General features: G+C 47.9%; 1 protein-coding gene across 1 annotated transcript; it reads left to right on the plus strand.

Annotated features, from left to right (window-relative positions):
* Positions 1 to 58,135: 58,135 nt before the first annotated feature.
* On the plus strand, positions 58,136 to 121,394 carry LOC147081767 (uncharacterized; the record flags this gene model as incomplete). Its single annotated transcript, XM_085980700.1, has 20 exons — positions 58,136 to 58,151; positions 69,215 to 69,307; positions 70,300 to 70,413; positions 71,347 to 71,460; positions 72,391 to 72,504; positions 74,789 to 74,902; positions 76,148 to 76,261; positions 84,574 to 84,687; positions 86,044 to 86,157; positions 87,104 to 87,217; positions 93,285 to 93,398; positions 94,755 to 94,868; positions 95,801 to 95,914; positions 98,196 to 98,309; positions 99,666 to 99,779; positions 100,711 to 100,824; positions 103,108 to 103,221; positions 104,467 to 104,580; positions 112,874 to 112,987; positions 121,281 to 121,394. Coding segments are annotated over exons 1-20 (2,161 nt in total), but the record flags the coding sequence as incomplete, so codon positions are not given.
* Between the last annotated feature and the right edge of the window lie 6,512 nt (positions 121,395 to 127,906).

Genomic DNA, 127,906 nt, shown 5'->3' on the forward strand with positions numbered 1-127,906 from the left:
ACACAGACAGCCAGAAAACGAGGAATTACGCCTTACTTATTGTCAGACACTAACACAATACAGAAACACACTCAGAACCAAAAAGGAGTAGTATATTAAGAATACACTCAGCTCCATTGAGGAATCCATTGATTCCAATTGTTTCTGGGACAACTGGAATACATTACACAAAAAACAACATGACGAATTGGCCATTCAAAATGGAGACACATGGGAAAACCACTTTGAAAAATTATACCAGAAAAACACACTAAGGCCAGAGCAACACCAAATATGCAAAAAACTGGAAAAGCTTGAAATGGCCATAAAAGATAACCAAAACCCGCTACACTCCATAATAACAGAAAAAGAACTAGTTGAAAAACTCAAGGACCTGCGACCAGGAAAAGCTTGCGGTGCAGACGGCATACTAAGCAAGATGATTAAACACACAGACGATAAAATGAAACTGGCTATCCTAAAACTCTTCAACTTGGTTCTGAGTGTCGGTTACTTCCCTGATATTTGGAACAAAGGACTCATAACGCCCATATACAAAAGTGGGGACAAAGTCGACCCAAATAACTATCGAGGCATCTGTGTAAACAGTAACCTGGGGAAGGTATTCTGTAGTATCATAAACAAAAGACTTATAAACTTCCTTGAGGAGCACAATGTCTTGAGTAAAAGCCAATTTGGATTCCTGCCAAACTATAGAACATCAGATCATATCTTCACCCTACGGACCCTAATTGACAAACACGTTCATCAAAACAAAAGCAAAATCTACGCATGCTTTATAGATTTCCAGAAGGCTTTCGATTCCATCTGGCACGACGGTTTATTCCTGAAACTTATCAAAAGCGGGGTAGGGGGAAAAACATATGATGCAATTAAATCAATGTATACAAACAGCAAATGTGCAGTTAAAATTGGAGACAAACAAACAAAATACTTCCCACAGGGGCGGGGGGTGACGCAGGGCTCGCCCATCTCACTGACACTCTTTAATATTTACATAAATGAATTGGCAAAACTACTTGAACAATCTACAGCACCCGGCCTCACCCTATATGAATGCAAGGTTAAATTCCTCCTCTATGCAGATGACCTGGTTCTGCTGTCACCAACTAAGGAGGGTCTACAGCAGAACCTGGATCTGCTGGAGTCATTCTGCCAGACCTGGGCCCTGACAATAAATCCCCAAAAAACCAAAGTCCTTGTGTTCCAGCAAAGATCCAGACATCAGGGACCCAAAATAAATTTCACACTAGGAACAACCAAAATTGAACAAACCGCTAACTACACATACTTGGGCTTAAAAATCAATTCTATGGGAAATTTTCATCTGGCTGTGAATGAACTGAAAGAGAAAGCAAGAAGGGCTTTCTATGCCATTAAAAAATCAATCCAAATAGAAATCCCAATTAGCATTTGGCTCAAAATTTTTAAATCAGTAATTGAACCAATTGCACTCTATGGCAGTGAGGTGTAGGGACCACTAACACAACAAGAATTTGCAAAATGGGACAAACACCCAATTGAGATCCTACATGCAGAATTCTGTAAAAGTATCCTCTGGACTCAAAGGAAAACCGTAAACAATGCATGCTGGGCAGAACTAGACCAATATCCATTAATAATCACTATCCAAAAAAGAGCAACCAAATTTTGGAAACACCTAGAAATGAGCAACCCCCAATGCTATCGTTACGAAGCCCTGAAATGCCAAGAGAGGACCATAAAGAAGAATACCCTCAGTCAACTAGTCCTGGGACTCAGTGAAGTAACTACTAACACTACTAACAATAACCAGCCCCAGGACAGTGACAGCGTAACACAAAGAATTCGACCCAACACAATCGTCGCTAAGCAAAAGGAAAAATATCTGTCATATTGGGCAGAAACAACAAAAACCCAAAGCAAACTCAATTGCTACTTGGCCCTAAACAGACAATATAACATGGCTGATTACCTGACCATGGTAAAGGATAGCAAACTGAGAAAAACCTTGACAATGTACAGACTTAGTGAACATAGCCTGGCGATCGAAAAAGGTAGACATAGGCAGACCCGGCTACCAAGAGAGGACAGGATATGCTCTCACTGCAGTCAGGGAGTGGTGGAGACAGAGATGCACTTCCTCACAGCTTGTAGAAAATATCAGGGCATAAGGGAGAATTTCTACCCAAAATTCACAAAAATATGCCCGGAATTCAGAAATTTGAATGACGACCAAAAACTCCCATACCCACTAGGGGAAGAGAGAAATTGTGTAACCTTAGCGGCACACTATGTTACAGCTTGCCATAAACAGAGGGACAACCACTAAATATAAGAAAAGAGTATATACAAATTATATGAATGTATATTTATACACTCGGATATATCTGTTTATACACTGTATGGATAGATCTGTATTTTTGTGTACAACCATGAATGTTTTTCGATGCTTTGGCGACATAAGATGTACCTTGTCATGCCAATAAAGCGATTTGAATTGAATTGAATTGAATTGAATTCAGTGAGTCTGTGTGTCCACAAGATGGCAGCCTGTTCCAGAGGTCCACGATTCTCTGGGAAAAGAACCACCTCCTGACATCTAGCCGAGATCTAGCCTTATCCAACTTAAATTTATGACCCCTGGTCCTGCCTAACCTAGTTAATTGAAACAAACTGTCAGCTGGAACACAATCTATTCCCTTCATTAACTTATAAACCTCAATCAGATCCCCACCTAAGTCTACGCTTCTCTCAGGTGTAGAGTCCCAACTCTTTTAGCCTACCTTGATAACTCATGCGTCATGTCACCACCTTACATCACCGCATTGCATCCCCGCATTTGCTCACCACATTATGTCACCACGTCACTATGTTACCGCGTTACCTCAATGCCTTATGTCACCACCTTACGTAGCCGCTTTATATCACCACGTCACCGCGATGCGTCGCTACCTTACATCACCGCGTTACGTCACCGCCTTATATCACCACATTATGTCACCGCATTACATTACCACGTCACTGCGTTACGTCACTACCTTACGTCACCGCATTACATCACCGCCTTATGTCACCATGTTACCTCACCACGTTACGTTACGACGTCACCGCTTTATGTCACTGCATTACATCACCATGTTACCTCAGCGCGTTACCTCACCACATTAGCCCACTGCATTACCCCACTGCGTTATCTCACCACGTTACATCACCATGTTACCTCACCGCATTACCTCACTGCGTTACCCCACCGCGTTACCCCCACCGCGTTACCTCACCGCGTTACCTCACCACATTACCCCACCGCGTTACCTCACCGCGTTACCTCACCGCGTTACTTCACCGCGTTACCCCACCGCGTTACCTCACCGCGTTACCTCACTGCGTTACCTCACCGCGTTACTTCACCATGTTACCCCACCACGTTACCTCACCGCGTTACCTCACCGTGCTACCCCACCGCGTTACCCCCACTGCATTACCTCACCGCGTTACATCAACACGTTACCTCACCGCGTTACCTCACCGCGTTACTTCACCGCGTTAACCCACCGCGTTACCTCACCGCGTTACCTCACCGCGTTACCCCACTGCGTTACTTCACCACGTTACTTCACAACGTTACCCCACCGCATTACCTCACCGTGTTACCTCACCGCATTACCCCACTGCGTTACCCCACCGCGTTACCTCACCGCGTTACCTCACCCACGTTACCTCACCGCGTTACCCCACCGCGTTACCTCACCGCGTTACCTCACCGCGTTACCCCACCGTGTTACCTCACCGCGTTACCCCACCGTGCTACCCCACTGCGTTACCCCACCGCGTTACCCCACCGTGCTACCTCACCGCGTTACCTCACTGCGTTACCTCACTGCATTACCCCACCGCGTTGCCTCACCGCGTTACCTCACCGCGTTACCCCACCACGTTACCCCATCGCGTTACCTCACCGCGTTACCTCACCGCGTTACCCCACTGCGTTACCTCACCACATTACCTCACCGCATTACCTCACCGCGTTACCTCACCGCGTTACCCCACCGCGTTACATCACTGCGTTACCCCACTGCGTTACCTCAGCGCGTTATCCCACTGCGTTACCTCACTGCGTTACCCCACCACAGTACCCCACCGCGTTACCTCACCGCGTTACCTCACTGTGTTACCTCACCACGTTACCCCACCACATTACCTCATCGCGTTACCTCACAGCGTTACCTCGCCGCGTTACCCCACCGCGTTACATCACGGCGTTACATCACGGCGTTACTTTACCGCGTTACCCCACCGCCTTATCTCACCACGTTACCTCACTGCGTTACCTCACTGTGTTACCTCACTGCGTTACCCCACCGCGTTGCCTCACCGCGTTACCTCACCGCGTTACCCCACTGCATTACCCCACCACGTTACCTCACCGCGTTACCTCACCGCGTTACCCCACCACGTTACCCCACCGCGTTACCTCACCGCGTTACCTCACCGCATTACCCCACCGCGTTACCCACCGCGTTACCTCACCGCGTTACCTCACCGCGTTACCCCACCGCGTTACATCACTGTGTTAGCCCACCGCGTTATCTCACAGCGTTACCTCACTGCGTTACCCCACTGCATAACATCACCGCATTACCTCATCACGTTACCCCACTGAGTTATCCCACCGCGTTACCCCACCGCGTTACCTCACCGCGTTACCCCGCCGCGTTACCCCACCGCGTTACCCCACCGTGTTACCCCACCGCGTTACCTCACCGCGTTACCTCACCGCGTTACCCCACCGCGTTACCTCACCGCGTTACCCCACCGTGTTACCCCACCGCGTTACCCCACCGTGTTACCTCACCGCGTTACCCCACCGTGTTACCTCACCGCGTTACCCCACCGTGTTACCCCACCGCGTTACCCCACCGTGTTACCCCACCGCGTTACCCCACCGCGTTACATCACTGCGTTACCCCACCGCATTACCTCACCGTGTTACCCCACTGCGTTACCTCACTGCGTTACCCCACCGCAGTACCCCACTGCGTTACCTCACCGCGTTACCTCACCGCGTTACCCCACTGCGTTACCCCACTGCGTTACCTCACCGCGTTACCCCACAGCGTTACATCACCGTGTTACATCACCGCGTTACCCCACCTCGTTACATCACCGCGTTACATCACCCCATTACCCCACCTCGTTACATCACCGCATTACCCCACCTCATGACCTCACCGCGTTACCTCACCACGTTACCCCACCACGTTACCTCACCGCGTTACCTCACAGCGTTACCTCACCATGTTACCCCACCGCGTTACATCACCACGTTACCCCACCGCGTTACTTCACCGCGTTACCCCACCGCGTTACCCCACCGCGTTACCCCATCACGTTACCTCACTGTGTTACCTCACTGCGTTACCCCACTGCGTTACCTCACTGTGTTACCCCACCGCGTTACCTCACCGCGTTACCTCACCGCGTTACCCCACTGCGTTACCTCACTGCGTTACCCCACTGCAGTACCCCACTGCGTTACCTCACCGCGTTACCTCACCGTCTTACCCCACTGCGTTACCCCACTGCATTACCTCACCACATTACCCCACAGCGTTACATCACCGTGTTACATCACCGCGTTACCCCACCTCATTACATCACCATGTTACATCACCGCGTTACCCCACCTCATTACATCACCATGTGACCCCACCTCGTTACATCACCGCGTTAGCTCACCACGTTACCCCACCACGTTACCTCACCGCATTACCTCACAGTGTTACCTTACCGCGTTACCCCACCGTGTTACATCACCGCGTTACCTCACTGCGTTACTTCACCGCGTTACCCCACCGCATTACCTCACCGCATTACCTCACCACGTTACCTCACCACGTTACCCCACCGCGTTACATCACCGCGTTACCCCACAGCGTTACTTCACCGCATTACCCCACCGCGTTACCTCACCACGTTACATCACCGCGTTATCCCACTGCGTTGCCCCACCATGTTACCCCACCGCGTTACCTCACTGCGTTACCCCGCTGCATTACCCCACCGCGTTACCCCACCGTGTTACCCCACCGCGTTACCTCACCGTGTTACCTCACCGCGTTACCCCACCGCGTTACCTCACCGCGTTACCCCACCGTGTTACCTCACCGCGTTACCCCACCGTGTTACCCCACCACGTTACCTCACCGTGTTACCCCACCGCGTTACCCCACCGCGTTACATCACTGCGTTACCCCACCTCATTACCTCACCGCGTTACCTCACCACGTTACCCCACCACGTTACCTCACCGCGTTACCTCACAGCGTTACCTCACCATGTTACCCCACCGCGTTACATCACCACGTTACCCCACCGCGTTACTTCACCGCGTTACCCCACCGCGTTACCACACCGCGTTACATCACCACGTTACCCCACTGCGTTACCCCACCGCGTTACCCCATCACGTTACCTCACTGTGTTACCTCACTGCGTTACCCCACTGCGTTACCTCACTGTGTTACCCCACCGCGTTACCCCACCGCGTTACCTCACCGCGTTACCTCACCGCGTTACCCCACTGCGTTACCTCACTGCGTTACCCCACTGCAGTACCCCACTGCGTTACCTCACCGCGTTACCTCACCGTCTTACCCCACTGTGTTACCCCACTGCATTACCTCACCACGTTACCCCACAGTGTTACATCACCGTGTTACATCACCGCGTTACCCCACCTCGTTACATCACCATGTTACATCACCGCGTTACCCCACCTCATTACATCACCATGTGACCCCACCTCGTTACATCACCGCGTTACCTCACCACGTTACCCCACCACGTTACCTCACCGCATTACCTCACAGTGTTACCTTACCGCGTTACTCCACCGTGTTACATCACCGCGTTACCTCACTGCGTTACTTCACCACGTTACCCCACCGCATTACCTCACCGCATTACCTCACCACGTTACCTCACCACGTTACCCCACCGCGTTACATCACCGCGTTACCCCACAGCGTTACTTCACCGCATTACCCCACCGCGTTACCTCACCACGTTACATCACCGCGTTATCCCACTGCGTTGCCCCACCATGTTACCCCACCGCGTTACCTCACTGCGTTACCTCACCGCGTTACCCCACTGCGTTAGCTCACCGTGTTACCCCACCGCGTTACCCCACGGCGTTACCTCACCGTGTTACCCCACCGCATTACCCCACTGCGTTACATCACTGCGTTACCCCACCGCGTTACCTCACCGCGTTACCTCACCGTGTTACCCCACTGCGTTACATCACCGCGTTACCTCACCGCGTTAGCCTACCGCGTTACCCCACTGCGTTACCTCACTGCATTACCCCACTGCGTTACCTCACCGAGTTACCCCACCGCGTTACCTCACCACGTTACCCCACCGTGTTACCTCACTGCGTTACCCCACCGCGTTACCTCACCGCGTTACCCCACCGTGTTACCCCACCGCGTTACCTCACCACGTTACCCCACCGTGTTACCTCACCGCGTTACCCCACCGTGTTACCCCACCGCGTTACCTCACCACGTTACCCCACCGCGTTACATCACTGCGTTACCCCACCGCATTACCCCACTGAGTTAGCTCACTGCATTACCCCACCGCAGTACCCCACTGCATTACCTCACGGCGTTACCTCACCGTGTTACCCCACTGCATTACCCCACTACGTTACCTCACCGCGTTACCCCACTGCGTTACCTCACTGCATTACCCCACTGCGTTACCTCACCGAGTTACCCCACCGCGTTACCTCACCACGTTACCCCACCGTGTTACCTCACTGCGTTACCCCACCGCGTTACCTCACCGCGTTACCCCACCGTGTTACCCCACCGCGTTACCTCTCTGCTTTACCTCACCGCGTTACCCCACCGCGTTACATCACTGCGTTACCCCACCGCATTACCCCACTGAGTTAGCTCACTGCATTACCCCACCGCAGTACCCCACTGCATTACCTCACGGCGTTACCTCACCGTGTTACCCCACTGCATTACCCCACTACGTTACCTCACCGCGTTACCCCACTGCGTTACCTCACTGCATTACCCCACTGCGTTACCTCACCGAGTTACCCCACCGCGTTACCTCACCACGTTACCCCACCGTGTTACCTCACTGCGTTACCCCACCGCGTTACCTCACCGCGTTACCCCACCGTGTTACCCCACCGCGTTACCTCTCTGCTTTACCTCACCGCGTTACCCCACCGCGTTACATCACTGCGTTACCCCACCGCGTTACCCCACTGAGTTAGCTCACTGCATTACCCCACCGCAGTACCCCACTGCATTACCTCACGGCGTTACCTCACCGTGTTACCCCACTGCATTACCCCACTACGTTACCTCACCGCGTTACCCCACAGCATTACATCACTGCGTTACCCCACCTCGTTACATCACCGCGTTACCCCACCTCGTTACATCACCACGTTACATCACCGCGTTACCTCACCGCGTTACATCACCGCGTTACCCCACCTCATTACATCACCGCATTACATCACCGCGTTACCCCACCTCGTTACATCACCGCGTTACCCCACCTCGTTACATCACTGCGTTACCTCACCACGTTACCCCACCACGTTACCTCACCGCGTTACCCCACAGCATTACATCACTGCGTTACCCCACCTCGTTACATCACCGCGTTACCCCACCTCGTTACATCACCACGTTACATCACCGCGTTACCCCACCTCGTTACATCACCGCGTTACCCCACCTCGTTACATCACCGCATTACATCACCGCGTTACCCCACCTCGTTACATCACCGCGTTACCCCACCTCGTTACATCACCGCGTTACCTCACCACGTTACCCCACCACGTTACCTCACCGCGTTACCTCACAGCGTTACTTCACCACGTTACCCCGCCGTGTTACATCACTACGTTACCTCACTGCATTACTTCACCGTGTTACCCCACTGCATTACCCCACCGCGTTACCTCACCGCGTCACCTCACCGATTTACCCCACCGCGTTACCCCACCGCGTTACCTCACTGTGTTACCTCACCGTGTTACCCCACCGCGGTACCCCACCGCCTTACCTCACCGCGTTACCTCACCGCGTTACCTCACTGCGTTACCCCACTGCGTTACATCTCCGCGTTACCCCACCGCGTTACCTCACCGCCTTACCTCACCGCGTTACCCCACTGCGTTCCATCTCCGCATTACCTCACCGCGTTACCGCACCACGTTACCCCACCGCGTTACCCCACCGCGTTACCTCACCGCGTCACCCCACCGCATTACCCCACCGCGTTACCTCACCGTGTCACCCCACCGCGTTACCCCACCGCGTTACCTCACCGCGTTACCTCACCGCGTTACCCCAAAGCGTTACCCCACCGCGTTACCTCACCGCGTTACCCCACCACGTTACCTCATCGCGTTACCTCACCACGTTACCCCACCGCGTTACCCCACCGCGTTACCTCACCGCGTTACCTCACCGCGTTACCCCACCGCGTTACCCCACCACCTTACCTCACTGCGTTACCTCACCGCGTTACCCCACTGTGTTACCCCACCGCGTTACCTCACCGCGTTACCTCACTGCGTTACATCTCCACGTTACCCCACCGCGTTACTTCACCGCGTTACCTCACTGCATTTCCCCACTGTGTTACATCTCCGCATTACCTCACCACGTTACCCCACTGCGTTACCCCACCATGTTACCTCACTGCGTTACCCCACCGCGTTACCCCACCGCGTTACCTCACCGCGTTACCTCACCGCGTTACCACACTGCGTTACCCCACCGCGTTACCTCACCGCATTACCTCACCGTGTTACCCCACTGCGTTACCCCACCGCGTTACCTCACCGCATTACCTCACCACGTTACCCCACTGCGTTACCCCACCATGTTACCTCACTGCGTTACCCCACCGCGTTACCCCACCGCGTTACCTCACCGCGTTACCTCACCGCGTTACCACACTGCGTTACCCCACCGCGTTACCTCACCGCATTACCTCACCGTGTTACCCCACCGCGTTACCCCACCGCGTTACCTCACCGCGTTACCTCACCGCGTTACCCCACCGCGTTACCCCACCGCGTTACCTCACCGCGTTACCTCACCGCGTTACCTCACTGCGTTACATCTCCGCGTTACCCCACCGCGTTACCTCACCGCATTACCCCACTGCGTTACATCTCCGCATTACCCCACCACGTTACCCCACTGCGTTACCCCACCATGTTAGCTCACCGCGTTACCCCACCGCGTTACCTCACCGTGTTATCCCACTACGTTTCCCCACTGCATTACCTCACCACATTTCCCCCCTGCGGACCAGAGGAGGCGGATCTGTGTGGGAGCGGCAGCGGGACCTGAGAGAAGGTGGAGCGGCCATAAAGGAGCGCTGCAGAGGCAGCCTGACACCGGAGGAGGCGGACCTGTGTGGGAGCGGCAGCAGGACCTGAGAGAAGGCAGAACGGCCATAAGTGCGGCTTCAACAGAGTGCTGCGAGTTGGAAGCTTACCAATCTCGCAGACCGGCGGCGGTGTTCCAGAGCCACGTCATGATTCAAAGTGGCACGGGCAAGAGGAAGCAGCTGATTGGGTGAGTACGGCCAGGTGAGTATTTATACTGCTCTATAGTTTGACAGTTAAGGTTAATAGTTTATAAAGTTTTGAAGGTCTTAAATTTTGTGGTTATAGTTTCTAAAGTCTCTGTTGTGTAGCGGGAGTGCTAGTAAACAAGGACCCTTGAGTATATCATTTAATTGTAGTGTAATTAGTGGCATTGATTTGATTAAATTTAATTATATTAGTTAAAGGGTAAGTCATGGCAGCACAACTCGGCCCTGTGGCATGCTCCTCCTGCACTATGTGGGAAATCAGGGACAGTTCCTATGCCCCCGACGACCATGTGTGTGGGAAGTGTATCCAGCTGCAGCTACTGGCAGACTGCATTGTGGCACTGGAGCTGCGAATGGATACAGACTGGAGCATTTGCGATGCTGAGGATGTTGTGGATATCACATTTAATCAGTTGGTCACACCACAGGTAAAGGCTGCCCAGGCAGGAAGAGAATGGGTGACCGCCAGGCAGAGTAGTAGGCACAGGCAGATAGTGCAGGGGTCCCCTGTGGCCATACCCTTCTCAAACAGATATACCGCTTTGGATATTGTTGGGGGAGATGGCTTATCGGGGGAAGGCAGCAGCAGCCAACTTCCTGGCACCATGGGTGGTTGTGCTGCACAAGGCGGGAGGAAAAAGAGCAGGAGAGCTATAGTAATAGGGGATTCTATTGTAAGGGGAATAGATAGGCATTTCTGCGGCTGCAAACGAGACTCCAGGATGGTATGTTGCCTCCCTGGTGCAAGGGTCAAGGATGTCTTGGAGCGGCTGCAGGGCATTCTGGAGGGGGAGGGTGAACAGCCAGTTGTCGTGGTCCATAAAGGTACCAACGATATAGGTAAAAAACGGGATGAGGTCCTAAAAGCTGAATATAGGGAGTTATGAGGTAAATTAAAAAATAGGACCTCAATGGTAGTAATCTCAGGATTGCTACCAGTGCCACGTGCTAGTCAGAGTAGAAATAGAAGGATATTTCAGATGAATACGTGGCTAGAGGAATGGTGCAAGGGGGACGGATTCAAATTCCTGGAACATTGGAACTGGTTCTGGGGGAGGTGGGACCAGTACAAACTGGATGGTTTGCACCTGAGCAGGACCGGAACCAATGTCCTAGGGGGAGTGTTTACTAATGCTGTTGGGGATGGTTTAAACTAAAATGGCAGGGGGTTGGGAACCTGTGCAGGAAGACAGAGGAAATGGAAGCAAGGATAGAAGCAAAGGACAAGAAGGAGAAAAGCAAAAGTGGCAGTCAGAGAAATCAAGGGTGTAAATCAAACATGGCCACAGTAATTAATAATTCTAAAAGGTCTAAGAGTGTTAAAAAAACAAGCCTGAAGGTTTTGTGTCTTAATACGAGGAGCATTCGTAATAAGGTGGATGAATTAACTGCACAAATAGATGTAAACGGATATGATATAATTGGGATTATGGAGACATGGCTCCAGGGTGACCAAGGCTGGGAATTCAACATCCAGGGGTATTCAATATTCAGGAAGGACAGGCAAAAAGGAAAAGGAGGTGGGGTAGCATTGCTGGTTAAAGAGGAGATTAATACAATAGTAAGAAAGGATATTAGCTCTGATGATGTAGAATCTGTATGGGTAGAGCTGAGAAATACCAAGGGGCAGAAAACATTAGTGGGAGTTGTATACAGATCCCCAAACAGTAATGCTGAGGTTGGGAATGGCATTAAATGGGAAACTAGAGACGCGTGCAATAAGGGCACAGCAGTTATCATGGATGACTTTAATCTACATATAGATTGGGCTAACCAAATTAGTAACAATAACGTGGAGGAGGAATTCCTAGAGTGTATACGGGATGGTTTCCTGGACCAATATGTTGAGGAACCAACTAGAGATCAGGCCATCTTAGATTGGGTATTATGTAATGAGAAAGGATTAATTAGCAATCTTGTTGTGCGAGGCCCCTTGGGGAGGAGCGATCATAATATGATCGAATTCTTCATTAAGATGGACAGTGAAGTAGTTCACTCAGAGACTAGGGTCATGAATTTAAATAAAGGAACTATAATGATATGAGGTGCGAGTTGGCTAGGATGGATTAGGGAACATTACTTAAAGGGGTGATGGTGGATAGGCAATGGCAAACATTCAAAGATCGCATGGATGAACTACAGAACTTGTTCATCCCTGTTTGGCATAAAAATAAAACAAAAACAGTGACTCAACCGTGGCTAACAAGGGAAATTAGGGATAGCACAAGATCCAAGGAAAGGACATACAAATTGGCCAGAAAAAGCAGCAAACCTGAGGATTGGGAGCAGTTTAGGATTCAACAAAGGAAGACAAAGGGATTAATTAAGAAGTGGGAAATAGAGTATGAGAGTAAGCTTGCAGGGAACATAAAAACTGACTGTAAAAGCTTCTATAGATATGTAAAGAGAAAAAGATTGGTGAAGTCAAGCGTAGGTCCCTTGCAGTCAGAATCAGGAAATTTATAATGGGGAACAAAGAAATGGCTGACCAATTAAATACATACTTTGGTTCTGTCTTCACAAAGGAGGACACACACAACCTCCCAGAGATGTCGGGGAACATAGGGTCTAATGAGAGGGAGGAACTGAATGAAATCAGTATTTGTAGGGAAATGGTGTTAGGAAAATTGACGGGATTGAAGGCCGATAAATCCCCAGGGTCTGATAATCTACATCCTAGGGTACTTAAGCAAGTGGCCCTAGAAATAGTAGATGCATTGCTGGTCATCTTCCAAAATTCTATAGACTCGGGCACAGTTCCCATGGATTGGAGGGTAGCTAATGTTACCCCACTATTCAAAAAAGGTGGTAGAGAGAAAATGGGGAATTATAGACCAGTAAGCCTGACAGCGGTAGTGGGGAAAATGCTAGAGTCCATTATAAAAGATGTAATAGCAGAGCACTTGGAAAACAGCGACAGGATCGGACAAATTCAACATGGATTTACAAAAGGTAAATCATGCTTGACTAATCTACTGGAATTTTTTGAGAATGTGACTCGTAGAATAGATAAGGGAGAACCAGTGGATGTGGTGTATTTGGACTTTCAGAAGGCTTTTGATAAGGTCCCGCATAAGAGATTAGCGTGCAAAGTTAAAGCACATGGGATTGGGGGTAAGGTACTGACTTGGATAGAGAACTAGTTGGTGGACAGAAAGCAAAGAGTTGGAATAAATGGGTCTTTTTCCGAGTGGCAGGCAGTGACTAGTGGGGTACCGCAGGGATCGGTCCTTGGACCCCAGCTATTCACAATATATATAAATGATCTAGACGAGGGAACTAGATGTAATATCTCCAAGTTTGCAGACGACACAAAGCTGGGTGGGTGTGTGTGCTGTGAGGAAGATGCTGAGAAACTCTAGTATGATTTGGACAGGTTGAGTGATTGGGCAGATGCAGTATAATGTGGATAAATGCGAGGTTATCCACTTCGGTGGGAAAAACAGGATGGCAGATTATTATTTGAATGGCAATAGATTGGGAAAAGGGGAAGTGCAAAAAGACCTGGATGTCCTTGTGCACCGGTCGCTGAAGGTAAGCATGCAGGTGCAGCAGGCGGTTAAGAAGGCAAATGGTATGTCTGCCTTCATAGCGAGAGGATTCAAGTACAGGAGCAAGGATGTCTTGCTGCAGTTGTACAGGGCCTTGGTGAGACCACACCTTGAGTATTGTGTGCAGTTTTGATCATCTTATCTGAGGAAGGATGCTCTTGCCATGGAGGGAGTGCAACGAAGATTCACCAGACTGATACCTGGGATGGCAGGAATGACGTATGAAGAGAGATTGCGTCGATTAGGCTTATATTTGCTAGAGTTTAGAAGAATGAGAGGGGATCTCATTGAAACTTATAAAATTCGAACAGGACTAGATAGACTAGATGCAGGAAGGATGTTCCCAATGGCGGGAGAGTCCAGAACCAGGGGTCACAAGCTAAGGATAAGGGGTAAGCCATTTAGGACAGAGATGAGGAGGAATTTCTTCACCCAGAGAGTGGTGAACCTGTGGAATTCTCTACCACAGAAGGCAGTTGAGGCCAATTCATTAAATATATTCAAGAAGGAGTTAGATATATTTCTTAAGACTAAAGGGATCAAGGGATATGGGGAGAAGGCAGGGACAGGGTACTGAATTTGGATGATCAGCCATGATCTCATTAAATGGCGGAGCAGGCTCGAAGGGCCGTATGGCCTACTCCTGCTCCTATCTTCTATGTTTCTATGTTTCTATGACACACACAGACACACACAGACACAGACACACACACACACACAGACTCACACACACACAGCCACGTACACACACATACACGCGCATACACACACACACACACATACAAACATACACACACACACACACACACACGGACTCACACACACACACACACACACACAGACTCACACACACACACACGCACATCACACAGACACACACACAGACATGCACACACACATGCGCACACACACACACACACACACACAGACTCACACACGCACACACTTAGACACACATGCACATGCAGAGAGACACACAGACACACACAGACACACACAGACACACACACACACACACACAGACAAACACACACACACGCAGACAAACACACACACAAACACACACCCACAGATTCACACACGCACACACAGACACACACAGACACACACACACACACACACACACACAGGCACACACAAACACGCAGAGAGACATACACAGACACAGACTCACAGACACAGACAAACACGCACACACACAAACACACAGACTCACACACACACACACACACAAACACGCACAGGCACAAGCACAAACACGCACACTTAAACCCGATCCCACACACACACATATGCAAACACACACACATATACACACACAGACACTTTCTAGATACAAGTCTTTCACCTCCTCAGGCGCTTCACAGCCAATGAATCCTTTCTGAGGTGCAGTTACTCTTGTTTTATCATAGAACGATACAGCACAGGAGGAGGCCATTTGGCCCATCGTGCCTGTGCCGGCTCTTTGAAAGAGCTCTCCAATTAGTCCCACTCCTCCTGCTCTTACCCCATAGCCCCGCTAATTTCTCCTTTTCAATTTTAGATCAAATTCCCCTTTTGAAAGTTACTATTGAATCTGCTTCCACCGCCCTTTCAGGCAGCGCGTTCCAGATCACAACAACTCGCTGCGTAAAAACATTCTCCTCATCCCCCCTCTGGTTCGTTTGCCAATTATCTTAAATCTGTGCCCTCTGGTTACCGACCCTCCTGCCAATAGAAACAATTTCCCTTTGCATTTATATAGCCCCATGTATGACCTCAGGGCGTCCCAAAGCACTTTACAGCCAATTATGACCTTTTGAAGTGTGGTCATAAGAAACAGGAGCAGGAGTTGGCCATTCGGCCCCTCGAACCTGCTCCGCCATTTAATGGGATCATGGCTCATCTTTGACCTCAACTCCACTTTCCCACCCTAGCCACTGTTGTAATGTAGGAAACGCTGCAGCCAATTTGCGCACAGCAAGCTCCTACAAACAGCAACGTGATAATGACCCAGATAGTCTGTTTTAGTGATGTTGATTGAGGGATAAATATTGGCCCCAGGACACCGGGGAGAACTCCCCTGCACTTCATCGAAATAGTCTCCATGGGATCATTTACATCCACCTGAGAGAGCAGATGGGGCCTCGGTTTAACGTCTCACCTCCAACAGTGCAGCGCTCCCTCAGTACTTCTCGGTGAGGCATGATTGGTTGGTGAGTATTATAGGTTTTTTGCTCTCTAGGTTAGGTAAGTGGATTGAATTCAGAACTGGGAGAGCATTAACTGCTTTAACTTTATTGAATTAATAACTTAAACTAAATTAACTCATTAAAACTGAAAATTAAAAGTAAACATAATCGCTTGAAGGAGTTGGAGGATAAATCGAGTGGGAGGCCCAGTGAGAGCGCAGACTGGAGCAGCGGTGGCAGCGAGGAGGTGGAGTATAAATCGAGCTGGAGGCCCAGAGAGAGCGCAGACCGGAGCAGCGGTGGCAGCGTGGAGGTGGAGTATAAATCGAGTGGGAGGCCCAGTGAGAGCGCAGACCGGAGCAGCGGTGGCAGCGAGGAGGTGGAGTATAAATCGAGTGGGAGGCCCAGTGAGAGCGCAGACCGGAGCAGCGGTGGCAGCGAGGAGGTGGAGGATAAATCGAGTGGGAGGCCCAGAGAGAGCGCAGACCGGAGCAGCGGTGGCAGCGAGGAGGTGGAGTATAAATCGAGTGGAAGGCCCAGTGAGAGCGCAGACCGGAGCAGCGGTGGCAGCGAGGAGGTGGAGTATAAATCGAGCTGGAGGCCCAGAGAGAGCGCAGACTGGAGCAGCGGCGGCAGCGAGGGGGGAGCGCAGACGGGCGCAGCGGTGGCAGCGAGGAGGTGGAGGATAAATCGAGCGGGAGGCCCAGAGAGAGCGCAGACTGGAGCAGCGGGGGCAGCGAGGAGGTGGAGGATAAATCGAGTGGGAGGCCCAGTGAGAGCGCAGACTGGAGCAGCGGTGGCAGCGAGGAGGTGGAGGATAAATCGAGTGGGAGACCCAGTGAGAGCGCAGACCGGAGCAGCGGTGGCAGCGAGGAGGTGGAGTATAAATCGAGCGGGAGGCCCAGAGAGAGCGCAGACTGGAGCAGCGGTGGCAGCGAGGAGGTGGAGTATAAATCGAGCGGGAGGCCCAGAGAGAGCGCAGACTGGAGCAGCGGTGGCAGCGAGGAGGTGTAGTATAAATCGAGCGGGAGGCCCAGAGAGAGCGCAGACTGGAGCAGCGGTGGCAGCGAGGAGGTGGAGGATAAATCGAGTGGGAGGCCCAGTGAGAGCGCAGACTGGAGCAGCGGTGGCAGCGAGGAGGTGTAGTATAAATCGAGCGGGAGGCCCAGAGAGAGCGCAGACTGGAGCAGCGGTGGCAGCGAGGAGGTGGAGGATAAATCGAGCTGGAGGCCCAGAGAGAGCGCAGACTGGAGCAGCGGGGGCAGCGAGGAGGTGGAGGATAAATCGAGTGGGAGGCCCAGTGAGAGCGCAGACTGGAGCAGCGGTGGCAACGAGGAGGTGGAGGATAAATCGAGTGGGAGGCCCAGTGAGAGCGCAGACTGGAGCAGCGGTGGCAGCGAGGAGGTGGAGGATAAATCGAGCAGGAGGCCCAGAGAGAGCGCAGACCGAGGCAGCGGTGGCAGCGAGGAGGTGGAGTATAAATCGAGCGGGAGGCCCAGAGAGAGCGCAGACTGGAGCAGCGGTGGCAGCGAGGAGGTGTAGTATAAATCGAGCGGGAGGCCCAGAGAGAGCGCAGACTGGAGCAGCGGTGGCAGCGAGGAGGTGGAGGATAAATCGAGTGGGAGGCCCAGTGAGAGCGCAGACTGGAGCAGCGGTGGCAGCGAGGAGGTGTAGTATAAATCGAGCGGGAGGCCCAGAGAGAGCGCAGACTGGAGCAGCGGTGGCAGCGAGGAGGTGGAGGATAAATCGAGTGGGAGGCCCAGAGAGAGCGCAGACCGGAGCAGCGGTGGCAGCGAGGAGGTGGAGTATAAACCGAGTGGGAGGCCCAGAGAGAGCGCAGACCGGAGCAGCGGTGGCAGCGAGGAGGTGGAGTATAAATCGAGCGGGAGGCCCAGAGAGAGCACAGACTGGAGCAGCGGTGGCAGCGAGGAGGTGGAGTGTAAACCGAGTGGGAGGCCCAGAGAGAGCGCAGACCGGAGCAGCGGTGGCAGCGAGGAGGTGGAGTATAAATCGAGTGGGAGGCCCAGAGAGAGCACAGACTGGAGCAGCGGTGGCAGCGAGGAGGTGGAGTATAAACCGAGTGGGAGGCCCAGAGAGAGCGCAGACCGGAGCAGCGGTGGCAGCGAGGAGATGGGGTATAAATCGAGCGGGAGGCCCAGAGAGAGCACAGACTGGAGCAGCGGTGGCAGCGAGGAGGGAGCGCAGGCTGGAGCAGCGGTGGCAGTGAGGAGGGAGCGCAGGCTGGAGCAGCGGTGGCAGCACCAGAGAGAGCATAGACCGGAGCAGCGGTGGCAGCGAGGAGGCAGCGCAGACTGGAGCAGCGGTGGCAGCACCAGAGAGAGCATAGACCGGAGCAGCGGCGGCAGCGAGGAGGGAGCACAGACTGGAGCAGCGGCAGCAGCGAGGGGGGAGCGCAGTGGAGCAGTGGCAGCAGCGAGGGGGGAGCGCAGACTGGAGCAGCGGTGGCAGCGAGGAAGTGGAGTATAACTCGAGTGGGAGGCCCAGAGAGAGCGCAGACTGGAGCAGCAGTGGCAGCGAGGAGGTGGAGGATAAATCAAGCAGGAGGCCCAGAGAGAGCACAGACTGGAGCAGCGGTGGCAGCAAGGAGGGAGCGCAGACTGGAGCAGCGGCGGGAGCACCAGAGGGAGCGCAGGCCAGAGCAGCGGTGGCAGCAAGGAGGTAGAGTTTAAATTTGCATCTGTCTTCACCAAGGAAGAGGATGCTGCCATAGACATAGTGAAGGAGGAGGTAGTGGAGACACTTGATCGGATGAAAATTGATAAAGAAGAGGTATTAGAAAGGCTGGCTGTACTTAAACTAGATAAATCACCAGGAGCGGATGGGATGCATCCTAGGATGCTGAGGGAATTGAGGGTGGAAATCACGGAGCTACTGGCCATAATATTCCAATACTCCATAGATACGGGGGTGGTGCCAGAGGACTGGAGAATTGCAAATGTTACACCATTGTTCAAAAAAGTGTGTAAAGATAAACCCAGCAATCAGTTTAACCTCAGTAATGGGGAAGCTTTTAGAAACAGTAATCAGGGACAAAATTAACAGTTACTTGGAAAGGTGTTGACTAATTAAGGAAAGCCAGCACGAATTTGTTAAAGGCAAATCGTGTTTAACCAACTTGATCGAGTTTTTTGATGAGGTAACAGAGAGGGTTGATGAGGGTAATGAGGTTGCCAAAAGGCGTTCGACAAAGTGCCACATAATAGGCTCGCCAGCAAAGTTGAAGCCCATGGAATAAAAGGGACAGTGGCAGTATGGCTACTGAATTGGCTCAGTGACTGGAAACAGAGAGTAGTGGTGAACGGTTGTTTTTTGGACTGGAGGAACGTATACAGTGGTCGGTTCTAGGACCACTGCTTTTCTTGCTATATATCAATAACTTGGATATGGGTGTACAGGGCACAATTTCAAAATTTGCAGATGACACAAAACTTGGAAGTATAGTGAACAGTGAGGAGGAGACTTCAGGAAGACATAGACAGGCTGGTGAAATGGGCGGACACATGGCAGATGAAATTTTAACGCAGAAAAGTGTGAAGTGATACATTTTGGTAGAAAGAATGAGGGGAGGACATATAAACTAAATGGTACTATCCTGAAAGGGTGCACAAACAGAGAGACCTGGGGGTATATATGCACAAATCATTGAAGGTGGCAGGGCAGGTTGAGAAAGTGGTTAAAAAAACATACGGGATCCTGGGCTTCATAAATAGAGGCACAGAGTACAAAAGCAAGGAAGTTATGATGAACCTTTATAAAACACTGGTTCGGCCTCAACTGGAGTATTGTGTCCAACTCTGGGCACCGCACTTTAGGAAGGATGTGAAGGCCTTAGAGAGGGTGCAGGAAAGATTTACGAGAATGTTTCCAGTAATGACGGATTTCAGTTACGTGGATAGACTGGAGAAACTGGGGTTGTTCTCCTTGGAGCAGAGAAGGTTGAAAGGAGATTTGATAGAGGTGTTCAAAATCATGAGGGGTCTGGACAGAGCAGATAGAGAGAAACTGTTCCCATTGGCAGAAGGTTCGAGAACCAGAGGACACAGATTTAAGATAATTGGCAAAAGAACCAAAGGCGAGGTAAGAAAAATCTTTTTTACGCAGCGAGTGGTTAGGATCTGGAATGCACTGCCTGAAAGGGCGGTGGAGGCAGACTCAATCACGGCTTTAAAAAGGGAGTTGGATAAGTATCTGAAAGAAAAAAATTTGCAGGGCTACGGGGAAAGTGCGGGGGAGTGGGACTGGCTGAAGGGCTCTTGCAGAGAGCCGGCACGGACTCGACGGGCTGAATGGCTTTCTTCCGTGCTGTAACCATTCTATGATTCTATGAACCCATGACCTTCTGACTCAAAGGGCGAGAGTGTTACCCACTGAGCCACAGATTATGCCTTCTCAGGAACCATTCTTGCAAAATTGATGCTTCAATATTTTAAATTTGCTTGCTACGTCACACACTCCTTATTTGGGCATCATCATTCTGTCATGCCGACTTTGTGGGGTCTGGAATTGGATGGTCCCATTGTAAAGATCGCCGTCACACAATCACGCCTGCAGCTGTAGACTTCTACCACTAGAAAGGCTTAAGGAGCTCCAGAGATGGCAGATCATCATCCAGAATCTATGGTCTCACTAACGCACTGCGGAGCCCCCCTCTTAATCCTGACTTTCCATGGGCAATGGCACAGAAAATGCACTGGTGGATTCACCCTCACCCACATCTCAATTTTTATAGAACCCACGAAGGCAAAATAACTGGTGAGAAATAGGAAACAGAGGCTTGATTAAACACCAGATTCGGATATCTCAATTTCCAACATCTAGCCTGATACTTGAAGTTTATTAATAGTGTTATATAATTCCTTGAAGTCATTTTTATTAACATTGTCACCTTATCCCAAACATTGCTTTGATTTTAGTTTAGCCATCATGAGAAGTTTTAATTTACAGAAGAGATTAGTTCCAGTCTGTGACTATTTGCCTCCTCATTTAAGTCGATTAAAGCAACACTACCCAATTTATGGGAAATTCTGCCGACAAGCCCCAAATATCCTTCATTTCAACCCTTTCCTGCACTAGTTTGACATCTCCATGTCCTATTCCCCACAACAGCCCGTCAAAGCGAGACTGATGTCAATGTGAAGCCACGTTAAGGAGAGCTTCAATTTTTGACGTGCACGATTTCTGCTCCACAGGCTCGTGAACAGGCTCAGAAACCGAGCCCGTGGTTTAGCCCAATATCTGCGCATGTGTCAGGGCCCACACCCACCCATGTGATTCTGAGCTCTGGAAGTCACATGGAGTCATACCCTTGGGATAATGTTTAAACCCGGGTATCCTGCGCTGAGTGTCTCACCTCCTGACTACCCAAAGCCTTTCCACCATCTATAAGGCACAAGTAAGGAGTTTGATGGAATACTCTCTACTTGTCTGGATGGGTGCAGCTCCAACAACACTCAAGAAGCTCGACATCATCCAGGACAAAGCAGCCACCACCTTAAACATTCACTCCCACCACCACCGGTGTACCGTGGCTGCAGTGTGTACCATCTACAAGATGCACTGCAGCAACTCGCCAAGGCTTCTTCGGCAGCACCTCCCAAACACCTAGAAGGACAAGGGCAGCAGGCGCATAGGAACACCATCACCTGCAAGTTCCCCATCAAGTCAAACACCATCCTGACTTGGAAATATATCACCGTTCCTTCATCATCGCTGGGTCAAAATCCTGGAACTCCCTCCCTAACAGCACTGTGGGAGCACCTTCACCACACGGACTGCAGCGGTTCAAGAAGGCGGCTCACCTCCACCTTCACAAGGGCAATTAGGGATGGGCCATAAATGCTGGCTTTGCCAGCAATGCCCACATTCCAGAAAGGAATAAAAAAAAATACGGGCACCAACCTTGTTTTGGATCAAGTCCATCAAATTGGGCCATTAAGTTCGTGCCTCTGAGGAGAGCTAGTCATTCTTCCAGTCCCTTCAATTATTAGCTTGTTATCGCTTGTTCTTCCTCACATGCTGGCACAGTCGACCTATGAAGTAGTTTAAAAAAATGAATTGCCCTTTATTAACAGAAATCACGATTGCTTATGACTGTCACATATCTTTGTGATTCATTACGAGTGATGCAAGACACTGACATGAAAGGAGATCTCTTTATTAGTGCCAATTGTAAAACACTCCCAGGTCAGTGTGCAGCACAGGCAACGTGCAACATAGCCACCCTTTGATCCGCGCCCTCCCCCCATCCTTCCTCTTTCCCCCTTCCCACAACCTCAGATTCACCTTATGTTAGCCGTGGCTCAGTGGGTAGTACTCTGGGTTATGGGTTTAAGTTCCATTCTAGACACTTTGGCCTAGAAATTCGGTGGGCTGTGCCTCCAGTTAGCGCCCAAAGAGGGCACTTAGTGATTTTAGCGCCACTGTCCACGCCTCCCGTGAAATTTAGCGGGGCGCTAATGGCGGCGTTAGCCTGTAGCACTGCGCCGCCACCGATGACATCATCGGTGTGCGCAGCGCCCCGCGACCGCCCGAACGCGATATTTGGTCGCGCAATTTGCGACCGGTTCAGGGGGGCCTACCTGCAGCGGTAGAGGCGCTAATTAAAGGAGAGGTGCGGGGCGGCCATTTTTGTTGTTGGCCGCCTGCCAGCACCTCTCCGCGCTGCCGTCCCTGGCCTCCTGAGCCACCCCGGGTAGTGCCGGCTGTGTCCCAAGAGCCCGACAGCGCCCCGCTTCCATTTGGGGCGCTGAAACTGAATATCGGGCTGGCGCTCGCGGCTCCTTCCGGGGTGGGACTTCCGGCGCCCAGGCGAGACTGGCGCCCCAAATGGCGCGCCACCGAATTTTTAGCCCTTTGAGCGCAAAATCTAGGCTGACGCTCCGAGTGCTGCACTGTCGGTGGTGTCGTCTTTCAGATGAAATGTTAAACCGAGGCCCCATCTGCCCTCTCAGGTGGAAGTAAAAGACTCCCACGGCAGTGTTCAAAGAAGAACAGCGGGTGCTCTCTCCGGAGTCTTGGCCAATATTTATTCCTTAACCAACATTCACTAAAGAAGAAACGCTGCTTATGCACGTTGGTAGGGTTTCAGATAACCCTTCCGCTGCAGTTATGTCATGCGCCGCGGCGCGACGTCCAATTAAATTCACGGCCAATCTCATGACATTTGGTGATTACCTCACTGCGGATCATGAGTAAGGTGCTTTTTGTAGTGTATGTAACTGTTCTACCTTTAAGAGAACTATTGTATGTAACCGTTCACCTTTAAGAGAACTATTTTAGGTGTGGCACTACTTTATCTTGGCTGCTGTATACTGTAATACCGACGGTGACCACACCGGTATATAAGTGCTGTGTCAGGATTTATTGGGCAGATTCGCCCTGACCTTCGAATAGTAAAGTCCTGTTAAAGTTACTCTTGTAGACTGTGTATTAATTCGCCATAATACCTACAGGCTTTACAGTGGCGACGAGTTCGATCTTACCCTGCGGCAACAATACTTCCGAAGCAGTTAACGAGCGTCGAGAAGAGGCACCCGCCCTCGTCGTTCTGCTGAGAGAAAACTCGAGTCTGCAGAGCAAGGAAGAAGGAAGAATTCAGACACGAAGCCTTCCATCAGCAATAGGCACTGATTGTCCCTTCTGCCACGGTGGTGAGTGAGCCGATCAGCACGAGAAGCAAGTCGGCCACGGTGACTGTGAGTAAAGGGAAAATAAAAAAATAAACGGAGGATAAGGGCGGTGAACTCGACCACGGTCGGGGGAAAGGAGCCGGACAGAAGTCGGGCCCAGAGGCGCTGAGACTGGGGCAGCGTGGAGCACGGAAGCCGCGGTACAAGCGGGCTGGGAGACGCAACGGCGTCGTGAGACAGCTAGACCGCGACCGGCGAAAAAGGCCGGGCAGCTACCGAGGCCACGAGGCGCTGCGACCGGGATCGTAAGGCGCGGGAAGATATAAAAATAAATAAACCGCGGGGAACTCAGCCGCAGCCGGGGAGGAAAGCACCGGACTGCGAGAGGGCTGGGAGGCGCGATTGGAGTGAAAAAGGCCGGGCAGCGACCGAGGCCACGAAGCGCTGCGACCGGGATCGTAAGGCGCGGGAAGATATAAAAATAAATAAATCACGGAGAACTCAGCCGCAGCCGGGGAGGAAAGCACCGGACTGCGAGAGGGCTGGGAGGCGCGATTGGAAGCCGCTGAGGGAGAGACAGAGCCCGAGCGAGCGGGAGAGACAGAGCCCGAGCGAGGGAGACTGAGCGAGATCCAGCCCAGCGGCTGAAACTGTTCGCCGTCAACGGGTTGTACCCAGCGCCGGTTGCCCTGCCGAGAAAAGGGAACAAGGAACGCACTGAAGCTGACGCGCAGGCTGCGAACCCCGAAAGCCAGCGGTCGTCGCCCGAGGGAAAAGCTTACCCCTCCCGCCAGGGGAAGAAACGCGGGAAGCCGCCAGTAGGCGGGGAAGAAGACAGAAGCGGGAAACCGCCATTTTGAAAGTGGGCGGGGGAAGAAGACAAGCGCGGGAAACCGCCATTTTGAAAAAAAAAAGTTAAAGAAAAATTTCGTGTTTGTTTCGCAGAAAGATAGTGAGAGATAGTGAAGATGCCTAAGCATGGTAACATCAACAACTTCGATTCTGAGGTGGAAGATTGGGCCACGTACGTAGAACGTATCGAGATATATTGTGAGGCCAATAAGATAGCAGATGATGATAAAGCTCTCACCTTATTAAACGCAATGGGGGCAAAGACATACGGGCTATTGAAGCATCTTCTATCACCAGCTAAACCGGCAGATCAGACTTTCGCTAATATTGTTGCTGTCCTGAAGGATCATTTGAACCCCACACCACTGATGTTGGCGGAACGATTCAAATTCTATGCGAGAACGCAACGGAAAGAGGAAAGCAACGCGGAATACTTGGTCGAACTGCGTAGACTAGCGAAATACTCCCAGTTTGGGGAAAATCTGACAGAGGCATTGAGAGGCAAGTTCGTGTGCGGGTTGTCGAAGGAAGGAACACAAAAGCGTCTGCTAGAAGAGAACGATCTCACACTTGATAAGGCTGTCCTTATTGCAGCATCGCACGAAGCCGCAGCGAGAGGCACAGCGGAAATGCAGCTGAAGGCAGCGGTACTCAGTGTGGATCAAATTACTTCGGGTACATCGAAATGTTATCGTTGTGGGAAGACAACACACGACCAGAACCAATGCTGGTTTAAAAACCAGGAATGTAGAAAATGTGGCAAACTTGGTCACATAGCTAAGGTATGCCAGTCAGGAAAGAAGACCAACAACAACAAAAAAAAGTCACCGCAGGAAAAGTACAATAAGGTACACAAGGTGGCTGAGAAGAGTTCAGATGAACAGAATTCGGATTCAGACCCAACCGTTCAGGAACTGGGTAGTCTGAGAATTCACAATGTGAGTAAGGAAGCTGACCTGCAAACTATCTGGGTCATGCTAAAAATAGCCGGAGTCCAAGTGAAAATGGAATTGGACACAGGATCAGCCCTATCAGTCATAAATCGAAGGGATTACAACCAGCTATTCTCACACATACCCTTGAGAGATACCAAGATTGTATTGCAGACATACACGGGGCAGAAAGTATACCCCATGGGAAAGATAAAAGTCAAGGTGAGAGACAGGGGCAAAGAACACCAAGGAATGTATTTATATGTACTACCTGAGGGAGGTCCACCACTTCTGGGACGGGAGTGGATCTGGGAAATAAACATGGAATGGCACTATTTAAAAGCAATAATGAGTGAGAACTCGGTGAAGACAATCAGCTCAGACTCTGAAACGGATGACGATAAGACCAGCCCAGGGGCGAAAGACAAGTTTAAAATGGACTTGCTGACTAAGGTTGGAAAAACGAAGGAGTGCATAAATGCTTATGCTTCAGAGGAGAACAAAGTTTCAGAACAGAATTCCACTGAACAACAACAACATAGTTTGACAGAGAATTCTGAGTCTGTCCAGTTTACAGATATGCACAATTCTGAGGAACACCGGGCTCGAACTCAACTCCATTTCAAATTACAACAGCAATTAGAACAATTGAGTTGCCATCTCGAACAAGAGATGAAAGCAATGAAAAAGTTCTGTGACACAGAGTGGGAGAACCTGGAAAGACAACAGAAACAGCTGATGGAGAAAAAGGAGCAGGAGCACACAAACCGTCGGGGCAAGGAGGCCAAACGAATCAAAGCTGATTCGGTTTCAGAAGGTGCGTGCTTTAATCTGGTGGAGCAAGAGGTTCAGCAACTGAAAGCGCTTGTTAGCGGATTGCAGGCAGAAAAGACTGATTTGGTCGCCATGAACTCCGAGCTCCTACTGAAGTTGGGTGCAGCATCACCGGACGATTCAAGTGGGGAAATTCGAATGGTGGAGGCTGCGGATGATGGCAAAGTAGAAACAGCAAAGGAGCCCCAGGGCAAGGTTATAAACAGCCCTGCAGCTACTGGGAAACGTATGAGATCAGAAGAGTTAACGGTCAGCCAACTCTTTCATATGCTGAAGGACAAGACTCTGAAATGGGAACAAATTGAACAGGAGTTTAAATCTTCAAAGGAGAGGGGTTTGGAGCTCCCAAAAGTTATTGAAATAGCTGAGGTTGCAACACAGACTGAGAAGATGGCAGCAGAGCAACCCTTGGATGCCAAAAGTACGCTGACTCACGTCAATGTTGAACAACAGAAGGTTGAAACAGCTGCTGCAGTAGAGGGATTGAATAGTCCGATCAACCAATCTCCGAATGAAGTTGAAGTATTGAAATCACAAATGACGTCATTAGTAAAAGACTTGCAGGAAGCCCAGAAAAAGCTGGATGAAGCTGAACGCCTGAAGAAGTCTCTTCAGGAAAGATGTCTGGATTTGGAACAAAAGCTGGCTAATGTCCAGCTGGGTATGGAGGAAATAGAAGACCCTCTCACTGGCCTAGCTCAAGATGACACTGAATATTACCATGACCTGTTGGACGACATCGAATATTACAATGACCTGTTCTGCCCAGCTTGTGATGAAAACTCCCAAAGTGCAGAAACCATGAAGAATCACAAAAAGTCTAAGGAACATCAGGAGATGGTGGCGCTACTACGGAAAAAGGAGGACGAGAAGGAGGAACTGTGCATGCAGCTGGCAGCTGACAGTGGAGCCCAGAGAGTCTCCAAGAAGCAGAAAAGGAAAAGACGAAGCAGAAGATGATGATCATCTGGACCATCATCATCACTACTAGATCACGCACGGGGTCCCTTCGAACGGAGCCAAATCAGTTTGGAAATAGAAAAACTTCCCAAGGTACTCAAGTTTTTACAAGCCAACAATGCTGGTTCAGAAGGACGGAAGTTCAAGCTGTTAAGTCCAGTGAAGGACTATTGGATGAGTCACTCCAGCAACGTGAACCGACTACACCACAGGGAACTGCTACACCACTGAGGTGTTGTCAGGACCGAGTCAAGAAGCACAGAAGGCGCATCCACCGAGATTGAATCTGTGAACTGTTTTCCGCAGAGACTGAGTCTATGAACTGTTTCCCGCAGAGACTGAATCTGTGAACTGTTTCCGCAGAGACTACATCTGTGAACTGTTTTAACATGAAGTTGGATATATGTTATGATGTTATGTTTAATGGGGAATAAGTATGTTGTAAGCTAAAAAGGGAGGATTGTAGTGTATGTAACTGTTCTACCTTTAAGAGAACTATTGTATGTAACCGTTCACCTTTAAGAGAACTATTTTAGGTGTGGCACTACTTTATCTTGGCTGCTGTATACTGTAATACTGACGGTGACCACACCGGTATATAAGTGCTGTGTCAGGATTTATTGGGCAGATTCGCCCTGACCTTCGAATAGTAAAGTCCTGTTAAAGTTACTCTTGTAGTCTGTGTATCAATTCGCCATAATACCTACAGACTTTACACTTTTCAGAGGTGATGTCATATTTCTTTTATGTACTTAGGGTGGGTGAAGCCTCATCACAAGACTATTTGCTCAGTCAAGGTTCTCAAATTGTTGCTCTATTGCCCAATACTGTACACACCTACATACCAGGCAATATATTCCCCTCATTTTTCGTAGCCAATTTCCCTTCAGCCCTATAACCCTCCGAGATCCTTTATAACACCTTTATAAAACACTCGTGTGGCCTCAGCTGGATTATTGTGTCCAATTTTGGGCACCGCACTTTAGGAAGGATGTGAAGTCCTTCGAGAGGGTGCAGAAAAGATTTACGAGAATGATTCCAGGGATGAGGGACTTCAGTTATGTGGATAGACTGGAGAAGCTGGGGTTGTTCTCCTTAGAGCAGAGAAGAACATAAGAACATCAGAAATAGGAGCAGGAGTCGGCCATTCGGCCCTTCGAGCCTGCTCCGCCATTCAATAAGATCATGGCTGATCTTCTGCCTCAATTCCATTCACTGGCCTTATCGCCATATCCCTTGATGCCTTTACTAGTCAGAAATCTATCGACTTGTCTGTGTGGAGTTTGCACATTCTCCCCGTGTTTGCGTGGGTTTCCTCCGGGTGCTCCGGTTTCCTCCCACAGTCCAAAGATGTGCGGGTTAGGTTGATTGGCTATGATAAATTGACCCTTAGTGTTAGGGGGATTAAATACGTGGGGTTACGGGGATAGGGTGGGATATGTGTTGGTGTAGGGGTTACGGGGATCGGGTGGGATATGTGTCGGTGCAGGTTCGATGGGCCGAAATGGCCTCTATCTGCACTGTGGGGTTTCTGTGATTCTGTGATTCTGTGAATATACCCAATGACTGAGCCTCCACAGCCCTCTGGGGTAGAGAATTCCAAAAATTCACCACCCTCTGTGTGAATTAATTTCTCCACATCTCAGTCCTGAATGGCCTACCCTTTATCCTGAGGCTGTGGCCCCTGGTTCTAGACTCCCCAGCCAAGGGAAACATTCTCCCAGCATCCACCCTATCAAGTCGTGTAATAATTTTGTATGCTTCAATGAGATCTCCTCTCATTCTTCTGAATTCAAGAGAATACAGGCCTAGTTTACTCAATCTCTTCTCATACGACAGTCCTGCCATCCCAGGAATCAATCTCGTGAACCTTCGTTGCACTACCTCTATGGTAAGTATATCCTTCCTTAGGTAAGGAGACCAAAATTGTACACAGTACTCCAGGTGTGGTCTCACCAGGGTCCTATATAATTGGAGTAAGACTTCTTTACTCCTGTACTCAAATCCTCTTGTAATGAAGGCCAGCATACCATTTACCTTCCTAATGGCTTGCTGAACCTGCACATTCACTTTCAGTGACTCGTGTACAAGGACACCCAGGTCCCTTTGAGCATCTGCATTCCCCAATCTTTCACCATTTAGGAAATACTCTGCCTTTCTGTTTTTTTCTACCAAAGTGGATAACTTCACATTTATCCACATTATAATCCATCTGCCATGTTCTCGCGCACTCACTGAGCCTGTCGAGATCCCCTTGAAGCCTCTTCACATCCTCTTCACAACCGACACTGCCACCTAGCTTGGTGTCATCAACAAATTTGGAAATGTTACTGTTATAAATCTCATCATTCATCAAGAAACTACTCGTGAAATAACGCTGGACGGCCAGCTGGTGGCGCCGTCCAAGGAGTATAAATACTCGGGCGTGGGGCCAGCTTGCCATGGGACATTTTGTAAGACAAGGAACTAGTGAAGTACAACTAGACCTCCATGTTCTGAAACAAGTTGATTAAAGCCTTGCTTTATACTCAAACCAAGTGCGTAGTGAGTTTTATTACATCAAATTAATCAACTTGTTATCGACTCCACGCTTTGGGTGATTCAGGAACAACCAGCTATGACTCGAACTGCAGAAGGGAACTCAGACAAGTAATCGATCCATCATGGAGAAACTACTCAGACCCGCCCGTCTCGACCTGGACCCAAATTCACTTACAGCCGCTAAGGTATGGAAACACTGGTATCATACCTTCAGCAACTTCCTTGAGGGGTGTGGTGAGAATGTACCTAACAAGTTACGAATGCTTGCTAATTATGTATCCCCTCATGTGTTTGATTATATCGAAGACTGTGTAGACTATGACGCCGCTATCCAAATACTACAGCAGCTATATGTCAAGTCCCCAAATGAAATTTTTGCTTGGCATCTACTGGCCACAACTCGACAACAACCCGAGGAATCACTTGACGAATTCCTTCAGAAACTTCACAGGCTCAGCAAGGATTGTAATCTTAAAGCTGTTACAGCTGAGCAGTACCAGGACCTTTATTAATGGGATTGCATCTCCCTTCATACGTCAGCGTCTGTTGGAGAATAAAACCCTCAAGTTACAGGCTGCCTATGACCAGGCATGTTCTCTGGACTTAGCAAAGAGGAAAGCAGGCACCTATCTTTCACCACGTGCACGGGCTGCTGCTATCACTTTTAGTGACTCTTTCGATAGGCCTCGGGCGGAAGCCCTCACGGATGACGACTCCAACCCGGCTGATGACAACCCTACCCTAGAAACCTACACTGATGACGACCCCACCCAGTGGCATCTTGGCAATCTGGAAGGAAGTGTTTCTTCTGTGGAGGTGCGTTCCATTATAGGAAATGTTGTCCTGCTTGTAACGCGACCTGCAATCATTGCAGCAAGAAAGATCACTTTTCTAAGGTATGCCAGTCAAGAGCTGCTGTTAGTAAGAAAGGCCACTTTTCTAAGGTATACCGCTCCTGTTAGTTTTGCAGCTACTATCTATAAAACTGCTCCTCCCCCAAGAGCCACTACTAAGGTTACAGCTACAATCTATAAAATTACTCCTCCCCCAAGAACCACTACTAAGGTTACAGCTGTCAAGGCTAAAACTGCCCCTCCTCCCATCACAGCAGTTTTTCCCCAAAGTCTGTCCCATGCAGCCACGAAGGTTTCGGTAAATGGACACATTTTGAGTGCACTAATCGACTCATGCAGCTCTGACAGCTTCATTAATGAGTGGGCTGTCAGTAAGTTAAAACTGCGTATTTACCCCTCGGACAGGGAAATTGTAATGGTTCTGACGACACTGACCACCAATTCTTCCGGCTTTTGTCTTGTCGACCTTATTCTCAATGGCTGCACTTATTTCTCCACCTTGCTCGGGGTGCTCAAGAACCGATGTAGTGATGTGCTCCTGGGACAGGATTTCCAGAAACAACACAAAAGACTCACTTTCGAGTTTGGAGGGTCAAAGCCGGAGCTTACTATTTCCAAAGTACCGTTTTGTGCGCTTTCGGCGGTTTCGCTCGACGAGCCCTCCTTGTTTGCCAATCTTTCCCTCTGATGTAAGCCCATAGTCACTAAATCATGACGTTTCAGCCAAGATGATCGATCCTTTATCGAGACAGAAATCTCTCGTCTTCTAGCTGATGGTATCATTGAGGTATGTTCATCTTCCTGGCGGTCTCAAATCGTCATTGTTAAAAATCCTCTGAAGCAACACAAGAAATGTCTTTTCATCGATTACTCACAAACTATTAACCAGTATACCGACCTGGATGCCTACCCACTACCACGCATTGATGACATGGTCAATAACTTTGCCAACTACAGGGTATTTCAACTTTTGATTTAAAGAGCGCATATCATCAAGTGCCTTTAAAGGACTCTGACAAAAAGTATACGGCCTTTGAGGCCAATAGTCGGCTTTACCAGTTTTGTCACCTTCCACTTGGGGTCACCAATGGGGTGGCCGTCTTTCAACGGGCAATGGATAGCCTAGTCAAACAGGAGAACTTAACGGACACTTTTCCACATCTGGATAATATCACCATTGCTGGTCATGACCAGAGGAGCATGATGCCAACCTCCAGAATTTTTTTGACGTTCTCCGTCGTCACAACTTAACCTTAAATGAGTCCAAATCTGTGAAATCAGTACCATCAGTCAACATTCTTGGCTACTGGGTGGGCAACGGTGTCATCAAACCGGATCTGGAGCGACTTCGTCCGCTTCAGGAGCTCCCTCCCCCTACGAATCTCGGCTCTCTTCATCGGGCTCTCAGCATGTTCGCCTATTATGCAAAATGGATACCTCACTTCTCCGACAAGATCCAGCCCCTGCTTCACGCGAAGTCATTTCCATTGGAGGCAACGGCTATTTCAGCTTTCAACCTCCTCAAGCGACAACTGGAAAAAGCCACGCTTCGTTCCACTGATGAAAATCTTCCTTTCGTGGTCGAGTGCGATGCATCGGATGTGGCGATCTCTGCTATCTTGAATCAAGGTGGTCGACCCATTGCATTTCTGTCCAGAACTTTGCAGGGTAGCGAGCTCCATTATCCTCCTGTCAAGGAGGAGGCTACGGCCATCATCGAAGCGGTACGTAAATGGAGTCATTTTCTCGCTCGTCGCCATTTCACACTTATAACCGATCAGCGCTCCGCGGCCGTTATGCTGGATAACCGGAAAAGCACTAAGATCAAGAATAACTAAATACAACTCTGGAGGATGGAATTGGCCACCTTTGGATACACTATACATTATCGACCTGGCAAAGAGAATGTGGTCCCAGATACCCTCACGCGGGCATTCTGCTCTTCTATGTCAACTTCAACTCTGGCGGATCTTCATACTGACTTATGCCATCCTGGCGTTACCCATATGTTGCACTTTGTGCGATCTAAAAATCTCCCATTTTCTACGGAAGATGTGAAAAGAACGTGCTCCTCCTATAGAATTTGTGCGGAATTAAAACGGCAATTCTTCTATCCATCGGATGGCTCGCTCATACGCGCTATGCAGCCTATGCAGTGACTCAGCATTGACTTTAAAGGGCCATTGCCTTCCTCAATGCGAAGTACCTACTTACTGACTATGGTGGATGAATATTCACGCTTTCCCTTTGCTTTCCCCTGTCCCAATATGCTTACTTCCACAGTGATCAAATGCCTTGATCAAGTCTTTTCCCTTTGCGGTACGGCCAATTTCATCCACTCTGATCGGGGTCCCTCCTTCATGTCAAGCGAACTCAAAAGTTATCTCTCCCAACGGGGAATTGCCACAAGTAAATCGACACCGTACCATCCCATCGGTAACGGACAGGTTGAGAGATACAGCGCTATCATTTGGAACGCTGTTCGTCTTGCGCTGAGGTCACGCAACCTACCAGACCAGCAGTGGGAAACTGTGCTTCCTGACACGTTGCATTCCATTAGGTCTCTCCTTTCTACATCTACCAATGTCACTCCTCACGAGCGATTCTTCAGCTTCCAGCATCGCTCCACCCATAGGACGTCTCTACCGTCATGGTTGGCAGCTCCTGGCCCCGTGCTGCTCCAAAGATTCGTCCAATCATCTAAAAACAATCCTCTCGTCGACGAGGTAGAACTCACGGATGTCAACCCCACGTATGCGCACGTGCGGTACCCTGATGGCCGGGAGTCCACCGTTTCGCTCTGGGACCTGGCTCCCTGTCCGGCCGGCTCCACGGACCCAACCGATAGCGGGACCCACGGGGATGATGCCAACACTCTGCGCTCCCCCGAAGATGACGCCCTACCTGGGACATCAAGAGATCTGCCAGCTGCCCCACCGGATCCACTCGGGGAGCTGAGCGCTCCCCGTGGGATGGCCACCCGAGGCCAGGACACCAGTCAATCCCCAGCTATCCAACAGGATGAAGCCAGTTCTGCGCCTGTGGGGACCCGCACCCGGACTCACGATCTCCCCAGCCTCCCTCGGGTCGATCAGAGCAACACGGGCCCTGTCGATCCACCGGTACGGATCAAGCGGCCCAGGGACCAAGACGTGGCCCAGGGACCAAGACACGGTCCGGGGAGAGGTGCCGTCTCGCCATAAACAAAAATCTAAAAGACTGCGGCTATTCGTGGTCCACCTAATCCGCTAAGAGGAAGTTGTTGGACTTCCAAATCTTTTAGGCAGGAAGAATGTTATAAATCTCATCATTCATCAAGAAACTACTCATGAAAAAACGCTGGCCGGCCAGCTGGTGGCGCCGTCCAAGGAGTATAAATACTCGGGCGTGGGCCCAGCTTGCCATGGGACATTTTGTAAGACAAGGAACTAGTGAAGTACAACTAGACCTCCATGTTCTGAAACAAGTTGATTAAAGCCTTGCTTTATACTCAAACCAAGTGCGTAGTGAGTTTTATTACATCAGTTACATTTAGTCCCCTCATCCAAATCACTGATATAGATTGTGAATAGCTGGGGCCCAAGCACCGATCCGTGCGGTACCCCACTAGTCACAGCCTGCCATCCTGAAAAAGACCCGTTTATCCCTACTCTTTGTTTTCTGTCTGTTAACCAATTCTCAATCCATGCTAGTATATTACCCCCAATTCCATGTGCCCTAATTTTGTTCACCAACCTGTTTTGTGGGACCTTATCAAAGGCCTTCTGAAAATCCAAATACACCACATCTACTGGTTCCCCTTTGTCTACTCCACTAGTTACATCCTCAAAGAACTCCAATAGGTTTGTCAAACAGGATTTCCCTTTCATAAATCCATGTTGACTCTGCCCAATCTTACTATTACTTTCTAAGTGCCCAGTTATTGCATCCTTTATAATAGATTCCAGCATTTTCCCAACTACTGATGTGAGGCTAACAGGTCTGTAGTTCCCCGTTTTCTCTCTCCCTCCTTTCTTAAATAGCGGGGTTACATTTGCTATCCTCCAATCTGCAGGAACCGTTCCAGAACCTATAGAATTTTGAAAGATGACAACCAATGTGTCCACTATCCCAATGGCCACCTCTTTCAAAACCCTAGGATGTAGGTCATCCAGTCATAGAAACATAGAAGATAGGAGCAGGAGTAGGCCATTCGGCCCTTCGAGCCTGCTCTACCATTCAATGAGATCGTGGCTGATCATCCAAATTCAGTACCCTGTCCCTGCCTTCTCCCCATATCTCTTGATCCCTTTAGCCTTAAGAAATATATCCAACTCCTTTTTGAATATATTTAATGAACTGGCCTCCACCGCCCTCTGTGGCAGAGAATTCCACAGGTTCACCACTCTCTGGGTGAAGAAATTCCTCCTCATTTCAGTCCTAAATGGCTTACCCCTTATCCTTAGACTATGACCCCTGGTTCTGGACTCCCCGGCCATCATAAACATCCTTCCTGCATCTAGTTTGTCCAGGCCTGACAGAATTTTATAGGTTTCGATGAGATCCCCTCTCAATCTTCTAAACTCCAGTGAGTATAAGCCCAATCGACACAATCTCTCCTCATACGTCATTCCTGCCATCCCAGGTATCAGCCTGGTGAATCTTCGCTGCACTCCTTCCATGGCAAGAACGTCCTTCCTCAGGTAAGGCGACCAAAACTGTACACAATACTCAAGGTGCGGTCTCACCAAGGCCGTGTACAACTGTAGCAAGACATCCTTGTTCCTGTACTCGAACCCTCTTGCTACGAAGGCCAACATACCATTTGCCTTCTTAACCGCCTGCTGCACCTGCATGCTTACCTTCAGCGACTGGTGCACAAGAACACCCAGGTCTCTTTGCATTTCCCCTTCTCCCAATCTATTGCCATTCAAATAATAATCTGCCTTCCTGTTTTTGCCACCAAAGTGGATAACCTCGCATTTATCCACATTATAGTGCATTTGCCATGTTTCTGCCCAATCACCCAATCTGTCCAAATCGTACTGGAGTTTCTCGACATCCTCCTCACAGCTTACCCTCCTACCCAGCTTTGTGTCATCTGCAAATTTGGAGATATTACATCCAGTCCTTGGGATTTATCGACTTTTAGTCCCATTAATTTTGCTAGTACTATTTTTTACTAATAATAATTTGTTTAAGTTCCTCATAATCGCCACACCCTTGGTTTTCTCACATTTCTGGGAGTTTTTTTGCGTCTTCCTCCGTGAAGACAGAAACAAAGTATTTATTCAATTTTTCTGCCATTTCCTCATTCCCCATTATAAATTCTCCCATCTCTGACTGTAAAGGACCAACATTTACCTTTGCCAGTCTTTTCCTTTTCACATACCTAAAGAAGCTTATACAATCTGTTTTTATATTTTTCGCTAGTTTGTGCTCATATTCCATTTTCCCTTTCTTTATCAATTTCTTGGTTCCCCCTTTGCTGATTTCTAAAAAGATCCCAATCCTCGGGCTGACCGCTTTTTCTGGCAACTTTATAAGCTTCCTCCTTTGACTTAATACTAGCTTTAATTTCTTTTGTTAGCCATGGTTGGATCACTTTGCCTTTTGGGTTTTTATGCCCTAGAGGAATATATGTTTGTTGCAAATTATGCAGCATTTCCTTGAATGTTAGCCATTGTATGCCCACCTTCATACCTTTTAGTGTAGTCTCCCAATCTACCATGGCCAACTTGTCCCTCATACCCTTTTAGTTTCCTCTGTTTAGATTGAAGACCTTAGTTTCAGATTGGACTACATCACTCTCAAACTTAATGGCCCAGAAATTCGGGTCGGGGGCTTCCCGAGGGTGCAAGCCCCCGACCTGCACTTACCTTGCGCGCCGGCCGTTGTGCTGTGGGCCCGCGTGGAATTCTGATCCTGGGCCTCCTCCAAATGCCGGCGCGCAGTGCTTGCGTATCCCAGGGGCGCAGTGAGTTCAATGTGTCCCCTGGGATCACGTGGGCCATGGAAAGCCAATGGTAGCAGGGAATGCTTCATTCATAAGTTTGACAGGAAGACCTGTCAAACTTATAAATACTATAAGCCCCAAAACATCACTAAATCTTCAAATAATTTTTTTTTAAATCACATTTTTTAAATAAACTATAAATTACATGAAATAACTATTTTAAACAATAATTTATATTTTTGAAAAAAATAGTTTTATTTTCTAATGGGGCTAAAAATAAACTTACCTTTCTTTAAAGTATTTAAAAATAATAAACCTGTGGAAAAAATGTTTTAATTTTAATTAATTCACCACTTACCTTGCAGAAAAGCAGGCCTTGCGACTGCTTTTTATATGTGTAACTTCTGGAGACTTACCCTCCCGGGAAAACCTGCAAAAAAACGCAAGTTCGATGCGCACGCGCTGCCTCTCCGGCGCACGCATTCGACCTCTGAACCCCTTCGTTCAGGGGAACGGAAGTGCCGGTTTCCCGCATGCAGGAAACCGGCACTTCCATTGGGCCTACGGGTGAGTACCCTGTGCGTACTCACCCGTGGAGACCCGAATTTCTGATAAAATTCATTCATATTGTAGCCACTTGTCCCTAAAGACCCCTTTACCACAAGATTATTGATTAGCCCTTTCTCATTACACAGTACCAGATCCAGAATAGCCTGTTCCCTGGTTGGTTCCTCCACATACTGATCCAGGAAACCATCTCGCATGCATTCCAAGAATTCGTCCTCCACACCATTAGTGGTAATTTGATTTGCCCAGTCAATATGTAGATTAAAGTCCCCCATGATTACCATATTTCCCTTGTTACATGCACTTTTAATCTCTTGATTGATACTGTGCCCTACATTACCACTACTGTTTGGTGGCCTAAACATAACTCCCACCAATGTTTTCCACCCTTTGCTGTTTCTTAGCTCCATCCAAACTGATTCCTGTTCTACATCACGATCTGCCAAGCCAAGATCTTTTATCTCTACCGTACCGATCTCATCCCTTATTAACAGCGCTACGCCACCTCCTTTTCCTTTTTGTCTATCCTTCCTAAATGTTGAGTACCCTGGAACATTCAGTTCCCAGCTTTGGTTACCCTGCAACCATGTCTCTGTAATGGCAATTACATCAGACCCATTTACTTCTATTAGTGCCATTAATTCATCCACCTTGTTGCGAATGCTACGTGCATTTAGATAAAGTGCCTTCAACTTTGCCTGTTTAATATTTTTCTGCAATTTGACCCTCTTTACTGTTGGCCTTTGTTTCTGCTCCCTACTAGTTTTGCTGACTGCTTTTCTAACTTGCACTTCCAACTTTGTTTCTCTCTCTGTTCTGGGCCCACACTTAGGTTCCCAGCCCCCTGACAAACTAGTTTAAATCCTTCCCAACAGCATTAGCAAACCCCCCCTGCGAGGATATTGGTCTCGGTTCTGCCGAGGTGTAACCCGTCCAGCTTGTACAGGTCCCACCTTCCGCAGAATTAGTCCCAATGCCTCAGGAACTTAAATCCCTCCCTCCTACACCATCTCTCCAGCCACGCATTCATCTGGTCTATTCTCCTATTTCTGTTCTCGCTAGCATGTGGCACTGGGAGTAATCCTGAGATTACTACCTTTGAGGTCCTGTTTTTTAATTTATTTCCTAGCTCCCTATATTCTGCTTGCAGGACCTCATCCCTCTTTCTACCTATGTCGTTGGTTACGATATGGACCATGACCTCTGGCTGTTCACCCTCCTCCTTCAGAATATCCTGCAGCCGCTCAGTGACATCCTTGACCCTGGCACCAGGGAGGCAACATACCATCCTGGAGTCACGTCTGTGGCCACAGAAACGTCTAACTGTTCCCCTTACGATAGAATCCCCTATCACTTTTGCTCTCCCACTCTTTTTCCTCCCCTCCTGTGCAACTGAGCCACTCGTAATGCCACGGACTTGGCTCTTGCTGCATTCCCCTGAGAAACCATCTCCCCCAGCAATATCCAAAACGGAAAACCTGTTGGAGAGGGTGATGGACCCAGGGGACTCCTGCGCTACCTTCCTTGTTCTTTTACTCTGTCTGGCGGTCACCCATTCCCTTTCTGCCTGTGCACTCTTTACCCTGGAAGTTGAGAGGAGATTTGGAAGAGGTGTTCAAAATCATGAGGGGTCTTGACAGAGTCGATAGAGAGAAACTGTTCCCATTGGGGGAAGGGTCGAGAACCAGAGGACACAGATTTAAAGTGATTGGCAGAAGAACCAAAGGCGACATGAGGAAAATCTTTTTTTATGTAGCAAGTGGTTGGGATCTGGAATGCACTGCCTGAAAGGGTGGTGGAGGCAGATTCAATCGTGGCTTTCAAAAGGGAATTGGATAAGTAACTGAAGGAAAAAAATTTGCAGGGCTACGGGGAAAGGGCAGGGGAGTGGGACTAGCTGAAGTGCTCTCGCAGAGCCGGCACGGGTTCGATGGGCCGAACAGCCTCCTTCTGTGCTGTAACCATTCTATGATTCTATCTCTGCGCTCCTCCAATTCTGCTCTCTTGCGCATCCTCGATTTTAATCGCTCCACCTTTGGCGGCCGTGCCTTCCGCTGCCTGGGCCCTGAGCTCTGGAATTCCCTCCCTAAACCTCTCTCGCCTCCTTTAAGATGCTCCTCTTTGACCCAGGTTTTTGGTCGTCTGTCCTAATGTCTCCTCATGTGGCTCGGTGTCAATTTTTTGTCTGATAATGCTCCTGTGAAGGGCCTTGGGACGTTTTACTACATTAAAGGCGCTGTATAAATACAAGTTGTGGTTAGGAGAGATTGAAAATGAAATATGCACATTTGGGTGCTGGAATATTTAAGGAGCTGTAGGGCATAAACAAGGAAATGACAGAGCACGCAGGCATTCTGTTTAACAGTGGAAAACCACTTTTGAAGAACAATCTGATCAGCGTTCAGTCTCTGCTCTTCAAGTTGACTAATAATCTTTGCGTTTACCAGCTATAGTGCTACAGGCTCACCGAAACCTAATCTACACTTAGTGATAAAGGAATCCCTTGCCCAAAATAAATTAGACTACATTTTCCATTTAAAGTGATATAGCTGTATATAGTTCACCATTATATTGGTATATACTGCCAGTGGATTGACGTGCATCAAATGATAAAAGATGATTAAAGATAAAAACAGGAATACAATTGTGCCATTGTGAACGGGTGTTTATCAAGTATTATGATTAACATTAATCTCTACAACTGTTTAGCTGCTTTTATATTGCACCTTACTGCAAAAAACGTTACAAGAGACTTCACAGAGGCGTAATCAAAGAAAATGGATGCCAAGCCAAGGGATGAGATATTAGGGGTGACCATAAGCTTGGTCAAAGAGGTGGGTTTTAAGGAGGGTCTTCGTGGAGGAGAGAGATGGGATGGAGGGGCTAAGGGTGGGAATTCCCAAGCCTGGGGCCTAGGCAGCGGAAGGCACAGCTGCCGATGGTGCAGCAAAGGGAGGGAGCGGGCCACAAGAGTCAGAGGACCACAAAGTGATGGTGGTGGGGGAGGGAGTCGGGCGGCTGGGGTAATCGGACCGGAGGAGGTTACAGAGATTGGGAGGAGGTGAGACCGTGTAGGGATTGGAACACAAGGGTGGAAATTTTAAATATTAGGGGGCTGGTTAGCACTAACGGGGCGCTAAGGGGTTAGTGGCTGGGCGCAGCGAATGCAGCGATGCCCACGAACTTCAGTGCCGGTTTAGCGCAGGCGCTCGCTTTTACCGCCTGATCCTCTAGGGCCTCGCAGGGCGTGATGACACAAAGTGAGTTCCAGGTTTCCACTGCCCTTTGTGTGAAGAAGTGCTTCCTGACGTCACCCGCCAGAGGAAATCATTTCTCCGTGTCCACCCTATCAAATCTTTTTAACATTTTAAGTTCCTTTGTGTTGCATTAAGTTAACAAACCTGAAACGGCCAGGGTGGTACACTAAAGGGATAAGACCGATTGGGACAACTGGCCTTCAGCGGCTCGACCAATCTCCTGCTGGGCGTTCCGTTGTGTCAGCCTTGTGAAATGCCGCAATTTACATTATAAAATCTTTAGCCAAACCTAATCACAGAATCACAGAAACCCCACAGTGCAGATAGAGGCCATTTCGGCCCATCGAGCCTGCACCGACACATATCCCACCCGATCCCCGTAACCCCTACACCATCACATATCCCACCCTATCCCCGTAACCCCACGTATTTAATCCCCCTAACACTAAGGGTCAATTTATCATAGCCAATCAACCTAACCCGCACATCTTTGGACTGTGGGAGGAAACCGGAGCACCCGGAGGAAACCCACGCAAACACGGGGAGAATGTGCAAACTCCACACAGACAGTCACCCGAGGCCAGATTCGAACCCAGGTCTCTGGCGCTGTGAGGCAACAGTGCTAACCACTATGCCACTGTGCTGCTCTCTGAGCTCTTACTGTTAAGCAAGATGTTGTTTACTAAATTGGCCAATTAATACTGTAATGAAATGTTTCTAAACGAATAAAATTTAGAATAGTGATAAAATGGTGTGAGCTAAAGTGCTATAAACATTTTTGTACCCTGCCCTTGTTTACAAATATTTTCGCTCAACTGTTTAACTGTTGCTAGGTTGCTGCTTAATTAAGTCGTAATGTGGAATTTGATAATGGAAAGTTACAGTTAACTTGGAAGAGGGATCTGAGCACACTACTGGCACAGGGTCAGCCATGGCTCAGTGGGTAGCACTCGCACCTTTGAGTCAGAAGGCCCACTCCAGGGACTTGAGCACATCATCCAGGCCGACACTCCCAGTGCAGTGCTGAGGGAACGCCGCACTGTCAGAGGGACAGTATTGAGGGGGCGCTGCACTGTCGGAGGGGCAGTACTGAGGGAGCGCTGCACTGTCGGAGGGGCAGTACTGAGGGAGCGCTGCACTGTCGGAGGGGTAGTACTGAGGGAGCGCCGCACTGTCAGAGGGGCAGTACTGGGGGAGTGCCGCACTGTCGGAGGGGCAGTACTGAGGGGGCACTGCACTGTCGGAGGGGCAGTACTGAGGGAGCACCGCACTGTCGGAGGGGCAGTACTGAGGGAGCGCCGCACTGTCGGAGGGGCAGTACTGAGGGAGCGCCGCACTGTCGGAGGTGCTGTCTTTCGGATGAGACGTTAAACCAAGGCCCCGTTTGCTCTCTCAGGTGGGCGTAAAAGATCTCATTCCGAAGAAGAGCAGGGGAGTTCTCCCTGGGTGCCCTGGCCAATATTTGTCCCTCAACCAACATCACTAAAACAGATGATCTGGTCATTATCACATTGCTGTTTGTGGGAGCTTGTTGTGCGCAAATTGGCTGCCATGTTTCCCACATTACAACAGTGACAACACTTCAAAAGTACTTCATTGGCTGTAAAGCACTTTGGAACGTCCCAAGGACATGAACGGTGCTATAGAAAGCTTTTTGTTCAAGTCTCTGGAATGTGGCTTGAAACCACAACAAAGATTGTGTTAGCAAAGCAATCAATCAGCTGTGTGTTTAGCCCAAAGTGTTGCAGAAGAAATGGTCACAAAATCAGAAGAGCTCATGATCAAATTATACAGTGCTCTGGTCACTCACACATTGAGCACTGTGTCCAGTTCTGGTCAGACCCACCTTGAGCACTGTGTCCAGTTCTGGTCAGACCCACCTTGAGCACTGTGTCCAGTTCTGGTCAGACCCACCTTGAGCACTGTCTCCAGTTCTGGTCAGACCCACCTTGGGCACTGTGTCCAGTTCTGGTGAGGCCGCACCTTGAGCACTGTGTCCAGTTCTGGTCAGACCCCACCTTGAGCACCTTGTCCAGTTCTGGTCAGACCCACCTTGAGCACTGTGTCCAGTTCTGATCAGACTGCACCTTCAGCACAGTGTCCAGTTCTGGTCAGACCGCACCTTGAGCAGTGTGTCCAGTTCTGGTCAGACCCACCTTGAGCACTGTGTCCAGTTCTGGTCAGACCCATCTTGAGCACTGTGTCCAGTTCTGGTCAGACCGCTTACCTTCAGCGACTGGTGCACAAGGACACCCAGGTCTCGTTGCACTTCCCCTTTTCCCAATCTATCGCTGTTCAGATAATAATCTGTCTTCCTGTTTTTGCCACCAAAGTGGATAACTTCGAATTTATCCACATTATACTGCATCTGCCATGCATCTGCCCAATCACCCAACCTGTCCAAATCATACTGGAGTTTCTCTGCATCCTCCTCACAGCACACACGCCCACCCAGCTTTGTGTTGTCTGTTGTGTATGTAATATGTGTGCTACTTTGAACCTATGGACAGGACTGCACTACTTGTAGGGCGTAGTGATACGCAGTACCACTCCTGGCCTTAGGGGTATAAATAGTACTGTGGGTACTGATCTCCCCTCAGTTCCCGCCTGTGGGCATGAAGTAAAGACTTACGTATAGTCCCTACCTCCAACCAGTAAAGACCTGTTTTATTGTTACTGATTAAGTCTGAGTATTAATTACTTGAACAACTCACAGACTTAACACTGGCGACGAGTCAGGTTCTTACCCTGCGGCAGTTGAAGAGAGGTTTCAAACATCACCACCCCACTAGAAGCGACAGGCTTTAGGACTCTGAAGCCTCCATCAGCGACTGACAGCTTCCAGCGACTGACAGAAGTCTTTCTGCAGTTTCCTTGTTCAACCTAGGTGGTGGGGTAAGCCGTGCAGTGTTGGCTGCAAAGACAGGGCTGGGGAAGTTGGAGAAGATAAGGGCGATCGCAATCCCTGATAAGAGCCGCGGTGAAACGCGCGAGCGGGTAAGCCAGAGCCCGGGAGGGAGTGAGCAAGAGCCACTTCGGTCGGGAGCCACTTCACGATCCAGCGATCGCATCCGCTGATAAGGGCAGCACTCGGGCGATCGCGGCGAAGATAAGGGCCGCACTCGAGAGCTGAAGGGAGACGGCGTCGGGGGACGGGTGAAGACCGCCAAACGCGGGAAAACCGCCATTTTGTGGGCGGAGGACGACGGCAAGAGCGGGAAGCCGCCATCTTTGATAACAAGTAAAGAAAATAAAATCTGAGAAATTGCAAATCTACAATGCCTAAACACGGGAATATTAGCACCTTTGATAGTGACCTCGAAGATTGGGCCATATATGTTGAAAGAGTAAAAAAATTATTGTAAGGCCAATAAAATTCGTGACCAAGATAAAGCTCTAACATTATTAAATTTAATGGGTGCGAAGACATACGGGCAATTGAAACACCTGTTATCACCAGATGAACCGGCGGATAAGACGTTCGATGAGATTGTTACTGTCCTGAAAGATCATCTAAACCCCACGCCGCTGATGCTAGCGGAACGATTTAAATTTTACGACAGAAGGCAGCTACAGCATGAAAGCAATGCTGAATATTTGCTGGAATTGCGTAAATTAGCGAAATATTGCCAGTTTGGAACGGGACTGACAGAGGCACTTCGAGACAAATTTGTGTGTGGTTTATTTAAACAGGATACACAAAAGCGACTGCTCGAGGAGAATGAGCTGACGCTTGAGAAGGCGGCCACTATGGCAGCAGCACACGAAGCCGCAGCGAGAGGCACGGCAGTAATGCAGCTACGGTCACCGGAGCTCAGTGCACACAAATTGGGTGTGAGTTCTGGCAAATGTTATCGTTGTGGAAAGACAACGCATGATCAGAACCAGTGTTGGTTTAGAAACCAAGAATGTAGAACTTGTGGTAGGCTTGGACATATAGCTAGAGTATGCAGGTCAGGGAAGAAGACCAGCAACAAGAAGTCACCGCAAGGAAAATACGCAAAGGTACACAAGGTGACCGAACAGGAGTCCGATTCAGACGCTAGCAGTAATGAACTGGCTAGCTTAAGAGTACTCAACGCTGGTAAGGGTGCAGACCTCCAGACAATTTGGGTCACTCTTCAGATAGAAGGAGTCCAAGTAAAACTGGAATTGGACACTGGATCGGCATTGACGGTCATAAATAAGAAAGATTACGGAAAGTTATTCCAACATATTCCCCTACAGGATACGGGGATTATATTGAAAACATACACGGGGCAAAGAGTGTACCCCATCGGGAAAATAGAGGTTGCAGTGGTCCACAAGGGCGAAGACAGTCAAATAATGGACTTATATGTGATATCTGAAGGAGGTCCTCCACTACTAGGACGGGAGTGGATTAGGAAAATGAATATGGACTGGCATTTCCTACAAACAATAACGAGTGAGAACTCGGTGAAGATAGTCGGCCCAGACTCTGGAACGGATGATGGTAAGCCCAACTCAGGTGCAAAAGACAAAGTTTCAGCACAGAATTCCACTGAGCAACAACAACATAGTTTAACTGTGGATTCTGAGTCTGGCAAGTCTACTGATGTGCCCATTTCTGAGGGACACCGGGCTCGAACTCAACTCCATTTCAAACTACAACAGCAATTAGAACAAATGCTTCGCCGTTTTGAGCAAGAGTTGAATGCAACGAAAGAGTTCTTTGATATAGAGTTGGAGAATCTGGAAAGACAACAGAAGCAGCTGATGGAGAAAATGGAGCAGGAGCGCACAAAACGTCTGATGTCAGAGGAGTTAACGGTCAGCCAACTCCTGCATATGCTGAAGGACAGGACTCTGAAATGGGAAAAACTTGAACACGAACTTCAATATTCAAACGAAAGGGGTTCGGAGCTCTCAAAGGTTATTGGAAGAGCTGAGGTGGCAACACAGACTGAGATGACTGCAACAGAGCAGCCCTTGGATGCCAAAAGTACGCTGACTCCCGTCAACGTAGAACAACAGACCGCTGAAACAGCTGCTCCGGTAGAGGGATTGAATAGTCCGATCAATCAATCTCCAAAAGAAGTTGAAGTAGTAAAATCTCAAATGAGGTCATTAGTAAACGACTTGCTGAAAGCCCAGAAAAAGCTGGATGAAGAGGTACGCATGAAGAAGTCTCTTCAGGAAAGATGTCTGGACTTGGAACAAAAGCTGGCTAACGCCCAGCTGGGTATGGAGGAAATAGAAGACCCTCTCGCTGGCCTAGATCAGGACGACACTGAATATTATTATGTCCTGTCCTGCCCAACTTGTAACTTCGACTCCCACCATACAGAAATCATGGAGGAGCACCGAAAGTCTACGGAACATCGGGAGAAGGTGGCTCTACTACGGAAAAAGGAGGAAGAGAAGGAGGAACTGCGCATGCAGCTGGCAGCTGACAGTGGAGCCCAGAGAGTCTCCAAGAAGCAGAAAAGGAAAAGTCGAAACAGAAGATGACCCATCTGAACCATTATTACCTCTACCAGATCACACACGTGGTCCCTCCGAACGGAGCCAATTCAGTTCGGAAGTTCAAACTGTTAAATCCATGGAAGGACTATTGAATGAGTCACTCCAGCAACGTGAACCGACTACACCACAGAGATTGAATCTGTGAACTGTTTTCCGCAGAGACTGAATCTGTGATCTGTTTTGACATGAAGTTATCTATGTATCTATGTTATTCTGTTATGTAACCCTGAAGTTATATATGTATATATGTTATTACGTTATGTTAAATGGGGAGATGACTGTAAAGCTAGGAAGGGAGGAATGTTGTGTATGTAATATGTGTGCTACTTTGAACCTATGGACAGGACTGCACTACTTGTAGGGCGTAGTGATACGCAGTACCACTCCTGGCCTTAGGGGTATAAATAGTACTGTGGGTACTGATCTCCCCTCAGTTCCCGCCTGTGGGCATGAAGTAAAGACTTACGTATAGTCCCTACCTCCAACCAGTAAAGACCTGTTTTATTGTTACTGATTAAGTCTGAGTATTAATTACTTGAACAACTCACAGACTTAACATTGTCTACAAACTTGGAGATATTACATCTAGTTCCCTCGTCTAGATCATTAATAGATATTGTGAATAGCTGGTGTCCTAGCACCGATCCCTGCGGTACCCCACTAGTCACTGCCTGCCACTCGGAAAAAGACCCGTTTATTCCAACTCTTTGCTTCCTGTCTGCCAACCAGTTCTCTATCCAAGTCAGTACCTTTCCCCCAATCCCATGTGCTTTAACTTTGCACGCCAATCTCTTATGCGGGACCTTATCGAAAGCCTTCTGAAAGTCCAAATACACCACATCCACTGGTTCTCCCTTATCTATTCTTCCAGTTACATCCTCAAAAAATTCCAGTAGTTTAGTCAAGCACGATTTACCTTTTGTAAATCCATGTTGACTTTGTCCGATCCTGTCACTGTTTTCCAAGTGCTCTGCTATTACATCTTTTATAATTGACTCTAGCATTTTCCCCACTACCGATGTCAGGCTCACCGGTCTATAATTCCCCGTTTTCTCTCTACCACCTTTTTTAAATAGTGGGGTTACATTAGCTACCCTCCAATCCATGGGAACGGTTCCAGAGTCTATAGAATTTTGGAAGATGACCAGTAATGCATCTACTATTTCTAGGGCCACTTCCTTAAGTATCCTAGGATGTAGATTATCAGGCCCTGGGGATTTATCGGCCTTCAATCCCGTCAATTTCCCTAACACCATTTCCCTACAAATACTGATTCCGATGGTATGAGGCGCGAGTTGGCTAGGATGGATTAGAGAGCGTTACTTAAAGGGTTGATTCCCCTGATTCTGACTGCAAGGGACCTACACTTGACTTCACCAATCTTTTTCTCTTCACATATCTATAGAAGCTTTTACAGTCAGTTTTTATGTTCCCTGAAAGCTTACTCTCATTATCTATTTTCCCCTCTTAATTAATCCCTTTGTCCTCCTTTGCTGAATCGTAAACTGCCCCCAATCCTCAGGTTTGCTGCTTTTTCTGGCCAATTTATATGTCTTCTCCTTGGATCTTATGCTATCCCTAATTTCCCTTGTTAGCCACGGTTGAGTCACCTTTCTTGTTTTATTTTTTATGCCAAACAGGGATGAACAAATTCTGTAGTTCATCCATGCGATCTTTAAATGTTTGCCATTGCCTAGCCACCATCAACCCTTTAAGTAACGCTCTCTAATCCATCCTAGCCAACTCGCGCCTCATACCATCGGAATTTTCTTTATTTAAATTCAGGACCCTAGTCTCTGAGTCAACTACTTCACTCTCCATCTTAATGAAGAATGGTCTTGTCAATAACTTGGCCTCAGGCCCACCCCTAAAAGGAGAATAAAAGTGACGCCCCAAGGGCTTGCCCACAGAGACGATGGAGGGGAGAGCCAAACAGAAGTTACGGAGAAGTTGGGCTGGTCGAACACTCTTTTGAGAGTGATCCCACGCTCACCATTGGAGGTTCAAGAGAGAGAGAGAGAGAGAGGCCAGCCATCTGTCTGATCGGGTCTGGTACCAGGTGCTTGTCACAGTCATATGTCTTTGCTGTATTACTGTGTTATATTCTGTCCTAAACTCTGATTTAACACAATATACCCATCATATTGGTTTGCACTTGATTTTGTTTACCAAAGATATGTGAATCTCTACCCTTCGTCAGAACTGGAAAAAGTTAGAGATGTACAGATTATTAAGCAGGTGTAGGGGCAGGGAAAGGGGGGAGGGGAGGAAAGAACAAAGGGGAAGGTCTGTGATAGGATGGAAGGCAGGAGAGATTAAAAGACGAAAGGGATGATGGTGCGAGGCAAAAGGAGATGGTAATGGGACATGATAGCAAAATACTGCGGATGCTGGAAATCCGAAATAACAACAGAAAACGCTGGAAAAACTCAGCAGGCCAGGCAGCATCCGTGGAGAGAGAAACAGAGTTAACGTTTCGGGTCGAAACCCTTCGTCAGGACTGAGAGAAAAGGCAGGAAATGAAACAAAAGGCAGTTTGGGGGCTGGGAAATGGGGGAGGGGATGAAAGAAGAGACATTGAGAGATATTCAAGGTGAAACGAGACGGTAATAGGACAGGTAAAGAGACAAAGGATGGCTCTAGATGAAGTGTGAAATGCGCTGGCAGAGTGAGAGACAGCTGCCATGTGGGAGAGAGAGGAAAAAGAGGAAAAGGCACAAACCAAAAGTGTGGATAAAAAATATAAAAATATAATACGGGCCGAGGTTATGATCTGAAATTGTTGAACTCGATATTGAGTCCGGAAGGCTGTAAAGTGCCTAATCGGAAGATGAGGTAATGGGACAAGTTAAGAAACAGAAGATGAGTCTAGATGAGGTGTAATTCTCTAGATGAACCTCGGTCTGCTTTTATTTAGCAATTCCTATGATTATGAGGAAAGGCTGGAAAACTTGGGCTCTTCACACTGAAGAGGAGGTGTCTGAGAGGTGATCTTACAGGCGTATACAGGATGGGTAAGGATATAAGGGGAAAAATTCGGTTGGATTGCGCCTCCCATTAGCGCCTTAAGAGGGTGCTAATGGGGCACAAAGCAACTAGCGCCCGGGCGTGGCGATGTTTGCGGCGCTCACGAAATTAACTAGACATTTTGCGGCGGCTCTAAACGCTACCGCCACGATCTCCTGCGCCGGCCGATCGTGACGTCAGTCGAGAGTGCAATGGCCCGGTAGCGCCCCGGACCGGATATTGAGTGGCGCCCCCTGTCTTACCGCCTGCCGCTAGCAACGACAGGTTGAGGGGAACATTTTGCAGTCTGGAAGGGACTGGGGGAGCGCTATTTAAAGGCGACTGCTTCCTGCCTTTTTTTGTCGGTGAAATTTGTGCACCGCGCATTCCGAGTGAGAGAGAGAGACTGCAGGAGATATTCAAAGCTGTGTTGAGGAGTATTGGGTACTGAGCAGCACTTTGCAGGTTCTTTCTGGTTTGATCGTCCTTGCATCGATTTAGAAGAGAATATGGGGGCTGCACTCTGAGCTCTTTCCCTGGGTCTCTCCATTGTTCTTTCCAGCAGATTTGATGTACAGGTCTCTCCAGGCCGAGATTCAAGGCTGCAATGAGCAGGGTGTGGATGGAGAGCAAGATCGACTCTCCCTTTTAAGAACTGGCCGGCGCCAGTGTGTCTGTGTTCCATTGCTGACTGACATCACATGAGCTTCGCCAGTGCTCTGAAGTAGCGCCTCGCTCCTCGTCCTTTGCGCCTTAAGACAGGTGTGTAGCGCCTGATTTAGCGCTCCAATCACCTCCAGGGGCGATGGAAGCCAAGTTTGCAGTCGGAGGCGATAATTAGTGCCAGGCGCTAAAGTTTGCGCCCGGCCGATAATTGCGCCCCAAACGGAGCGATACCGAATTTCTCCCCCATAGAACTGTAAAACCTTTATAGTAGGTTGTAAGAGTAGGACGGAGCCACAGGCTCAAACTAGTAAAAGGGAGACTTAGAACTGATAAAGGAAATTCTTCTTCACAACGAGTGATCGACGGAAGAGCAGACTAGAGATGGGGAGGTGAAAACCCCAGAATGATTTAGGAAACAACTAGATGTTGCAATGGGCGGGGGGGGGGGGACTGTAGGGTCTTGAAGATGGGCCAAATGGCCTTTCTCATCCATAGTTTGTCTTTCGATCTCATATTGGGTTATCGGTGTTGTTGAGCTTTCCATTGGGACATAGAAGAACATCTTTACCGAATTTGCATTAGATATTAGTATTGCCTTGTATATTAGTAGTGCCTTACTTCACCTGCAGAATATTTACCACAAGCCATTGTTTTGTGTAAGGCTGCAATTTACTCCAGTCTTGGGCCACTATCTTTAAGGTGTGATGCTCTGTCGACCGACTTGAGTTATATTGCCAATTGCACATTGGCTTAGACCGACCGGACAATTGAGCGCTATTTGCACTTGAGATACAGGTGGGAACAGCACCAGTTAGAACTGGCTTAGTCCGGCAAATGAACATGGGTTGTTGGAAATTGTAATTCTACTCTTAATTAATTTATTCATTCAATCAACTCATTTATTGTTAATGAACTGCAAAGTTGCATATTTGTACTCAAAACTGAATGTGCCGGCTTTCTTTATTTGGTTTCAGGAGATAGAGGATGGCAGCCATTTATTGCCTGTCCCTAGTTGCCTTTGAGAAGGTGGTGATGGGCCTTCTTGAACCACTATAGTCCATATGGTGAAGATACTCCCATATAGTGCTGTTAGATAGGGAGTAACGTTCCCTCTAAACTGTGCGGCTGTAATGGGAATGGAACGCACAGGCCGCTCGCTGGCTCCTCCATTGTAAATAGCGTGCATGAGCAGACATTTAAAGAAAGCGCACACTAAAAGAAACAGGCCGCGCAGAACAAAGTGCAACTCAACTCATAGGGAACATTGGAACATTGGAACTTCCAGGATTTTGACCCAGCAATGATGAAGGAACGGCCGATATATGACCAAATCTGGATGGTGTGCGATTTGCAGGGGGACCTGGAGCTGATGGTGTTCCCCTGACATTGCTGCTCTTGCCGTTAAATGAATTAAGATGGGCCAAATAGCCTCCCTCAGCCATAATTGTCTTGTGAAAATTTATTGTTGTTGTTGAGTTCTCCATTATGACACACTGGGGATAAATTTCAGCTTCAACTGGCGTTCAAAACAGGAAGTCAATGGAAACGACAATCGGGCGGGGTGTATAATGGAGATGGGGCCAATCCACTGCTGCCCGCTTCAAGCCACTGGCAAAGTTTAATTTTACCCCCATTTTTATCAAGTATCCCCCGTACTAAATAGGTAACAGAGAAAGTCCACATGTCCGTGGACTTCGAGATGTTTGGCAGAGATTTCAATCAAGAAAATTGAGACTGCAATTATACGCCAGTTACTGATCTCTGATCGTTATTATAGTAATCTGGGATGTTATGATTAAGGTTATCCACCAGGTGGTGCTGTAGCTAGTGCTGCCACTAGTTAAGGTCAGGGGTTTGCTTCCTGTCAAGGTCAGCAAAGGTGGAATGCCAGGATGCAGGATGCAGGCCTGTATGGTTGCTACGCAGTTGTTAATAAAGTATACTGACTAATTCTAATATCTCGCCTCTTCGAGTTCTTGTTTCACTACATGGATTTATCACATTTGGCGATGAGGTAAAAGGACACTGCATGAAAAAGTGAAGTCTGCCGGGACTTTTAAAGAACAAACTCATGAGCTAAAGTTAGCTGCAAATTGGACGGAAGCAGAGCTGCCACGGTAGGAACGGTCTCCACTTTTGATATTCAAGCACAAACCTGAGAGGAATACTGTGAAGTGTTGGGTTATTTCTTCGAAGCAAATGAAATAAATGATGCCGGAAAAAGGAAAGCCATTCTGCTTAGTTCGGTGGGAAGCCAAACCTACAGTTTGATGAAGAATCTGCTCAGTCCTGAAAAGCCTGGAGACAAATCAATTGTTGAATTAGTGGCCTTGCTCAAAGAACATTTCAACCCCAAGCCTAGTGAGATTGTACAGCGGTTCAAGTTTAATTCAAGGAACAGAAAAGAGGAAGAGAGTGTAATGGACTATGTAGCAGTGTTGCGTAAATTGGCACAAGATTGCAATTATGGGAACAACCTGAAGGAAATGCTGAGAGATAGGCTAGTTCACAGAATAATGGACGACCGAATGCAGCGTAGATTATTATCCGAGACTGGGCTTACTTATGAAAAAGCTTTGGAACTTGCTCAAGCCATAGAGACAGCGAACCGAGATGTAAAAGAAATACAGGGTTCAGACAGGGCTAATGCTAAGCAAATTGCAGGTCAGGTTATTGTGCGCAAGTTAAACGTGCGTCAGAAACCACAACGTGAGCATGTGAAGGCATGTTATAGATGCAAGGGCGATCACCTGGCGAGTGAATGCCGGTTTCTGGAGGAAAAGTGCCACAAGTGTGGGAAACAAGGACACATTAAATGAGCATGCAGGGCAAAATCACCTGTGGAGGAATCCAAACCAAAAGGAGGAGGAAAGCAAAACCAAGGAAGAGAAGTGAAAAAACATGGCGTACACCACATCAGCAGGGAAGCTGAGGAAGAAGAGGACATGTTCATAATGTATAGCATGTTAGAGAACATTCCAAAAGTGGCTCCTATCACATTGCAACTGACAGTAAATGACTCTAAGGTGAACTTTGAAGTCGATGCAGGGTGCAGTGTAACCATAATGAACAAGGCAGAGTACTCAAAATTGTGGAACCGTGCAAAAGTTCCAGAATTAAAGTCTTGCTCTCTGCATCTTAAAACATATACAGGTGAACGAGTAGCGACATTAGGTGCAGCTAATGTGACTGTGCAGCACAGGGACACAGTGAAACAGCTACCTGTAGTTATAGTATCGGGTACCGGACCAAACCTGTTAGGTCGGGGCTGGATAAAAGAACTTAAATTAGACTGGGGAGCAGTAAATCAAATAGGTGAGGGCAAACAGTTGACTTTGCAAGAAGTGTTGAATGAACATGAGAATGTGTTCAAGGAGGAGCTTGGCACATTTAATGGCCCCCCAGCTAAGATTTATGTAGACAAGGAGGCACCGCCAAGGTTTTTTAAACAACAACCTGTGCCTTATGCCATGAAACCAAAGGTAGAGGGTGAGCTTGACCGTCTATTGAGAGAGAACATACTGGAGCCAGTGAAAAGTATTTAGCAAGATGGCGTCTGTGGCGGTCGCAGGGTAAGCGCTTTCCCTGAGTCGGTCGGCCCACTCCCGCTACAGACGCTGTGCATCGGCGCTGATGAGTTCGACGAGTCGGCGGGGAGGCAGCAGAAGCAGCGATGGAGGCCACGATGACCCGCTGTAGCACGGCGGCCGGCAGCTCCTCGGCGGGAGGCTCGGAGGTCGAACCAGTAGGAGGGGAGGCGGCCAGCGGACCGAGTGCAGTAAAAGCAGTCTCTGGAATGTCAGACACCGCGGGAGGCTCGGAGGTCAGACTGGGTGGAAGGAGAGCCAGGGAGAAGCAGGCCCCAGGACGTCGGTACCACGGCGGCTGAAGATTGTCGGGCAGGAGTGCGAGAGCGGACCCTATTGTGATGGCGCCGATGAAGATGGCTGCCGTCCTTGCGGGCTCCATGCGTACCAGGCAGCTAAGTGTCCTTTGCTGCTTGGTGCGCTCGGCTCGTTAAGAAAAAAGCATTTCACTGACTGGATTTCACTTGTTGTATTTGGTTATGTGACAAATAAAATTGAAATTGAAATTGAAATTGAAATGTTCAGAATGGGCAGCTCCCATAGTACCTGTTCTAAAACCGGACAATTCGATAAGACTCTGTGGAGATTATGAATTGACGGTCAATCGGGTGACCAAATTAGAGCAGTATCCTATTCCCAAAACAGAGGATCTCTTTGCAAACCTGGCCGGAGGAAAGAAATTTACAAAGTTGGATATGAGTCATGCATACTTGCAGATTACACTGGATGACGAATCAAAGAAGTATGTCACCATAAATACACACAAGGGCTTGTTTACATATAACCGCTTACCGTTTGGTGTCTCATCTAGTCCAGCTATCTTCCAGAGGACAATCGAAGGTGTACTGCAAGGGATTCCGCATGTTTCCATCCATCTGGATGACATTCTGGTGACGGGAAGAACCGACCAGGAGCATCTGAGCACTCTGAGAGAGGTACTACAGAGATTGGAGAGGGCAGGGTTACAGCTCAAGAGGAGTAAGTGCACTTTCCTGGGGAATGAGGCAGTGTTCCTGGGACACAGAGTGGATGCCACCGGGCTCCATCCAATCAAGGAGAAGGTACAAGCACTGCAGGATGCCCCTGCTCCTACCAATGTGGCTGAGTTAAAAGCTTACCTGGGACTGCTGAACTATTATAACAGGTTTTTACCAAACTTGTCAACAGTGTTAGCACCGCTTCACAAACTACTGCGCAAGGAGACACAGTGGCAGTGGGGAGGGGAGCAGGGGGTTTCATTTGAACAGTCCAAGAAACTGATGCTGTCGTCGGATGCGCTGGTTCTCTACAATGCAGAGAAAGACATCATTCTCTCTTGTGATGCTTCACCTTACCGGGTGGGGGCAGTTCTTTCACACCGCATGGAAGATGGAACTGAAAGACCAATAGGGTTTATGTCCCGAACTCTAACACCAACGGAAAAAAACTATTCCCAGTTAGATAAAGAGGGGTTAGCAGTAATGTTTGGGTTACAGAGGTTCCACAAGTACATATATGGCAGGAAGTTCACCATATGCACTGATCATAAACCTCTTGTCTCTCTTTTCAATGAAATGAAAGCAGTTCCACAGATGGTGTCACCCCGGATCCAGAGGTGGGCAGTGACATTGAGGGCATATGAGTATGTCATCGTCTACAAGGCGGGCAAGTACCATGGGAACGCAGATGCCTTGAGCTGTCTTCCAATGCCAGGCACACCTATCCTTGCAGCTCCAGAGGACAGAGTTTTGATGTTGGAGGACACTGACACGGTACTTGTGACTGCAGAGCAAGTAAGAACATGGACAGGTAAAGATCCAGTACTGTCTAGAGTTTGAGAATATGTGGTGAGGGGATGGCCACAACATCCGGAAGGGACTGACTTCATACCCTACAGTGTCAGGAAAACAGAGCTGAGTGTGCAGGATGGTTGCGTGTTGTGGGGAGCACGAGTGATTATTCCACAGCCAGCATGACAATCTATCCTAGAGCAACTACATCAGTGTCATCCTGGGGTCTTGCGTATGAAAGCCTTGGCTAGGAGTTACTTGTGGTGGCCAAAGCTAGATGAGGAGATAGAAAATCTAGTCAAGACATGCAGCACTTGTCGGGTACACAGGAAGGCACCAGCAGCGTCTCCTTTCCACCCCTGGGAGTGGCCGGATAAACCATGGAGAAGATTGCACTTAGATTATGTGGGTCCATTCATGGGGAAGATGTTCCTCATAATCATTGATGCACATTCCAAATGGATGGATGTTTATCCTGTTAATTCTGCTTCCTCCACTACTACTATAGGCTGCCTGCGTCAGAGCTTCAGTAATCAAGGGCTACCGGAGATCGTGGTAAGTGACAATGCCACTTGTTTTGTGAGTACAGAGACAAAAGAGTTCATGAGAAAAAATGGCATAGTGCAGGTGACCTCGGCTCCATATCATCCGTCCTCAAATGGACTTGCGGAGAGAGCCGTACAAACATTTAAAGAGATGATGAAAAAAGTGCAGAAGGGAGTTTAGCAGCCAAAGTGTCACGGGTTCTATTCAGCTACAGAATAACACCTCAATCCACCACAGGACTCTCTCCTGCTGAGATGTTATTAGGCCGTAGACTACGCTCCACTCTTGACCTTGTCCACCCAGACCTAAAAAGGAAAATGGAAAACAGACAAAACAAACAAAAAGAGAACCATGACAAAAGAACAAGGAGCCGAAGCTTTGGAGAAGGAGATGCGGCCCTTACCAGGAATTTCAGTTATGGACCAAAGTGGATTCCTGGCTTCATAGACTCAATGACAGGTCCAGTATCATACAAGGTCATGTTGGGTGATGGTAGGGTAGTACGCAGACATGTAGATCAGATACTTACCAGACAAGGGGAAATTGAAATTGAGGTTCCAGATGCAATGGCTGAGGACAGGGCTGCCCCCAGTTATCCAAGTGCATCTGTGGTGCCACCACCATGGACAGAGACAATTCCACAGGAACCTATTCATCAAGAGGCAACCATCGTTGCAGAGTCAGATACTTTGGGCACTGCTCAGGAGCAGCTGGTGGCTTCACCACAAACAAGCAGGGACTTGACTGTTAGACGTTCACAAAGGTCTCGCAAGCCACCAGAGAGATTGATACTGACCTGTTAGATTCGTCAAGTATGGAACATAGTGAATGGAGACTTCTTATGTGACCCTTAGGAATGGTTGGTTGTTAAGAAATTCATACTGAAATCTTAAGTGGGGAGGAATATAGTAATCTGGGATGTTATGATTAAGGTTATCCACCAGGTGGTGCTGTAGCTAGTGCTGCCACTAGTTAAGGTCAGGGGGTTGCTTCCTGTCAAGGTCAGCAAAGGTGGAATGCCAGGATGCAGGATGCAGGCCTGTATGGTTGCTACGCAGTTGTTAATAAAGTATACCGACTAATTCTAATATCTCGCCTCTTCGAGTTCTTGTTTCACTACATGGATTTATCACAGTTATCTACTGAGTGCGATGCACAGGTGGCAGGGGTGAGCTAGACTGCCGGCTGCACATTGCTGAGGTCAGACTGGGGTCGGCGACCGAGCACCTTTTGCATTGGAGCAGGTGCAAAGTTCCAGCCCCTGGGTAGCTGCTCGTTGTAAGTGCGTGCCAGATTGAAAAGTGCATTTGTTAAGGGTTCGAAGGATTGTTATGCCTAGGTATTTTATTTTGGGACGTGGCTTTGCACTGGGCCAGGGTTATACTGCCGCCTGAGGTGAACTCTGAGCAGTGTGAGACAACTGACTAGAGGTGGTCTTTAGTGAGCTTGGGATCAGATTGAAGACCAGAACGCTTGGTTAACGCTGCCAGCTCTGGTTGGACCTAGCAAATATCCAACCGGTCCCGCCCCCACGCTCCCACCATTGGTCGCCCGACACGTCCATGCTCGCGGCGCCCAGCCTTCCCACAGCCAATTAGAACGTGAATGGACTCTTCATTACACAATTGGATGATTCTTGCCTGTCAGCCGTTTTTTCCCCATCGCCAACATTTTTATAACTAGTAACCAGAAATGTTCAAAGAAAATGAGAAAAAAAAACAATTCTTTTTCAATGCTGCTTTGATTTTTCTCCCGGGCTTTTTGCTTGCAGCAGTGTCCTGGAGATGAATCTTCAAACCCTGGAGGCTCCAGGCCAATCCTGGAGGGTTGGTCAAATCTATAGTGCATTGATGCACCCTGAAGCCGCTCCCTGTTAAGTGTAAGAGTGTCACCATAACTGCACCCTCTCACCCAAGGCCAGGCCCTCATTTGAAACTGAGAATCATCATGATCACACACAAAAATGTAATCGGTACAAAGTTCATGAACCAATCTTATGTTTTTTGCTGTGTTATGGTGCAGGACTGACTCACCCAGCTCACAGGACTGGCTAATTACGTCCCATCTGACGCAAAGATATTTAGAATGGTCCTTTGTAACTCTGGGCTACGACTCATTTCAGCTTCAACCTTGGGTCGCTTAAAACTCCAGCAAGGACCGCTCTGAATTTTTGTCACGGTTGTACAGCCATTTAATTTTGCACATTCGCACTAGGAAGTTTTTCACTTTTGACTCGTGAGCTGGGATTTTCACCTGTACAGTACAAAATGGGAACCACGTCGTGCAGACTGCAACAGGTGTTATTTTTATGGTGCTTGCTTATTCCTACGATGGCAGAGACATCAGGTGAGTGGTAACATCATTTTCTGCTGATAAATATTCTAAATCCATCTGTGGAGCTGAACAAAGCTACAGGAAAATAAAGCCTTGTATTTGTACAGCGCTTTCTTCATGCCTTAAAGTTCTTCACGTGCAATTAATTACTCGAATATTGGGGAAATTAAGCAAAGAGTTTGCACTATTTTGAGGGAGGACTGTGGTTCCGGAGATGGGGAAAGTCCCTGCTCTTCATAGAATCTTACAGCACAGAAGGAGACCATTCGGCCCATCGTGCCTGTGCCGGCTCTTTGAAAGAGCTCTCCAATTAGTCCCACTCTCCCCCGCCCTTTCCCCACAGCCCTGCAAATTTTTCCTTTTCAAGTATTTATCCAATTCCCTTTTGAAAATTACTAATGAATCTGCTTCCACCGCCCTTTCAGGCAGCGCATTCCAGATCACAACAACTCACTGCGTAAAATAATTCTCCTCATCCTCCTTCAGGTTCTTTGCCAATTACCTTAAATCTGTGTCCTCTGGTTACCGACCCTCCTACCAGTGGAAACAGTTTACATAGGATTACATTACATAGGATAGACAACACAGAAACAGGCCATTCAGCCCAACCAGTCCATGCACCACTCGAGCCTCCTCCCGTCTTTCCTCATCTAACTCTATCAGCGTAACCCTCGATTCCCTTCTCCCTCATATGCTTGTCCAGCCTCCCCTTAAATGTATCGATACTATTCGCTTCAACCACTCCCTGTGGTAGCGAGTTCCACATTCTCACCACTCTCTGGGTAAAGAAGTTTCTCCTGAATTCCCTATTGGATTTCTTGGTGACTATCTTATATTGATGGCCTCTAGTTTTGCTCTTCCCCACAAGTGGAAACATTCTCTCTGTATCCACTCTATCAAAACCTTTCATAATTTTAAAGACCTCTATTAGGTCACCCCTCAGCCTTCTCTTTTCAGGGGAAGAGAAAAGAGACCCAGCCTGTTCATCCTTTCCTGATAGTTATAACCTCGCATTTCTGGTATCATCCTTGTAAATCTTCTCTGCACCCTCTCCAGTGTCTCGATATCCTTTTTATAATATGGCGACCAGAACTGTGCGCAGTGCTCCAAGTGTGGTCTAACCAAGGTTCGATACAGGTTTAACATAACTTCCCTACTTTTCAATTCTATCCCTCTAGAAATAAACCCTAGAACCTGGTTTGCTTTTTCATGGCCTTGCTAACCTGTGTCGCTACTTTTAGTGATTTGTGTATTTGTACTCCGAGATCCCTTTGTTCCTCTACCCCACCCAGACTCGCACCCTCCAAGTGATAAGTGACCTCCCTCTTCTTCCTACCAAAATGTAATACCTCACATTTATCTGTGTTGAACTTCATTTGCTAATTATATGCCCATTCTGCAAGTTTATTAATGTCCTCCTGTAATTTGTTGCAGTCCTCCTCAGTATTGACTATCCAACCCAATTTGGTGTCATCCGCAAATTTAGAAATTGTGTTTTTGATTCCTGAGCCTAAATCATTGATGTAAATTGTGAACAGCAGTGGTCCCAGCACTGATCCTCGTGGAACACCACTACCCACCTTCTGCCACTGTGAATAGCTACCCTTTACCCCCACTCTCTGCTTTCTGTCCTGAAGCCAGTCAGCAATCCATTCTGCTACTTGTCCGCTCACCTCCTTATTTACTCCATCAAAACTCCCACATGATTTTGAACACCTCTATTAAATCTCCCCTTAACCTTCTCTGCTCTAAGGTGAACAATCCCAGCTTCTCCAGTCTCTCCACATCACTGAAGTCCCTCATCCCTGGTACCATTCTGGTCAATCTCCTCTGCACCCTCTTTGACATCCGTGTGCTGTCCAGAATTGGACGCAATACTTCAGCTGAGGTCTCACCAGTGATTTGTAACGGTTTAGCAGAACCTCCTTGCTTATGCACTCTATGCCTCTATTTATAAAGCCAAGGATCCCATATGCTTTTTTTAACAGCTTATTAACTAGTCCTGGCACCTTTGTATCATCCTATGCCGTGCTGTAACTCGCTCAGTTCTCAAAGCGCAGGTTGACAATACAGATATTGCACAGGAGCATAATCAGACAAAAACTGACACCGAGCCACATAAGGAGATATTAGGGACGGGCGACCAGAAGCTTGGTCAAAGAGGCAGGTTTTAAGGAGCGTCTTAAAGGAGGAGAGAGAGGTGGAGAGGTTTGGCGAGGAAACTCCAGAGCTCGGGGCCCGGGTGCCAGTGGTGGGGTGAAGGAAGTGGGGGATGCACAAGGAAAGCATAGTTCTCAGGGGGTTGTGGGACTGGAGGAGGTTACAGAGATAGGGAGGAGGCGAGGCCATGGAGGGATTTGAACACAGGGGATGAGAATTTTAAAATCGAGGCATTGGGAGCCTGAAAGGGTGGTGTAAACAGATTCAATATTAACTTGAAAAAGGGAATTGGATAAATACTTATAAAGGAAAAATTTGCTGGGCTATGGGGAAAGAGACACATAGAAACATAGAAGATAGGAGCAGGGGTCGGCCATTCGGCCCCTCGAGCCTGCTCCGCCATTCAATGAGATCATGGCTGATCATCCAAATTCAGTACCCCGTACCTGCTTTCTCCTCATATCCCTTGATCCTGCATGCTTACCTTCAGCGACTGGTGCACAAGGACACCCAGGTCTTGTTGCACTTCCCCTTTTCCCAATCTATTGCCGTTCAGATAATCTGTCTTCCTGTTTTTGCCACCGAAGTGGGGGAGTGGGACTAATTGGAGAGCTCTTTCAAAGAGCCGGCACAGGCACGGTGGGCTGAATGGCCTCCTCCTGTGCTGTATTATTTTATATTAATAAACACATAAACACATTAGTATAAAATTATTTTGTGCACAGTCACAGTGAAAGTACTGATCTGTTAATTTGAAATAGGTTATCAACTTCTTAAAGAGGCATACCAAGCACGTACATCAGTGTGTGTGTTTAACAAGAACAAAGGAATTTAGCGCAATTCGTTCTCGGTGTTCCATTAGATCACACATCTCTTCATATGCCTCATATCAAAGAGCTCTTATAAATATAGAAACAAAGGTAACAATTTTTTAAATCGTTAGAGCGGTGAATTTAGAAGTTTGGCCCGTCATGGCAGTGTATGACCGCCCCTGCCTCAGCTCATCTATTGCTGAAACCCTCATCCGAGCCTTTGTTACCTCCCAGACTCGACTATTCCAATGCTGTCCTGGCCGGCCTCCCATCGTCCACCCTCCATCAACTTGAGCTCAACCAAAACTCTCCTGCCCCCGATCCTAACTCGCACTAAGTCCCGTTCGCCCATCACCCACTGTACTCACTGACCTACATTGGCTCCTGGGCTGGCAACGCCGCGATTTTAAAATTCTCATCCTCATGTTCAAATCCCTCAATGCCCTCTTTATCTCTGTAACCTCCTCCAGTCCTACAACCCTCCGAGATCTCTGCGCTCCTCCAATTCGGGCCTCTTGCGCATCCCCGATTTTAATCGTTCCACCATTGGCGGCCGTGCCTTCAGCTGCCTGGGCCCTGAGCTCTGGAATTCCCTCCTTAAAGCTCTCCACCTCCCTCTCCTCCTTTATGTCCCTCCTTAAAACCTACCTCTTTCGCCAAGCTTTTGGTCACCTGTCCAAATGCCCCCTTCTTTGTCTCGGGGTCAACTTTTTGACTGATAACGCTCCTGTGAAGCATCTTGGGACGTTTTACTACGTTAAAGGCCCTGTGTAAATACAAGTTGTTGTTGTTGTTGCATATTTTCGGATACTCACTGAAAATGGATGCCGTGCTGGACTTTCAAATCACAAGATGGATGACACTGCCTCGGGGGAGGGGTGGGGAGAAGGAAGTTCAATTGATTTCAGGTCAGAAGCGCAGTGAGCTCCGGTGGAGATTGGCAAGAGGTTCAGGCACGGTCAAAGACAACGGAATGGAAGCAGAACCTTGAAGGAAGAGACCTGATTGCCTTTAAGAGCTTGGCTGATAAGTGATGTTCATTTAAACAGAGTGCGCCAACGTAAGTGATTGGCCTAAGCTTTCCAATTAGTGTTATGTTCAAGCTAGCAGTTGCCAAAGGGCTAATTTGAAGGTAATAGGAAAGTTACAGCTTCTAGCTCTTCAAAGTCGTAACACTAGAAGGTGAGATACTGCTCTTTCTTTGATTGTAACATTTTTTTATTCCTTCATGGGATGTGGGCATCGCTGGCATTTATTTATACATCCCGCCTTCTTGAACCACTGCAGTCCGTGTGGTGAAGGTACTCCCACAGTGCTGTTAGGGGGGGAGTTCCAGGATTTTGACCCAACAACAATGAAGGAACAGCCGATATATTTCCAAGTCTGGATGGTGTGTGTGACTTGGAGGGGAACTTGGAGGTGGTGGTGTTCCCATGTGTCTGCTGCCCTTGTCCTTCTAGATGGTGGAGGTCGCGGGTTTGGGGGGTGCTGCAGAAGAAGCCTTGGTCAGTTGCTGCAGTGCATCTTGTACATGGTACACACTGCAGCCACGGTGCGCCGGTGGTGGAGGGAGTGAATGTTTAAGGTGGTGGATGGGGCGCCTAGAAATAGTAGATGCATTGCTGGTCATCTTCCAAAATTCTATAAACTCTGGAACAGTTCCCATGGATTGGAGGGTAGCTAATGTAACCCCACTATTCAAAAAAGGTGGTAGAGAGAAAACGGGGAATTATAGACCGGTAAGCCTGACATCGGTAGTGGGGAAAATGCTAGAGTCCATTATAAAAGATGTAATAGCAGAGCACTTGGAAAACAGTGACAGGATCGGACAAAGTCAACATGGATTTACAAAAGGTAAATCGTGCTTGACTAATCTACTGGAATTTTTGGAGGATGTGACTGGTAGAATAGATAAGGGAAAACCAGTGGATGTGGTGTATTTGGACTTTCAGAAGGCTTTCGATAAGGTCATGCATAAGAGATTAGCATGCAAAGTTAAAGCACATGGGATTGGGGGTAAGGTGCTGACTTGGATAGAGCACTGGTTGGCAGACAGGAAGCAAAGAGTTGGAATAAACGGGTCTTTTTCCGAGTGGAAGGCAGTGACTAGTGGGGTACCACAGGGATCGGTGCTAGGACCCCAGTTATTCACAATATATATTAATGATCTAGATGAGGGAACTAGATGTAATATCTCCAAGTTTGCAGATGACATAAAGCTGGGTGGGCATGTGTGCTGTGAGGAGGATGCAGAGAAACTCCAGTACGATTTGGACAGATTGGGCAGATGCAGTATAATGTGGATAAATGCGAGGTTATCCACTTTGGTGGCAAAAACAGGAAGGCAGATTAATATCTGAACGGCAATAGATTGGGAAAAGGGGAAGTGCAACGAGACCTGGGTGTCCTTGTGCACCAGTCGCTGACGGTAAGCATGCAGGTGCAGCAGGCGGTTAAGAAGGCAAATGGTATGTTGGCCTTCATAGCAAGAGGATTTGAGTACAGGAGCAAAGATGTCTTGCTGCAGTTGTACAGGGCCTTGGTGAGACCACACCTTGAGTATTGTGTGCAGTTTTGGTCGCCTTATCTGAGGAAGGATGTTCTTGCCATGGAGGGAGTGCAGCGAAGATTTACCAGACTGATACCTGGGATGGCAAGAATGACATATGAAGAGAGATTGGGTCGATTGGGCTTATATTCGCTAGAGTTTAGAAGAATGAGAGGGGATCTCATTGAAACTTATAAAATTCTAACAGGACTAGACAGACTAGATGCAGGAAGGATGTTCCCGATGGCCGGGGAGTCCAGAACCAAGGGTCACAGTCTAAAGATAAGGGGTAAGCCATTTAGGACTGAGATGAGGAGGAATTTCTTCACCCAGAGAGTGGGTGAACCTGTGGAATTCTCCACCACAGAAGGCAGTTGAGGCCAATTCAATGGGCCAGAAATTCCAGAACGGGGCTTGCAGCGCGTGCAAGCCCCGTATTTGCACTTACCCCGCGCTCCTGCCGATCAGCTCCAGGGATGCCTGCACTTCCAGAAACTGAAGCAAGAATCCCGGGCAGCGTATGACGTCACGCCGCCCAGGAGCGCAGCCAGCGCGGACCCAGGAGCGTGCAGTGTAAGTGAGACACGCCCCTTGAGGTCTCAGTTTCACTGGACACGCCCCCAATGTTTCTGTCAAGCTGCTTTGCTTTTTTACATGCAAAGCAGCAGTTTAAATAGGTTTTTGGAAGTTTTTTGAAGATTTTGGTAACTTTTATAAACTTTTTAAAATGTTTACATTATTTTGAGTAATCTGAAGTAGTTTTAAAGAGAATTAAAGCAATTTAAAGACTTTTAAAAGCCCTAAAAGAATTTTTTTAATTCCATTTATTTATTTAGCAATGTCGTCGTCATACGTGTCTTCACACTGTTCCCTTTGGGGAACTGTATGAAGTGGTGGAAGGATTTATGGCCGTGATTAACGCTCATTCCGTGACCGTAACCATCTTTGAACCAGCCATTAGGGCGGTTAGTCCTATGGCGGGAGGGTTTTACGGGCTCCCACAAGCTATACAAGGAGGGGGGGCCACCCGCACCCACGGACGCAAATATCCCACTGGATGTCAACCCAGAATTTAGAGCCGGAGCTCCGACTCCACTTGCTGGGACTGTCTGGAGCGGGGTTCGAAACCCTACCCTGATCTGGCCCAGCGGCAGGGATCCTACCACTATGACAAAGGCCCAATCCGATTAGCAACGTGAAATGGCAGCCTAGGGCTCCAGTCACGGGGAGGGAAAAGACACAGGAAACGTATGGGTGTCACCTTTTGTGCGGAGTGTGCCTTTTGCGTAGCAGTAACCATCCCCGCCGCTGGGCCAGAAGGAGTAGGGTTTTGAACCCCACTCCAGACAGTCCCGGCACGTGGAGTCGGAGCTCCAACTTTAAATTCTGGGTGGACATCCAGCGGGATACTTGCGTCCGTGGGTGTTGGTGGCCGCCACCCCTCCCCCTCCCCCTCAGATGGGTTGTGGGAGCCCGTAAAACCCTCCCGCCAAACCCTCCCGCCATAGGACTAACCACCCTAATGGCTGGTTCAAAGATGGTTACGGTCACGGAATGAGCGTTAATCATGGCCATAAATCCTTCCACCACTTCATACAGTTCCCCAAAGGGAACAGTGTGAGGATACGTCCGATGATGACCTCTTGCGCAATGCACCTCCTTGGACCCTCAGTCGCAGGTGCGAGGGGGCAAGTGGTGCAAGTGTTAAATTTTTTATTTTGACATGTAAAATGTTGGCCCAATAATTCCCTTCCAAATGCGCTAGTACGGTCGGGGTACTTACGCATCTGGCCGGATGAAATGCCGGTTTTCAGCATGCACAGTGCATGTGGGGAAAACCGGCATTTCCTGTCCTCTGAACGAAGGGGTTCAGAGGCAGAACGCGTGCGACTGCACATGCAGCGCGTGCGCAGTATAATTCGCCGCTTTCATTAATGCTTTCAGTGAGGTCCAGTCATTACAACTTACACATGAAAAAAGCATGGGTACAGTTGCTACAGAGGCTGCAGAGGAAGATATTTCTTATCGTGGAGCTTCTGAAAGTATGTATGTCTGTGTATATTCCTTTGCGTGTTATGTATATATTCCTTTACTTATGTGTATGAATGTATTATTTAATTATGACTTTCAGAGAAAGTAACTTATTGGAAAATCATAATTAAAAACATACATTCATAGTAAAGGAATATAAAACATACATACATATACGTAAAGGAATATATGTGGACATACATACATAACTCATTCTCACATTCCATTCACACAGCCACAATTGCTCCTTCTACCTACCGCTCTGAAAACCCTTTAAAAAAAAAAAAATTTTTACTTTAAAACTTACTTAAAATAACTTCCCTCCCTTTCCCAAACAAAAATATTGCATTTCAAAAGCTCCACGATAAAATATATCTTCCTCCGCAGCCAATGAACCACTTTACACTTGCTTTTTTTCAGTGTAAGTTCTGAGGACTTACCCTCACGGATTTCATGAATGAAATCCACGAAGTTCACTGCGCAAGCGCTGCCTGTGCAGTCGCACGCGCTCGAGGTCTGGAAATGCCGGCGTTCCCCGCATGCGCTGTTCCTGCTGAACGCCGGCATTTCCAACGGCCAGAAGCGTGAGTACCCCGAGCGCACTCACGCTTCTGGCCTGGAATTTCTGGCCCATTAAATATATTCAAGAAGGAGTTCGATATATTTCTTAAGGGTAAAGGGATCAAGGGATATGGGGAGAAAGCAGGGACCGGGTACTGAGTTTGGATGATCAGCCATGGTCTCATTGAATGGCGGAGCAGGCTTCAGGGGCCGAATGGCCGACTCCTGCTCCTATCTTCTATGTTTCCATGTTTCTGTGTGCCGTTCAAGCGGGCTGCTTTGTCCTTTGTCCTTGAGTGCATAGGTATCAGAGCCTGCACACATTTATATAGAGGGAGGTTCCACTCCAACAACAGCAATATCAGTGTCAACTGAGAGACCCTCCAGATGTCTCCTCTTCATCTACTGGAACCCAGCCTAAGGAGATAAATAAATGGCAGACAATTTGAACAATTAATTAAAGACACTGACTAGTAGGCAGCTCAGAGTAGCATTACAGGGGGCACCAGTTTCATTTGTATTTCGTGGCTAATTTATGAAGATCTATGAAAATTTCAGATATTTAACATAAAAAATTTGCCACTGGGTTCACTTGTTAAGTGTACTGTTGTGTGACTAAGAACATAAGAACATAAGAAATAGGAGCAGGAATAGGCCACTTGGCCCCTCGAGCCTGCTCCGCCATTCAATAAGATCATGGCTGATCCTGGGCTCAAAGCCACTTCCCCGCCCGCTCCCCATAACCCTTCACTCCCTTATCTTGCAAAAACCTGTCGATCTCCACTTTAAATGTATTTAATGACCCAGCCTCCACAGCTCTCTGTGGCAGAGAATTCCACAAATTTACGATCCTCTGAGAAAAGAGGTTCCTCCTCATCTCAGTTCTAAAAGGGCGGCCCTTTATTCTGAGACTGTACCCCCAAGTTCTAGATTTCTCCACGAGGGGAAACATCCTCTCTGCATCTACCCTGTCGAGCCCCTTCAGTATCTTATATGTTTCGATAAGATCACCTCTCATTCTTCTAAATTCCAATGAGTATAGACCCAGCCTGCTCAACCTTTCCTCATAAGTCAACCCCCTCATCTCTGGAATTAACCGAGTGAATCGTCTCTGAACTGCCTCCAATTAAAGTATATCCTTCCTTAAATAAGGAGACCAAAACTGTACACAGTACTCCAGGTGTGGTCTCACCAATACCCAGTACAGTTGTAGCAGGACTTCCCTGCTTTTATACTCCAACCCCCTTGCAATAAAGGCCAACATTCCATTTGCCTTTTTGATTACTTGCTGGACCTGCATGCTAACTTTTTGTGTTTCACGCACAAGGACCCCCAGGTCCCTCTGAACTGTAGCATTTTGTAATCTCTCTCCATTTAAATAATAGTTTGCTTTTTTAAATTTTTCCTGCCAAAGTGGATAACCTCACACTTTCCCACATTATACTCCATCTGCCAAATGCTTGCCCACTCACCTAGCCTGTCTATATCCCTTTACAGATTCTTTGAGTCCTCTGCACAACTTGCTTTCCCACCCATCTTTGTAACATCTGCAAACTTGGCTACATTACACTCGATCCTTTCATCCAAGTTATTAATGTAGATTGTAAATAGTTGAGGCCCCAGCACCGATCCCTGTGGCACCCCACTAGTTACCGTTTGCCAACCAGAAAATTTCCCATTTATCCCGACTCTCTGCTTTCTGTTAGTTAGCCAATTCTCTATCCATGCTAATATATTACCCCCAACTCTGTGAGATCTTATCTTATGCAGTAATCTTTTATGTGGCACCTTATCAAATCACAGAAATCACAGAATCACAGAAACCTCACAGTACAGATAGAGGCCATTTCGGCCCATCGAGCCTGCACCGACACATATCCCACCCGATCCCCGTAACCCCTACACATATCCCACCCTATCCACATAACCCCATGTATTTAATCCCCCTAACACTAAGGGTCAATTTTTATCATAGCCAATCAACCTAACCCGCACATCTTTGGACTGTGGGAGGAAACCGGAGCACCCGGAGAAAACCCACGCAAACACGGGGAGAATGTGCAAACTCCACACAGGCAGTCACCCGAGGCCGGATTCGAACCCGGGTCCCTGGCGCTGTGAGGCAACAGTGCTAACCACTATGCCACCGTGCCTTCTGGAAATCCAAATACACCACATCCACTGGCTTACCCATGTCACCTTGTTTGTTACATACTCAAAGAACTCCAGCAAATTTGTTAAACATGATTTCCCTTTACTAAAACCATGCTGACTCTGTTTGACTGCAGTATGTTTTTCTAAATGCCCTGCTACTGCTTCCTAATGAAGGACTCCAGCATTTTCCCAACGACAGATGTTAGGCTAACTGGTCTATAGTTTCCTGCTTTCTGTCTCCCTCCTTCCTTGAATAGGGGTGTTACATTAACGGTTTTCCAATCCGCTGGGACCTCTCCAGAGTCCAGGGAATTTTGGTATATTGCAACCAATGCATCCACTATCTCTGCAGCCACTTCTTTTAAGACCCTTGGATGCAGGCCATCTCGTCCAGGGGACTTGTCATCTTTTAGTCCCATTATTTTACCAAGTACGTACTATATCCTTAGTGATAGTGATTGTCTTTACTCCCTGTGGCCCCTTGATTACCCATTATTGGGGTGTTGTTAGTGTCTTCTACAGTGAAGGCAGATGCAAAATATTTGTTTAGAGTCTCTTCCATTTCTCCGTTCCCCATTATTAATTCTGCAGACTCATCCTCCAAGGGATCAATGTTTACTTTAGCTACTCTCTTCCTTGACTGAGTCATATGGACCAGGGAAGGGCGAAGTGAGATTTAGGAGAAGCATCAATCTGGCGCATATCACACAGTGTAATAGGACGGGACATTCTGATGGGATGGCAGATTGCAATGAATACAGAAAAACCATTGAGTGTAAAGCTGACCCAACTATCCTGATATTAAACAGAGGCCACTGGGGGATCAACTTCAACTGAGGCAACAACAGCAACCAGCAGTCCAGATGTTACCACCTCATCCACTGGACCCTCAACTACAGAAGGTAAATGGCAGACAATGTGACCCATTGTTTCATCACATCGCCCTGAAATTACTCTCCGAGGAGTTGGTGTACAGACACTGAACGTGTTTGTCTGAAGTCCCTCTCTCCCCTCTTTCAGCACAGTCTGTAACCAGTTTGTGTTAAACAGTTACAATATCACAGGGAGGGATTCCATACAAACAGGCGAACCCGGGCTGTCCAAGGTGTGCTGCAGGCTCCTGTTCCAGGACTGGGCAGAGTTTCAGGCTGAGGCCCAGATGTGGGCGTGGTGAGGCTGGGTCCGGGGGCAGACTGTCGGGGCTCAGTCTGACGTTGAGGCCTGTCTCTGAAATGTGCTTGAGCATCAGACAAAGGAAAGGGAGATCTTGAATTTATATAGCACCGATCACAACCTCAGGACGTCCCAAAGAAATTTGCAGCCTATGACAAGTGAAGTCAATGTTGCAAACTGGCAAACGGCAGCAGCAAATTTGCGCAGAGCAAGATCAGTCAAAAGTAAAGAGATAAATGTCCAGATAACCTGTTTTAATGATGTTGGTTGGGGATAAATATTAGCCAGGGCACCCGGGAGAACTCCTCTGCTCCTCTTCTGATAGTGCCACAGGATCTTTACCATCCACCTGCGAGGGCAGACAGGGCCTCACGTTAATGTCAAAACTGAAAGACAACACCTCAGACTGTGCAGCACTACCTCAGTACTGCACTGGGTGTGTCAGCTTAGATTACATCCTCAGGCTGTGGAATGGGACTTGAACCCACAATCTTCTGACTCAGAGGTCAGAGTGCTACCCACTGAGCGAAGGCAGACTCCTAAACTGGGATTTTGATCCTGGAGGGGAGTACGAGACAAAACCTTCCCTTTTGATGAAGGACAAGCATTAATTTCGATCAGATCGCACAGTGTAATAGGACGGGACATTCTGACGGGAAGGTAGATTGAAATGAATAAATATCGAGTGTAAACCTGACCCATGTAACCTGATATTAAACAGGAGCCACGACAACTGGACAGGAATCAACTGGGGGATCAACTTCAACTGAGACATCAGCAGCAACCAGCAGTCCAGATGTTTCCACCTCATCCACTGGACCCTCAACGACAGAAGGTAAATGGCAGACAATGTGACCCATTGTTTCATCACATCGCCCTGAAATTACTCTCCGAGGAGTTGGTGTATGGACACTGAACGTGTTTGTCTGAAGTCCCTCTCTCCCCTATTTCAGCACAGTCTGTAACCAGTTTGTGTCAAACAGTTACAATATCAGAGGGAGGAATTCCATACAAACAGGCTAACCCGGGCTGTCCAAGGTGTGCTGCAGGCTCCTGTTCCAGGTCTGGGCAGAGTTTCAGGATGTGGCCGAGATGTGGGTGTGCTGAGGCTGGGTCTGGGGGCAGACTGTAGGGGCTCAGTCTGACGTTGAGGCCTGTCTCTGAAATGGGTGTGGAGCATCAGATAAAGGAAAGAAAGATCTTGAATTTATATAGCGCCTTTCACAACCTCAGGATCCCAAAGTAATTCACAGCCAATGTGAAGTGTAGTCGCTGTTGTACTGCGAAATGACAGAAGCCAACTGGCACACGGCCAGATCCCACAAAGCTTAATGAGATAAATGACGAGATAAACTGTATCAGTCATGTTAGTTGGGAGATAAATATTGGCCAGGACACCAGGGAGAAGTCCCCTGCTCCTCTTCTGATAGTGCGACAGGATCTTCCCAATCCACCTGCGAGGGCAGACAGGGCCTCACGTTAATGTCACATCTGAATGACATACCTCCCACTGTACAGCACTGCCTCAGGACAGCACTGGGAGTGTCAGCTTAGATTACATCCTCAGTCTGTGGAATGGGACTTGAAACCACGACATTCTGACTCAGAGGTCAGAGTGCTACGCACTGAGCGAAGGTAGACTCCTGATTTGAATCTAATTTTGAGCAGATCACACAATGTAATAGGACGGGACATTCTGACGGGAAGGTAGATTGAAATGAATAAATATCGAGTGTAAACCTGACCCATGTAACCTGATATTAAACAGGAGCCTTGACAACTGGACAGGAATCAACTGGGGGATCAACTTCAACTGAGACACCAGCAGCAACCAGCAGTCCAGATGTTTCCACCTCATCCACTGGACCCTCAACTACAGAAGGTAAATGGCAGACAATCTGACCCATTGTTTCCTCACATCGCCCTGAAATTACTCTCCGAGGAGTTGGTGTACGGACACTGAACGTGTTTGTCTGAAGTCCCTCTCTCCCCTATTTCAGCACAGTCTGTAACCAGTTTGTGTCAAACAGTTACAATATCAGAGGGAGGAATTCAATACAAACAGGCTAACCCGGGCTGTCCAAGGTGTGCTGCAGGCTCCTGTTCCAGGTCTGGGCAGAGTTTCAGGATGTGGCCGAGATGTGGGTGTGCTGAGGCTGGGTCTGGGGGCAGACTGTAGGGGCTCAGTCTGACGTTGAGGCCTGTCTCTGAAATGGGTGTGGAGCATCAGATAAAGGAAAGAAAGATCTTGAATTTATATAGCACCTTTCACAACCTCAGGATCCCAAAGTAATTCACAACCAATGTGAAGTGTAGTCGCTGTTGTAATGCGGAAATGGCAGACGCCAACTTGCACACGGCAAGATCCCACAAAGCTTAATGAGATAAATGATGAGATAAACTGTATCAGTCATGTTAGTTGGGAGATAAATGTTGGCCAGGACACCCGGGAGAAGTCCCCTGCTCCTCTTCTGATAGTGCCACAGGATCTTCTCAATCCACCTGCGAGGGCAGACAGGGCCTCACGTTAATGTCACATCTGAATGACATACCTCCCACTGTACAGCACTGCCTCAGGACAACAATGGGAGTGTCAGCTTAGATTACATCCTGTCTGTGGAATGGGACTTGAAACCACGATATTCTAACTCAGGTCAGAGTGCTACGCACTGAGCGAAGGTAGACTCCTAACTTGTATCTAATTTTGAGCAGATCACACAATGTAATAGGACGGGACATTCTGATGGGAAGGTAGATTGAAATGAATAAATATCAAGTGTAAACCTGACCCATGTAACCTGATATTAAACAGGAGCCACGACAACTGGACAGGAATCAACTGGGGGATCAACTTCAACTGAGACACCAGCAGCAACTAGCAGCCCAGATGTTTCCACCTCATCCACTGGACGCTCAACGACAGGAGGTAAATGACAGACAATGTGACCCATTGTTTCATCACATCGCCCTGAAATTACTCTCCAAGGAGTTGGTGTACGGACATTTAACGTGTTTGTCTGAAGTCCCTCTCTCCCCTATTTCAGCACAGTCTGTAACCAGTTTGTGTTGAACAGTTACAATATCAGAGGGAGGAATTCCATACAAACAGGCTAACCCGGGCTGTCCAAGGTGTGCTGCAGGCTCCTGTTCCAGGTCTGGGCAGAGTTTCAGGCTGAGGCCCAGATGTGCTGTCGGGGGGCATGTTTTTCGGGGTCTACGGCAATTTACCTGGTCAGCAGCCTTTGCCTGCACTCTGACCAATTCCAGTCTTTTACCTGGTTTACGGTAATTCCCCTGGTCAGGCAGCCTTTTGCTGCTACACTGTAAACCAATTTCCAAACAGCGGTTTCGAATCGCTAACCCCACCTTCCAGTTCTGACTGGAGGAACTTATAATTAATGATATATTAAAAACGGACAACTGATCTGGATGTGAGAAAGTCAAATTTTATTAACTAAAGAAACTATAATCAAATTTTAAACTATACCACACGAACACAGTAATTACAGTAAAATTGCTTAAATGGGGGAAGGCAGACGGCAAAAATGAGGGATAAGTGGCTACAATGTTAATTAAACAATCTTAGCAATTTCCCCTAAATTACCACCCCCTACCTCCTTACTAGGTTGCCTGGCTGAGGAGTCAGAAACCTGCTCACCTGTCGTCCAAGGAAATAAGAGAGAGATAGCTTCTCAGGAGCTACCTTTATATCCTGCCAACTGCTGCTGTTTGGCGCTGAAAGGGTCTGTGTGCAAAATTCGCGCCCAAAGTTCGAAGACACATGAGAAAGGCTGTGATTGGCTGATTCAAAGTGGTTGGAATGGTTTGAAGGTGTCTACCTTCTGGGGCCGAAGTGTACCCGCCCACGTCCGGAGTTCACCTGGGCTAAAACAAAAGGGAATCCAACTGCCCTATTGTTCAGTAATGGGTGATTCAAAAACCCATTCAATCCAAACTGTTCTCTTTCAAAAGTCCTTTTCCGGAGTTTCAATGTGCCTCATTGTGTGTAAGAGGTTTGAATGGGGCTGGATTTCTGTGTAAACAGAAACTGATTGTTCTGCGGTCAGACTCATGTGGTTTAATCCCTTATGTCAACATCGTGCAGTTTCGTGTAAACAATCCTTGCCTCTGTAGAAGGGAAACTCCCTGGTTTGATTGACAGGTCTGATTGCCACTGCTTGATCCTCCCACTTACACAGACATTTTGAGCTGCGAGCTGCTTTTGTCTTTTGGCCATGCTTTTATATCAGCCATTTTCAAACCTCTTTACAATATACACAGTTTAAAACTCAAAAGTACGATTTTTAATAAAATGTACTGTCTTAACGTGTGCGAATTTTTCCATGAAGTTCCTTGATTCCGGTGTTGTCCATGCGCCGCCCAGCTCAACGCAGCCTTTCGCGGTTCTGAGTATGTTTTAAAAAAACATTGCTCAACCCAGAGGCAATTTAAATCACATAATTCTTCGTCCACGATGTGGACCTATATTTTCCGATCTTCAGGGATTTAGGGGATTTTGCGAACCCCTACAGTGCGTGTAGTGAGGCTGGGTCTGGGAGCAGACTGTCGGGGCTCCGTCTGATGTTGAGGCCTGTCTCTGAAGTATGTGTAGATCATCAGTAAAAAGAAAGAAAGATATTTGCATTTATATAGCGTCTTTCACAACCTCAGGACATCCCAAAATATTTTGCAGCCTATGACAAGTGAAGACAGTGATGTAATGTGGCAAATGCCAGCTGCAAATTTGCACACAGCAAGATCACTCAAACAGCAAAGACATAAATGTCCAGATAACCTGTTTTAATGATGTTAGTTGGGAGATAAATATTAGCCAGGACACCCGGGAGAAGTCCCCTGCTCCTCTTCTGATAGTGCCACAGGATCTTCTCAATCCACCTGCGAGGGCAGACAGGGCCTCACGTTAATGTCACATCTGAATGACATACCTCCCACTGTACAGCACTGCCTCAGGACAGCACTGGGAGTGTCAGCTTAGATTACATCCTCAGTCTGTGGACTGGGACTTGAAACCACGACCTTCTGACTCAGAGGTCAGAGTGCTGCGCACTGAGCGAAGGTAGACTCCTAACTTGAATCTAATTTTGAGCAGATCACACAATGTAATAGGACGGGACATTCTGACGGGAAGGTAGATTGAAATGAATAAATATCGAGTGTAAACCTGACCCATGTAACCTGATATTAAACAGGAGCCATGACAACTGGACAGGAATCAACTGGGGGATCAACTTCAACTGAGACACCAGCAGCAACCAGCAGTCCAGATGTTTCCACCTCATCCACTGGACCCTCAACTACAGAAGGTAAATGGCAGACAATCTGACCCATTGTTTCATCACATCGGCCTGAAATTACTCTCCGAGGAGTTGGTGTACGGACACTGAACGTGTTTGTCTGAAGTCCCTCTCTGCCCTATTTCAGCACAGTCTGTAACCAGTTTGTGTTAAACAGTTACAATATCAGAGAGAGGAATTGCATACAAACAGGCTAACCTGGGCTGTCCAAGGTGTGCTGCAGGCTCCTGTTCCAGGTCTGGGCAGAGTTTCAGGCTGTGGCCCAGATGTGGGTGTGGTGAGGCTGGGTCTGGGGGCAGACTCTCAGGGCTCAGTCTGACTTTGAGGCCTGTCTCTGAAATGTGCTTGAGCATCAGAAAAAGGAAAGAAAGATCAGTAGGAATTGCCTAATTCCTATCTAAGAACTGAGGTCAACTCAGGCGATCAAACAAACAAGTTTTAATGCAAAACTAATGAGTTTAAACAGTTTGTAGAGATCGATACAGGAGAACCACGAAAACAGGTCTTTGCTGGTCGGAGGCTCCACGAGGACTGCCAGGGCGGTCTCGTGGATGGCATCATGATGTCATCACGTTTCTCCCGCGCTTGGGTGGTCACGTGATTAGCGGGATGATGTCATCGCGTTTACCCGCACTTTGCTGTGGTCTTAAAGGGACCGCGCCCCGTACATGCAAACAGTATGTACAAACACAGAAATCACTAACAGACTGGTATAGGCTTAGGTTGGAGCAAAACATCGTTAAAGGGAATTCTATACAGTTGCTCAGAGTCCCTCAGTGGCCCTGCCACAGATCTTGAATTTATGTAGCGCCTTTCCACAACCTCAGGATGTCCCAAAGTAATTCACAGCCAATGTGAAGTGTAGTCACTGTTGTAATGCGGAAATGGCAGGAGAAATTTTGCGCACGGCAAGATCCCACAAAGCTTAATGAGATAAATGACTAGATTAACTGTTTCAGTCATCACGTTAATGTCACATCTGAATGACATACCTCCCACTGTACAGCACTGCCTCAGGACAGCACTGGGAGTGTCAGCTTAGATTACATCCTCAGTCTGTGGAATGGGACTTGAAACCACGATATTCTAACTCAGGTCAGAGTGCTACGCACTGAGCGAAGGTAGACTCCTAATTTGTATCTAATTTTGAGCAGATCACACAATGTAATAGGACGGGACATTCTGGCGGGAAGGTAGATTGAAATGAATAAATATCGAGTGTAATACTGACCCATGTAACCTGATATTAAACAGGAGCCACGACAACTGGACAGGAATCAACTGGGGGATCAGCTTCAACTGAGACACCAGCAGCAACCAGCAGTCCAGATGTTTCCAGCTCATCCACTGGACCCTCAACTACAGAAGGTAAACGGCAGACAATGTGGCCCATTGTATCATCACATCGCCCTGAAATTACTCTCCGAGGAGTTGGTGTACGGACACTGAACGTGTTTGTCTGAAGTCCCTCTCCCCAATTTCAGCACAGTCTGTAACCAGTTTGTGTTAAACAGTTACAATATCAGAGGGAGGAATTCCATACAAACAGGCTAACCCGGGCTGTCCAAGGTGTGCTGCAGGCTCCTGTTCCAGGTCTGGGCAGAATTTCAGGCTGTGGCCCAGATGTGGCTGGGTCCGGGGGCAGACTGCAGGGGCTCAGTCTGATTTTGAGGCCTGTTCCTTAAATGTGTGTAGATCATGGCCCAGAAATTCGGGTCGGGGGCTTCCCGCGGGTGCAAGCCCCCGACCTGCACTTACCTTGCGCGCCGGCAGTTGAGCTCTAGGGCCCCGTTGAATTCCGCTCCGGGGCCTGGCCCAGCTGCCGGCGCGCTGTGCTTGCGTGTCCCAGGGGCGTAGTTAGTGCGATGCGTCCCCTGGGATCACGTGAGCCATGGGCAGCCAATCGGAGGAGGGAAAAGCCCATTCATAAGATTGACAGGAAGACCTGTGAAAACTTATGAATACTACGGGCCCCAAAATAGCAGTAAACCTTCAAATAATTTTTTTTTTAAATCACACTTTTTAAATAAACTATAAATTACATTAAATAACTATTTTAAACAATAATTTAAATTTTTGAAAAAACTAGTTTTATAAAAAAACGGGGCTAAAAATAAACTTACCTTGCTTTAAAGTATTTAAAAATAATAAACCTGTGGAAAAAATGTTTTAATTTTAATTAATTGACCACTTACCTTGTAAAAAGCAGGCCTTACGCCTGCTTTTTAAATGTGTAAATCCTGCAGGCTTACCCTCCCGGGAAAACCTGTATATAAAAAAAACCTAAGTTCAAAGCGCACGCGCAGCCTCCCCTGCGCGCGCGTTCGACCTCTGAACCCCTTCGTTAAGTGGATCGGGAGTGCCGGTTTCCCGCACATGCGCAGTGCATGCAGAAAACCGGCATTTCCATTCGGCCTACAGGTGAGTACCCCGTGCGTACTCACTCGTGGAGAGCCGAATTTCTGGGCCCATCAGATAAGGGAAAAAGAGATCTTGAATTTATATAGCGCCTTTCACAACCTCAGTATCCCAAAGTAATTTACAGCCAATGGGAAGTGTAGTCGCTGTTGTAATGTGGCAAATGGCAGAGGCCAATTTGTGCACGGCAAGATCCCACAAACCTTAATGAGATAATTGACTAGATTAACTGTTTTAGTCATGTTAGTTGGAGGTTATATATTAGCCAGGACATCAGGGAGACCTCCCCTACTCTTCTGATAGTGCCACAGGATCTTCTCAATCCCCCTGCGAGGGCAGACAGGGCCTCACATTAATGTCACATCTGAATGACATACCTCCTACTGTAGAGCACTGCCTCAGGACAGCACTGGGAATGTCAGCTTAGATTACATCCTCAGTGTTATGTCCGTGTATAAGAAGACACAGACTGCGGAGAACGGTACAATAGGTGTTTACTCAACGTGGCTGAGACTGCAACTGATCTGTACAGATTACTACTCAGCGTTATATACAGGTGTGGTCACTGCCGGTACTACAGTATACATGAGCTGTAAAAAGTAGTTTCCCCCCTTAAAGGTACATACATTACAATTCCTCCCCTTTTAGATTAACAGTACCATAACACTCATTTAACAATTAAATATCAAACTAATTACAATTAACACTTTTAACATGCGACATTAGCTGAAAATAGTCTATTTATAAATTCCATCTTTGGGGAGGCTTCCTGATCCTTTCTGGATAGCGCCTTTCCCGAGTGTCTTGCTCTTGGTGCGGAGGCGATTCTGGCCCCCTGTCGTCGGTTGGTTCATCAGCTTCTGATGCTACTGTTTCTGGGGTAGATGCTACCTGTACGTCGGGTTCATCACCAGGTACGTATGGGCGAGGCATGGGGTTGACTTGTTCCTGTGACTCTAGGATCTGGTCAGCATGGCGTCTCACGATGCTCTCCCCAATGTCCACTGTGTACATTAATGGGCCCTGCCGTGTGCATAGCGTTCCTGGCTGTCATTTTTCTGTTCGGTAGTCGCGGGCCAAGACTGGTTGCCCTACATTGAAGCTCCTTGTTGGCTTCTCATGGATGTGCTGGAATTGCTTACTCTCAACATCTCTTCGTACGTTTGGTCTGAGCAAATCCAGGCGAGATCTTAACCTTTGGTTAAAGAACATCATGGCTGGGGCCTGGTTGGTGACTGCATGTGTCGCATTCCGGTAGGTGAACAGGAAATTGTCCACCTTGTGCTGCAGCGGAATGTTGTCATTGTACATAGCCTTTATTGCCTTCTTAAAGGTTTGTACGAACCTCTCAGCCAATCCATTTGTGGCTGGATGATACGGGGCGGATGTGTAATGCCTTACCCCATTCTTTTTCAAGAACCTCCGGAACTCTTTGGACACAAACTGTGGTCCGTTGTCGGAGCAAATCTGTAATTCTGTTCTGGCAAGCCATTCCCGGCAAAAATGGTCCGTAGGACTGCAATAGTTTTCTCCGTGGTGGTGGAGGACATTTTGATGACCTCAGGCCATTTCGAGTGCGCATCCACGGCTATTAAAAACATTGAGTCCATGAATGGACCAGCAAAATCAATATGCACCCGTTGCCATGGAAATGAGGGCCACTCCCATGGGTGTAGAGGGGCCTGTGGTGGTGCATTTTGGACTTTCTGGCATCCTGAGCAGCTCTTGGTCAGGTCCTCGATTTGTTTATCGATTCCCGGCCATCACACATAAGCCCTGGCTAGGCTTTTCATTTTTACCCCTCCCAGATGACCCTTATGAAGCTCATTGAGCACTCTATCCCTTAACTTGGGTGGAATTACCACTCGGGATCCACACATCAAGGTCCCCCGGCACACTGACAGCTGTTCTCTCCTTGTCGAGAATGCTGGCAACAGTGAGTCGCCATGTGCTGGCCATCCCTTCACCGTCAAATCATATACCCGAGACAGTGTCGGGTCATTTCGGGTTTCCTTTTCGATACAAGCGTTAGTTACTGGTAGGTATTCAACTATAGTCGAATGGAATATTTCGACAGGATCCACTGCTGGTGATTCCTCCGCAGTAGGCAGTGGCAGGTGTGATAGCCCATCAGCATTTCCATGCTGTTTCGTGCCCTTATATTCAATCTCATAGTGGTGCGCCCCTAGAAAAAGTGACCATCTTTGTAGTCGTTGCGCAGTCATCACCGGAACGCCCTTCTTCGGATTAAAAATGGAGACAAGAGGCTGGTGATCAGTCAGCAAGGTGAATATCTGCCCGTGCAGATAGTGATTGAAATTTTTCACTCCCCACACTAGGCTGAGGGCCTCCCTGTCAATCTGGGTGTAGTTACGCTCGGCTGAGGTTAGTGATCGTGACGCAAAGGCTATTGGCCTCTCTGAGCCGTCCGAGAATTTGTGCGACAGCACCGCTCCAATGCCATAGGGTGACGCATCACATGCCAACCGAATTGGCAATGCTGGGTTGTAATGGGCCAATACCTCTTTCGATGTGATTAGTGTTTTGCTCTTCTGGAAAGCTCGTCTACATTCGTCACTCCACTTCCATGGCACCCCAGTTTGCAGTAGGGTGTTCAGTGGGTGTAGTATTGTAGACAAATTTGGCAAGAACTTATGGTAGTAGTTTACCAGCCCGAGGAACGACCTCAGTTGTGACACATTTTCCGGTGCTGGAGCCTTGACTACTGCCTCAATCTTCTCTGGGGACATATGTAACCCCTCTTTATCGATAACGTGGCCACAATACGAGATTTGTTTTCTAAAATACTCGCATTTGGGGTGGTTAGCTCGGAGCCCATATTCCTGCAATCTAGTGAGCACCTGCTCCAGGTTGGCAAGGTGATCACTGTCATTTTCACCCGTGACCAGGATGTCGTCCAAATAACACTGGGTCCCTGGGATCCCTTGCAGGACTTGTTCCATTGCCCTCTGTCAAATAGCCGGAGCTGATGCTACCCCGAATACCAGCCGGTTGTATTGGTAGAGACCTTTATGGGTGTTGATTGTGAGGTATTTTTTTGATGCTTCTTCTACCTCCATTTGCAGATATGCCTGGGCCAGATCAATCTTAGTGAAGCGTTTCCCTCCAGATAGCGAGGCAAAAATATCTTCAATCCGTAGAAGTGGATATTGTACGGTGTGAAGGACCGGGTTCACTGTTACCTTAAAGTCCCCACAGATGCGAACCTTCTTTGGTTCCCCAGGCGTGCTGCTCAACGACTTTTTCATCACAGGGACGATGGGTGTAGCCCACTCACTCCAATTTAACCTGGACATTACACCTGAATGTTCCAGACTCTCCAGCTCTGCTTCGACGGCTGGGCGGATCGCATAAGGTACCGGTCTGGCCTTAAAAAATTTTGGGCTTGCGTTTTCTTCAATTTTAATCGTCGCTGTCATGCCTTTTAGTGTTCCGAGTCCTTGCTGGAACACTTCTTTCGCGTCAGTTAGGATCTTTGACAGTCGCCCAGGTGTGACGTCGTCATCCTTTTTGTCAGCCACAGTCAGTGCCTGTATGGAATGCCAATCCAGTTGTATTTTCCGGATCCATTCACGTCCCAGTAATGGTGGTCCTCCATCTTGCAATACATACAGGTCTAGTTTTGGTGTTTCCTTACCATTATATATAACGGTCACCCTTATTTTTCCTTTGGGGTAGACTTTTTGGCCCGTGTACGTCTTCAAAATAATTTTTGTGTCTCTCAAGGGTATGTGTGAGAATAGCCGCTGGTAGTCCCGTCGGTTTATGACTGTTAGGGCTGATCCTGTGTCCAATTCCATCTTTACCTGGACTCCTGCTAACTTGAGAGTGACCCAAATGGTTCGGTGATCCTCCGTTGTGATCACATTATGTAGTTTCAGACAACTCAGTTCCCTGCTTTTGGAGTCGTTATCACTCTTTTGTTCGTCTGAACTATTCTCCGTCATGTTATGTACCTTATGGTACTTTCCTTTGGTAGGTTTCTTATTGCTGGTTTTCTTTCCCGACCTGCAGACTCGTGCTATGTGTCCTACTTTTCCACACTGTCTGCATACTTTGTCTTTGAACCAGCAATCATTCTGGTCGTGTATTGTTCTGCCGCAGCGATAGCACTTCTCTGTTCCATATGACATTTCGTTTGTGCCATATTCTTGCGGTCTCTGTTGTATCTCTGCAGCACCCCGTGCTGCTGCTTCATATGATACCGCAATGCTGAAAGCCTTTTCTAGCGTAAGGTCCTTTTCAGATAAAAGCCGTTTCTGGGTTCATTCACTTTGAAGCCCACACACAAACTTGTCCCTTAAGGCATCTGTCAGTCCCGCTCCAAACTGGCAGTGTTTCGATAGTTTGCGCAGTTCTGTTAAATAATCAGCATTGCTTTCATCCTTATGCTGGTTCCGTTTGTGAAACTTGAATCTTTCTGCTATCAGCAGCGGTGTGGGGTTTAAATGTTCCTTTAGTATCGTTACTATGTCTTCAAAACTCTTTTCCATTGGCTTCGTTGGGGTTACTAGATTTCGTAATAAACCACACGTCTTTGCACCCATTAAATTTAACAATACCGACACTTTCTTGTCATCTGACACCCCATTTGCCTTGCAGTGCACCTCTATTCGTTCGACATATGTAGTCCAATCTTCGACTTCATTGTCAAATGCGGTGATACTGCCACTCTTCGGCATTTTGGGTGTGGTTTAAAATGGCGTCTCCCAATGGCTTAAAATGGCGTCTCCCTAAGATGGGAGGGAAAGTAGTGAGAGAGGAGGACATAAAAAACCTGCAAGGGGACATCGACAGGCTAAGTAAGTGGGCAGAGATTTGGCAGATGGAATACAATACTGGAAAGTGTGAGGTTATGCACTTTGGCAGGAAAAATCGTAGAGCAAGTTATTATATTAATGGCAAGAAACTGGAAAGTACTGAAGTACAAAGGGATCTGGGGGTCCTGGTGCACGAAACTCAAAAGGTTAGTATGCAGGTGCAGCAAGTGATTAAGAAGGCCAATGGAATGTTGGCTTTCATTGCTAGGGGGATAGAATATAAAAATAGGGAGGTATTGCTTCAGTTGTACAAGGTATTGGTGAGACCGCACCTGGAATACTGCGTACAGTTTTGGTGTCCATACTTAAGAAAGGACATACTTGCTCTCGAGTCAGTACAAAGAAGGTTCACTCGGTTAATCCCGGGGATGAGGGGATGGACATATGAGGAGAGGTTGAGTAGATTGGGACTCTACTCATTGGAGTTCAGAAGAATGAGAGGCAATCTTATTGAAACATATAAGATTTTGAAGGGGTTGGATCGGGTGGATGCGGGGAAAATGTTCCCGATGATGGGTGAAACTAGAACTAGGGGGCATAGTCTTAGAATAAGGGGCTGCTCTTTCAAAACTGAGATGAGGAGGAACTACTTCACTCAGAGGGTGGTAGGTCCATGGAATATGCTGCCCAAAAAGCTGTAGAAGCTACATCATTACAAAAATTTAAAACAGAAATAGACAGTTTCCTAGAAGTAAAGGGAATTAAAGGTTACGGGGAGCGGGCAGGAATTTGGACATGAGTCTAGGTTTGGATCGGTCATGGCCCTGTGGGTAGCGGAGCGGGCCCAGGGGCCGTGTAGCCTGATCCTGCTCCTATTTCGTGTATCTAATTCTGTTAGATTCAGGAGATGGTTCTGTGATAGTGGATTAGCGGTTAGGATCAGATCAGCCATGATCTTATTGAATGGCGGAGCAGGCTCGAGGGGCCGATTGGCCTACTCCTGCTCCTATTTCTTATGTTCTTATGTTTTCCTTCCTCCCCCGCTGCTGCCGACGCCGCTCCCGGCGGTTCTCGTGGCAATGGCGGCGCCCTGTAGGTTTTGCGCGCTTCTCTCTCTCCCGCTCTCCGACGCTGCTTGGCCCCTGAACACCAGCTGCGTCCTGTGCACTCTGCCCTCTCTCTCTCCCCCGTCGACGCTGCTCGGCCCTTTGCTGTGCCGCTCGGTCGGGCTCTAGCCCGCCGCTGTCCGGGAAGGGTCTGCGCACTACCTTTTGCCAGCCCGTTTTGCTGGCCCACCTCGACTGGAAAGCCAAGCCTGGCTCTCGACAGCCTCCCCCGCAATTCTCGAGTCTCTGCTGGATGACTGGGCGGTTGCCCGTGGTCGACGCCCGAGTCTCTGGCCTTGAACTCCAATCCACTGATCTCCAGGAACGAATCCCTGGGAGGTGATGCAGAGTTGCAGGTAGGTTCAAACCTGCCTCGTCGCCAATGTTACGTCCGTGTATAATCAGACACAGACTGCGGAGAACGGTACAATAGGTGTTTACTCAACGTGGCTCAGACTGCAACTGATCTGTACAGATTACTGCTCAGTGTTATATACAAGTGTGGTCACTGCCGGTACTGCAGTATACATGAGCTGTAAAACATAGTCCCCCCCGTTAAAGGTATATACATTACAAGTTTGTGTTAAACAGTTACAAGATCAAAGGGAGGAATTCCATACAAACAGGCTAACCCGGGCTGTCCAAGGTGTGCTGCAGGCTCCTGTTCCAGGACAGGGCAGAGTTTCAGGCTGTGGCCCAGATGTGGGTGTGCTGAGGCAGGGTCCGGGGGCAGACTGTCGGGGCTCAGTCTGACGTTGAGGCCTGTCTCTGAAATGGGTGTGGAGCATCAGATAAAGGAAAGAAAGATCTTGAATTTATATAGCACCTTTCACAACCTCAGGATCCCAAAGTAATTCACAGCCAATGTGAAGTGTAGTCACTGTTGTAATGCGGAAATGACAGACGCCAACTTGCACACGGCAAGATCCCACAAAGCTTAATGAGATAAATGATGAGATAAACTGTATCAGTCATGTTAGTTGGGAGATAAATATTGGCCAGGACACCCGGGAGAAGTCCCCCGCTCCTCTTCTGATAGTGCTACAGCACCTTCTCAATCCACCTGCGAGGGCAGACAGGGCCTCACGTTAATGTCACATCTGAATGACATACCTCCCACTGTACAGCACTGCCTCAGGACAGCACTGGGAGTGTCAGCTTAGATTACATCCTCAGGCTGTGGAATGGGACTTGAAACCACGACCTTCTAACTCAGGTCAGAGTGCTACGCACTGAGCGAAGGTAGACTCCTAATTTGAATCTAATTTTGAGCAGATCACACAATGTAATAGGACGGGACATTCTGACGGGAAGGTAGATTGAAATGAATAAATATCGAGTGTAAACCTGACCCATGTAACCTGATATTAAACAGGAGCCACGACAACTGGACAGGAATCAACTGGGGGATCAACTTCAACTGCGACATCAGCAGCAACCAGCAGTCCAGATGTTTCCACCTCATCGACTGGACCCTCAACTACAGAAGGTAAATGGCAGACAATGTGACCCATTGTTGCATCACATCGCCCTGAAATTACTCTCCGAGGAGTTGGTGTACGGACACTGAACGTGTTTGTCTGAAGTCCCTCTCTCCACTACTTCAGCACAGTCTGTAACCAGTTTGTGTTAAACAATTACAATGTCAGAGGGAGGAATTCCACACAAACAGGCTAACCCGGGCTGTCCAAGGTGTGCTGCAGGCTCCTGTTCCACGTCTGGGCAGAGTTTCAGGTTGTGGCCCAGATGTGGGTGTGGTGAGGCTGGGTCCGGGGGTAGACTCTCAGGGCTCAGTCTGACTTTGAGGCCTGTCTCTGAAATGTGCTTGAGCATCAGAAAAAGGGAAGAAAGATCTGTAGGAATTGCCTAATTCCTATCTAAGAACTGAGGTCGACTCAGGCGATCAATCAAACAAGTTTTAATGCAAAACTAACGAGTTTAAACAGTTTGTAGAGATCGATACAGGAGAACCACGAAAACAGGTCTTTGCTGGTCGGAGGCTCCACGAGGACTGCCAGGGCGGTCCCGTGGATGGTGTCATGACGTCATCACCTTTCTCTCGCGCTTGGGTGGTCACGTGATTAGCGGCATGAGGTCATCGCGTTTACCCGCGCTTTGCTGTGGTCTTAAAGGGACCGCGCCCCGTACATGCAAACAGTATGTACAAACACAGAAATCACTAACAGACTGGTACAGGCTTAGGTTGGAACGAAACATCGTTAAAGGGAATTATATACAGTTGCTCAGAGTCCCTCAGTGGCTCTGCCACAGATCTTGAATTTATGTAGCGCCTTTCCACAACCTCAGAATGTCCCAAAGTAATTCACAGCCAATGTGAAGTGTAGTCACTGTTGTAATGCGGAAATGGCAGTAGAACTTTTGCGCACGGCTAGATCCCACAAAGCTTAATGAGATAAATCACTAGATTAACTGTTTCAGTCATGTTAGTTGGGGGATAAATGTTGGCCAGGACACCAGGGAGAAGTCCCCTGCTCCTCTTCTGATAGTGCCACAGGATCTTCTCAATCCACCTGCGAGGGCAGACAGGGCCTCACGTTAATGTCATATCTGAATGACATACCTCCCACTGTACAGCACTGCCTCAGGACAGCACTGGGAGTGTCAGCTTAGATTACATCCTCAGTCTGTGGACTGGGACTTGAAACCACGACCTTCTAACTCAGAGGTCAGAGTGCTGCGCACTGAGCGAAGGTAGACTCCTAATTTGAATCTAATTTTGAGCAGATCACACAATGTAATAGGACGGGACATTCTGACGGGAAGGTAGATTGAAATGAATAAATATCGAGTGTAAACCTGACCCATGTAACCTGATATTAAACAGGAGCCACGACAACTGGACAGGAATCAACTGGGGGATCAACTTCAACTGAGACACCAGCAGCAACCAGCAGTCCAGATGTTTCCACCTCATCCACTGGACCCTCAACTACAGAAGGTAAATGGCAGACAATCTGACCCATTGTTGCATCACATCGCCCTGAAATTACTCTCCGAGGAGTTGGTGTACGGACACTGAACGTGTTTGTCTGAAGTCCCTCTCTCCCCTATTTCAGCACAGTCTGTAACCAGTTTGTGTTAAACAGTTACAATATCAGAGGGAGGAATTCCATACAAACAGGCTAACCCGGGCTGTCCAAGGTGTGCTGCAGGCTCCTGTTCCACGTCTGGGCAGAGTTTCAGGTTGTGGCCCAGATGTGGGTGTAGTGAGGCTGGGTCTGGGAGCAGACTGTCGGGGTTCAGTCTGATGTTGAGGCCTGTCTCTGAAGTATGTGTGTAGATCATCAGTAAAAAGAAAGAAAGATATTTGCATTTATATAGCGTCTTTCACAACCTCAGGACATCCCAAAATATTTCGCAGCCTATGACAAGTGAAGTCAATGATGTAATGTGGCAAATGCCAGCTGCAAATTTGCGCACAGCAAAACCACTCAAACAGCAAAGACATAAATGCCCAGATAACCTGTTTTAATGATGTTGGTTGGGAGATAAATATTAGCCGGGGCACCCGGGAGAACTCCCCTGCTCCTCTTCTGATAGTGCCACAGGGTCTTCTCAATCCACCTGCGAGGGCAGACAAGGCCTCATGTTAATGTCACATCTGAATGACATACCTCCCACTGTACAGCACTGCCTCAGGACAGCACTGGGAGTGTCAGCTTAGATTACATCCTCAGTCTGTGGAATGGGGCTTGAAACCACCAGCTTCTAACTCAGAGGTCAGAGCGCTACGCACTGAGCGAAGGTAGACTCCTAATTTGAATCTAATTTTGAGCGGATCACACAGTGTAATAGGACGGGACATTCTGACGGGAAGGCAGATTGAAAGGATAACAGTAAAACCATTGAGTGTAAACTTAACCCAACTAACCTGATATTAACAGACGCCACGACAACTGGACAGGAATCAACTGGGGGATCAACTTCAACTGAGACACCAGCAGCAACCAGCAGTCCAGATGTTTCCACCTCATCCACTGGACCCTCAACTACAGAAGGTAAATGGTAGACAATGTGACCCATTGTTTCATCACATCGCCCTGAAATTACTCTCCGAGGAGTTGGTGTACGGACACTGAACGTGTTTGTCTGAAGTCCCTCTCTCCCCTATTTCAGCACAGTCTGTAACCAGTTTGTGTTAAACAGTTACAATATCAGAGGGAGGAATTCCATACAAACAGGCTAACCCGGGCTGTCCAAGGTGTGCTGCAGGCTCCTGTTCCAGGTCTGGGCAGAGTTTCAGGCTGTGGCCCAGATGTGGGTGTGCTGAGGCTGGGTCTGGGGGCAGACTGTAGGGGCTCAGTCTGACTTTGAGACCTGTCTCTGAAATGGGTGTGGAGCATCAGATAAAGGAAAGAAAGATCTTGAATTTATATAGCACCTTTCACAACCTCAGGATCCCAAAGTAATTCACAGCCAATGTGAAGTGTAGTCGCTGTTGTAATGCGGAAATGGCAAACGCCAACTTGCGCACGGCAAGATCCCACAAAGCTTAATGAGATAAATGATGAGATAAACTGTTACAGTCATGTTAGTTGGGAGATAAATGTTGGCCAGGACACCCGGGAGAAGTCCCCTGCTCCTCTTCTGATAGTGCCACAGCATCTTCTCAATCCAGCTGTGAGGGCAGACAGGGCCTCACGCTTGTTAGATCTGTGATTCTGAGGGTATGCTGTTATTTAATAACCACACGGATGCTGTAACTTAACAATAAACAGGTATTTACTGGAGGAGGGTAGTCTCAAGACTGGGGCTACAGAGGCATGCGCAAAGCTTATATACAGGTGTGGTCACTGACGGTACTACAGTATACAGGAGCTGTAAAAGTAGTTCTGTCTTAAAGGCACATACACTACAATTCCTCCCCTTTTAGATTAGTAGTACCCCTAATATTCAAATAACAATTAACACTTTAACATGTACATTAAACAACAATAGTCCATTTATAGATTCAGTCTTTGGGGCGGCTTCCTGACCCTTTCGGGATAGCGCCTTTCCTGAGGTTCTTATTCTTGGTGCAGAGGCGATTCTGATCCCTTTTCATCGGGTAGTTCATCGGGTTCCACTGCTATTGGTTCTGAGGTAGATGCTACCGGTATATCGGGTTCATCCCCAGGTACTCGAGACATGGGGTTGACGCGTTCCTGTGATGCTAAAATCTGGTCGACGTGGCGTCTCACAATGTTCTCCCCGACATCCACTGTGTACATTAATGGCCCCTGCCTTGTGCATATCGTTCCGGGTTGCCATTTCTCTGTTTGATAGTCACGGGCCAAGACTGGTTGTCCTACATTGAAGCTCCTTGTCGGCTTCTCATTGATGTGCTGGAATTGTTTGTCCTCAACATTTCTTCGCACATTTGGTCTGAGCAAGTCCAGACAAGATCTCAACCTTCGGTTAAAGAACATCGTGGCCGGGGTCTGGTTGGTAACTGCATGTGTCGCGTTTCGGTAGGCTAATAAGAAATTGTCCATCTTATACTGTAGTGGAATTTCATTGTCACACATGGCCTTTATCGCCTTCTTAAAGGTTTGTACGAACCTCTCAGCCAATCCATTTGTGGCTGGATGATACGGGGCAGATGTGTAATGCCTTACCCCATTCCTTCTCATAAATTTTTGAAACTCTTCGGACACAAACTGTGGTCCATTATCAGAGCAAATCTGCTCTGGCAAACCGTTTCTGGCAAATATGGTCTGTAGGGCTGCAATCGTTTTCTCTGTAGTGGTTGAAGACATTTTTATCACCTCAGGCCACTTTGAATGAGCATCCACTGCTATTAAGAACATTGAGTCCATGAATGGACCAGCGAAATCAATATGCACCCGTTGCCATGGAGAGGAGGGCCACTCCCATGGGTGTAGAGGGGCATGTGGTGGTGCATTTTGGACCTTCTGGCATCCTAAGCAGCTCTTAGTTAGGTCTTCGATTTGTTTATCGATTCCCGGCCACCACACATAAGCCCTAGCAAGGCTTTTCATTTTCACTCCCCCCAGATGACCTTCATGTAGCTCATTTAGCACTCTCTCCCTTAACTTGGGTGGAATCACCACTCTGGATCCACACATCACTGTCCCCTGGCATACTGACAGCTGTTCTCTTCTGGATGAGAATGCTGGCAACAGTGAGTCGCCATGTGTTGGCCATCCCCTCACCGTCAAATTATATACCCGAGACAGCGTCAGATCATTGCGGGTCTCCTTCTCTATATCCGCGTTCGTTACTGGCAATCGTTCAATTATTGACGAATAAAATATCTCGATAGGGTCCACTGCTGGTGCTTCCTCCACAGTAGGCAGTGGCAGGCGTGATAGCCCATCAGCGTTCCCATGCTGTTTCGTGCCTTTATTTTCTATTTCATATTGATTCGCCCCTAGAAACAGGGACCATCTTTGTAACCGTTGTGCAGTCATCACTGGAACGCCCTTCTTAGGATTAAAGATGGAGACAAGTTGTTGGTGGTCAGTCAGCAAGGTGAACTTCTGCCCATGCAGATAGTGGTTGAATTTTTTTACTCCCCATACTAGGCTGAGGGCTTCCCTACCAATCTGGGCATAGTTGCGCTCGGCTGAGGTTAGTGACCGAGACGCAAAGACTACTAGCCTCTCCAACCTGTCTGGGAATTTGTGCGACAGCACTGCTCCAATACCATAGGGTGATGCATCACATGCCAAATGAATTGGTAGTGCTGGGTTGAAATGGGCCAACACCTCTTTTGATGTGATCAATTCTTTACACTTCTGGAAAGCTCGTCTACGTTCGTCATCCCACTTCCATGGTACCCCTGTTTGCAGTAGGGTGTTCAGTGGGTGTAATACCATGGACAAATTTGGTAAGAACTTGTGGTAGTAGTTTACCAGCCCAAGGAACGACCTCAGTTGTGACACATTTTCTGGTGCTGGAGCCTTGACTACTGCCTCAATCTTTTCAGGGGACTTATGTAACCCCTCTTCATCAATGACGTGGCCACAATACGAGATCTGTTTCTGGAAAAACTCGCACTTCTGGCGATTAGCTCGTAGCCCATACTCCTTTAATCTGGTGAGCACCTTCTCCAAGTTGGCGAGGTGGTCACTGTCATTTTCGCCCGTGACCAAGGTGTCGTCCAAACCACACTGGGTCCCTGGAATCCCTTGCAGGACCTGATCCATTGCCCTTTGCCAGATAGCCGGAGGCGAGGCTACTCCGAACACCAGCCGGTTGTATTGATAGAGACCTTTATGAGTGTTAATCGTAAGGTATTGTTTCGAAGCTTCTTCTACCTCCATTTGCAAGTACGCCTGGGCTAGATCAATTTTGGTGAAGCGTTTAACTCCAGATAGCGAGGCGAAAATATCCTCAATTCGTGGAAGCGGATATTGTACCGTGTGAAGGACTGGGTTCACTGCCCCCTTAAAGTCCCCACAGATGCGGACCTTCTTTGGTTCCCCAGGCGTATTACTCAACGACCTCTTCATTACAGGAATGATGGGTGTAGCCCACTCGCTCCAGTCCACTTTGGACAATACTCCTGAACATTCCAACCCTTCCAGCTCTGCTTCAACAGCTGGTCTGATCGCATAAGGCACTGGTCTGGCCTTAAGAAACTTTGGGCTTGCATTTTCCTCTATTTTAATCGTTGCTGTTATGCCTTTTAGTGTTCCTAGTCCCTCCTGGAACACTTCTTTTGTGTCAGTTAGCATTTTTGACAGTCGTCCAGGTGTGATGTCATCATCCTTTTTGGCCTCAACCTTCAGTGCCTGTATGGAATGCCAATCTAATTGTATCTTCCGGATCCATTCACGTCCTAGCAGTGGTGGTCCTCCATCTGGCAATACATATATATCCATTTTAGGTATTTCCTGGCCTTTATATATCACTTTCACCCTTATTTTTCCTTTGGGGTAGACATTTTGCCCCGTATACGTCTTCAAGACAATCTCTGTAGCTTTCAAGGGTATATGTGAAAATAGCCGCTTGTAGTCCCTTTGGTTTATGACTGTTAGGGCTGATCCTGTGTCCAATTCCATTTTCACTTGGACTCCGTCTATCTTGAGTGTAACCCAGATAGTCTGGTGATCCTCCATTTTGGTTACCTTATGTAGTTTCAGACAACCCAGCTCCTTGCTTCCAGAGTCTGTGTCACTTTTCTGTTCATCTGAACTACTGTCCATCACCTGGTGTACCTTTTTGTACTTCTCCTGTGGAGATTTCTTACTGCTGGTTTTCTTCCCAGACCTGCAGACTCTTGCTATGTGTCCTGCTTTTCCACACTGTCTACACACTTGGTCCTTGAACCAACAATCCTTCTGGTCATGTGTTGTTCTGCCACAGCGATAGCACTTCCCTGTTCCATAGGACATTTCATTGGTGCCATATTCTTGCGGTCTCCGTTGTATCTCTGCAGCGCCCCTTGCGGCTACTTCGTGTGATACTGCCATACTGAAAGCCTTGTCCAGCGTAAGATCCTTTTCTGATAGAAGCCGTTTCTGGGTTCCTTCACTTTGTAACCCACACACAAACTTGTCCCTTAACGTATCTGCTAGTCCCGTTCCAAACTGGCAGTGTTTCGATAGCTTGCGTAGTTCCGTTAGGTACTCAGCATTGCTTTCATCTTTGTGTTGGTTCCTTTTATGGAACTTAAATCGTTCTGCTATCAGCAGTGGTGTGGGGTTTAAGTGGTCCTGTAGGATTTCTACTATGCTTTCGAAATTCTTGTTCACCGGCTTCTCTGGGGTTATTAGATTTCGCAGTAACCCATAAGTTTTTGCACCCATGGAATTTAATAAAACCAGTGCTTTACTAGCATCTGGCACTTCATTCACCCTGCAGTACACCTCAATACGTTCCACATATGTCGCCCAATCTTCGACTTCATTGTCGAACGTAGAGATACTGCCACTCTTCGGCATCCCTGGGTGTGATTTAACTGTCAAAAATGGCATCTCCCACGCTTCCCCTTCTTCTCCGCTGGCACAAAATGGCGTCTCCCGTGCTTTCCTTCCTTCCCGCGCTCGCCCTTCTTCTCCGCTGCGGCTTCTAAAAATGGTGTCTCCCGCGCTCTTCCTTCTTCTCCGCGGCTCAATGGCGTCTCCTGCGCTCTCCCTTCTTCTCCCTGCGGACCCTGTTCAGCCCGTGAGCCCTGGCTGTGCTCTGCGCGTTCTTCTTTTTATTTATTTTTGTCTCGACGCCGCTCGGTCTTGAACCCGGCTGTTGCTTTACCCTCTCTCTCTCCGGCTTGTTTGTTTTTTGTTTTGTTTTTTCTCGACGCCGCTCGGTTTTCAACCCCCGGCTGCGCCCTGTGCGCTTCACCCTCTGTCTTACCCCGTTGACGCTGCTCGGCTTTCTCTCCACCGTCGGTCGGCTCCAGCCGCCGCTGCCCGGGAAGGGTCTGCACTGGACCTGTCGTCAGTCTCTTGCTGATCGTCGTGGCTGGGGAACCAAGCCCGGCTCTCCACAGCCTCCCCTGTGATGTTCACTCTCTGCCTGACAACTGGGCGGTTGCTCGTGGTCGACGCCCATGTTCCTGGCCTCGACTTTTTTTTTTAGTTGCAGGTAGTTTTGAATCGACACTCGTCGCCACTGTTAGATCCATGATTCTGAGGTTATGCTGTTATTCAATAACCACACGGATGCTGTAACTTTAACAATAAACAGGTATTTACTGGAGGAGGGTAGTCTCAAGACTGGGGGTACAGAGGCATGCGCAAAGCTTATATACAGGTGTGGTCACTGACGGTACTACAGTATACAGGAGGTGTAAAAGTAGTTCAGTCTTAAAGGCACATACACTACAATGCTAATGTCACATCTGAATGACATAACTCCCACTGTACAGCACTGCCTCAGGACAGCACTGGGAGTGTCAGCTTAGATTACATCCTCAGTCTGTGGAATGGGACTTGAAACCATGACCTTCTAACTCAGGTCAGAGTGCTACGCACTGAGCGAAGGTAGACTCCTAATTTGAATCTAATTTTGAGCAGATCACACAGTGTAATAGGACGGGACATTCTGATGGGAAGGTAGATTGAAAGGAATAAATATCGAGTGTAAACCTGACCCATGTAACCTGATATTAAACAGGAGCCACGACAACTGGACAGGAGTCAACTGGGGGATCAACTTCAACTGAGACATCAGCAGCAACCAGCAGTCCAGATGTTTCCACCTCATCCACTGGACCCTCAACTACAGAAGGTAAATGGCAGACAATGTGACCCATTGTTTCATCACATCGCCCTGAAATTACTCTCCGAGGAGTTGGTGTACGGACACTGAACGTGTTTGTCTGAAGTCCCTCTCTCCCCTATTTCAGCACAGTCTGTAACCAGTTTGTGTTAAACAGTTACAATATCAGAGGGAGGACTTCCATACAAACAGGCAAACCCGGGCTGTCCAAGGTGTGCTGCAGGCTCCTGTTCCAGGTCTGGGCAGAGTTTCAGGTTGTGGCCCAGATGTGGGTGTGGTGAGGCTGGGTCTCTGGGTAGACTCTCAGGGCTCAGTCTGACTTTGAGGCCTGTCTCTGAAATGTGCTTGAGCATCAGAAAAAGGAAGGAAAGATCTGTAGGAATTGCCTAATTCCTATCTAAGAACTGAGGTCGACTCAGGCGATCAAACAAATAAGTTTTAATGCAAAACTAATGAGTTTAAACAGTTTGTAGAGATTGATACAGGAGAATCACGAAAACAGGTCTTTGCTGGTCGGAGGCTCCACGAGGACTGCAAGGGTGGTCCCGTGGATGGCGTCATGATGTCATCACGTTTCTCCCGTGCTTGGGTGGTCACGTGATTAGCGGCATGACGTCATCGCGTTTACCCGCGCTTTGCTGTGGTCTTAAAGGGACCGCGCCCCGTACATGCAAACAGTATGTACAAACACAGAAATCACTAACAGACTGGTACAGGCTTAGGTTGGAGCGAAACATCATTAAAGGGAATTATATACAGTTGCTCAGAGTCCCTCAGTGGCTCTGCCACAGATCTTGAATTTACGTAGCGCCTTTCCACAACCTCAGGATGTCCCAAAGTAATTCACAGCCAATGTGAAGTGTAGTCACTGTTGTAATGCGGAAATGGCAGTGGAACGTTTGCGCACGGCAAGATCCCACAAAGCTTAATGAGATAAATGATGAGATAAACTGTATCAGTCATGTTAGTTGGGAGATAAATATTGGCCAGGACACCAGGGAGAAGTCTCCTGCTCCTCTTCTGATAGTGCGACAGGATCTTCTCAATCCACCTGCGAGGGCAGACAGGGCCTCACGTTAATGTCACATCTGAATGACATACCCCCCACTGTACAGCACTGCCTCAGGGCAGCACTGGGAGTGTCAGCTTAGATTACATCCTCAGTCTGTGGAATGGGACTTGAAACCACGTCCTTCTGACTCAGAAGTCAGAGTGCTACGCACTGAGCCAAGGTAGACTCCTAATTTGAATCTAATTTTGAGCAGATCACACAATGTAATAGGACGGAACATTCTGACGGGAAGGTAGATTGAAATGAATAAATAACGAGTGTAAACCTGACCCATGTAACCTGATATTAAACAGGAGCCATGACAACTGCACAGGAATCAACTGGGGAATCAACTTCAACTGAGACATCAGCAGCAACCAGCAGTCCAGATGTTTCCACCTCATCCACTGGACCCTCAACTACAGAAGGTAAATGGCAGACAATCTGACCCATTGTTTCATCACATCGCCCTGAAATTACTCTCCGAGGAGTTGGTGTGCGGACACTGAACGTGTTTGTCTGAAGTCCCTCTCTCCCCTATTTCAGCACAGTCTGTAACCAGTTTGTGTTAAACAGTTACAATATCAGAGGGAGGAATTCCATACAAACAGGCTAACCCGGGCTGTCCAAGGTGTGCTGCAGGCTCCTGTTCCAGGTCTGGGCAGAGTTTCAGGATGTGGCCGAGATGTGGGTGTGCTGAGGCTGGGTCCGGGGGCAGACTGTAGGGGCTCAGTCTGACGTTGAGGCCTGTCTCTGAAATGGGTGTGGAGCATCAGATAAAGGAAAGAAAGATCTTGAATTTATATAGCACCTTTCACAACCTCAGGATCCCAAAGTAATTCACAGCCAATGTGAAGTGTAGTCACTGTTGTAATGTGGAAATGGCAGACGCCAACTTGCACACGGCAAGATCCCACAAAGCTTAATGAGATAAATGATGAGATAAACTGTATCAGTCATGTTAGTTGGGGGATAAATATTAGCCAGGACACCCGGGAGAAGTCCCCTGCTCCTCTTCTGATAGTGCCACAAAATCTTCTCAATCCACCTGCGAGGGCAGACAGGGCCTCACGTTAATGTCACGTCTGAATGACATACCTCCCACTGTACAGCACTGCCTCAGGACAGCACTGGGAGTGTCAGCTTAGATTACATCCTCAGTCTCTGGAATGGGACTTGAAACCACGATATTCTAACTCAGGTCAGAGTGCTACACACTGAGCGAAGGTAGACTCCTAATTTGTATCTAATTTTGAGCAGATCACACAATGTAATAGGACGGGACATTCTGACGGGAAGGTAGATTGAAATGACTAAATATCGAGTGTAAACCTGACCCATGTAACCTGATATTAAACAGGAGCCACGACAACTGGACAGGAATCAACTGGGGGGTCAACTTCAACTGAGACACCAGCAGCAACCAGCAGTCCAGATGTTTCCACCTCATCCACTGGACCCTCAACTACAGGAGGTAAATGGCAGACAATGTGACCCATTGTTTCATCACATCGCCCTGAAATTACTCTCCAAGGAGTTGGTGTACGGACATTTAACGTGTTTGTCTGAAGTCCCTCTCTCCCCTATTTCCGCACAGTCTGTAACCAGTTTGTGTTGAACAGTTACAATATCAGAGGGAGGAATTCCATACAAACAGGCTAACCCGGGCTGTCCAAGGTGTGCTGCAGGCTCCTGTTCCAGGTCTGGGCAGAGTTTCAGGCTGAGGCCCAGATGTGCTGTAGGGGGGCATCTTTTTCGGGGTCTACGGCAATTTACCTGGTCAGCAGCCTTTGCCTGCACTCTGACCAATTCCAGTCTTTTACCTGGTTTACGGTAAGTCACCTGGTCAGGCAGCCTTTTGCTGCTACACTGTAAACCAATTTCCAAACAGCGGTTTCGAATCGCTAACCCCACCTTCCAGTTCTGACTGGAGGAACTTATAATTAATGATATATTAAAAACGGACAACTGATCTGGATGTGAGAAAGTCAAATTTTATTAACTAAAGAAACTATAATCAAATTTTAAACTATACCACACGAACACAGTAATTACAGTAAAATTGCTTAAATGGGGGAAGGCAGATGGCAAAAATGAGGGATAAGTGGCTACAATGTTAATTAAACAATCTTAGCAATTTCCCCTCAATTACCCCCCCCACCTCCTCACTAGGTTGCCTGGCTGAGGAGTCAGAAACCTGCTCACCTGTGGTCCAAGGAAATAAGAGAGAGATAGCTTCTCAGGAGCTACCTTTATATCCTGCCAACTCCTGCTGTTTGGCACTGAAAAGGTATGTGTGCAAAATTCGCGCCCAAAGTTTGAATACACATGAGAAAGGCTGTGATTGGCTGATTCAAAGTGGTTGGAATGGTTTGAAGGTGTCTACCTTCTGGGGCCGAAGTGTACCCGCCCACATCCGGAGTTCACCTGGGCTAAAACAAAAGGGAATCCAACTGCCCTATTGTTCAGTAATGGGTGATTCAAAAACCCATTCAATCCAAACTGTTCTCTTTCAAAAGTCCTTTTCCGGAGTTTCAATGTGCCTCATTGTGTGTAAGAGGTTTGAATGGGGCTGGATTTCTGTGTAAACAGAAACTGATTGTTCTGCGGTCAGTCTCAAGCGGTTTAATCCCTTATGTCAACATCCTGCAGTTTCATGTAAACAAACCTTGCCTCTGTGGAAGGGAAACTCCCTGGTTTGATTGACAGGTCTGATTGCCACTGCTTGATCCTCCCACTTAGACAGACATTTTGAGCTGCGAGCTGCTTTTGTCTTTTGGCCATGCTTTTATATCGGCCATTTTCAAACCTCTTTACAATATACACAGTTTAAAACTCACAAGTACGATTTTTAATAAAATGTACTGTCTTAACGTGTGCGAATTTTTCCATGCAGTTCCTTGATTCCGGTGTTGTCCATGCGCCGCCCAGCTCAACGCAGCCTTTCGCGGTTCTGAGTATGTTTTAAAAAAACATTGCTCAAACCAGAGGCAATTTAAATCACATAATTCTTCGTCCACGATGTGGACCAATATTTTCCGATCTTCAGGGATTATGGGGATTTTGCGAACCCCTACAGTGCATGTAGTGAGGCTGGGTCCGGGAGCAGACTGTCGGGGCTCAGTCTGATGTACAAGCCTGTCTCTGAAGTATGTGTAGATCATCAGTAAAAAGAAAGAAAGATATTTGCATTTATATAGCGTCTCTCACAACATCAGGACATCCCAAAATATTTTGCAGCCTATGACAAGTGAAGACAGTGATGTAATGTGGCAAATGCCAGCTGCAAATTTACGCACAGCAAGATCACTCAAACAGCAAAGACATAAATGTCCAGATAACCTGTTTTAATGATGTTACTTGGGAGATAATTATTAGCCAGGACACCCGGGAGAAGTCCCCTGCTCCTCTTCCGATAGTGCCACAGGATCTTCTCAATCCACCTGCGAGGGCAGACAGGGCCTCACGTTAATGTCACATCTGAATGACATACCTGCCACTGTACAGCACTGCCTCAGGACAGCACTGGGAGTGTCAGCTTAGATTACATCCTCAGTCTGTGGACTGGGACTTGAAACCACCACCTTCTAACTCAGGTCAGAGTGCTACGCACTGAGCGAAGGTAGACTCCTAATTTGAATCTAATTTTGAGCAGATCACACAATGTAATAGGATGGGACATTCTGACGGGAAGGTAGATTGAAATGAATAAATATCGAGTGTAAACCTGACCCATGTAACCTGATATTAAACAGGAGCCATGACAACTGGACAGGAATCAACTGGGGGATCAACTTCAACTGAGACACCAGCAGCAACCAGCAGTCCAGATGTTTCCACCTCATCCACTGGACCCTTAACTACAGAAGGTAAATGGGAGACAATGTGACCCATTGTTTCATCACATCGCCCTGAAATTACTCTCCGAGGAGTTGGTGTACGGACACTGAACGTGTTTGCCTGAAGAGCCTCTCTCCCCTATTTCAGCACAGTCTGTAACCAGTTTGTGTTAAACAGTTACAATATCAGAGGGAGGACTTCCATACAAACAGGCAAACCCGGGCTGTCCAAGGTGTGCTGCAGGCTCCTGTTCCAGGTCTGGGCAGAGTTTCAGGTTGTGGCCCAGATGTGGGTGTGGTGAGGCTGGGTCTCTGGGTAGACTCTCAGGGCTCAGTCTGACTTTGAGGCCTGTCTCTGAAATGTGCTTGAGCATCAGAAAAAGGAAGGAAAGATCTGTAGGAATTGCCTAATTCCTATCTAAGAACTGAGGTCGACTCAGGCGATCAAACAAATAAGTTTTAATGCAAAACTAATGAGTTTAAACAGTTTGTAGAGATTGATACAGGAGAATCACGAAAACAGGTCTTTGCTGGTCGGAGGCTCCACGAGGACTGCAAGGGCGGTCCCGTGGATGGCGTCATGATGTCATCACGTTTCTCCCGTGCTTGGGTGGTCACGTGATTAGCGGCATGACGTCATCGCGTTTACCCGCGCTTTGCTGTGGTCTTAAAGGGACCGCGCCCCGTACATGCAAACAGTATGTACAAACACAGAAATCACTAACAGACTGGTACAGGCTTAGGTTGGAGCGAAACATCATTAAAGGGAATTATATACAGTTGCTCAGAGTCCCTCAGTGGCTCTGCCACAGATCTTGAATTTACGTAGCGCCTTTCCACAACCTCAGGATGTCCCAAAGTAATTCACAGCCAATGTGAAGTGTAGTCACTGTTGTAATGCGGAAATGGCAGTGGAACGTTTGCGCATGGCAAGATCCCACAAAGCTTAATGAGATAAATGACGAGATAAACTGTATCAGTCATGTTCGTTGGGAGATAAATATTGGCCAGGACACCAGGGAGAAGTCTCCTGCTCCTCTTCTGATAGTGCGACAGGATCTTCTCAATCCACCTGCGAGGGCAGACAGGGCCTCACGTTAATGTCACATCTGAATGACATACCCCCCACTGTACAGCACTGCCTCAGGGCAGCACTGGGAGTGTCAGCTTAGATTACAACCTCAGTCTGTGGAATGGGACTTGAAACCACGTCCTTCTGACTCAGAAGTCAGAGTGCTACGCAATGAGCCAAGGTAGACTCCTAATTTGAATCTAATTTTGAGCAGATCACACAATGTAATAGGACGGAACATTCTGACGGGAAGGTAGATTGAAAGGAATAAATATCGAGTGTAAACCTGACCCATGTAACCTGATATTAAACAGGAGCCATGACAACTGCACAGGAATCAACTGGGGAATCAACTTCAACTGAGACATCAGCAGCAACCAGCAGTCCAGATGTTTCCACCTCATCCACTGGACCCTCAACTACAGAAGGTAAATGGCAGACAATCTGACCCATTGTTTCATCACATCGCCCTGAAATTACTCTCCGAGGAGTTGGTGTGCGGACACTGAACGTGTTTGTCTGAAGTCCCTCTCTCCCCTATTTCAGTACAGTCTGTAACCAGTTTGTGTTAAACAGTTACAATATCAGAGGGAGGAATTCCATACAAACAAGCTAACCCGGGCTGTCCAAGGTGTGCTGCAGGCTCCTGTTCCAGGACTGGGCAGAGTTTCAGGATGTGGCCGAGATGTGGGTGTGCTGAAGCTGGGTCCGAGGGCAGACTGTAGGGGCTCAGTCTGACGTTGAGGCCTGTCTCTGAAATGGGTGTGGAGCATCAGATAAAGGAAAGAAATATCTTGAATTTATATAGCACCTTTCACAACCTCAGGATCCCAAAGTAATTCACAGCCAATGTGAAGTGTAGTCGCTGTTGTAATGCGAAATGGCAGACGCCAACTTGCACATGGCAAGATCCCATAAAGCTTAATGAGATAAATGACGAGATAAACTGTATCAGTCATGTTAGTTGGGGGATAAATATTATCCAGGACACCCAGGAGAAGTCCCCTGCTCCTCTTCTGATAGTGCGGCAGGATCTTCTCAATCCACCTGCGAGGGCAGACAGGGCCTCACGTTAATGTCACATCTGAATGACATACCTCCCACTGTACAGCACTGCCTCAGGACAGCACTGGGAGTGTCAGCTTAGATTACATCCTCAGTCTCAGGAATGGGACTTGAAACCACGATATTCTAACTCAGGTCAGAGTGCTACACACTGAGCGAAGGTAGACTCCTAATTTGTATCTAATTTTGAGCAGATCACACAATGTAATAGGACGGGACATTCTGACGGGAAGGTAGATTGAAATGAATAAATATCGAGTGTAAACCTGACCCATGTAACCTGATATTAAACAGGAGCCACGACAACTGGACAGGAATCAACTGGGGGGTCAACTTCAACTGAGGCACCAGCAGCAACCAGCAGTCCAGATGTTTCCACCTCATCCACTGGACCCTTAACTACAGGAGGTAAATGGCAGACAATGTGACCCATTGTTTCATCACATCGCCCTGAAATTACTCTCCAAGTAGTTGGTGTACGGACACTGAACGTGTTTGTCTGAAGTCCCTCTCTCCCTATTTCAGTACAGTCTGTAACCAGTTTGTGTTAAACAGTTACAATATCAGAGGGAGGAATTCCATACAAACAGGCTAACCCGGGCTGTCCAAGGTGTGCTGCAGGCTCCTGTTCCAGGTCTGGGCAGAGTTTCAGGCTGAGGCCCAGATGTGCTGTAGGGGGGCATCTTTTTCGGGGTCTACGGCAATTTACCTGGTCAGCAGCCTTTGCCTGCACTCTGACCAATTCCAATCTTTTACCTGGTTTACGGTAAGTCACCTGGTCAGGCAGCCTTTTGCTGCTACACTGTAAACCAATTTCCAAACAGCGGTTTCGAATCGCTAACCCCACCTTCCAGTTCTGACTGGAGGAACTTATAATTAATGATATATTAAAAACGGACAACTGATCTGGATGTGAGAAAGTCAAATTTTATTAACTGAAGAAACTATAATCAAATTTTAAACTATACCACACGAACACAGTAATTACAGTAAAATTGCTTAAATGGGGGAGGGCAGATGCCAAAAATGAGGGATAAGTGGCTACAATGTTAATTAAACAATCTTAGCAATTTCCCCTCAATTACCCCCCCCTACATCCTTACTAGGTTACCTTGCTGAGGAGTCAGAAACCTGCTCACCTGTGGTCCAAGGAAATAAGAGAGAGATAGCTTCTCAGGAGCTACCTTTATATCCTGCCAACTCCTGCTGTTTGGCGCTGAAAGGGTCTGTGTGCAAAATTCGCGCCCAAAGTTCGAATACACATGAGAAAGGCTGTGATTGGCTGATTCAAAGTGGTTGGAATGGTTTGAAGGTGTCTACCTTCTGGGGCCGAAGTGTACCCGCCCACATCCGGAGTTCACCTGGGCTAAAACAAAAGGGAATCCAACTGCCCTATTGTTCAGTAATGGGTGATTCAAAAACCCATTCAATCCAAACTGTTCTCTTTCAAAAGTCCTTTTCCGGAGTTTCAATGTGCCTCATTGTGTGTAAGAGGTTTGAATGGGGCTGGATTTCTGTGTAAACAGAAACTGATTGTTCTGCGGTCAGACTCATGTGGTTTAATCCCTTATGTGAACATCCTGCAGTTTCGTGTAAACTAACCTTGCCTCTGCAGAAGAAAAACTCCCTGGTTTGATTGACAGGTCTGATTGCCACTGCTTGATCCTCCCACATACACAGACATTTCGAGCTGCGAGCTAATTTTTTCTTTTGGCCATGCTTTTATATCGGCCATTTTCAAACCTCTTTACAATATACACAGTTTAAAACTCAAAAGTACAATTTTTAATAAAATGTACTGTCTTAAAGTGTGCGAATTTTTCCATGCAGTTCCTTGATTCCGGTGTTGTCCATGCGCCGCCCAGCTCAACGCAGCCTTTCGCGGTTCTGAGTTTGTTTTTAAAAAACATTGCTCAACCCAGAGGCAATTTAAATCACATAATTCTTCGTCCACGATGTGGACCGATATTTTCCGATCTTCAGGGATTTAGGGGATTTTGCGAACCCCTACAGTGCATGTAGTGAGTCTGGGTCCGGGAGCAGACTGTCGGGGCTCAGTCTGATGTTGAGGCCTGTCTCTGAAGTATGTGTAGATCATCAGTAAAAAGGAAGAAAGATATTTGCATTTATATAGCGTCTTTCACAACCTCAGGACATCCCAAAATATTTTGCAGCCTATGACAAGTGAAGACAGTGATGTAATGTGGCAAATGCCAGCTGCAAATTTGCGCACAGCAAGATCACTCAAACAGCAAAGACATAAATGTCCAGATAACCTGTTTTAATGATGTTAGTTGGGAAATAAATATTAGCCAGGACACCCGGGAGAAGTCCCCTGCTCGTCTTCTGATAGTGCCACAGGATCTTCTCAATCCACCTGCGAGGGCAGACAGGGCCTCACGTTAATGTCACATCTGAATGACATACCTCCCACTGTACAGCACTGCCTCAGGACAGCACTGGGAGTGTCAGCTTAGATTACATCCTCAGTCTGTGGAATGGGACTTGAAACCACGACCTTCTAACTCAGAGGTCAGAGTGCTGCGCACTGAGCCAAGGTAGACTCCTAATTTGAATCTAATTTTGAGCAGATCACACAATGTAATAGGATGGGACATTCTGACGGGAAGGTAGATTGAAATGAATAAATATCGAGTGTAAACCTGACCCATGTAACCTGATATTAAACAGGAGCCACGACAACTGGACAGGAATCAACTGGGGGATCAACTTCAACTGAGACACCAGCAGCAACCAGCAGTCCAGATGTTTCCACCTCATCCACTGGACCCTCAACTACAGAAGGTAAATGGCAGACAATGTGACCCATTGTTTCATCACATCGCCCTGAAATTACTCCACGAGGAGTTGGTGTACGGACACTGAACGTGTTTGTCTGAAGTCCCTCTCTCCCCTATTTCAGCACAGTCTGTAACCAGTTTGTGTTAAACAGTTACAATATCAGAGGGAGGAATTCCATACAAACAGGATAACCCGGGCTATCCAAGGTGTGCTGCAGGCTCCTGTTCCAGGTCTGGGCAGAGTTTCAGGCTGTGGCCCAGATGTGGGTGTGGTGAGGCTGGGTCTGTGGGTAGACTGTCCGGGGTCAGTCTGACTTTGAGGCCTGTCTCTGAAATGTGCTTGAGCATCAGAAAAAGGAAAGAAAGATCTGTAGGAATTGCCTAATTCCTATCTAAGAACTGAGGACAACTCAGGCGATCAAACAAACAGGTTTTAATGCAAAACTAACGAGTTTAAACAGTTTGTAGAGATCGATACAGGAGAACCACGAAAACAGGTCTTTGCTGGTCGGAGGCTCCACGAGGACTGCCAGGGCGGTCTCGTGGATGGCATCATGATGTCATCACGTTTCTCCCGCGCTTGGGTGGTCACGTGATTAGCGGCATGATGTCATCGCGTTTACCTGCGCTTTGCTGTGGTCTTAAATGGACCGCGCCCCGTACATGCAAACAGAATGTACAAACACAGAAATCACTAACAGACTGGTGTAGGCTTAGGTTGGAGCGAAACATCGTTAAAGGGAATTATATACAGTTGCTCAGAGTCCCTCAGTGGCCCTGCCACAGATCTTGAATTTATGTAGCGCCTTTCCACAACCTCAGGATGTCCCAAAGTAATTCACAGCCAATGTGAAGTGTAGTCACTGTTGTAATGCGGAAATGGCAGGAGAACTTTTGCGCACGGCAAGATCCCACAAAGCTTAATGAGATAAATGACTAGATTAACTGTTTCAGTCATCACGTTAATGTCACATCTGAATGACATACCTCCCACTGTACAGCACTGCCTCAGGACAGCACTGGGAGTGTCAGCTTAGATTACATCCTCAGTCTGTGGAATGGGACTTGAAACCACGATATTCTAACTCAGGTCAGAGTGCTACGCACTGAGCGAAGGTAGACTCCTAATTTGTATCTAATGTTGAGCAGATCACACAATGTAATAGGACGGGACATTCTGGCGGGAAGGTAGATTGAAATGAATAAATATCGAGTGTAAACCTGACCCATGTAACCTGATATTAAACAGGAGCCACGACAACTGGACAGGAATCAACTGGGGGATCAGCTTCAACTGAGACACCAGCAGCAACCAGCAGTCCAGATGTTTCCACCTCATCCACTGGACCCTCAACTACAGAAGGTAAACGGCAGACAATGTGACCCATTGTATCATCACATCGCCCTGAAATTACTCTCCGAGGAGTTGGTGTACGGACACTGAACGTGTTTGTCTGAAGTCCCTCTCCCCAATTTCAGCACAGTCTGTAACCAGTTTGTGTTAAACAGTTACAATATCAGAGGGAGGAATTCCATACAAACAGGCTAACCCGGGCTGTCCAAGGTGTGCTGCAGGCTCCTGTTCCAGGTCTGGGCAGAGTTTCAGGCTGTGGCCCAGATGTGGCTGGGTCCGGGGGCAGACTGCAGGGGCTCAGTCTGATTTTGAGGCCTGTTCCTGAAATGTGTGTAGATCATGGCCCAGAAATTCGGGTCGGGGGCTTCCCGCGGGTGCACGCCCCCGACCTGCACTTACCTTGCGCGCCAGCAGTTGAGCTCTAGGCCCCGTTGAATTCCGCTCCGGGGCCTGGCCCAGCTGCCGGCGCGCTGTGCTTGCGTGTCCCAGGGGCGTAGTTAGTGCGATGCGTCCCCTGGGATCACGTGAGCCATGGGCAGCCAATCGGAGGAGGGAAAAGCCCATTCATAAGATTGACAGGAAGACCTGTGAAAACTTATGAATACTACGGGCCCCAAAATAGCAGTAAACCTTCAAATAAATTTTTTTTTAAATCACACTTTTTAAATAAACTATAAATTACATTAAATAACTATTTTAAACAATAATTAAATTTTTGTAAAAACTAGTTTTATAAAAAAACGGGGCTAAAAATAAACTTACCTTGCTTTAAAGTATTTAAAAATAATAAACCTGTGGAAAAAATGTTTTAATTTTAATTAATTGACCACTTACCTTGTAAAAAGCAGGCCTTACGCCTGCTTTTTAAATGTGTAAATCCTGCAGGCTTACCCTCCCGGGAAAACCTGTATATAAAAAAAACCTAAGTTCAAAGCGCACGCGCAGCCTCCCCTGCGCGCGCGTTCGACCTCTGAACCCCTTCGTTCAGTGGATCGGGAGTGCCGGTTTCCCGCACATGCGCAGTGCATGCAGAAAACCGGCATTTCCATTCGGCCTACAGGTGAGTACCCCGTGCGTACTCACTCGTGGAGAGCCGAATTTCTGGGCCCATCAGATAAAGGAAAAAGAGATCTTGAATTCATATAGCGCCTTTCACAACCTCAGTATCCCAAAGTAATTTGCAGCCAATGGGAAGTGTAGTCGCTGTTGTAATGTGGCAAATGGCAGAGGCCAATTTGTGCATGGCAAGATCCCACAAACCTTAATGAGATAATTGACTAGATTAACTGTTTTAGTCATGTTAGTTGGAGGTTATATATTAGCCAGAACATCAGGGAGACCTCCCCTACTCTTCTGATAGTGCCACAGGATCTTCTCAATCCCCCTGCGAGGGCAGACAGGGCCTCACATTAATGTCACATCTGAATGACATACCTCCTACTGTAGAGCACTGCCTCAGGACAGCACTGGGAATGTCAGCTTAGATTACATCCTCAGTGTTATGTCCGTGTATAAGAAGACACAGACTGCGGAGAACGGTACAATAGGTGTTTACTCAACGTGGCTGAGACTGCAACTGATCTGTACAGATTACTACTCAGCGTTATATACAGGTGTGGTCACTGCCGGTACTACAGTATACATGAGCTGTAAAAAGTAGTTCCCCCCCTTAAAGGTACATACATTACAATTCCTCCCCTTTTAGATTAACAGTACCATAACACTCATTTAACAATTAAATATCAAACTAATTACAATTAACACTTTTAACATGCAACATTAGCTGAAAATAGTCTATTTATAAATTCAGTCTTTGGGGAGGCTTCCTGATCCTTTCTGGATAGCGCCTTTCCCGAGTGTCTTGCTCTTGGTGCGGAGGCGATTCTGGCCCCCTGTCGTCGGTTGGTTCATCAGCTTCTGATGCTACTGTTTCTGGGGTAGATGCTACCTGTACGTCGGGTTCATCACCAGATACGTATGGGCGAGGCATGGGGTTGACTTGTTCCTGTGACTCTAGGATCTGGTCAGCATGGCGTCTCACGATGCTCTCCCCAATGTCCACTGTGTACATTAGTGGACCCTGCCGTGTGCATATCGTTCCTGGCTGTCATTTTTCTGTTCGGTAGTCGCGGGCCAAGACTGGTTGCCCTACATTGAAGCTCCTTGTTGGCTTCTCATGGATGTGCTGGAATTGCTTACTCTCAACATCTCTTCGTACGTTTGGTCTGAGCAAATCCAGGCGAGATCTTAACCTTCGGTTAAAGAACGTCATGGCTGGGGCCTGGTTGGTGACTGCATGTGTCGCATTCCGGTAGGCGAACAGGAAATCGTCCACCTTGTGCTGCAGCGGAATATTGTCATTGTACATAGCCTTTATTGCCTTCTTAAAGGTTTGTACGAACCTCTCAGCCAATCCATTTGTGGCTGGATGATACGGGGCGGATGTGTAATGCCTTACCCCATTCTTTTTCAAGAACCTCCGGAACTCTTTGGACACAAACTGTGGTCCGTTGTCGGAGCAAATCTGTAATTCTGTTCTGGCAAGCCATTCCCGGCAAAAATGGTCCGTAGGACTGCAATAGTTTTCTCCGTGGTGGTGGAGGACATTTTGATGACCTCAGGCCATTTCGAGTGCGCATCCACGGCTATTAAAAACATTGAGTCCATGAATGGACCAGCAAAATCAATATGCACCCGTTGCCATAGCAACGAGGGCCACTCCCATGGGTGTAGAGGGGCCTGTGGTGGTGCATTTTGGACTTTCTGGCATCCTGAGCAGCTCTTGGTCAGGTCCTCGATTTGTTTATCGATTCCCGGCCATCACACATAAGCCCTGGCTAGGCTTTTCATTTTTACCCCTCCCAGATGACCCTTATGAAGCTCATTGAGCACTCTATCCCTTAACTTGGGTGGAATTACCACTCGGGATCCACACATCAAGGTCCCCCAGCACACTGACAGCTGTTCTCTCCTTGTCGAGAATGCTGGCAACAGTGAGTCGCCATGTGCTGGCCATCCCTTCACCGTCAAATCATATACCCGAGACAGTGTCGGGTCATTTCGGGTTTCCTTTTCGATACAAGCGTTAGTTACCGGTAGGTATTCAACTATAGTCGAATGGAATATTTCGACAGGATCCACTGCTGGTGATTCCTCCGCAGTAGGCAGTGGCAGGTGTGATAGCCCATCAGCATTTCCATGCTGTTTCGTGCCCTTATATTCAATCTCATAGTGGTGCGCCCCTAGAAAAAGTGACCATCTTTGTAGTCATTGCGCAGTCATCACCGGAACGCCCTTCTTCGGATTAAAAATGGAGACAAGAGGCTGGTGATCAGTCAGCAAGGTGAATATCTGCCCGTGCAGATAGTGATTGAAATTTTTCACTCCCCACACTAGGCTGAGGGCCTCCCTGTCAATCTGGGCGTAGTTACGCTCGGCTGAGGTTAGTGATCGTGACGCAAAGGCTATTGGCCTCTCCGAGCCGTCCGAGAATTTGTGCGACAGCACCGCTCCAATGCCATAGGGTGACGCATCACATGCCAACCGAATTGGTAACGCTGGGTTGTAATGGGCCAATACCTCTTTCGATGTGATTAGTGTTTTGCTCTTCTGGAAAGCTTGTCTACATTCGTCACTCCACTTCCATGGCACCCCAGTTTGCAGTAGGGTGTTCAGTGGGTGTAGTATTGTAGACAAATTTGGCAAGAACTTATGGTAGTAGTTTACCAGCCCGAGGAACGACCTCAGTTGTGACACATTTTCCGGTGCTGGAGCCTTGACTACTGCCTCAATCTTCTCTGGGGACTTATGTAACCCCTCTTTATCGATAACGTGGCCACAATACGAGATTTGTTTTCTAAAATACTCGCATTTGGGGTGGTTAGCTCGGAGCCCATATTCCTGCAATCTAGTGAGCACCTGCTCCAGGTTGGCAAGGTGATCACTGTCATTTTCACCCGTGACCAGGATGTCGTCCAAATAACACTGGGTCCCTGGGATCCCTTGCAGGACTTGTTCCATTGCCCTCTGCCAAATAGCCGGAGCTGATGCTACCCCGAATACCAGCCGGTTGTATTGGTAGAGACCTTTATGGGTGTTGATTGTGAGGTATTTTTTTGATGCTTCTTCTACCTCCATTTGCAGATATGCCTGGGCCAGATCAATCTTAGTGAAGCGTTTCCCTCCAGATAGCGAGGCAAAAATATCTTCAATCCGTAGAAGTGGATATTGTACGGTGTGAAGGACCGGGTTCACTGTTACCTTAAAGTCCCCACAGATGCGAACATTCTTTGGTTCCCCAGGCGTGCTGCTCAACGACTTTTTCATCACAGGGACGATGGGTGTAGCCCACTCACTCCAATTTAACCTGGACATTACACCTGAACGTTCCAGACTCTCCAGCTCTGCTTCGACGGCTGGGCGGATCGCATAAGGTACCGGTCTGGCCTTAAAAAATTTTGGGCTTGCGTTTTCTTCAATTTTAATCGTCGCTGTCATGCCTTTTAGTGTTCCGAGTCCTTGCTGGAACACTTCTTTCGCGTCAGTTAGGATCTTTGACAGCCGCCCAGGCGTGACGTCGTCATCCTTTTTGTCAGCCACAGTCAGTGCCTGTATGGAATGCCAATCCAGTTGTATTTTCCGGATCCATTCACGTCCCAGTAATGGTGGTCCTCCATCTTGCAATACATACAGGTCTAGTTTTGGTGTTTCCTTACCATTATATATAACGGTCACCCTTATTTTTCCTTTGGGGTAGACTTTTTGGCCCGTGTACGTCTTCAAAATAATTTTTGTGTCTCTCAAGGGTATGTGTGAGAATAGCCGCTGGTAGTCCCGTCGGTTTATGACTGTTAGGGCTGATCCTGTGTCCAATTCCATCTTTACCTGGACTCCTGCTAACTTGAGAGTGACCCAAATGGTTCGGTGATCCTCCGTTGTGATCACATTATGTAGTTTCAGACAACTCAGTTCCCTGCTTTTGGAGTCGTTATCACTCTTTTGTTCATCTGAACTATTCTCCGTCATGTTATGTACCTTCTGGTACTTTCCTTTGGTAGGTTTCTTATTGCTGGTTTTCTTTCCCGACCTGCAGACTCGTGCTATGTGTCCTACTTTTCCACACTGTCTGCATACTTTGTCTTTGAACCAGCAATCATTCTGGTCGTGTATTGTTCTGCCGCAGCGATAGCACTTCTCTGTTCCATATGACATTTTGTTTGTGCCATATTCTTGCGGTCTCTGTTGTATCTCTGCAGCGCCCCGTGCTGCTGCTTCATAGGATACCGCAATGCTGAAAGCCTTTTCTAGCGTAAGGTCCTTTTCAGATAAAAGCCGTTTCTGGGTTCATTCACTTTGAAGCCCACACACAAACTTGTCCCTTAAGGCATCTGTCAGTCCCGCTCCAAACTGGCAGTGTTTCGATAGTTTGCGCAGTTCTGTTAAATAATCAGCATTGCTTTCATCCTTATGCTGGTTCCGTTTGTGAAACTTGAATCTTTCTGCTATCAGCAGCGGTGTGGGGTTTAAATGTTCCTTTAGTATCGTTACTATGTCTTCAAAACTCTTTTCCATTGGCTTCGTTGGGGTTACTAGATTTCCTAATAAACCACACGTCTTTGCACCCATTAAATTTAACAATACCGACGCTTTCTTGTCATCTGACACCCCATTTGCCTTGCAGTGCACCTCTATTCGTTCGACATATGTAGTCCAATCTTCGACTTCATTGTCAAATGCGGTGATACTGCCACTCTTCGGCATTTTGGGTGTGGTTTAAAATGGCGTCTCCCAATGGCTTAAAATGGCGTCTCCCTAAGATGGGAGGGAAAGTAGTGAGAGAGGAGGACATAAAAAACCTGCAAGGGGACATCGACAGGCTAAGTAAGTGGGCAGAGATTTGGCAGATGGAATACAATACTGGAAAGTGTGAGGTTATGCACTTTAGCAGGAAAAATCGTAGAGCAAGTTATTATCTTAATGGCAAGAAACTGGAAAGTACTGATGTACAAAGGGATCTGGGGGTCCTGGTGCACGAAACTCAAAAGGTTAGTATGCAGGTGCAGCAAGTGATTAAGAAGGCCAATGGAATGTTGGCTTTCATTGCTAGGGGGATAGAATATAAAAATAGGGAGGTATTGCTTCAGTTGTACAAGGTATTGGTGAGACCGCACCTGGAATACTGCGTACAGTTTTGGTGTCCATACTTAAGAAAGGACATACTTGCTCTCGAGTCAGTACAAAGAAGGTTCACTCGGTTAATCCCGGGGATGAGGGGATGGACATATGAGGAGAGGTTGAGTAGATTGGGACTCTACTCATTGGAGTTCAGAAGAATGAGAGGCGATCTTATTGAAACATATAAGATTTTGAAGGGGTTGGATCGGGTGGATGCGGGGAAGATGTTCCCGATGATGGGTGAAACTAGAACTAGGGGGCATAGTCTTAGAATAAGGGGCTGCTCTTTCAAAACTGAGATGAGGAGGAACTACTTCACTCAGAGGGTGGTAGGTCCATGGAATATGCTGCCCCAAAAAGCTGTAGAAGCTACATCATTACAAAAATTTAAAACAGAAATAGACAGTTTCCTAGAAGTAAAGGGAATTAAAGGTTACGGGGAGCGGGCAGGAATTTGGACATGAGTCTAGGTTTGGATCGGTCATGGCCCTGTGGGTAGCGGAGCGGGCCCAGGGGCCGTGTAGCCTGATCCTGCTCCTATTTCGTGTATCTAATTCTGTTAGGTTCAGGAGATGGTTCTGTGATAGTGGATTGGCGGTTAGGATCAGATCAGCCATGATCTTACTGAATGGCGGAGCAGGCTCGAGGGGCCGATTGGCCTACTCCTGCTCCTATTTCTTATGTTCTTATGTTTTCCTTCCTCCCCCGCTGCTGCCGACGCCGCTCCCGGCGGTTCTCGTGGCAATGGCGGCGCCCTGTAGGTTTTGCGCGCTTCTCTCTCTCCCTCTCTCCGACGCTGCTTGGCCCCTGAACACCGGCTGCGTCCTGTGCACTCTGCCCTCTCTCTCTCCCCCGTCGACGCTGCTCGGCCCTTTGCTGTGCCGCTCGGTCGGGCGGGAAGGGTCCGCGCACTACCTTTTGCCAGCCCGTTTTGCTGGCCCACCTCGACTGGAAAGCCAAGCCTGGCTCTCGACAGCCTCCCCCGCAATTCTCGAGTCTCTGCTGGATGACTGGGCGGTTGCCCGTGGTCGACGCCCGAGTCTCTGGCCTTGACCTCCAATCCACTGATCTCCAGGAACGAATCCCTGGGAGGTGATGCAGCGTTGCAGGTAGGTTCAAACCTGCCTCGTCGCCAATGTTACGTCCGTGTATAATCAGACACAGACTGCGGAGAACGGTACAATAGGTGTTTACTCAACGTGGCTCAGACTGCAACTGATCTGTACAGATTACTACTCAGTGTTATATACAGGTGTGGTCACTGCCGGTACTGCAGTATACATGAGCTGTAAAACATAGTCCCCCCCCTTAAAGGTATATACATTACATGTTTGTGTTAAACAGTTACAATATCAGAGGGAGGAATTCCATACAAACAGGCTAACCCGGGCTGTCCAAGGTGTGCTGCAGGCTCCTGCTCCAGGACAGGGCAGAGTTTCAGGCTGTGGCCCAGATGTGGGTGTGCTGAGGCAGGGTCTGGGGGCAGACTGTAGGGGCTCAGTCTGACGTTGAGGCCTGTCTCTGAAATGGGAGTGGAGCATCAGATAAAGGAAAGAAAGATCTTGAATTTATATAGCACCTTTCACAACCTCAGGATCCCAAAGTAATTCACAGCTAATGTGAAGTGTAGTCGCTGTTGTAATGCGGAAATGGCAGACGCCAACTTGCACACGGCAAGATCCCACAAAGCTTAATGAGATAAATGATGAGATAAACTGTATCAGTCATGTTAGTTGGGAGATAAATACTGGCCAGGACACCAGGGAGAAGTCCCCTGCTCCTCTTCTGATAGTGCTACAGCATCTTCTCAATCCACCTGCGAGGGCAGACAGGGCCTCACGTTAATGTCACATCTGAATGACATACCTCCCACTGTACAGCACTGCCTCAGGACAGCACTGGGAGTGTCAGCTTAGATTACATCCTCAGTCTGTGGAATGGGACTTGAAACCACGATATTCTAACTCAGGTCAGAGTGCTACGCACTGAGCGAAGGTAGACTCCTAATTTGTATCTAATTTTGAGCAGATCACACAATGTAATAGGACGGGACATTCTGGCGGGAAGGTAGATTGAAATGAATAAATATCGAGTGTAAACCTGACCCATGTAACCTGATATTAAACAGGAGCCACGACAACTGGACAGGAATCAACTGGGGGATCAGCTTCAACTGAGACACCAGCAGCAACCAGCAGTCCAGATGTTTCCACCTCATCCACTGGACCCTCAACTACAGAAGGTAAACGGCAGACAATGTGACCCATTGTATCATCACATCGCCCTGAAATTACTCTCCGAGGAGTTGGTGTACGGACACTGAACGTGTTTGTCTGAAGTCCCTCTCCCCAATTTCAGCACAGTCTGTAACCAGTTTGTGTTAAACAGTTACAATATCAGAGGGAGGAATTCCATACAAACAGGCTAACCCGGGCTGTCCAAGGTGTGCTGCAGGCTCCTGTTCCAGGTCTGGGCAGAGTTTCAGGCTGTGGCCCAGATGTGGCTGGGTCCGGGGGCAGACTGCAGGGGCTCAGTCTGATTTTGAGGCCTGTTCCTGAAATGTGTGTAGATCATGGCCCAGAAATTCGGGTCGGGGGCTTCCCGCGGGTGCACGCCCCCGACCTGCACTTACCTTGCGCGCCGGCAGTTGAGCTCTAGGCCCCGTTGAATTCCGCTCCGGGGCCTGGCCCAGCTGCCGGCGCGCTGTGCTTGCGTGTCCCAGGGGCGTAGTTTGTGCGATGCGTCCCCTGGGATCACGTGAGCCATGGGCAGCCAATCGGAGGAGGGAAAAGCCCATTCATAAGATTGACAGGAAGACCTGTGAAAACTTATGAATACTACGGGCCCCAAAATAGCAGTAAACCTTCAAATAATTTTTTTTTTAAATCACACTTTTTAAATAAACTATAAATTACATTAAATAACTATTTTAAACAATAATTAAATTTTTGTAAAAACTAGTTTTATAAAAAAACGGGGCTAAAAATAAACTTACCTTGCTTTAAAGTATTTAAAAATAATAAACCTGTGGAAAAAATGTTTTAATTTTAATTAATTGACCACTTACCTTGTAAAAAGCAGGCCTTACGCCTGCTTTTTAAATGTGTAAATCCTGCAGGCTTACCCTCCCGGGAAAACCTGTATATAAAAAAAACCTAAGTTCAAAGCGCACGCGCAGCCTCCCCTGCGCGCGCGTTCGACCTCTGAACCCCTTCGTTCAGTGGATCGGGAGTGCCGGTTTCCCGCACATGCGCAGTGCATGCAGAAAACCGGCATTTCCATTCGGCCTACAGGTGAGTACCCCGTGCGTACTCACTCGTGGAGAGCCGAATTTCTGGGCCCATCAGATAAAGGAAAAAGAGATCTTGAATTCATATAGCGCCTTTCACAACCTCAGTATCCCAAAGTAATTTGCAGCCAATGGGAAGTGTAGTCGCTGTTGTAATGTGGCAAATGGCAGAGGCCAATTTGTGCACGGCAAGATCCCACAAACCTTAATGAGATAATTGACTAGATTAACTGTTTTAGTCATGTTAGTTGGAGGTTATATATTAGCCAGAACATCAGGGAGACCTCCCCTACTCTTCTGATAGTGCCACAGGATCTTCTCAATCCCCCTGCGAGGGCAGACAGGGCCTCACATTAATGTCACATCTGAATGACATACCTCCTACTGTAGAGCACTGCCTCAGGACAGCACTGGGAATGTCAGCTTAGATTACATCCTCAGTGTTATGTCCGTGTATAAGAAGACACAGACTGCGGAGAACGGTACAATAGGTGTTTACTCAACGTGGCTGAGACTGCAACTGATCTGTACAGATTACTACTCAGCGTTATATACAGGTGTGGTCACTGCCGGTACTACAGTATACATGAGCTGTAAAAAGTAGTTCCCCCCCTTAAAGGTACATACATTACAATTCCTCCCCTTTTAGATTAACAGTACCATAACACTCATTTAACAATTAAATATCAAACTAATTACAATTAACACTTTTAACATGCAACATTAGCTGAAAATAGTCTATTTATAAATTCAGTCTTTGGGGAGGCTTCCTGATCCTTTCTGGATAGCGCCTTTCCCGAGTGTCTTGCTCTTGGTGCGGAGGCGATTCTGGCCCCCTGTCGTCGGTTGGTTCATCAGCTTCTGATGCTACTGTTTCTGGGGTAGATGCTACCTGTACGTCGGGTTCATCACCAGATACGTATGGGCGAGGCATGGGGTTGACTTGTTCCTGTGACTCTAGGATCTGGTCAGCATGGCGTCTCACGATGCTCTCCCCAATGTCCACTGTGTACATTAGTGGACCCTGCCGTGTGCATATCGTTCCTGGCTGTCATTTTTCTGTTCGGTAGTCGCGGGCCAAGACTGGTTGCCCTACATTGAAGCTCCTTGTTGGCTTCTCATGGATGTGCTGGAATTGCTTACTCTCAACATCTCTTCGTACGTTTGGTCTGAGCAAATCCAGGTGAGATCTTAACCTTCGGTTAAAGAACGTCATGGCTGGGGCCTGGTTGGTGACTGCATGTGTCGCATTCCGGTAGGCGAACAGGAAATTGTCCACCTTGTGCTGCAGCGGAATGTTGTCATTGTACATAGCCTTTATTGCCTTCTTAAAGGTTTGTACGAACCTCTCAGCCAATCCATTTGTGGCTGGATGATACGGGGCGGATGTGTAATGCCTTACCCCATTCTTTTTCAAGAACCTCCGGAACTCTTTGGACACAAACTGTGGTCCGTTGTCGGAGCAAATCTGTAATTCTGTTCTGGCAAGCCATTCCCGGCAAAAATGGTCCGTAGGACTGCAATAGTTTTCTCCGTGGTGGTGGAGGACATTTTGATGACCTCAGGCCATTTCGAGTGCGCATCCACGGCTATTAAAAACATTGAGTCCATGAATGGACCAGCAAAATCAATATGCACCCGTTACCATAGCAACGAGGGCCACTCCCATGGGTGTAGAGGGGCCTGTGGTGGTGCATTTTGGACTTTCTGGCATCCTGAGCAGCTCTTGGTCAGGTCCTCGATTTGTTTATCGATTCCCGGCCATCACACATAAGCCCTGGCTAGGCTTTTCATTTTTACCCCTCCCAGATGACCCTTATGAAGCTCATTGAGCACTCTATCCCTTAACTTGGGTGGAATTACCACTCGGGATCCACACATCAAGGTCCCCCAGCACACTGACAGCTGTTCTCTCCTTGTCGAGAATGCTGGCAACAGTGAGTCGCCATGTGCTGGCCATCCCTTCACCGTCAAATCATATACCCGAGACAGTGTCGGGTCATTTCGGGTTTCCTTTTCGATACAAGCGTTAGTTACCGGTAGGTATTCAACTATAGTCGAATGGAATATTTCGACAGGATCCACTGCTGGTGATTCCTCCGCAGTAGGCAGTGGCAGGTGTGATAGCCCATCAGCATTTCCATGCTGTTTCGTGCCCTTATATTCAATCTCATAGTGGTGCGCCCCTAGAAAAAGTGACCATCTTTGTAGTCATTGCGCAGTCATCACCGGAACGCCCTTCTTCGGATTAAAAATGGAGACAAGAGGCTGGTGATCAGTCAGCAAGGTGAATATCTGCCCGTGCAGATAGTGATTGAAATTTTTCACTCCCCACACTAGGCTGAGGGCCTCCCTGTCAATCTGGGCGTAGTTACGCTCGGCTGAGGTTAGTGATCGTGACGCAAAGGCTATTGGCCTCTCCGAGCCGTCCGAGAATTTGTGCGACAGCACCGCTCCAATGCCATAGGGTGACGCATCACATGCCAACCGAATTGGTAACGCTGGGTTGTAATGGGCCAATACCTCTTTCGATGTGATTAGTGTTTTGCTCTTCTGGAAAGCTCGTCTACATTCGTCACTCCACTTCCATGGCACCCCAGTTTGCAGTAGGGTGTTCAGTGGGTGTAGTATTGTAGACAAATTTGGCAAGAACTTATGGTAGTAGTTTACCAGCCCGAGGAACGACCTCAGTTGTGACACATTTTCCAGTGCTGGAGCCTTGACTACTGCCTCAATCTTCTCTGGGGACTTATGTAACCCCTCTTTATCGATAACGTGGCCACAATACGAGATTTGTTTTCTAAAATACTCGCATTTGGGGTGGTTAGCTCGGAGCCCATATTCCTGCAATCTAGTGAGCACCTGCTCCAGGTTGGCAAGGTGATCACTGTCATTTTCACCCGTGACCAGGATGTCGTCCAAATAACACTGGGTCCCTGGGATCCCTTGCAGGACTTGTTCCATTGCCCTCTGCCAAATAGCCGGAGCTGATGCTACCCCGAATACCAGCCGGTTGTATTGGTAGAGACCTTTATGGGTGTTGATTGTGAGGTATTTTTTTGATGCTTCTTCTACCTCCATTTGCAGATATGCCTGGGCCAGATCAATCTTAGTGAAGCGTTTCCCTCCAGATAGCGAGGCAAAAATATCTTCAATCCGTAGAAGTGGATATTGTACGGTGTGAAGGACCGGGTTCACTGTTACCTTAAAGTCCCCACAGATGCGAACATTCTTTGGTTCCCCAGGCGTGCTGCTCAACGACTTTTTCATCACAGGGACGATGGGTGTAGCCCACTCACTCCAATTTAACCTGGACATTACACCTGAACGTTCCAGACTCTCCAGCTCTGCTTCGACGGCTGGGCGGATCGCATAAGGTACCGGTCTGGCCTTAAAAAATTTTGGGCTTGCGTTTTCTTCAATTTTAATCGTCGCTGTCATGCCTTTTAGTGTTCCGAGTCCTTGCTGGAACACTTCTTTCGCGTCAGTTAGGATCTTTGACAGCCGCCCAGGCGTGACGTCGTCATCCTTTTTGTCAGCCACAGTCAGTGCCTGTATGGAATGCCAATCCAGTTGTATTTTCCGGATCCATTCACGTCCCAGTAATGGTGGTCCTCCATCTTGCAATACATACAGGTCTAGTTTTGGTGTTTCCTTACCATTATATATAACGGTCACCCTTATTTTTCCTTTGGGGTAGACTTTTTGGCCCGTGTACGTCTTCAAAATAATTTTTGTGTCTCTCAAGGGTATGTGTGAGAATAGCCGCTGGTAGTCCCGTCGGTTTATGACTGTTAGGGCTGATCCTGTGTCCAATTCCATCTTTACCTGGACTCCTGCTAACTTGAGAGTGACCCAAATGGTTCGGTGATCCTCCGTTGTGATCACATTATGTAGTTTCAGACAACTCAGTTCCCTGCTTTTGGAGTCGTTATCACTCTTTTGTTCATCTGAACTATTCTCCGTCATGTTATGTACCTTCTGGTACTTTCCTTTGGTAGGTTTCTTATTGCTGGTTTTCTTTCCCGACCTGCAGACTCGTGCTATGTGTCCTACTTTTCCACACTGTCTGCATACTTTGTCTTTGAACCAGCAATCATTCTGGTCGTGTATTGTTCTGCCGCAGCGATAGCACTTCTCTGTTCCATATGACATTTCGTTTGTGCCATATTCTTGCGGTCTCTGTTGTATCTCTGCAGCGCCCCGTGCTGCTGCTTCATATGATACCGCAATGCTGAAAGCCTTTTCTAGCGTAAGGTCCTTTTCAGATAAAAGCCGTTTCTGGGTTCATTCACTTTGAAGCCCACACACAAACTTGTCCCTTAAGGCATCTGTCAGTCCCGCTCCAAACTGGCAGTGTTTCGATAGTTTGCGCAGTTCTGTTAAATAATCAGCATTGCTTTCATCCTTATGCTGGTTCCGTTTGTGAAACTTGAATCTTTCTGCTATCAGCAGCGGTGTGGGGTTTAAATGTTCCTTTAGTATCGTTATTATGTCTTCAAAACTCTTTTCCATTGGCTTCGTTGGGGTTACTAGATTTCCTAATAAACCACACGTCTTTGCACCCATTAAATTTAACAATACCGACGCTTTCTTGTCATCTGACACCCCATTTGCCTTGCAGTGCACCTCTATTCGTTCGACATATGTAGTCCAATCTTCGACTTCATTGTCAAATGCGGTGATACTGCCACTCTTCGGCATTTTGGGTGTGGTTTAAAATGGCGTCTCCCAATGGCTTAAAATGGCGTCTCCCTAAGATGGGAGGGAAAGTAGTGAGAGAGGAGGACATAAAAAACCTGCAAGGGGACATCGACAGGCTAAGTAAGTGGGCAGAGATTTGGCAGATGGAATACAATACTGGAAAGTGTGAGGTTATGCACTTTAGCAGGAAAAATCGTAGAGCAAGTTATTATCTTAATGGCAAGAAACTGGAAAGTACTGATGTACAAAGGGATCTGGGGGTCCTGGTGCACGAAACTCAAAAGGTTAGTATGCAGGTGCAGCAAGTGATTAAGAAGGCCAATGGAATGTTGGCTTTCATTGCTAGGGGGATAGAATATAAAAATAGGGAGGTATTGCTTCAGTTGTACAAGGTATTGGTGAGACCGCACCTGGAATACTGCGTACAGTTTTGGTGTCCATACTTAAGAAAGGACATACTTGCTCTCGAGTCAGTACAAAGAAGGTTCACTCGGTTAATCCCGGGGATGAGGGGATGGACATATGAGGAGAGGTTGAGTAGATTGGGACTCTACTCATTGGAGTTCAGAAGAATGAGAGGCGATCTTATTGAAACATATAAGATTTTGAAGGGGTTGGATCGGGTGGATGCGGGGAAGATGTTCCCGATGATGGGTGAAACTAGAACTAGGGGGCATAGTCTTAGAATAAGGGGCTGCTCTTTCAAAACTGAGATGAGGAGGAACTACTTCACTCAGAGGGTGGTAGGTCCATGGAATATGCTGCCCCAAAAAGCTGTAGAAGCTACATCATTACAAAAATTTAAAACAGAAATAGACAGTTTCCTAGAAGTAAAGGGAATTAAAGGTTACGGGGAGCGGGCAGGAATTTGGACATGAGTCTAGGTTTGGATCGGTCATGGCCCTGTGGGTAGCGGAGCGGGCCCAGGGGCCGTGTAGCCTGATCCTGCTCCTATTTCGTGTATCTAATTCTGTTAGGTTCAGGAGATGGTTCTGTGATAGTGGATTGGCGGTTAGGATCAGATCAGCCATGATCTTACTGAATGGCGGAGCAGGCTCGAGGGGCCGATTGGCCTACTCCTGCTCCTATTTCTTATGTTCTTATGTTTTCCTTCCTCCCCCGCTGCTGCCGACGCCGCTCCCGGCGGTTCTCGTGGCAATGGCGGCGCCCTGTAGGTTTTGCGCGCTTCTCTCTCTCCCTCTCTCCGACGCTGCTTGGCCCCTGAACACCGGCTGCGTCCTGTGCACTCTGCCCTCTCTCTCTCCCCCGTCGACGCTGCTCGGCCCTTTGCTGTGCCGCTCGGTCGGGCGGGAAGGGTCCGCGCACTACCTTTTGCCAGCCCGTTTTGCTGGCCCACCTCGACTGGAAAGCCAAGCCTGGCTCTCGACAGCCTCCCCCGCAATTCTCGAGTCTCTGCTGGATGACTGGGCGGTTGCCCGTGGTCGACGCCCGAGTCTCTGGCCTTGACCTCCAATCCACTGATCTCCAGGAACGAATCCCTGGGAGGTGATGCAGCGTTGCAGGTAGGTTCAAACCTGCCTCGTCGCCAATGTTACGTCCGTGTATAATCAGACACAGACTGCGGAGAACGGTACAATAGGTGTTTACTCAACGTGGCTCAGACTGCAACTGATCTGTACAGATTACTACTCAGTGTTATATACAGGTGTGGTCACTGCCGGTACTGCAGTATACATGAGCTGTAAAACATAGTCCCCCCCCTTAAAGGTATATACATTACATGTTTGTGTTAAACAGTTACAATATCAGAGGGAGGAATTCCATACAAACAGGCTAACCCGGGCTGTCCAAGGTGTGCTGCAGGCTCCTGCTCCAGGACAGCGCAGAGTTTCAGGCTGTGGCCCAGATGTGGGTGTGCTGAGGCAGGGTCTGGGGGCAGACTGTAGGGGCTCAGTCTGACGTTGAGGCCTGTCTCTGAAATGGGAGTGGAGCATCAGATAAAGGAAAGAAAGATCTTGAATTTATATAGCACCTTTCACAACCTCAGGATCCCAAAGTAATTCACAGCTAATGTGAAGTGTAGTCACTGTTGTAATGCGGAAATGGCAGACGCCAACTTGCACACGGCAAGATCCCACAAAGCTTAATGAGATAAATGATGAGATAAACTGTATCAGTCATGTTAGTTGGGAGATAAATACTGGCCAGGACACCAGGGAGAAGTCCCCTGCTCCTCTTCTGATAGTGCTACAGCATCTTCTCAATCCACCTGCGAGGGCAGACAGGGCCTCACGTTAATGTCACATCTGAATGACATACCTCCCACTGTACAGCACTGCCTCAGGACAGCACTGGGAGTGTCAGCTTAGATTACATCCTCAGTCTGTGGAATGGGACTTGAAACCACGATATTCTAACTCAGGTCAGAGTGCTACGCACTGAGCGAAGGTAGACTCCTAATTTGTATCTAATTTTGAGCAGATCACACAATGTAATAGGACGGGACATTCTGGCGGGAAGGTAGATTGAAATGAATAAATATCGAGTGTAAACCTGACCCATGTAACCTGATATTAAACAGGAGCCACGACAACTGGACAGGAATCAACTGGGGGATCAGCTTCAACTGAGACACCAGCAGCAACCAGCAGTCCAGATGTTTCCACCTCATCCACTGGACCCTCAACTACAGAAGGTAAACGGCAGACAATGTGACCCATTGTATCATCACATCGCCCTGAAATTACTCTCCGAGGAGTTGGTGTACGGACACTGAACGTGTTTGTCTGAAGTCCCTCTCCCCAATTTCAGCACAGTCTGTAACCAGTTTGTGTTAAACAGTTACAATATCAGAGGGAGGAATTCCATACAAACAGGCTAACCCGGGCTGTCCAAGGTGTGCTGCAGGCTCCTGTTCCAGGTCTGGGCAGAGTTTCAGGCTGTGGCCCAGATGTGGCTGGGTCCGGGGGCAGACTGCAGGGGCTCAGTCTGATTTTGAGGCCTGTTCCTGAAATGTGTGTAGATCATGGCCCAGAAATTCGGGTCGGGGGCTTCCCGCGGGTGCACGCCCCCGACCTGCACTTACCTTGCGCGCCGGCAGTTGAGCTCTAGGCCCCGTTGAATTCCGCTCCGGGGCCTGGCCCAGCTGCCGGCGCGCTGTGCTTGCGTGTCCCAGGGGCGTAGTTTGTGCGATGCGTCCCCTGGGATCACGTGAGCCATGGGCAGCCAATCGGAGGAGGGAAAAGCCCATTCATAAGATTGACAGGAAGACCTGTGAAAACTTATGAATACTACGGGCCCCAAAATAGCAGTAAACCTTCAAATAAATTTTTTTTTAAATCACACTTTTTAAATAAACTATAAATTACATTAAATAACTATTTTAAACAATAATTAAATTTTTGTAAAAACTAGTTTTATAAAAAAACGGGGCTAAAAATAAACTTACCTTGCTTTAAAGTATTTAAAAATAATAAACCTGTGGAAAAAATGTTTTAATTTTAATTAATTGACCACTTACCTTGTAAAAAGCAGGCCTTACGCCTGCTTTTTAAATGTGTAAATCCTGCAGGCTTACCCTCCCGGGAAAACCTGTATATAAAAAAAACCTAAGTTCAAAGCGCACGCGCAGCCTCCCCTGCGCGCGCGTTCGACCTCTGAACCCCTTCGTTCAGTGGATCGGGAGTGCCGGTTTCCCGCACATGCGCAGTGCATGCAGAAAACCGGCATTTCCATTCGGCCTACAGGTGAGTACCCCGTGCGTACTCACTCGTGGAGAGCCGAATTTCTGGGCCCATCAGATAAAGGAAAAAGAGATCTTGAATTCATATAGCGCCTTTCACAACCTCAGTATCCCAAAGTAATTTGCAGCCAATGGGAAGTGTAGTCGCTGTTGTAATGTGGCAAATGGCAGAGGCCAATTTGTGCACGGCAAGATCCCACAAACCTTAATGAGATAATTGACTAGATTAACTGTTTTAGTCATGTTAGTTGGAGGTTATATATTAGCCAGAACATCAGGGAGACCTCCCCTACTCTTCTGATAGTGCCACAGGATCTTCTCAATCCCCCTGCGAGGGCAGACAGGGCCTCACATTAATGTCACATCTGAATGACATACCTCCTACTGTAGAGCACTGCCTCAGGACAGCACTGGGAATGTCAGCTTAGATTACATCCTCAGTGTTATGTCCGTGTATAAGAAGACACAGACTGCGGAGAACGGTACAATAGGTGTTTACTCAACGTGGCTGAGACTGCAACTGATCTGTACAGATTACTACTCAGCGTTATATACAGGTGTGGTCACTGCCGGTACTACAGTATACATGAGCTGTAAAAAGTAGTTCCCCCCCTTAAAGGTACATACATTACAATTCCTCCCCTTTTAGATTAACAGTACCATAACACTCATTTAACAATTAAATATCAAACTAATTACAATTAACACTTTTAACATGCAACATTAGCTGAAAATAGTCTATTTATAAATTCAGTCTTTGGGGAGGCTTCCTGATCCTTTCTGGATAGCGCCTTTCCCGAGTGTCTTGCTCTTGGTGCGGAGGCGATTCTGGCCCCCTGTCGTCGGTTGGTTCATCAGCTTCTGATGCTACTGTTTCTGGGGTAGATGCTACCTGTACGTCGGGTTCATCACCAGATACGTATGGGCGAGGCATGGGGTTGACTTGTTCCTGTGACTCTAGGATCTGGTCAGCATGGCGTCTCACGATGCTCTCCCCAATGTCCACTGTGTACATTAGTGGACCCTGCCGTGTGCATATCGTTCCTGGCTGTCATTTTTCTGTTCGGTAGTCGCGGGCCAAGACTGGTTGCCCTACATTGAAGCTCCTTGTTGGCTTCTCATGGATGTGCTGGAATTGCTTACTCTCAACATCTCTTCGTACGTTTGGTCTGAGCAAATCCAGGTGAGATCTTAACCTTCGGTTAAAGAACGTCATGGCTGGGGCCTGGTTGGTGACTGCATGTGTCGCATTCCGGTAGGCGAACAGGAAATTGTCCACCTTGTGCTGCAGCGGAATGTTGTCATTGTACATAGCCTTTATTGCCTTCTTAAAGGTTTGTACGAACCTCTCAGCCAATCCATTTGTGGCTGGATGATACGGGGCGGATGTGTAATGCCTTACCCCATTCTTTTTCAAGAACCTCCGGAACTCTTTGGACACAAACTGTGGTCCGTTGTCGGAGCAAATCTGTAATTCTGTTCTGGCAAGCCATTCCCGGCAAAAATGGTCCGTAGGACTGCAATAGTTTTCTCCGTGGTGGTGGAGGACATTTTGATGACCTCAGGCCATTTCGAGTGCGCATCCACGGCTATTAAAAACATTGAGTCCATGAATGGACCAGCAAAATCAATATGCACCCGTTACCATAGCAACGAGGGCCACTCCCATGGGTGTAGAGGGGCCTGTGGTGGTGCATTTTGGACTTTCTGGCATCCTGAGCAGCTCTTGGTCAGGTCCTCGATTTGTTTATCGATTCCCGGCCATCACACATAAGCCCTGGCTAGGCTTTTCATTTTTACCCCTCCCAGATGACCCTTATGAAGCTCATTGAGCACTCTATCCCTTAACTTGGGTGGAATTACCACTCGGGATCCACACATCAAGGTCCCCCAGCACACTGACAGCTGTTCTCTCCTTGTCGAGAATGCTGGCAACAGTGAGTCGCCATGTGCTGGCCATCCCTTCACCGTCAAATCATATACCCGAGACAGTGTCGGGTCATTTCGGGTTTCCTTTTCGATACAAGCGTTAGTTACCGGTAGGTATTCAACTATAGTCGAATGGAATATTTCGACAGGATCCACTGCTGGTGATTCCTCCGCAGTAGGCAGTGGCAGGTGTGATAGCCCATCAGCATTTCCATGCTGTTTCGTGCCCTTATATTCAATCTCATAGTGGTGCGCCCCTAGAAAAAGTGACCATCTTTGTAGTCATTGCGCAGTCATCACCGGAACGCCCTTCTTCGGATTAAAAATGGAGACAAGAGGCTGGTGATCAGTCAGCAAGGTGAATATCTGCCCGTGCAGATAGTGATTGAAATTTTTCACTCCCCACACTAGGCTGAGGGCCTCCCTGTCAATCTGGGCGTAGTTACGCTCGGCTGAGGTTAGTGATCGTGACGCAAAGGCTATTGGCCTCTCCGAGCCGTCCGAGAATTTGTGCGACAGCACCGCTCCAATGCCATAGGGTGACGCATCACATGCCAACCGAATTGGTAACGCTGGGTTGTAATGGGCCAATACCTCTTTCGATGTGATTAGTGTTTTGCTCTTCTGGAAAGCTCGTCTACATTCGTCACTCCACTTCCATGGCACCCCAGTTTGCAGTAGGGTGTTCAGTGGGTGTAGTATTGTAGACAAATTTGGCAAGAACTTATGGTAGTAGTTTACCAGCCCGAGGAACGACCTCAGTTGTGACACATTTTCCAGTGCTGGAGCCTTGACTACTGCCTCAATCTTCTCTGGGGACTTATGTAACCCCTCTTTATCGATAACGTGGCCACAATACGAGATTTGTTTTCTAAAATACTCGCATTTGGGGTGGTTAGCTCGGAGCCCATATTCCTGCAATCTAGTGAGCACCTGCTCCAGGTTGGCAAGGTGATCACTGTCATTTTCACCCGTGACCAGGATGTCGTCCAAATAACACTGGGTCCCTGGGATCCCTTGCAGGACTTGTTCCATTGCCCTCTGCCAAATAGCCGGAGCTGATGCTACCCCGAATACCAGCCGGTTGTATTGGTAGAGACCTTTATGGGTGTTGATTGTGAGGTATTTTTTTGATGCTTCTTCTACCTCCATTTGCAGATATGCCTGGGCCAGATCAATCTTAGTGAAGCGTTTCCCTCCAGATAGCGAGGCAAAAATATCTTCAATCCGTAGAAGTGGATATTGTACGGTGTGAAGGACCGGGTTCACTGTTACCTTAAAGTCCCCACAGATGCGAACATTCTTTGGTTCCCCAGGCGTGCTGCTCAACGACTTTTTCATCACAGGGACGATGGGTGTAGCCCACTCACTCCAATTTAACCTGGACATTACACCTGAACGTTCCAGACTCTCCAGCTCTGCTTCGACGGCTGGGCGGATCGCATAAGGTACCGGTCTGGCCTTAAAAAATTTTGGGCTTGCGTTTTCTTCAATTTTAATCGTCGCTGTCATGCCTTTTAGTGTTCCGAGTCCTTGCTGGAACACTTCTTTCGCGTCAGTTAGGATCTTTGACAGCCGCCCAGGCGTGACGTCGTCATCCTTTTTGTCAGCCACAGTCAGTGCCTGTATGGAATGCCAATCCAGTTGTATTTTCCGGATCCATTCACGTCCCAGTAATGGTGGTCCTCCATCTTGCAATACATACAGGTCTAGTTTTGGTGTTTCCTTACCATTATATATAACGGTCACCCTTATTTTTCCTTTGGGGTAGACTTTTTGGCCCGTGTACGTCTTCAAAATAATTTTTGTGTCTCTCAAGGGTATGTGTGAGAATAGCCGCTGGTAGTCCCGTCGGTTTATGACTGTTAGGGCTGATCCTGTGTCCAATTCCATCTTTACCTGGACTCCTGCTAACTTGAGAGTGACCCAAATGGTTCGGTGATCCTCCGTTGTGATCACATTATGTAGTTTCAGACAACTCAGTTCCCTGCTTTTGGAGTCGTTATCACTCTTTTGTTCATCTGAACTATTCTCCGTCATGTTATGTACCTTCTGGTACTTTCCTTTGGTAGGTTTCTTATTGCTGGTTTTCTTTCCCGACCTGCAGACTCGTGCTATGTGTCCTACTTTTCCACACTGTCTGCATACTTTGTCTTTGAACCAGCAATCATTCTGGTCGTGTATTGTTCTGCCGCAGCGATAGCACTTCTCTGTTCCATATGACATTTCGTTTGTGCCATATTCTTGCGGTCTCTGTTGTATCTCTGCAGCGCCCCGTGCTGCTGCTTCATATGATACCGCAATGCTGAAAGCCTTTTCTAGCGTAAGGTCCTTTTCAGATAAAAGCCGTTTCTGGGTTCATTCACTTTGAAGCCCACACACAAACTTGTCCCTTAAGGCATCTGTCAGTCCCGCTCCAAACTGGCAGTGTTTCGATAGTTTGCGCAGTTCTGTTAAATAATCAGCATTGCTTTCATCCTTATGCTGGTTCCGTTTGTGAAACTTGAATCTTTCTGCTATCAGCAGCGGTGTGGGGTTTAAATGTTCCTTTAGTATCGTTATTATGTCTTCAAAACTCTTTTCCATTGGCTTCGTTGGGGTTACTAGATTTCCTAATAAACCACAACGTCTTTGCACCCATTAAATTTAACAATACCGACGCTTTCTTGTCATCTGACACCCCATTTGCCTTGCAGTGCACCTCTATTCGTTCGACATATGTAGTCCAATCTTCGACTTCATTGTCAAATGCGGTGATACTGCCACTCTTCGGCATTTTGGGTGTGGTTTTAAAATGGCGTCTCCCAATGGCTTAAAATGGCGTCTCCCTAAGATGGGAGGGAAAGTAGTGAGAGAGGAGGACATAAAAAACCTGCAAGGGGACATCGACAGGCTAAGTAAGTGGGCAGAGATTTGGCAGATGGAATACAATACTGGAAAGTGTGAGGTTATGCACTTTAGCAGGAAAAATCGTAGAGCAAGTTATTATCTTAATGGCAAGAAACTGGAAAGTACTGATGTACAAAGGGGATCTGGGGGTCCTGGTGCACGAAACCTCAAAAGGTTAGTATGCAGGTGCAGCAAGTGATTAAGAAGGCCAATGGAATGTTGGCTTTCATTGCTAGGGGGATAGAATATAAAAATAGGGAGGTATTGCTTCAGTTGTACAAGGTATTGGTGAGACCGCACCTGGAATACTGCGTACAGTTTTGGTGTCCATACTTAAGAAAGGACATACTTGCTCTCGAGTCAGTACAAAGAAGGTTCACTTCGGTTAATCCGGGGATGAGGGGATGGACATATGAGGAGAGGTTGAGTAGATTGGGACTCTACTCATTGGAGTTCAGAAGAATGAGAGGCGATCTTATTGAAACATATAAGATTTTGAAGGGGTTGGATCGGGTGGATGCGGGGAAGATGTTCCCGATGATGGGTGAAACTAGAACTAGGGGGCATAGTCTTAGAATAAGGGGCTGCTCTTTCAAAACTGAGATGAGGAGGAACTACTTCACTCAGAGGGTGGTAGGTCCATGGAA

This window comes from Somniosus microcephalus, unplaced genomic scaffold, assembly GCF_052327205.1.
Source record: "Somniosus microcephalus isolate GS21.2 unplaced genomic scaffold, FLI_Smic_1.0 scaffold433, whole genome shotgun sequence".
In the NCBI taxonomy this organism is placed as follows: domain Eukaryota; kingdom Metazoa; phylum Chordata; class Chondrichthyes; order Squaliformes; family Somniosidae; genus Somniosus; species Somniosus microcephalus.